The sequence below is a fragment of the Myxine glutinosa genome, chromosome 1, assembly GCF_964187855.1.
Source record: "Myxine glutinosa chromosome 1, kmMyxGlut1.1, whole genome shotgun sequence".
NCBI lineage: Eukaryota > Metazoa > Chordata > Myxini > Myxiniformes > Myxinidae > Myxine > Myxine glutinosa.
In genome coordinates, this window is record NC_136261.1 from 434,376,495 (window position 1) to 434,520,673 (window position 144,179).

Consider the following 144,179-nt stretch of genomic DNA (forward strand, 5'->3'; position numbering starts at 1 on the left):
TTAAAGTATATATTTTCCTGACAACCATCAAAGTTTTCCGTCCACTCAAATATATTTCCATCTTTTTTACCCAACTCATTTACCCAACCCAATATTTAAATTAATTCTTTTATTTGTTTTGTGAACTTTTTTACCAGTTGCCTTTTCAATGATACCAATTTGATATTTTTCACATTCGTTATGTTTTCCATTTATATACCAAGGTTGATTACACCTCCACTCTTTAGTCTGGTTGATACTTGGTTCTATCATTTATGTATTCATAAAAAGGCGGCAGTAGCCCCTTACAATCCCGAACTCCATTATCTTATCGCTTATATATATCTTATCACTTGTACATCTTATCACTTTTATATATCTTATCACTTATATATATCTTGTCACTTATATATATCGTATCACTTATATCTTATCACTTATATATCTTATCACTTATAACCATAAGGGAGACTATCAATTCCATTTTCTAAAATAAACCTCTTATCATCAAAAGCTCCTAATGCTTTCTTATTTATCTCTTCTGTATATAATTGATGTTTATAACTTCTTATTCCATTAATCTTTTTAAACTCTTCTTTCTTTGTTGTTAAACAGTTATAATAATCCTTAAAGTTTATTGTTTCTTTAATAACATTTTTCTTTACACCTTTAACTTCTTATCAGGCTTTTCAACGTTATTCACAATGTATTTATAAGCATAAGCCTTGGACCTCAATCCCACAAATTCACTCATGACACTTCCTCCCAATTCATCCTTAAACTTTCCAATCACCTTTTTATTTTTAGAAGAGAACAACTCACTCTCTGGACGAAAATAATTACTAGTGTCATAGATATTAATGTCCTTTTTCATGTCTGAATAAACATCATCAGTATTAATTTGCAAAATAAAACTATCTGTATCCATATAAAGTAGATTAACATCATTTTGATATTTCTTCCTCAAGTTATTATAAAAGCAATCATACATTAATGACTTTGATAAATCAAGAATTGATGTTCCAATATAAATAGGTTTGTCCATATCAATACTCTCTTTAATCAAATGGCTCACACAAAAGTTCTCAGTAAAGACCTCAGCTCTACTAAAACTCGGTCTATTAATTAATTTTGATGCTTGTTCCCAAGATGTTGCTAGTCTAATATTTTGTCTTTTCCTCACATTCTCCATGGTCTTACCAAAGACTGCATTATTCATCGATTTATAAAAGTCTTTCTCAAAATCTGTTTTTGACTCTGTTCTTCTTTGTGTATTAAAATCAATGTACTCCTTTGGCCAATGACTTTGATTAAACTTTAGAACCCTGTGGATCTTCTCCACTCTTAGACCTTTTGATAAATATTGTCGCAAATTTCTGTGGTGTAGAACATAATTTTTCTTGTTATATAATGTAGTAAGTAATTTTTCTATTGATTCACCTATATCAAACGATCGTTGATAATCACTCAACCATTCTTTCTTTGGACATTCTTTCTCACAAGCAAATGGAAGATCTTTATGTTTGACATGAAGTTCTTCAGGATATTTTAAATCGACCTCAAAATAATAACCAACCTTTGAATCATCCAATTCTTTTTGTGTAGAGATACATACATCTTGTAAAACCTTTTTATAGTCTTTTTCTTTACCCATCTAAGTTTTCCATAAGTAAGAGCCTGAGACATTGCCCAGCCATACAGGTTGTTCGCGTCATAGTACATCAAGTAAGAACTCTTTTTCGTTGAATCATAATTCGGAAGATATTTGTTATTTGCTTTTGCATATCTACTTGAGCAGACTTGTGAAATTCCTCCTCTCTTTGCCTTTTCAATTATCAAAAGCATATCAACATCGGTTATCAAATCCAAAGCTTGTTTTGCCATTTTCAACATCGCACTCCAGGCCAATCCAGGTGCTGTGTAGTAGTGAGCAGGATCCAATCCATATCCAGTGCGACAAACAGATCTAAAGGCTTCAAATACATCGGCCAATAAAAGCACATCAGTTTTGAGATACAAATCGTGATACTCGCCAAGATTCTTGATGTTGTATTTTTCCCAAACATTTTGTGCGTATACATAATCTTTATCAGATATATGGCTGTTGTTTAATTTGTTATAGAAATTTTCTTTTGAAGGAAGTTGTGTTTCATTGAATCTCTCAAATGAGTCCATATAGTCATAGGGGTAAATTCCCTTTTGTGTTCGTAAATCTTTATCTGAAAAATACTCTGAAAGACATGGAAAGTCTTTTCGATTTTGAACCAAGTTAGCCAATGGACTTGCCATTAATTTAAATGTGTCAAGAAATCTGATATGAGTAATAGGAGATGTGTGAATTGTTTTTGTGAATGGAATGTATTTCTGATCCGTGTTAGGAATTTCTGAAATTTGTCCAGATGTCTTTGAAAGTTCATTAATAAATAGATGCGTATCATAATGAGCATTGTTATGAAGAAAGACAGGAATGAAAGAGGGGAGTTTATAATCAATATTACAACTTTGATGAGCCGGACCTCTATATTTACCAGTGAGATGACAATGATCTCTGACCTTTAGACCTTCACCAACCTTTTCCTCACAAATATGACAAACATTGTTTTTTCTAAATTCCTTTTTCTCTTCACTCGTCAAGGACATTGTTTATTGGTTTCTCTCATTATCTTGGTTAATCGAACACAGTCTTTTTCTAGTCGTTTCACAAACTCATCTGGGGTATTTGAGCCTCTATACTCCTCTACCTTGTTATATTCATCACCAACGGATGATTTGATATAATAACAAAAACCACAAGGAGTATGTTTTTGATATTTATTTGTGTATGATTATTTTGGATCTGGAGAAGCAGTATATATTTTTTCTAGAATACTTTCGAAATCAGCATATATTACAAACGGATGTTTGTTCGTTTTCTTTTCATCTTTGAATGTGATCTTTGAGCCGTCTTTCGGCATATTGATTACCGTTGATTTATGATCACCACAATAATTGGAATGTTTATCTAATCTTTCTTGTGAATTGAAGAAGTTAAGACAATGCAAACAAATATATATTTTATTTGTTCTTTTACATACTTGTGGTTTTATTAATTTAGCAATATCTTTGATGTATGGATAATGTGAATTTTCCTCTGAATTAAAATATAGAAGATTAATATGAGTTTGTTTACAATTTTCAGAAAGCTTTAAAACCTGAATGTTATTTGTTTCTGTTAGACCATAAACATTAACTGATAAATTATTCATCTTTTCAAATTTAGGAATATCATTTAAAGCCATAGGAAACTTTAGATCTTTCGTATTTAATGTATTCTCATATTTTTAGCCGCGTCACAGACGCTGCTCATAGAGTGCCCTCTGCTGTTGTTGTTGTTCTTCTTCTTCTTCTTATTCTTCTTCTTGTTGTTCTTGCAGAGAAGACAAAACCTCGAAGCTCCACCCATTCTGGGAACCATAGCTCCACCCATTTTGGGAGAGGCTTCATATAAACAAATATCCACCATTTTATTAACTCGCATCGCTTTGAGGCCTCTTTTGTAGGCCCGTGGTGTCTTCCTCTCTCACACAGTTTTCTTTCAAATCAAATTCGATATATCATTTCATTTTTCACAGTCGCTAACATAGTTTTAGACTCGGTTGAAAAAAACCGGGAAGAAAATCCAATGAAAGTTGCCCTTTATAGAACGAAATGAATTCTCAAAGGCCTGTAACTTCAAGTCCATTGAGAGATTTTTTTTTTAAAATCACGGCATGCTCATTTATACACCGCTCGAAATAAGAGACGGGAAAATGCCGAGATATATATATTTTGTTTAAATCGCGGCATGCTCAGTCATACACCGCCCGAAATAAGAGACGGGAAAATGCAGAGATATCTTAAAAATTCGTCCATTTGATGACAATCGTCACGATGAAATATTTAATTTATACGTCGTCACAATAATGTGGAGAGAGGAGCACAGCTCGTTCACGTGTCGCCACATACGGGAAATTGCCGAGATATATATATTTTTTACATCATGGCATGGTCAGTCATACACCGCCTGAAATAACAGACGGGAAAATGCCGAGATATATTAAAAATTCGTCCATTTGATGACAATCGTCATGATGAAATATGTAATTTATACGTCGACACAATAATGTGGAGAGAGGAGCATAGCTTCGTTCACGTGTCGCCACACACGAGAAATTGCCGAGATATATTTTTTAAAAATCACGGCATGGTCAGTTATACACCGCCTGAAATAACAGATGGGAAAATGCCGAGATATATTAAAAATTCGTCGAAACACACGGGAAATTGCCGAGATATATTTTCACTTTGCACAAAAATAATATCAAGTAATCGAATCAATAGGAATGTCCTGTGCTTATAACATCGACGTTATAGGCACAGCTGCATCTCGGCATTGTGTAACATCGACGCGGCTTTTGTTTTAATTAAAACTTATTGTACTTGTTTATAATGAGATACTCTTTCATCATGAAAATGTGGAGGATGTAAGTGTGCTAGAATAGACCAGAGAAAACATTTATTGTCTTTATTTTTGATATTGATAACTGCTTTTCTATTTTTGATAACACTAGGTAAATCAATGTAAGAAGAAGCTTTTAGAGGGTCTGATTTAAGAATATGAATGTCTATGAAAAGAATTTTTCCTATATTGAATCCACTTCCTACGATTGAATTATCCACTTCTTGCTCTTGTTTAATAAGTTCATCATAGACCCCTGATGTTTTAAAATCTTGATATGAAGATATAAAGTGTGGCTCATTTCTCATGTATGGTGTATCTATAACTCCTTCATCCTCTGTCATTTCTTTTTATATATGAAACTATACTTAAAGTAAAACACTTATAGAAGAAAGTGCCTTTTTACAGGCTTTTTATATATTAAACTAAACTTAAAGTAAAACACCTTTTTACAGGTATACTAAAATTAAAGTGCTTTTTAATCACAAAATTCAACACTAAAATCATCATCATCACTATCATCTAAGTTCAATGAGAACACAGTATCATTTGTGTACACTGAATTATCATCACTAAAATCACTATCACTATCACTATCACTCATTGATTCACTATCATCATCAATAAAACTACTCTCATAACTATCATTTGAACACAAACTATAAGTATCATAACTATCTTTAGATCCTAGACTCTCAGTATCATATTCAGATCCTAGACTCTCAGAGTATTGACTGTCAATATCATTCATTTACATACCATTAAACTTCCATCAATATCTATATATTTTCTTTCATTAGAACTAATAACCACAATATTTTTTACATTAAATGTTATTTTCAAATAATCTCTAATAATCAGGGTACGGAATGATAGCAGTTCACCACTAATATTCATATTATTAATTTCACCCACATCTTTGGGTCTATTAAAGAATATACAAATGTTTCCTCTAGAATCGTTGATGGTCTTATCATTCATTTTCAAAGCTTCTTTATCAATGATCTTTTCAAGCTTTGAGTAAATTGCCAGTAGTAGTGGAGAAACTTTTGTCAAATTTACTTTAATAGAGTTATTAATTAACATAGCTTGTCCCGTAAATTTAATAAAAGGACACATGTTATTCTCCATAACTGGTTTAATCCAAAAATTTCCATATTTATCTTTGTTCAATTTAACATCTTTGACATATTTTTCTGCTGGTACCAAAGTAGAGATTGATTGAAATTTGTCTTTTGTGTTTTGAAACATTGTATTTATTAGCTAATAAACTTGTGTTTAGTTTAAGTAAAAATTTACGATATAAATATGATAGAAGGATATTTAGAATTTCCAGACTCTCCATATGATAAATTAGAGAATTGTCCGGCTTGTGATAGAATAGGGCTTAATAATGAGGGTTCATATAAACAATGTATTTTCTGTGATTTAATTTTAATTAATAATAATAAAAAATATAAAAATATATATAACTCCTTTAAATTAGAACCAAAAATGAATTACTTTACAAGATTAATAAGAGAGATGAATGTTAAGTATTGTGATGATAATACACCATTTCTTTCAAGGGAAGAGACTATTTGTATTGAGGAAACTAGGGCATGCCCGTACTATATATACATCTAAAATTATATCCCCCCCCCTCCATTTACATGAAATGGTTTGGTCCATTCGCAAAGCCAAAGCGAACGGCTTGCGAGTACGGTGACAATCCCCCCCCCCCCCCTCTATTTACATGAAATGGTTTGGTCCATTCGCAAAGCCAAAGCGAACGGCTTGCGAGTACGGTAGAACCCCCCCCCTCTATTTACATGAAATGGTTTGGTCCATTCGCAAAGCCAAAGCGAACGGCTTGCGAGTACGGTAGAACCCCCCCCCCCCTCTATTTACATGAAATGGTTTGGTCCATTCGCAAAGCCAAAGCGAATGGCGAACGGCTAAATCGCCATAGCTCGCTAACTACTTGTCCGATTAATATGAAACCTTGAAAAGGCACATCCTCTGGTCCCCAGCAATATACCTGGCAAGTTTCAAGTATATCGGACCCGTGGTTGTCGAGAAACAGCGGTCACAGATAAACAAACACACAGACACACAGACACACAGACACACACACACACACAGATTACTGGAATTATAGATAGATGTATAAGGGTTTAATGATATTTATTATTCAAAATAATTTTAATGGAATTGTTAATACAAGATAATATATAAATAAAATAATGAATTATTTTGAAATTAAACCCGAACTCAGTATCAAATATAGAGTTTCTAAAATAGCTCAAAAAAAGTTAGATGACTTGTTTTCCAAATATATAAATGAATGATTTTTTACCCGTTTCGGAAAATAAGATAAAATTTAATAACCATAAAAACATTCCAAATTCATTGAGATGTCTAATAGTTGGTTCAAGCAGATGTGGAAAAACCTGTTTACTTTTAAAGATGCTCGTTGGCCCTAATTTTTTAGATTATGATAATTTAATAATTTTTACAAAGTCCAGTTTTCAACCCGAGTGTGAAGTACTCTCACAGGGTTTTAATGCGGGTCTTAAAAAGGAAGACATTATCGGTTTATTTAAACTTCAAAACAAACTAAATGATTATAATATTGAAGATATAACACAATTATTTTGTGATACACAGAAATCAAAATCGAAACCAAAACCCATAACTTGTATTCTCAGTGATAATACGGATGATATACCTTCACCTCAAGATTTAGATAAATCAAAAAAGAACCTCGTTATCTTTGATGATTGTATTAATGAGAGAAACCAAACAGTAATGGATAGCTACTATACAAGAGGGATACATTCTTCTTGTTATTGTATTTATCTTAGTCAGTCATATTTTCAACTCCCTCGGCGCTCAATAAGAAACAATGCCAATACTTTTATTTTATTTAAGTTAAATTCAATAGATGTAAATAATTTTTGGAGAGATAATTGCTCTACGTTATGTAGTAAAAAAGAATTTGAAAATTATATGAAACACACGATTGGAAAATATAAATATATTGTTGTGAAACAAGATGAGATACTAACTGATATTTTACACACATAAATGACAACTATTATTATTAATCTTGTGGGTAAATCTGCTTCAGGAAAGAACTTTCATAAATCTAAACTCTTGAATAGTAAAAATGAAAAGATTGTAAGTTTTTTAAAAAAACACCCTATGATTCGTTTTGTAAGTACTACAACCAGAGCAATGCGACCAGGAGAAGTAGAAGGGAAAGATTATTACTACATTTCAATGGAGAAACATGCGACTGAGGAACGAAGGTCAAATATTTGAGGAGGTCTCTCTTGGTTCTACACATTGTAAGAGTGAGTTAAATAAAGTAAAATCTAATGGTCTTAGGATTTTTGACCTGAAGGAATGAGACAAATTATTAAACATTTGTGTGGTGATGGAGTTAAGATTTTATCATTCGGTTTTCATATCGATGAGGAGACTCAACGCAAACGTATGAAAAGCAGAGATACAAGTATTAGTGAAGAAGAAATAACAACTCGTATTAATACCAATAAAGAATTTGATGAAATATTTAAAGAAAAAGATTTATTTCAACACATTTACTATAATGATGAAGAAAAGGAAAATTTCCCATTGACCTTTACAATTCATTAAATGATATTTTTCAATAAATAAATACAGAAAATGAATATCGAAGAAAGAGCAAGAAAGTTTAAAAACATCAAGAGTTGGTTTCAAAAGTTGTAAAGCAACAGGAAGAGATAAAGAAGAAATGGAGACAGAAACTAACTGGTGAAGAAGCCTTTGAAAGAAAACAAGAGAAATTTTTTGAACCACTTTTAAAAACTCAACAAACGATTTCACCTTCAGTTTCCACGTTAGAATTTACTCCAAAAAAACTTCAAATGCTCAAAGATTTTATTCAAATGACAGAGAAAGAACTTGGAGAATTAGAATATGATGATGAAGGATTATTTCGGAAACTTGAGGAGGTAAATCAACCCCCTAATTATGTTGAGGAAGCTCTTCAAAACGATGAATATTTGGCGGATTCAAAAACCAGAGCAGGTCTCATTCCAACAGAAGAACCAGCACAGTTCTATCTTGTGAAAGAAAAGTTATTGATATTTAATGATAAATTGGTGTTCTTAAGTTCTGCTCAACCAAATGTTGAATTAACTCCAAGATTAATGTTTCTTTTAACAAACTCTGGATTCAGCAGTTCAAAATATTTTGAGGAACCACTTGATATGGAAAGAGAGGAAGATAGAGAGTATATTGATTTACTAAACTCACTTGATTATGGAGTTTCTGTTGCTGGTAAAAGTAAGAAGAATGAGAAGGAGAAACATATTATTGATGCTTTAAGTAAGCTTGGTTCGGGTGTTGGCTTTCTTCCAAATGACCCATCACAATTAGTTAATAGACCATTATTGTTGTTAGGTAGTAAGAAGGCTGGAAACAACAATTGTTTTAATGAAGCCTCAGCCATTTTAGATCAGTTGATGAACATGAAAATAATTAATAAATGTCAATACAAAGATATTTTATTAGATATTAAATAAGATGAGAAGCACAATTCTTAGTTTTAATTTCACAACGAGTGATTACACAGCTTCATTCCCTTATCCACTACAACTTGACCCCCTTGTCTCATATGAGGCTTCTTTGTTGTCAATGGAGACTTACAATACACTTTTTAATATCACAGAGAAAAACAACAAGTTTAGTTATAATCCAGGAAGTGGGTACAAAACTATAACAGTTTCACCCGGAGCTTACGAGATTTCTCAAATATCTTCTGAAGTCTCTCGCCTTATGAAAGAAAAAAGTGATGAACCAAAAAATATTGTAATAGATATTCAAAAACACACTTCAAAATCAACTATTAAACTTAAAAATAATTATGAAGTTGATTTCACGATTGAAAAATCGTTTCGAGAGCTATTGGGTTTCTCTTCAAAAAAGATTGAAACTAACGGAACGTTTTACAGTGATAATGTCATTCAAATATCCTCCGGTATAAATTCAGTATTAATTCATTGTGATTTGATTGATGGTGCTTATAACGATGGAATAAGAACAAATACAATATTTTCATTCAGTGCATACTCAACCCCGATTGGTTTTAAATTTAATATGGAACCAAAAAATCTTGTCTATTTACCTGTGTCAGGAAAAACCATATACAGAGTAAATTTTAGGATAACCGATCAAGATAATCGTATGATCTCCTTTAATGAAGAAATTATATCCATCAGAATTCACCTTCGTGAAGTTTTTCAATAAATAAATAATGGTTATTGTGAGAAAACACGAGTTGGGAAAATATAAAGTAATTACAGGGGATGGGATGTTCCTTTCACCATACTATAAGGGTGAAGGTATGTTTCTGTATTTTCGGGAACAGAACTCAGCTTTAACATTTCGAGGAAACAGGAAATAAGACAATGGAATTCGTTCCTGGAATTTATCCAAGTGTCATCTATCTATAATTCCACTAATCTCTGTGTGTGTGTGTGTGTGTGTGTGTGTGTGTGTGTGTGTGTGTGTGTGTGTGTGTGTGTGTGTGTGTGTGTGTGTGTGTGTGTGTGTGTGTGTGTGTGTGTGTGTGTGTGTGTGTGTGTGTCTGTGTGTGTGTGTGTTTGTCTGTGACCGCTGTTTCTCGACAACCACGGGTCCGATATACTTGCAACTTGCCAGGTATATTGCTGGGGACCCGAGGATGTGCCTTTTCAAGGTTTGAAATTAATCGGACAAGTAGTTACCGAGCTATGTCCAAAAAACGATTCAACCAATCAGAGAGCAGCGAGCTATCACGTGTGCCGAACGTGGCGAACAGACTCTGCCTCGGACGGCACATTTGAGAGCGTATTCATTTATTTCACGTTGGCAAACTGTTGGCGCTATGTTGGCGTTAAACTATGTTTTAAAACTAATTAAAACTAATTTGCGATTCATCATAACTGCGATATGCGACCTTCCGGAGCTCCTGTGAGAGCGTGCGCCATTACGGATAGTAATTCAATTAAAAACATGATGCGTGATGTGAGATGCGTGATGTGAGAGCGTACGGGTACGGCTATGGCGATTTAGCCGTTCGCCGTTCGCTTTGGCTTTGCGAATGGACCAAACCAATTCATGTAAATAGAGGGGGGGGATAGTCACCGTACTCGCAAGCCGTTCGCTTTGGCTTTGCGAATGGACCAAACCATTTCATGTAAATAGAGGGGGGGGATATAATTTTAGATATATATATAGTACGGGCATGCCCTAGTTTCTCAAAAGTGAGGAGATTGAAAGAAAAATCGGTTTTTTTTGTATGGTAATATCTTGAAAAAGAATTAAACTTAAACATCTTCTTTCTTAAAGCTAATGTTAGTGTTAAAAAAGTAAAAAAAGTTAATGGAAAAATTAAATTATTTCCCACGCATAAACAAATATTTGTAGGGTCGTTGTTTGAGTGATCTACTCGGGATCATTGATAGTAAGAGTACCATAAGACCAAGGGGGGAAGGAATAGAGGTGTTAAGGGGAAATGAATAAAAGTGATGGTGAGAGGAAAATTTACATGTAAGTGTGAAGGATTATAGGGTCATAAGGTGAGAAAGGGATAGGTTCATAGGGGGAGAAGGAACATAGGTTCATAAAGGAAGAAAAATCACAGGTTCATAAGCTGAGAAGGATTATAGGTTCATACGGGGAGAAGGAACAAAGGGGGAGAAATAGAGGTGTTTATGGTTTTTGAAAAAAGATAGGGGGGTAAATGACATTAGATAGGGATTTCCCATGTTAAATGGAAGTGTCCCAGAAACAACATTTATCATCTACTTATATGGTTATGTCGTTATGTATGTCGAAATGTTTATATGCCAGGTTAACGTCTTCTTCTTCTTCAAATAAAGTTAACACCCTCTTAATTACGTTAAGAATGCTGACACTTTGACGACCCTTTAAATCCACCAAGACCCTTCAGACCACCAAGACCCCTGAAGACCCAAAATACCCTGAAGACCCCAAAACACCCCAAAGACCCAAATTGGGTCACCACGTCATTGTCTTCAAGGTGAGATTGTCTTCAAGGCCCCGAGGCTCAAAAAGACCCAGAATACCCAAAAACCCAAAACACCCTGAAGACCCAAAACACCCTGAAGACCCAAAACACCCTGAAGACCCAAAACACCCCGAAGACACAAAACACCCTGAAGACCCAAAACACCCTGAAGACCCAAAACACCCTGAAGACCCAAAACACCCTGAAGACCCAAAACACCCCCAGATACCCAAAATACCCCGATAGGCCCAGGGGATCTAAAAGTCCCTGAAGACACAAATGGCGTTGAAGACCTAGAAGACCCAAAATACCCCAAAGACCGAATATACCTCGAAGACCAAAAAGACCCCGAAGACGCAAAAATACCCAAAGACCCTTAAAGACCCAGAGGAAGCAAAATACCCTTAAGACCCAAAAACACCCCGAAGCCCCAAAAATACGACGAAGACCCAAAACACCCCGATTTTCCCAAAATACCCAAAATACCTAAAAGACCCCGTAGACCCACTAGACCCAGAACACCCAAAAGTCCCAAATACCCTTAAAGGCCCAGAGGATCCAAAATACCCTGAAGACCCAAATGGCCCTGAAGACCCAAAACACCATGAAGACACAAAAGACTGATAATATTTCTGGTCCATATTTCTGAAAACATGGACCAACTTATATCTACTCATCCCAACACTCCCTTCCTCATATGTGGTGATTTCAATTGTCACCATGCCAGTTGGCTGGGTGTGGGTTCCTCTCTCACCAGCCATGGCTCCTCAGCAAAGGACTTCTGCGACTCACTGGGACTGACACAATCTGTCAATTTCCCGATCCGGATCTCAGTCAACGGAGCATCTTCTCTTCTGGACTTGGTTATGACTAACTTCCCTGAAAATGTCTGCTGCTCTTCTTCTGCTCCAATCGGCTCATCTGATCATGTGCTTGTCAAAGTGGACATCTCTCTGACCATTCTCAGAGAGCGTCCTCAGCGTCGACGAGTCTGGCATTTCACTCAGGCCAACTGGCACGGTCTTCAAGCAGCCATCAATCATCTGGACTGGTCTCACATCTCTACTGCCTCTGACATCAACTCATCCTGGGAATTCTTTCAAAGTAAATTGCTCTCTCTCATGCACAGATTTATCCCATCTCGTCTTCAGTTGTCATACCCTTCCTCCCGTCCATGGTACACGGAATCTTGTGGTGAGGCTGTTGCCCTGAAACAACTTGCTTTCGTCTCCTGGAAAGCTAATCCAACGGAAGGAAATCTCATTTCCTTTCACAAAGCCCGAAACAAGTGTGTGTCCACCCTCAGGAGAGCCAGGAAATAATATCTCACCGTTCTCAAGACTGAACTCTCTTATCTGTCTCCCTCTTCCAAATCCTGGTGGCGCCTGGTCAAATCTGTTTCTGGTGTTTGTCCCCCCCCCCCCCATCCCCTCCCTCACCTAAAACGGCTTAACGGCTGACGCCGCATGTGAAAAAGCTGAATGCCTCAACTCTGTGTTTGCCTCTAAATCTCGTGTCCCAAACCCATCCCTCTCTGTACCCACTGTACCCAGTCGTACCCAGCTGCTACTGGACTCTGTGTCCTTTCCTCCTGACAAGGTGGAAAAGTTTCTGTCAACCCTCGACTCTGATTCTGCAACTGGTCCTGACGGCATCAGCCCACGGGTCCTAAAATCATGGTCTTCTGCTCTTTCACTCCCTCTTCCTGTTCTCTTCACCCTCTCTTTTGCTCAAGGTCATCTGCCATCTGCTTGGAAATCAGCCAACATCACCGCTTTGCACAAAAAAGTTGCAAAAACAGATCCTAGCAACTACAGACCAATCAGCCTTCTCCCAATTATCAGCAAAGTCATGGAATCCATCATTGCTTCAGATATGAAATCTTTCCTCTTCTCCAATGGCTTGATGTCTGATCATCAATTTGGTTTCAGACCTGGTCAATCGACTCTGGACAGGCTGCTTCTGCTTTCTCAACAATGGATGGAGGTCCTCAATGCCAAACAGGAAATTAGAGCTGTCTCCCTTGACATTTCACGTGCCTTCGATACGGTCTGGCACCCTGCTCTGCTCACCAAACGCTCCTCCTTTGGTGTCCATGGAAATCTCCATGCATGGCTGGCGGACTTCCTCTCTGGTCGTAGTCAACGTGTGGCCCTGAATGGGTTTCTCTCATCTCCTCTTCCTGTTCAGGCTGGAGTTCCCCAAGGTAGTGTTCTGGGCCCTGTGCTTTTCCTGGTCTTCATCAATGATCTCTCTGACTCTCTTGAAAATCCTCTCTATCTCTTTGCTGACGACTCTACTCTCTGTCGCTCCATTCCTCATCCCTCAGATCGGCAGTCTGCAGCCTCCTTACTCTCTGCAGACCTGGACAAAATCACAGACTGGGCAAACAAATGGAACATGTCTTTCAATCCTGATAAATCTCACACTCTTACGATGTCTCTCCGAAAAGACCGACTGGACAACCCTCCCATCCACTTTCTGAATAATCCTCTCCAAGAAGTTCTGTCACTCAAGCTTTTGGGTCTCACTATTTGCCATGATCTTTCCTGGGAAAACCACATTTCAAATCTGGCCTCCAAAGCCAGTCGCCGACTGGGCATCCTCCGTCGTGCGAAGTCCTTTCTTGGCACACCTGAGCTCCTCACCACATACAAGGCTTTCATCCGCAGCTCTATGGAATACTGCTCTCCCCTCTGGTCTGATGCTCCTGCCTCACACCTAGCTCGTCTTCACGCTGTTGAAACCAAAGCGTTCAGAATCATTGGAATCTCCCGCGATGAAGCTAACTCCAAGGGCCTTTCACTCACTCACCGCAGGCAGGTTGGTGGTCTTTCCGTCTTCTACCGACTCCTCTCTGGCCTTGCCCCCCCCCAGCTCTCTCTGTCTCCCAAATATTCCCGCAGGATGCACAATGTCTGCCAGCAACCTTCTTCTGTTGAAACTTCAACAATCAAAACTCTGCTCACCTTCACTCTTTCATGCCTCTTTTGCCACCTCTGCAACAAACTCCCATGCTCTCTTCAATGCCACTCCTCCCTCCAGGTCTTTAAAACAGCTGTTCACCACCATCTCTTATCCTCCCCCATCCAAAACCTTGATCTTTTCTACCCCCGCTAATTTCGGTCCCCTTGTGTTTTATACCTCTCCCCCCCCCCTCCCCCTTCCCACACCTCCTCCCCCCAAGCCCTCTCCCTCCCACACTTCTCCATGCTCTCAAATGTTGTGGTTGTGTGCTTCCCCTTCTCTCCCCATCTTGTCTTCCGCTCCCTCTTTTTGCATATTTGGTTTGTCTGGTTGATTTGTTTGTGAAATAATTGTTAGCTCTTCCACGAGCCTCGATTCAGTATACAAAAAAAAAAAAAAAAAAAAAAAGACCCAAAAGACACCGAAATGGTCAAAGATGCCTATCCCTCTGAAACGACGTGTGGTGAGGCGTGCGGAACACGCTGAGTCACCCTAGTTTTAACAATAGCAAAGTTGAAGTCCTATGGTCTGAATGACTTTTCAGATCGAGCTGAAAGTTAGATTTATAAAAGACTAGGGCATGCCCGTACTATATATATATCTAAAATTATATCCCCCCCCCTATTTACATGAAATGGTTTGGTCCAAAGCGAACGGCTTGCGAGTGGTGACAATCCCCCCCCTCTATTTACATGCAATGGTTCGGTCCAAAGCGAACGGCTTCCGGAGTTTGGTAAAGAAATCGCCATCGCGTACACAAACGCGCAGGAAAGCGAATGAATCGCAAATTCGTTTTTATTAGTTGTAAAACATAATGCCCAATTATTCAATTAGCGCCAACGTATTTTGGCTGTTTGCAATTTAATCGCAAGGCAAAGTAGAAAGAGAAGAGGGAAAAAAAGAAAAGCCTTGCCTTGCTGCAAACAGCTGCTGCAAACAACAACAACATGGAAGGCTGCACTGTCCGGAAGTTGGCATATCGCAGTTACGATTATTTTAGTGTTAATGGCCAATTATTCAATTAGCGCCAACGTATTTTGGCTGTTTGCAATTTAATCGCAAGGAAAAGTAGAAAGAGAAGAGGGGAAAAAAGAAAAGCCTTGCATTAACGCATTAACGCTTGCATTGCATTAACGGTTCGGCACACGTGATAGCTCGCTGCTCTCTGATTGGTTGAAGCGTTTTTTGGACATAGCTCGGTAGGTACTTGTCCGATTAATTTCAAACCTTGAAAAGGCACATCCTCGGGTCCCCAGCAATATACCTGGCAAGTTTCAAGTATATCGGACCCGTGGTTGTCGAGAAACAGCGGTCACAGACACACAGACAGACACACAGAGATTACTGGCATTATAGATAGATAAAGAATGTTCACGTGATATTTTTGTAATGATAATAATTTATACATTATTGTTGCAATGTGAAGTGAAGAAGTTATAAAAGTGTTGCGGACTTTCCAGAAATAAGGTGGAACCAAAAGATGGTGAGATTGTCATGAGATGTGAAAACAGTAACAACAAGGTCGAATTGGCACAGCAAGTCGATGACGTCATTACATTCCTGTGTGATGTCATGAAAGTGACACACCTGTATTATGCTTCCTTGAAGGATCTAATAATCGTTCAGTTTGAAAACAGCTTCATCAGGAGAGGTAATGTAAATATCATTCAGTTGCTGTGTTATGGAATAACAGATTATTATATGGTTTTATTACAAGGATTGATAAACCTCTTTGGAATCACAAAGGTAAATATGAAATTCATGTGGTTGTTATACATGGTTCCCACTTGTTTTTGGTCCCGATGTGTTTGTGTACCTGCGTTTGATTTGTTCCTTATTTTGCAATAAGTTTTACTCTTACCTGTTTTATACCTGTTTTCCCAACTTCGTGACCTGCACATACATATGAGGGCGAGTCAAAAAGTTTTTATTTTTACAACAAGTTTTAGAGCCACACCCGTGACTTCTATTCAAGGCTTTAAGAGAATCATCCAGTACTGGGAATAACGTGACATGTTCAGCAACTGTACAGAAAATGATGAACATCCGTGTCGAGTTTCTTGGTGTTGGCTCGTTAATTATGGTTAAGGGGTTGGGGTGGGGAGGGGGGGTAAATGTATTGACTACGTTCGACGTACAATGTCGAATATCCCATTATAGCCATTCCAACTTTTCCCACCATTGGGCCAACATTAGTTAGTGTGCTACCTGGAGAGTATTTTTATTGTTAAAGAAACAAACTACAAGGAAGTACCTCAAGTGTAACAAATACCATAAGTTTCTTATTTTCATCAACCTGTTCATGTTGTCCTCCCTTTGAACCAACGATGTGCGCGTAAGAGAGTAAAGTGAAACACCTGGTTTGTCTGGTTTTCCTTGTTCTTGTATATTTCAATCACATATTTCATTCTGATTCATGCTGAATGCAAATTCATTCCTTTCTAATTCACAGGTCATGGAAATATTTTTTCTATGAAAGAAAATGTTCAGGAAAATGTTTTTTCAAAACAGAGTTTTTTTTACAGCGTAATTTGCACAGATATGTAATACTGATTCAAGATTGACCCCACTTGGCCCCAAAAACATATTTCACACAATTATGAAATCCTGATCCAAGATTTACCCCACTTGGCCCCAAAAACATATTTCACTCAATTATGAAATACTGATCCAAGATTGACCCCACTTGGCCCCGAAAACATCTTTCACTCAATTATGTAATACTGATCCAAGATTGACCCCATTTGCCCCAAAAACATATTTCACTCAATTATGTAATACTGATCCAAGATTGACCCCACTTGGCCCCAAAAACATCTTTCACTCAATTATGTAATACTGATCCAAGATTGACCCCATTTGCCCCAAAAACATATTTCACTCAATTATGTAATACTGATCCAAGATTGACCCCACTCAGCCCCAAAAACATATTTCACTCAATTATGTAAAACAGATCCAAGATTGACCCCACTTAGCCTCAAAAACATATTTCACTCAATTATGAAATGCATATCCAAGATTGACCCCACTTGGCCCCAAAAACATCTTTCACTCAATTATGAAATACAGATCCAAGATTGACCCTACTTGGCTCCAAAAACATCGTTCACTCAATTATGTAATACAGATCCAAGATTGACCCCACTTGGCCCCAAAAACATATTTCACTCAATTATGAAATACAGATCCAAGATTGACCCCACTTAGCCCCAAAAACATATTTCACTCAATCATGTAATACAGATCCAAGATTGACCCCACTTGGCCCCAAAAACATATTTCACTCAATTATGTAATACAGATCCAAGATTGACCCCACTTGGCCCCAAAAACATCTTTCACTCAATTATGTAATACTGATCCAAGATTGACCCCACTTAGCCCCAAAAACATATTTCACTCAATCATGTAATACAGATCCAAGATTGACCCCACTTGGCCCCAAAAACATATTTCACTCAATTATGAAATACAGATGCAAGATTGACCCCACTTAGCCCCAAAAACATATTTCACTCAATCATGTAATACAGATCCAAGATTGACCCCACTTGGCCCCAAAAACATATTTCACTCAATTATGTAATACAGATCCAAGATTGACCCCACTTGGTCCCAAAAACATCTTTCACTCAATTATGTAATACAGATCCAAGATTGACCCCACTTGGCCCCAAAAACATATTTCACTCAATTATGAAATACAGATCCAAGATTGACCCCACTTAGCCCCAAAAACATATTTCACTCAATTATGAAATACAGATCCAAGATTGACCCCACTTGGCCCCAAAAACATCTTTCACTCAATTATGTAATACAGATCCAAGATTGACCCCACTTGGCTCCAAAAACATATTTCACTCAATCATGTAATACAGATTCAAGATTGACCCCACTTGGCTCCAAAAACATATTTCACTCAATTATGAAATACTGATCCAAGATTAACCCCACTTGGCCCCAAAACATCTTTCACTCAATTATGAAATACAGATCCAAGATTGACCATACTTGGCCCCAAAAACATCTTTCACTCAATTATGAAATACAGATCCAAGATTGAACCCGCTTGGCCCCCAAAACATCTTTCACTCAATCATGTAATACAGATCCAAGATTGACCCCAATTGCATGATAGGGGCTTGAAACTCAGGACCTTGCAATCTTAAGCCAGCCATCTTATCCGTTTTGCCAACATCTGGTTTTACTCTTCCATGAACCTCCATCTTATATAGAAAAACAATTCGCTAACCCAGAGCCATAGAATACTCGAGTTCGGGGAATTTAACAATAGCTGCCATGTTGTTACTCAAGTGTTGACGTGTGGTGCAGCGTTAATTTCCTACTATTGGAACATACCTTTAAGACATTTTCCCCTTTTAAATCCCGTACACCATTCAGACCATTACAGACCTTTTACTTTCGACCCTTTAAACCCTTAGACCCCTTCAGCCCTTTAGACCCTTCAGACCCTTCAAACCCTAAACCTCTGAGAGCTTTAACTTTTGTTCCTGAAGTCTATTTGGACAAATTAACCCCCCAAGACCCTTAAGACACTCAAGACCCCATTAGACCCTCTAGATCCTTTGGCCTTCAACTACTTTGGTTCTGCTGTTGGTGTTTCCCCCCTCTCACTGCTGTTTCTTTTGTCCTGTCACTTTCTGATCCGTTCATTGTACTAGTCCGAGCTCCCGATCTTCAACGAGCCTCGACTATGTATACAAAAAAACTGCATTTCTCACTGAACCCTGATCTTCATTACTCCATTTGATAATAATCTTCATCGAAATTTATTTGCTGCCAGCATTTCAAGTGTTACCCACAATCCCTCTTTTGTGATTCTCTCTTCCCATCAAAAGTAAGTGTTTCATGTTGAAAATCCAACATGGAAACCAACACATTCTATCCATATCAGTGATCCTCACACATTTTCAATCACATACTCCTTCCTTTTAACTGTTTAACTTACATCGACAAACACACACACACTTTAATACCCTGAATCTGAATGATAATTATTCCTCACATAATTGTTACCTCCACCACTGAATGTAGACAGAGTATCGATATGTTTTCACCCGTCTGTCGGTCTGTCTGTGAGCAGGATATCTCAAACCGTTATGGACGGATCCAAACGACATTTGGTGGACTGGTTGTTTGTCTGTCCAGGACAAGTTGATTCGATTTTGGTGAAGATCTGGATCCGGACATAAAAATTCTTCAAAGTAATTCTTCACCATTTAGATAGAGGGCCAGAAACTATATATCGCACGATATTTCAAAAAGTTTCAGACGAAACATGGTGGATGAGTTGGGTCTGTGACAATGGAATAGTGATTAGATTTTGGTGAAGATCTGAAATCGGATCCGGATCCGGCTTCGAGAATATGGTTACCTTTTTTTTAGGGACTCTTCACCTTTGAGAGAGGGGTCCAAAAACTATATATATCATGATATCTCAAAATGTTGTTGACGAGATATGACAAAACTTGGTGGATGAGTTTGGTAGGTGACAACAACAAGCCGATTAGATTTTGTTTGAGGTCCGGAGACAGATCGAGCCTATCAGTGGGATACAAAACTTATAAACTGTTCAGCCTGGTGGAGGTATGCGTTCTAACGAGGTATGCGAAGGTATGTGTTCTAATGAAGCCATGCTTCTAGTTATTTATTTAAATATAATTAAAGTTTAAAAAGCTTAACTTTTTCATCTTTACAATCTCCATTTGCAGGTTTTAATTCAACTCTGCTTCACACTCTTCTCTTACGCCAAGGAGATGGCTTCTTCTTCCTCTGATATGGGTGATAATTTGGATGCACTCACCTGCTCAGTGTGCCTTGCGGTCTATGAGGAGCCTGTTGGTTTGCCATGCGGCCACTCGTTTTGTCGTGTGTGTATAGAGACATACTGGGAGAGCAAGGAAGAAGACACAGCCTGTGTTTGTCCAATTTGCCGTGAGGTTTTTGCACATAAACCAAAACTCAAGAAGAATGTGACCATTGCCTACTTAATGGAAAATATTGTGAATGTGAAGAAGGGAGGCCCTGGGGGCACCGATAGTCATTGTGAGGTTTGTAAGAGAGAGGCAGCGAAGAGGTGTCTACCTTGTGAGATCCTCTGCTGTGAGAAACACCTGAAGCCTCATCAACAGAAAGGGCACAAACTGGTGGATCCTGGAGTGAAGATTGAGGAACTAAGATGCACAAAACATGGAAAGCCAATCCAACTCTATTGTAAGGATGATGAGAGCTTGATGTGCGTCACGTGCACAGTTGGACAACATCAGAACCACAAAGTTGTTTCTGTGGAGATTGCTCATGCTGAACTCAAGGTGAGTAAATCAATGAAAATGGTTATTGTTTGTGTTATACCCAAAATGTTTTTTTAATGAATGGGCTTGAGGTTACACCTGAATTTTTTTTAACTTTCCGATTATCAATTATCGATTTCTGATCATCTTGTTACATAATGTTAGTGGAATATTTCTCACAAATGTGATATTTCTGAGAATGAGTGTCTCATCAGAATTGTTTATCATGTGCTGTTGTTGATCATTTACCTGTACAAGCCGTAAAGATGAATGAATAAGCTTTTCATTTGACCAACTGATAAAAAGGTTAAATTGTTGATTTTACATGAACATAATGAGGGTTCAGAATCCACCTCAAGAAACTCAGTTTGTTTTGGAATAAGGAAGAATATTCATGGCCGAGAGCAACTTTCAATCTTCCAGCTTAAACATTAAAAAAGGCAGTGACGTCATTTTATCTCAGTTCAGCTACCTGCCACATAATTAAATAATTAATTTAATGTAGAGTGATGTGATCATGAAAGCTTCAGTGCTTCACCAAACATCGACCTTGAATACAGTTGAGAAACAGTTTTTGTCGTTAATGTCGTTCTGCGACTTTTTCTTGTCCAGCTGTAGATTTAAACAAAAGAGATTGTTATGAAGTTTGAACAAACGGCCATCGTCTTCACTGTGATATTCTCACAAATGTATATAATGTGCAGCATTTATCTATTTTGTGCAGGATGTTCCTTTTTAATCCACCGCAGGTTCACGATTCTTCACTTCTGTTGTTTCTTTATTCTGTGCAGGGTGTTTTGGCTGCAAAGTATCCTCGTTTGTCACAGTCAATGCAGAGCGTTGCATCCCAACTACAGCAGGTTCAGGAAGAGGAAGAGCAAACAGAGGTGGGAATCACCAAGGAATGGGTGTTCTTGGAAAGGGTCATGTCCCCCACCCCGTTCCCCATTTAAAAACGGAATGCACTCGAGGGAAGTGTTCAGCCATTGTTTCTCTTCCAACAAGTCATGGTTGTTTTGTGATGGGATGTACGATAACAAAAGATTCAAAAGAGAAATAACGATGCAAACAGAATGAAGCAACAACAATTAATCCAACAATTGCATGTATGACTGCATGTTTGTATGTGTATGTGTGAGCTAACAACTTGGCCAATGTGTCACTGGCACATGTTTTTCAAACGTTCTCAGAGTACTCATGAGAGGTCAGGTGCGAGAAAATAATTCCCCCATTCTCCCAATCCATGTCCATCCTTACCCCCTCAACCCAACACCCCAAGGAGATGATCAGGAGACAACACCTAAGCTCGGGGTTATATAATTATTATTAGTTTAGATTTGATTTAGATTTGTGGGAATCTTTGTCAATTCGATCACTCCGATGTAGAAAAAAAAATGCATCCTGTAATAATGATAAATTGTTCGTGATAAACATGAGATTAAAATAAAAACTACACCAAATAATTACATATTGTGATGGAAGTCACTGGTTACCGATCCTCACACCAAGTGACTGCCAATGACTCCCGAAGTGTGATGGATGTCACCTCCAGATAACTCCAAGAGGATGGCGTTTCTCCAAGGAAACCCTTTAGTAGAACCGTTTGGAATTACCCTTTTATAACCATTTTAAACCCTTTATAATTGCCGTTTAAATCCCTTTAGAATTACCATTTAAAACCCATGAGAATTACCCTTTAGAATTACCGTTAAAAACCGTTTAGAATTACCCTTTGGGAGTACCGGTTAAAACCCATGAGAATTGCCCTTTAGAATTAACGTTTAAAACCCATGAGAATTACACTTTAGAAGTACTGGTTAAAAGCCATGATAATTACACTTTAGAATTACCGTTAAACACCCTTTATAATTACCGTTTAAAACCCATGACAATTACCCATTAGAATTACTGTTAAACACCCTTTAGAATTACCGTTTAAAACCCATGTGAATTACACTTTGGAATTACCGTTTAAAATCCATCAGAATTACCCTTCAGAATTACCGTTTAAAACCCAAGATATTTGCCCTTTAGAATTACCGTTTAAAACCCATGAGAATTACCCTTTTGAATAATCGTTTAAAACCCTTTAGAATTACCCTTATAATTACCCTTTCGAAAACATTACCATTGAACACGGTGGTTTAGAAAGGTTCGTCTTCTTCATTTTTTGATTGACGGACAAAACCAAATGTGGAAACGGCTTCACCGCTTCAAAATTGAAATAACTAAATGTTAATTTAGACTTATTAGAGGTTGAAATCTCCGATTGGTTCCTGGACTCAATCATCTTTGTAGATAAGAGGGCCCACTTCATTTTACCTTCAAAACCCACACCTTGTACCAGTGATCTGATCCTATCAGCCATAATCCATTGTTCCTTTTGTTAGTTTCTACATTTTCTCCAAGTTTCTTCCTGATTTTTCAATAATTCAAACAATGATTCCTCCCAGAACTCCAGCAGAGATGCTGAGCACAGTTTGGAGGAGAAGCGGAGATTGGTGTGCCAATTTGTGAATGAATCTGTGGATCTGATGAAGAGTGGAATCAACAAGAGGAAAATGGAGAAACTTTCTCTTCTTGGGAAGCAGAGGGAGAAACTGGAGCAGCAGATGGCATCTCTACGTCAAGGAAAATCCACAATGGACACAGCACTCCAGAAACTGGAGGCTGTTTCTTTTCTACAGGTGTGGTTTATCGTAAACTCGCAGGCATTTATCCCCAGCGTTGCCTGGTGATGTTCTAATCCTGATGGCATTTTGAAGAAATCAATTTGGTTTTTTCTCTATTTTTTGAATGTCTAAAACACTTCCCTGCACCCACTAAGGAAAATTGATATTTAATATTTATTTAACTAGTACACCCGCTCACCATGGGAGCAGCAGAGAGTCATGTTATTATCCCTATTATTGTAACGTTTGTGGGGGTAGATGGAGGAATCCCATCATAAAGGTAGCACTGTATAGTGGTAGCATGGGCCATGGACGGGTAGGATACATCTCAATGTGTTTAAGTCGAGAAAACTGTGAGCTTAAGATTGTGTACATGTCACCACACGGTGGGTGGTTTTGTGTTAACTAGGTAGGGTCGAAGGCTGGTTTCTCCCAGTATGTGATTACCCCCTGTGGCTTTTCCCCTACGTTTGTACATTTACAAGGCCAGCCATGCAACCGCCCCCATTAAAGAACGATGGCTGTCCACTGCATCCGGACAGAACCCATACATTCCCGAGCGAATTAAACTCCGCCTCCAAGGAATCGTAACTGGCGGGCCATGCCCCCGAATTTCTTCATTGGTGGACGACATGGGGTGTTTTGATGGAGCTCGACCATTGGTCGGGGTGAAGTCATGCAGAAGGTGCGGGTAGAAACGACGGTTGGGAAAAGAGTCAGGCTCGAGGTCAGATAGTTTTGGCATGGAGGAAGAAGAGCGTGTCTCTCTTTTGGCTCTTGTGCTTGGTGAAGGAGCTGGTTTTTTCTCTGTGCTCGCTTTAAAGAGGAAAACTGAGAAAGAGTGGTTTCGACAACTTTTATCGTGAGGAGGAGGGATTGGTGATGGTGGTGCTCTTTGGGGGAGCTGGGGGCCGCTTTGTGCTTGCTGGCCTGGAATTGAGAGGAGGACGTTTGGCTGCCTGCTTCACAGCTCAGTGCTCTCACGTGGCTGACAGCGCAATTTTGGGGCACTTCGACACGCAGTCCTTTCGTCGACCAACCTTACCAGTTAATGACCACCAAGCATCTAAAAGTCCTTGTTGAGACAAGAGTTGAGGGCCGGCCGACTAAAAGCAAGCATTTATTTTATTTCCTATTTTCCTTGTGTTTTTTTGTGACTGAATGAAGACGTCTCAATTTCGGATTTCGTTTTACCTCACCTTTCATTTGCACCTCTTTTGTTTATTCTTATTAAACTAATCATGTGGCATTTTTCATTTATTTTGTTCGTTTATTCGTCGTGGGTTCCAGAATAAACCCGTGTGTTTCGCGTAGATAAACGTCTCGCAGCCTTTCATCTCACACGTTCCAGAACCACCAACAATTTGGGAGTTCGCCACGGGAGTAAACACGATCGGCCATTCGTCACCCAGTGGCCTTAACCACTGTCTTAAACATGACATTATTATTGCTAATTATTATTACTATTACTTATGTTAGATCAGGTCATTGAAAATACCAGACCGTGCCTCATCACTCTAAATTCTCTATAATAAAATTTACTTCCGTAAGGGTGTCAGGTGAGAGGGTTGCGGGCAATATCGCAAGTCAAAAAACCCCTTGTGGAGTGGGGTTGTAACATCATTAATATGATGTCATTGCCATAAGTGTTATTTCTTTTGAATGAGAAGTCGCCTTGGAAAAATGCCACGAAAATCTCCTTGGCAGAACTCCATATTAGTGGCAAGAAGGGTCGCGTTATTAACCCTTGTGGGGTATATAAGCTATAGTGGATCTATGATCAGATGTGTTCGGCTGCTTTTCGAATTATCACGTCATAATGGAGGCACCTATGACATCATCATTCACTTACTTTATTCTACATGGAGAGTTTTTTTTACAATGAGCCATGTCTCAATCTTTTCCACACAGCACTTTTGAAGATATCGAGGTGCAAAGTTTTTCGTTTTTTCCAAGATGGCGCCCATACCACATGACCTATGTCGTCATAATTTCCATTTAAATATTTTACAGGCCGAGGCATTCCTATGGTAAAAATGTCCTGTCAATCGGTCCAACGACTGCAGAGAAAATGATTTTTAAAGGAAGTAAATCTGAAAAATGGCAGTGGCACAATCATCGACATGGCATGAGATGAAGAATTCTGGAGTTTCTTCTTCTTCCAATAATAACTTCTGGCATCCAGACCATACAAGCAATCATGTTGAAGTTTTCAACACTTATTCCTCTTGATGTCAGCTACATTACATTAATGTTTCAGGTCAATCAATGGAGCAGTTCAAGAGATAGAAGGTTTTAAAGATTTTCGTTCAATTAAATATTGCTGTCAAACCATGTGACTTGACACAAATTTCAAAAGACCATTTGAGCTTCCCGACATGGGGAACATATGTGTAAAGTTTCCTCTCGATATCTTCAAAAATTAGGGAGGAGATGGGTTTTAAGGTTTATGCTTCAAAACGTCATAACTCCTAAACCTGCGTTCCGCAACCTTTTTAGCCCAGGACCCAATAAAAAACCCAGGCATCCATTCGCGACCCCCCCCCTCCCTCCCTCCCAACCCCCCTCCCGACACAAACCGTCACGGAAATATCGATTGCTTATGACGTTAATATCTCGGTAAGGGTTCGGTCCATCATCTTTGTACAGTAGTACAATTCGTAATTTAACAATAAAGCAAAGTGACGACAATCATACCCAAACACTGTCCTTATTTTATTGTTATTTTGTACGATCTCCACGACCATCAGGAGAGAGAGAGAGAGCGAGAGACCACGCCCCCCTTGAGAATGAGCAGCGACTTCGGTCACAGACACCGCCCACTTGATATCCTTGTCAGCCAATCAGGCGTAAACTCCCTGCCTTGTCAGCAGCATCAGAAGCCCCTACGATGAATCAGGATGAAGATTTAATGAAGAAGATGAAGATGACGAAGATGAAGATGAAGACGAATCTCACAACATTCATTGGCGGTGTATCTTTTGTGAAATAGAATAAAACTTTAATTATTAAAGTGACACGCCAAGACAAGGTGTTTGAACTTTATTTTAATCTTCATCGTGAATAGATGATGAACTTAAAATGTAACATGAACTGATAAACAAAACAAGAATAACCTTTACTGAAAAAACCCGATATGCATCTGAACTTATATCCGGGTTCAATCATTCAATGTTCCGTTATCATGAACAACATTAAATAAACAACTTTCACTGCTTTAAACCCGAAAGTGAAACTTACAAGCCGAATTCAAATGTTCCGTTAGCATCATTGTAGATGTGGATTCTCCACATCAGTGCGATGGTTGACTTTGCTTATTGGCTTCGAGATAATCGATTCGGCTTTGAAGCGACGACAATGCGATTCTCAGGTTGGCGCACAGGGCCACCGTCTCCAGTTTGTTTCGATACTTGGACTTCAGATATGTCACCGTTGAGAAACCTGCCTCACACATCCACGTCGTCGTGAATGGCATCAGGAACTTTACCGCGAGATGTGCAATCTCTGGGTACTCATGCGACACTGTCAGCCAAAACTTTACGAAAGTGTCCTTCCTGAACAGTCTCAAGTGTACCGTCGGACACGATGTCGATCAAGTCCTCTTTCAATCTGTTGGACAAGTTGCAGCACTGCTGAACGTCGACTGAATGAGGGTCTCGGATCCACTTCTTCTCCACGCGTGGATCAACAGGAAAGTATTCGTCAAATCGTTTGCGCAGGTTCACCAGATGTTCGACGATGACATCCTTCATGTCCACACGTTCCTCAACACTCTTGCTGAGCAGATCATCTAGGTTTTCGAACATGTCAAATTCATCATTGGTCTGTACTCTTCTCTTCCATAGATCCAGCTTTGACTTGAACGCCGCTATCTTGTCATACATTACGAACACGGATTTCGCCTGCTTGTTCGTTTTGCCCTGGAACGATTTGTTCAGATTGTTCAACAAGTTGAAGATGTCGGCCATGTTTGCCAATGTTGCGATGAATTTGTTGTTTTTGTAGTAGACTGCCAGGTCTGACCTAGCCACCTCCAATAATGCGAGGACCTGGTCGCGAAGTTCATACAATCTTGCCAAAGCATCTCTTCTGGAGAGCCAGCGAACAGCTGCAAATACAGCACCGTGGTGTGTTCTGCATCTTGCTCCTTACACGGCTCTGCAAACAACCTCGAATTTAGGGCGCTCTTCCTGAGATGGTTGATTGTTTTCATTGCAATATCCATTACTTCGGCAAGTCCAGGTGACATCTCTTTCGCCGCTAATGCCTCGCGGTGGAGGAAGCAGTGGGTCCAGCTTGCCTCTGGTGCCACATCTTGGATGAGATTAGTGACACCGCTGCGCCGACCTGTCATCGATGCCGCACCATCGGTACAAACACCAACACAGTCTTCCCGGGTTTTCACACGGGTTTCCGGGGGTCATGAAGGGGTCATAAATAACATCAATTTGTTGAGCCCATTTTTAGGAACCTAACAAACGTACATACCACACACAGTATTTTGTTCGTGTATGCGCGTACGTCACGACCCCCAGGTTAAGAACCGCTGTTCCAAGGCATTATAACAATTCAATATGTACGATGTGATTGATGTACGTACTTGTAAAAAAGAGGCAAAGTTTAAGAATGGCTGTATTGCAACAAACAATAAAACTTTTAGTTCGCCAGTTAAGAGGAAGCATCGTTCATTTTTTCAGGAAAGCACCAAATTTGGCACAGATGTAGTATGGACCTATACAATTGTTTTCCTGAGGGGCGCCCAAAAATTTAGAACCCCTGGTGGCCGCCATATTGTATTTCAACATGACCGCCCTCTGTGACCTATTTCCCTCAATAACTTCTATACTATGAGCGATAACACCACAGTTCCAGTGTCTTACCCCATGTTTTCATGGTCTCTGAATCCAATGGGATAAATTGCATAAAGATTGGCATCCATCATCTTTAATTTCAAGATGGCCGCCATGGTGTTTCCATTTTCCTTGAAGCTCTCATAGTATTTTAGGTAAAATTTCAATTCCAAGTGATACACATTGTTTTATTGGTCTCTGATAACAATGAAATGGTATTATTTAATCAAAGTTACATGGGGTAAGACACTGGAACTCCCCTGAGGAAAACAATTGTATAGGTCCATACTACATCTAGCACCAAATGTAATGTTTCGATACTATAGTACGCCATGTAAGACGTGTCTGCCACAGCGTTTGATTGCCATTATTTAATTAGTTTATCTAATCAAAATCTAATCAATAATAATAATACTTTATCTGTGTAATACATGTCCATTATGTCACTTTTATTTTATGTATGAATTATATATATTTTTTCAAGTCCTATTTCTTTCTTTCAGATTGAGAAAATGTCCAAGAAGTTCACCCTGGTTCAACCTCTCCCTAGTGGGAGCCATGATGATCCATTAGACATCCCATCAACTGACTGGAGTCTATGTGTCCTTTGTCAAGAGACGACATCAGAATCGCTTCAACAGCCAAAGAGGGGCACACGCTTGGATGCTGATGTGAGCTACAAGTTGTTGGATGGTCAGCTGAAGTTAGCACAGGAAAAGGGCTACGATCCATTCAAGATCGACCTCGATCGCATTGATGACAGCAATGACATTGAAATGACTGATATCGAACACTGCATCATGGCATAAGTCCTGCAGAAGTAAACTTTCTGTCTCCAAAATTGATAGGTATGCCTCTGCCAAGAAGCGGACATTAGATGGATCAGAAGCACAGCAGGGAGGTAGTTCAGTGAAAACACGTCGTCTTATCAATCTGTCGTACATTAGTGAGCAATCAGAACCAACTTGTTTCTTTTGTGATGGACTGGGTGGTGATGCTCGACTCCATAGGGCTTCTACATTTGGTTTAGACGAAAATGTTCGACGCTATGCTGTAATGCTGAAAGACACTCACTTGCTAAGAAAACTTGCTGGAGGATATATGGTGGCTACTGAGGCTAGGTATCACAAGCAGTGTCTAAGTGCACTTTACAACCGTGCCTCTAAAGTGTTCTTAGGTCATCAATCTAACAAAGCAGACAGGGAAGAGGATCAAAGGTGTCGTAGCATTGCCTTTGCTGAATTATTGTCTTACATTGAAGAGGCACGGAAGTGTGAGCAGGGTCTTGCCACTGTCTTTAGGTCAGCAGATTTAGTGAACATCTACAAAGACCGACTGATATACCTTGGTGTTGGAGGGGATGTGAATGTGAATTCCACATGCTTGAAAGACAGCTTACTGTCATACTGTCCATCCCTGTCAGCCAGTAAAAAGGGTAATGATGTGATGCTAGCTTTTGACACAGATGTTGGGGATGCTCTGAAGAGAGCTTGCGAAAGCGACTTCGATGCTGCAGCTATTAACTTGGCCAGGGCAGCACAGATAGTGAGAAGACAGATCTTTCAAGGGAATTATTGTTTTGATGGGACTTTCGCAGATGCCAGCATTCCAAGTTCTCTCTTAGCTCTGGTGACCATGATTTTAGAAGATTTAGATATTGTGAATCAGACAGGGAAAGAGGAGTCAGTTGCAAAAGCAGGTAGGACTATTGCACAGTTGCTTGCATTTAATAGTGTGAAATCAGCAGCAAAGGAAAGGGAAAACCATTCGCCACAACAGAGACCGAGAAATCTACATAGCATTAAAAGTACATTCTGAAACGCGCAGTCGGCAGCTCATAGATCGCTTCTATAGTCTAGGACTGTGTGTGTCGTACGACCGCATCCTGGGATTGTCAGCGAGTGCTGTAAAGGCTGCTATTCAACAGTTTGAAGCCGATGGTGTTGTTTGTCCTCCCAAGCTATGCTCTGGCGTTTTCACGACAGCACAAGCAGATAATATCGACCACAATCCCAGCTCGGTGACTGCAAAGGATTCCTTCCATGGAAGTGCGATATCGCTCTGCCAGCACCCAACAGAGGATGATCCTGGAGAAGACCGTGGAAGATTGATAATATCGAAAGAGGGACCCAAACAAATTCAACCACTCCCTGCAACCTACACAAGTGTGTTGCCTGCTGATGGCTTTCCAAAACACCTCTTCATGCCGAAACTGCAAGGGCCTGTAAAGGCAATGTCTGATGCACGGGTGCAAGACAGAAAGTTGGAGACAAACTGGTTGGAGGAACTGAAAAGATGGTATGATTCAGGGAAATCAGATCGTGATGAGTTCATATCTTGGCCTGCATATCATGCTGGCCACCTACATCAGATGGAGAAGCCGAAGGCAACCCCAGCCTTGATGCCAATGTTTAGAGAAAAATCAACATCTGTTGCCATGATCACTCACATCATAAAAGTTGCAAAGGCTGCCACACAACTCCTGAATCCAGAGCAAGTACCAGTCATCACGATGGATCAACTCCTCGATGCACTTGGCAAGCAGATACAGTGGAGTCATCCTGAACTTTATGGTGAAGACAAATTGGTTATGATGTTGGGGCCACTGCACACGGAGATGGCTGCCCTCAAGACAATTGGTGATTTCATGGATGGCAGTGGATGGACGAGTGCCATGACCAAGGCTAACATTGCTACAGCGGGTACAGCTGATTCTCTAATCCATGCATCCAAGTTGTGCAAAGCCAGGCACGCACACCAAGTCACAGCAGCCGCACTACACATTTTGCAGAAGAAAGCATATGGAATGTATCTGGAGGTCATAGATCAACCAAGAAGCTTTGGCGACTGGTGCTCAGGACAAAGAGATAGCCATCCACAGTTTTTGTACTGGTCTACTGTCTTAGACTTCCAGCTGTCCATTTTCAGGGTGCTAAATCGGACCTCTTACAATCGTTGGAGAAAGTTTCCCCTGCTGTCCATGTGGGTCCACAGGTGGAGGCAAAGGTCTTTGATGGGCGGCAGTTGTCCACCTTCTGCCAGGGGACTCAGCAAAAAACTTCTATGAATATGGCCAGAACATTTTCATCCCATACTTTGAAGGTCAACTGCGAGACACCAGCCGTGTAGACATTGTATGGGACACCTATCATCCAGACAGCCTAAAATCTGCCACACGTCAAGAGAGGGGGTCCGGATCGTGCCATCGCATTCCACCTGCAACGAAGATACCAGGGAACTGGAAAAAGTTTCTTGCGGAATGATGAAAACAAGGAGGAGTTGTTTAGATTCTTATCGCATATGGTGGTGGATGGTTTGAAAGGAAAGGAGATCTATGCAACTATTGGTTACAGCGTGCTAACATCGCAACCAGATGCCGACAAAGAACCTGAGCCCATGTACACAAGAAGAAGTGGATACAAGAGTCCTTTTACATGTCCTGGATGCCGTGAAAAAGATGAGAAAATCGGTATTGATTCGAACTGTAGATTCTGATATTGTGGTCTTGGCAATAGCACACTACTTTACCTACCAGTCATATGGTGTGGAGGAACTCCGGATTGCCATTGGCACTGGTAAAAGCTACCGCTACCTTGCCATCCATAAAATTGCCACCAGCCTTGCCTGCAGGAAGTCCGAGTCTTTGCCATTATTTCATGCCTTCACTGGCTGCGACACAGTGTCATTTTTTTGCCCAAATTTGGAAAAAGACAGCCTGGAAGGCTTGGGAGGCATACCCCAGCATCACGCAGACCTTTCATGCTCTCGCTTATAGGCCATCTGTGGACGCTATTACTATGGAACTACAGAGCATAGAAAGACATGTTGCCATCCTCTATGACCGGACCACCAAGATAAAGACAGTGAATGACATGCACCAACACTTGTTCACGAAGAAGGCAAGAACAATTGATCACATTCCCCCAACAGCAGACGCCTTCGAACAACACCTAAAACGTGCATGTTTTCAGGCTGGACACATATGGAGTCAGGCACTTCTGCCCTACCCAGAACTTCCATCACCAGCTGATTGGGGCTGGATGAAAACAGGGACTTCTTGGACACCAATTTGGACCACAATACCACTGATACAGGAGGCATGTTCAGAGCTTACAAGCTGCCATTGAAGGTCGGCCTGTAAAGGCAACTGTAAATGCTCCAGGGCAAATCTGCCCTGCACATCACTGTGTGAATGTGATGGACAGTGCTTGTAGTACTACGCATCTGTGTGAGAGCCTCCACCTTTGAAGTGCCCACAATATTTTAAGTTAAAACTGCAACTGTGTGTAACTTTGATTAATTAATACCATTCCATTGTTATCAGAGACCAAGAAAACAATGTGTATCACTTGGAATTGAAATTTTACCTAAAATACTATGAGAGATTCAAGGAAAATGGAAACACCATGGTAGCCATCTTGAAATTAAAGATGATGGATGCCAATCTTTATGCAATTGATCCCATTGGATTCAGAGACCATGAAAACATGGGGTAAGAGACTGGAACTGTGGTGTTATCGCTCACAGTATAGAAGTTATTGAGGGAAATAGGTCACAGAGGGCGGTCATGTTGAAATTCAATATGGCGGCCACCAGGGGTTCTGAATTTTTGGGCGCCCCTCAGGAAAACAATTGTATAGGTCCATACTACATCTGTGCCAAATTTGGAGCTTTCCTGAAAAAATGAACGATACGCCCTATTTTTCGGTCTTAACTGCCTAAGTATTACGAAGTTGTGATGTACCAACGTATACATGGCATGAGTCATAGTAAGCAAGAACCCGACACATCAATATTCTAAAGATGAAATGAAAAACTAAATTTAACTATACTTACAGCGCCATGTATTACTTTATGAACCTACAAACCGCCAATGCAGTGAAATACTTTTACGAAAAAAACAAAAAACTTACCCGCAATAGTGTACTGTTTCTTTTCTTTGGCTACCTTCTCCGCCACCAGGTAGCTGGCTTTGGTCAGTCCCTTCGCCGGAAAAACAGCCAAACTCATTACTGACTTGCTGTTGTTCATCTCACGTTCTTTCCGGAGAAAAAACTCCCGTGACTTTTTGACATGATCTCTATGTTTCTTCTCGAGGAGCCGTTTCAGCTTTTGGGGCCCGAGGGACTCGTTGGCCAACACGTCAAGGCATATCACACACTGTAGTCAGGTTCACTATGTCAATAAATTATATTTCGTTCAAAATCATGGTAGATTAACAAACCTATACATTTTTGGAAAGGTTATAGCATAAGGAAACTAAAAATCAATGTTTACATTTGGAGAGATACCTGTATGGCGGCCATTTTGGATTTTAGTCAGGTTCACTATGTCAATAAATTATATTTCGTTCAAAATCATGGTAGATTAGCAAACCTATACATTTTTGGAAAGGTTATAGCTTAAGGAAACTAAAAATCAATGTTTACATTTGGAGAGATACCTGTATGGTGGCCATTTTGGATTTTCAAAATGGCCATGGTAAAATACATATTTTGTTCTATTTCTGCCTCTAATTACCCTAAAAACTTTTAAAAATATACTAAACCTATATTTTCATGGACAAGGAATCCAATGAAAGTATCAAATTAGTGCTATGGGGAATGGTAAGACACGAATCAAAGGTTTTGAATTGCAAAATACTGTCTTTATATTCGCGATAAATTGCATAATCAAATACATGTTATCATTTTGTACAGGCAGTTAATAACATCAAAATGTGTCACAATAATTCATATCACCAAACATACACAGGCAGTCAGCAAAATCATATATACACATGCAGTCAGTATAACTTCACATCTACACATATTAACGGAATTTTTTTTGTATCAATGGCTGCTCCCTGGATGCATATTTCTTGAAAAACGAAAGAACTGTTGCAGTCAGAAGTCTGATTATGTCACCAATGGATTCCTTGTACCTGAAAACATAGGCTTCGTATATTTTAAAAAGTTTTTAGGGTACTTAGAGGCAGAAATAGAGCAAAATATGTATTTTTATGGCGGCCATTTTGAAAATCCCATACAGGTATCACCGCAAATGTAAACATTGATTTTCAGATTTTCGATGTAATAACGTTTCCAAAAATGTATAGGTTTGCTAATCTACCATGATTTTGAATGAAAAAACATAGTGAACCTGTCTACTGTGGTCGATGAACATTGTGCTTATCGATATTCAAGGTGAACCTATAGTTCAGGAACACAGGCTGATACTTTCTAGCCATGGCGAGTAGCTTACGCTCACAGCTCAATCTTTCTAATGAAAATCAATGGACATTTGCGTGTCGGAAACTAAACATATGATCTGACTGACCGGATGTACATCGCGGTACATTGGTACAACATGGCAGAAGAGTCCACACGATAAAGTTTGTGTTTGCGTTCGTTTAATCTCTGTTCTGTTCAGTCGGGAGAAGTCGATAGTTTTTTCCCCGCGATTTCTGAAACAATCGTGCAACCCATTGAAAATCCTTCGTGACCCAAACATTGGGTTTTTGGGATCCAAACATTGGGATCGTGCGACCCATAGGTTGCGGAACGTCATCCTAAACCATGTGACCTATGATGTCACAGTCGCTGAACTTTGTGTCGTCATTGGTATGCGATCATGCATGCGAAAGTTGGGCTCGATCTGTTCAGCCGTTTTGGAGGAAAAGGGTTTTTCGTATTTTCCATGAGAAACATGATGGTGGCCAAACCATGTGACCTATGACGTTAAAAAAAATTGGATTCTGAATTTTTTTTCACTTACATCATGCAAAAAATATCATATTCATGGCATCAAGAGTTAAATTTGTCGAATTCTAACTTCATAATGTTAGCACTTATAATAACCTAAATAAACATATTTTTGTCCCAATGCAGAGTTCTTTCGAAAAAGCCATGGCTCCATTTTTTTTCCATTGAGCCGTTTCTGAGATATAGAGGGGCAAAGTTGAAGGTGCTTTTCCAATATGCCGCCCATACCATATGACCTATGACATCATAATTCGCAGAAAAACTTTTACAGGTCTACCCAATCACTTGCTGGAAATTTTGTGCCAATCGGACCAACAGTTGCGGAGAACATTGATTTTACTGTTTTTTTTAAAGAATATTTATTTTACTTTATAATTCCCCTGTGTGTTTGTATTTGTGTGTGACTGGAGGATCCGCAATGTAGGAATTGCAATTAGTTTTCTTCAACATTTATTTCGTCTTGCATGTATTTTTATTAAATCATTATTGTGGCATTTTTCATTTGTTGTGTTCGTTTATTCGTTGTGGGTTCGGGAATAAACCCGTGTGCTTCCATTCTGGTAAGCGCCTTCGCTGCCTTCCGTCCCGTGTGTGCGATAAAAATAACCGCCAAGATTTTGGGAGTTCGCCTCGGGAGTAAAAACGATCGGACATTTGTCACCCAGTGGTCATTTGCTAGTATGATGCTGATGATTCTGTGTTCTCTGGTGATAAACAACGCCTCCATCTACTAAACTGTGACAAAACGTCGTCTTATATGCAGTGTAAAAGGGTGATGTACAAGATTGCTTCAGTAACACTAAACCCCTGGATATTTTTAATGACGATCTTTAAAATCATTATTTTATTAATATTGAAGCACTCCATTGAACACTGCATGGGGTATCGTGTTCTGTGAGCTCTCTAGTATTTAATAAATAAAAAGAAACATACATTTATTCAAATATCTTGATCTCATCCTTTGTTTTCTTCCTTTTCAGTGTTCCAAGGACCTGCTAAAAAGGTGAGACTGCATTGGTGTCCGACGCATTATCAGCACAGCCTGATGTTTTTGACCCAATCGTGTTTTTAACATTTGAAGATATTTAATAAATGATAAAACCAAGACAAAAACGAGGGAGACTTTGAGAAATGAGGATGAGTGAAAGAATGAGGATGAGGGAAAGAATGAGGTTTAGGGAAAGAATGAGGGTTAGGGAAAGAATGAGCGGTAGGGAAAGAATGAGGGGTAGGGAAAGGATGAGGTGTAGGGAAAGGATGAGGAGTAGGGAAAGGATGAGGTGTAGGGAAAGGATGAGGTGTAGGGAAAGGATGAGGGGTAGGGAAAGAATGAGGGTTAGGGAAAGAATAGGTGTGAGGGAAGGACACACGGGGTGAACAAGAAGTTTCTTATTCGGGTTACTCAGTATTTTCTCGTGAACTTGATTATTTTACTCCCTTGATTTCCTTCCCTATTTCTGGTCTATAAATGAACAGTTTTGGGCTGACTAAGGGGGGAGGTCATTCTGAAGTTCATTTGTGTTATTAATTGGACAAAAACTTGAATAAGCTTCTTTAATCCTCATTGATTCTCATTTGAGTTTAGCTTGTTTAGTTCAATCCTTTCTCACCATATCTTCGTTCTCTCCCATCCTCGTCACTGCAGACTATTCATTTCTAAATTGTCGAGATCGACTGTGTTCATTGATGCACTCGAAGTCTCGAACATCCATGAATATTCTGTTCTGCTAATTTATCCTGTTCCACCTGGTCGTATTGCTTCTTCTCTCCATGTCCATCTGTGATTTCTGCTCACCTTCTTCTCTCCATGTCCATCCATGATCTCTGCTCACCTTCTTCTCTCCATGTCCATCCATGATCTCTGCTCACCTTCTTCTCTCCATGTCCATCCATGATCTCTGCTCACCTTCTTCTCTCCATGTCCATCCATGATCTCTGCTCACCTTCTTCTCTCCATGTCCATCCATGATCTCTGCTCACCTTTTTCTCCAACTACTCTTTCTGATTATTCCTCATTCCCTCCCAAATTATTGCAAAAGAGAATTAATGGAACAGCTTACCTCACACTGTCTTGAGAAAAAGGACATGGAAGGGTCTTTTCAACTCTTGGTTTGCGTTTCTGAGCACAATCCATATTTGTCTAAATCTCGATATTTTCCAATGCTGAAAGCACGAGTGGTAAATTTGATCGGTCAATATAGAGGAAATTTGCGTTTGTTCAAATACTGCCAAACTGGAGGTTTTTGGAAGCACCACCAAGGGGATTTGTGTTCTTGTGTTGGAAATATAAAACACAAGCTGAAGTACCTGGCGTTGCTCGGGGAAATTCAAATTAATGTGAATATTGATATATAATATGTATCTTGACATATAATGCAGCGCTAATTTGATTCATACAGCTGCATGAAGAAGTAAATGTATTTTATTTGCCAGATGTAGCGCGCCCCTTTATATTAACTTTTCTAGATCATTACTTGGTTCCTCCCGAGAACACAAGGGTAGTCCAGCATGCACACGAGATTTTTTTTTGAATGTCCCTTCTTTTCGAAAGTTTAACACATGGCACATACCATATAGAGGGGCCTTTTCTATGCTCCTGACATTTTCCCCCAAGAATGATTGTTATCTTTCCACTCTCATCAACTTTCACAATTAACACCTTACCCAACAAGCATGACAGATTAAAAGAAAATAAACAATTTCTTCCATATGGAATCATAGGTATGCAAGTGTTGGCCATGGACAGAACACGATACACTGTCAACAGTACAGGGCAAAGGCTTTAGTAGATTGTGTACATCAACATAAATTACAAAGAAATTGATGGACAATGGACAAATACATGGTGTATAACATTTGATCCTGGATTCATGAATTACAAGGAGATTGATGGACAAAGACATCGTTTATAACATGTGAACCTGGATTCTGTGCAGCTTGTCCGAGGAGCTCAGATGGAAACACTAACAGGTCAACATTAACAAACATGACTTCTGAGAATGGTGTTGTCCCACCACAAACACATCGTTGGATTATTCATTATTCTCACCCAGGTCTTGTCTCTGCAGACAGACGGTTTTCTATCCCATCACTTATGAACTTTTTCTTTCTTCTGTCCATCTCCTGTCATGAAGCTGAGTCCAGGACCAATTGTCTCACCATGACTGTTGCATTGCTTGCCTTGTGGTCTTCATCTAATCTTTCAAACATGTCATTCATCATTGATTTATTCTTTCCCCAAAGCACACCTCAATCTCTCCAACCCTCACCGACACACTCTTTCCATACTGTTCATCGTTTGTTTACTACCTGTTTACTTTATACTCGATTGGGCTCCTCAAGAATCTGCACTTCTGAATAAAAATACAAATCAATATAAAAATTCACTCTATCTATTTTCTATTTTTAATTATTTTCCATTCTTTTACAGATAACTTGTTTTGAGATGTAAAAATGTATTATTGTAACAATATTCTTTCCTACAATAATTTCTAAAACCGGTGCTTTTCCTTTTGATTACAAGGCTCGAGACCATGTCAGACTTTAAATCCATGAAGAGGACACCGCTCCCAGTTCTGGACTTCTCGAAGGAGGAGAATAACTTGGACGGGCTCATCACGCTCAATAAGAACTTCCTGGAGAAGATCCAGAGTGAGTGACACAAACTGTACATTTCATTTTAAAAATATAAGGGAACACAAAACGTGGCACAAATATGGAAGAGCAACAGGAAGAGACTAGAACGGCACTCATTGGAGAGCATACCTCCACCAGGTGAACAGTTTACGTTTTGCATCCCAGAGTAGAACAGAAAATCACAATACAGAATCACATTTAATCAAAATCATCCATCCACAGATTTTTGGGATATTCTGCCAGATATCCTTTTGGCCATATTTCCCAATGATGAAGAATCACTTTAAAAAATTATACGAGCTGGATCCGGATCTGGATCTTCACCAGAATTGAATCGATTCTTCCTTCTCACACACACAACCTGTCCAACCAGTTTCGTCCAAATCCGTCTATAACCTTTTGAAATATCCTTCTATATGTTGGATTTAGCCCTATCACTCAATGGTGAAGAATCACTGAAAAATTAAATAATTCTCATATCCGAATTCAGATTCAGATCTTCACCAACATCGAATATGTTTGTCCTTTAAAGACACTCAAACGGTTCACCAATTTTCGTCCAAGTCCGTCCACAACCTTTTGAGATATCCTGCTGTGTATCGTTTTTGGTCCTATCTCCCAATGGTGAAGAATCACTTAATAAATTCTACTTGCCGGATCCGAATCCGCATCTTCACCAAAATGTAATCATTTCGTCGCTCTCACATACGATACAGCTCGGCCAAATTTCGTCCGAATCCGTCCCCAACTTTATTGAGATATTTTATTTAAAAACGGACAAACAGACAGACAAACAGACAAACAGACAGACAGACAGACAGGGGTGAAAACATAACCTCCATCCACCTTAAAAAATTCGAGAAAAGGAACAAATGATATTTTTCTCAGGATGAGTGAGTTTGCAGAGTGCAAAAAGCAAACATGGTTTCAGTGGGGTAAACAGGTGTACACAACAGGTAGATGCAACAAGCAAGGTAACCAACGAACAGGAGAAAACTAAAGATGTGAGGGGAGGAAATATCTGAAACCACGGGGCTTGGGAGAAGTGGGGTTCACAAGGGTAGAAATATTTACAGGTAGTGATGGTTGATTTACAGTTCATGGAAGGAAAATTTGGATTGAATCGTCTCCAGAAAGCAGTTCCACAAATCGGATAAAATATCAGATATTTATATTAAGTAGAGATTTTGGGAGTTTGATGAGAAGGAGTTTTACTGGAAGACGGGATTCATCCTCGATATATTAGAGATGGACGGAGATCTAAGAGAGCAGAGGGATCAGGAATGGAGGAAATGGGTTACAAATCACACAAACACCAGGCATGAAGAACTAATGTAACGTGTTAGATGGGGTGATGTAATAGACACTGGGTAAAACGGCGGTAAAACCCTGAATCAATTTATATATAAACCTTTAACCCTTTATTCAAGTTGAATTAATTATAAACTTGAACATGATAACACAAATCACCTTTGTAGGAGCTATGCTCCTACGTTAATCGGAAGAATGGACGCGACAAAAAGCTGGAATTCGTCCAAGTTTCTTTATTATGTCAAATCAACTCGGGTACTCTGAAAAGCCCGTTTATCAGGCAGCAATATATATACACATTATCCCGGAGCGTTTGCCCAGGCAAGGCGAGAGGGGGCGTGCCCGGGCGTCCCGGACGAGGCCTGGTAAGTTGAGAGCCGGCGTGGCCGGGCGTGCCCGGGCATGCCCGTGCGTCCCGGACGAGGCCTGGCAAGTCGAGAGCGGGCATGCCCAGGCGTCCTGGATGAGCCCGGCATGGTGATCGCTCCGCGTCCTCGGGAGGTGCAAGGCGATTGTGTAAACCCAGCGGTAGCCGCTACACATGTCCCCCCAGAATCGACTTGCACTGGCAGGGTCAATTTAAGGGGGGTCCTGATGACCCGGCCGAAGCGACCCCTGGCGGGTCGTGGGGGGGCGGTGTGGTGGTGCGCGGTCGAGTGGGGGGCACCGTGGTCCGGGGGCGGCTTCACCGCGGCAGAAGGGCCAACCGTGGCGGTTGGTCGATGTCCACATGCGCCGGCTTGAGGCGGTCCACCGCAATCCAGTCCGACCGGCCGCTGATGTCGATGACGAACGACTTGACGTCCCGTCGCAGGATCCGGAAGGGCCCGTCGTACGGCGGCCGGAGTGGCCCCCGATGTGCGTCATGACGCACAAAAACGTACTCCGCTATGCGAAGCGCTGGGGGGACGTAGGACTGGGGGTCACTGTGGTGGGACGTTGGCACGGGGGCAAACCGTCGGGTGGTCTCTTGGAGGTCCGAGCGCTGGTGAGCTGTGGACCAGGGACTGGTAGCATCGGGCACGAATTCGCCTGGGATGCATAGCGCCTGGCCGTAGACAAGCTCGGCGGTGGATGCCCGGAGGTCCTCCTTGGGGGCCGTGCGGAGGCCCAAAAGGACCCACGGCAGCCGTTCGGCCCAACCGCTGCCCTGAAGGCCGGCCATGAGCGCTGCCTTCATGGAGCGGTGGAATCACTCGCACAACCTGTTGGCTTGGGGGTGGTAGGCCGTAGTACGGTGGAGCTTGAACCCCAGGTTGCGGGCGACCGCGCCCCACAGCTCGGAGGTGAACTGCGGTCCGCGGTCCGACGAGATGTCCGCCGGTGCGCCAAAGCGGGCGACCCAGGTGGTGATGAAAGCCTGCGCCATGTCGGCGGTGGTGGTGGAAACGAGGGGAACGGCCTCTGGCCACCTGGTGGTCCTGTCCACCATGGTGAGCAGGTGTGTGAAACCCCGTGATGGGGGGAGGGGGCCCACCAGGTCCACGTTGACGTGGTCGAAACGTCGTTCGGGCACGGTGAAAGGTGCCAGCGGGGCCTGGGTGTGTCGGTGGACCTTGGCCTGTTGGCAGGCTATGCAGGTGCTGGTCCAATCGCGGACGTCCTGTCGAAGGCCGTGCCAGACGAATCGCGCCGCCACCAGCTTCTGGGAAGCTTTCCGGCCCAGGTGGGAAAGGCCGTGGAGGGAGGCGAATATGCGGCGTTGCCAGGTAACGGGCACGTTGGGGCGAGGCTGGCCTTGGGAGATGTCTCAGAGCAGGACAGTGTCCGCGAAGGGGATGTCGGCCAGGCAGTGGCCCGTGTCCGCCGCCCGGAGGGCTTGCATCATGGTGTCGGTAGTTTGGTCCGCCGCCGTAAGCGCGAAGTCCATGCCGAGGTGGACCGCGTTCGCGCTGGCCCGAGAAAGACAGTCGGCCACGGCGTTGTCTTTGCCGGCGACGTGCCGGATGTCCGTCGTAAACTCCGACACGGCGGAGAGGTGGCGCTGTTGGCGGACCGACCACGGCCCCGTGACCTTGGCCATTGCGTAAACCAACGGCTTGTGGTCGACGAACGCCGTGAAGGGTCGGCCCTCCAGGAGGTGGCGGAAATGGCGAACGGCCAGGTGTAGACCGAGGAGCTCACAGTCAAACGTGCTATATTTGAGCTCGTTCGGCCGGAGTTGCCGGCTGAAAAAAGCGAGTGGCTGCCAAACCCCATTCACCCATTTCTCATGTACGGCGCCCACTGCGTAGTCGGAGGCATCCGTGGTGAGGGCGATGGGAGCGTTGAGCACCGGGTGAGCGAGCCGTGTTGCGTCGGCGAGGGCCCGCTTTGAGCTTTTAAAGGCAGCGTCCATTGCTGCGGACCAGACGACGTCGTGCTTGGCCGGCTTGCCCCGGAGGGCTTCGTAGAGGGGCCGCATGAGTTGAGCAGCTCGGGGCACGAAGCGGTGATAGAAATTCACCATTCCCAGGAATTCCTGCAGGGCCTTTATGGAGCGGGGATGCGGAAACATGGTGATGGCCTCGACCTTGGTTGGCAGCAGCACGGCCCCGTTCTTGGTGATGTGGTGGCCCAAAAAATCAACGGCCGTCATGCCGAAGTGGCATTTGGCCGGATTGATGATGAGTCCGTGCTCGCTGAGGCGCCCGAACAGTGTTTGGAGGTGGAGGAGGTGCTCTGCCCGGGACGTGCTGGCGACGAGGATGTCGTCCAGGTAAATGAAGAGGAACGGCAGGTCGTGCAGCACGCCGTCCATCAAGCGCTGGAACGCCTGAGCCGCATTCTTGAGGCCAAACGGCATTCGCAGGAATTCGAATAAGCTGAACGGCATGATGACGGCCGTTTTTTGGATGTTGGCCGCCATGACAGGTACCTGGTGATATCCCCGTATTAAATCGTTTTTTGAAAAAATGACCCGTCCTGCCAAACTGGCGGAGAAGTCTTGGATGTGCAGGATCGGATACCTGTCGGGGGTGGTAGCGTCGTTAAGGCAGCGGTAGTCGCCACATGGGCGCCAGCTGCCCCCTGCTTTTGGGACGATGTGTAGTGGCGAAGCCCACGCGCTATCAGAGCGCCGCACGATGCCGAGGTGTTCCAAAGCGTCGAACTCGGCTTTGGCCATGGCGAGCTTGGCTGGGTCGAGGCGGCGGGCTCTGGTATAGACCGGCGGGCCCGTGGTTGGTATGTGGTGCTCGATCCCATGTCGTACTGCGACGGCCGAAAACGTCGGCCGCGTTAGGGCCGGGAACTCCGTGAGCAGGCGAGCAAACTCGTTCGCCGACGGGAGGGCGCATGCCAGCTCGGTCAGAGCGGAGCTGCTCAATGTGCATACCAGGGAGCTGAAGGTCTCAGCGTTGATGAGGCGACGCCGTTGGACGTCCACCAGCAGTCCGTGTGTGCAGAGGAAGTCGGCGCCTAGCAGAGCCATGGGCACGCTTGCGGTTACAAAAGTCCAATTAAAGCGTTGGCCGCCGAAGCAGAGGGTGACGTTGCGCAGGCCGAAGGTGTGGATGGCCGATCCGTTGGCCACAACCAAGGAGGGGCCACAAACCGCGGACTGCCTGTCCTGATCGGAGGTGGGTATGATGCTCAGTTGGGCGCCGGTGTTGCACAGGAAGCGCCGTCCGGACACTTTGTCCATGATGAAAAGTAAGTTGCCCGTGTGGCCGGCGCTCATGGCTGGTAATGAACGCCGGCCCGGCCGTTTCCCGGCTTGCCGAAGGTACATGGGGGTCGGCATGTCCGGGCCTTCTGTCCGAACCTGGCATGATAATAACACCATGCCTGGTCAGGTTGAGGCTCCAGTCGTCGTGCTGGAGGTGGTTGTCACGGTGTAGCGGCCGCCAATTGCGTCGGCAGTTCGGTCATCGACCGTGCCAGGGGCTCGGGCGCCATGAGCATTGCTTCGGATGGCGGTGGGCCCCAGGTCGCTGCTCCAATGCGTTGGCCTGCCGCGGAGATCTTGTCGGCTTCCCTGGTGAGGGCGCGGGGATCCGTGATCGTTGTGCTTGCCAGGGCGAGGCGTACCGGGCTAGGCAGCTGGCGGAGGAACAGCTCCCAGAACTGGAATGCCGGAGAGTGCTCGCCGAGCAGCGAAAGCATGTAGTCCATGCACTCAGATGGGCGCGTGTCGCCGAGCTCGGGCAGGTCGAGCAGGCGCCGTGCGTGTTCCACTGATGAGGGGGCGAAAGCGTCGAGGAGGAGCTTTCTAATCACGCCATATTTGTCAGTGGCTGGCGGGCGCTGGAGGAGGCTGAGGGCGCGGGCCGCATTGGCTGAGCCGAGCGCTGCTACCACATGGTGGAAGCGGGTGTCGTCGGCCATGATGCCTCGCAGGGCGAACAGGGAGTCCGCCTGGGCGAACCAAACTGCCGCGTGAGCCTCCCAGAAGGTAGGCAGTTTGAGGGCAACTGCCGTGTCCATGTCGGGACACCAATGTAGGAGCTATGCTCCAACGTTAATCAGAAGAATGGACGCGACAAAAAGCTGGAATTCGTCCCGAGTTTCTTTATTATGTCAAATCAACTCGGGTACTCTGAAAAGCCCGTTTATCGGGCAGCAATATATATACACATTATCCCAGAGCGTTTGCCCGGGAAAGGCGAGAGGGGGCGTGCCCGGGCGTCCTGGACGCGGCCTGGCAATTCGAGGGCGGGCATGCCCGGGCATGCCCTTGCATCCCGGAGGCCTGGCAAGTCGAGAGCGGGCGTGGCCGGGCGTCCTGGACGAGCCCGGCATGGTGACCGCTCCGCGTCCTCGGTAGGTGCAAGGCGATTGTGTAAACCCAGCGGTAGCCGCTACACCTTCATAATACCTCCAAGAACCATGATATATGTCGACATCGAGCAAGAGATTTATTTTGTTCGTGACCCCGAAGCCATTCTATAAAGAGGGAAATAAAATGGAAGAAAAAGGAAAGAACGAAAAGAAGGAAATGTGGAATTTTAAATAATCTGTAATTGGAGTGAATAAGAAGAACCTTGTCCCAGTTTTCCTTCACAAAGATTTATCAAGTTGTTCTGATCCAGCTTCACCTTCTCCGGATGCTCCACCTGTGGATGTGATTAAAGATGAACAAAAACTACAAGATGTGAAATTTTCTTTTTTTATGTTTATGAAGATGTTTATATACACAAAGAATTAAGTTAAGCACCCCTACACAACGAATTAAGGTAAGCACCCCCTAATATATATTCTTTGTGTATATGTATACATTGGCATATATTCTAAGGTATGTGAGATCAAATAATGATTGGTATGACATTAGCAATTATCCATTGATGAAATTGAGTGATCAAAGTGAAAAAAAGTGATTGGTTGAGTCAGTGATCCGATCACGTGGGTCCTACACACGTTATTGACGCAAAGATCGCTAGAGGTCTTCTCAGAACAATGACTGTACGTTAGAAAACATAAACGTCATCCACACTGTCCGTGATGGACCTATAGCTCCATACTTAAATTGAGGTGAAAATATGCCTAAAATTCCCAAAAAATTTCACCTTAAATTATTCAGAATAAAATATTGAAAACGGCATGATTGTTATGTTTTTATGTGACCATAATATCACTTCTCCAGAAAATATAGCAATATCATGGGTATATTACACTGTTTTGACGACAACAAACTTGTAATGTGCGAGGTTGTAAAAAAACGGGGGGGGTGCTTAACTTAATTCTTTGTGTATATATCTTTTAACCAAATAGTTAAACAAGAACAGATACATTCAATGTACACTCAAGTGTAGTTTGTGAAACCCATCCATGGAAATGATCACCATGGGGTCATCAGCCGTACAAAGATCAATATCGCTGATGATTATGATGATGATGATGAGAGGGAGTGTCATGTCAGAGGGTGAAGAAGAGGCCACCGATATGCTTCTGGAAGATGCCGATTGACGCCGTGTCCGATGGTGATCAATAAAGCCTCCATCTCCTCAACTGTGATTCATCGTCGTCTTAGTACAGTGTAGTCATGTTAGTACAGTGTAGTGGTGTTAGTACAGTGTAGTCGTGTTAATACAGTGTTGTCGTGCTAAACTTCCAGATTTTAAAAATGATCTTTAAATTGTTATACTATTAAAATTGAAGTAAATACTTGAACACTGCGTGGAGTGTCATGTTATATGAACTCTGAAGTTTTTCAAGTAATGACTTTTAGCGATGGAGGATATACCGTCTGCAGCTTGATTTGGAGGCCATTTTGATTTGCTTTTGCTCTTTGGCCCACCTACAATCTCGTTTTAATTAAATCCTTTCCTTTCGGTTGGAATTCCAGCATGGATTCAGGAAATCAAAGTATTATGATTGGAAAAATCGGTGATGACGTGAATGAGGAAGTAAAATATTATTGTGTGACTCCCTCTTGGTTAATACCGGGGAAATCACGTACAGCCAAAGCCAGCTTTAACTCCAAAGGCGATGCCCAAATGCGGATTTCACTGTATATGCGCGGGGGGGGGGGGGGGATGGGGAGGCGAGAGGAGGGGGGGAGGGGGATGGGGAGGGGAGAGGAGGGGGAGGGGGGGGCAGAAAGAAGAAGACGAAGACAAAGCCTTTTCCTGACATGATCTCACCTGGCAGTCTTCTTCAAAGCCTGCAGGAAATGAACTCACACAAAAACGGATTTAGAATATACAGTGAAAATAATATAAGGATTTATTTACAAGGAATGCCAGGAATACAAAATGAAACATGCGATGATAGATAATGTCCTAAATTGGGACGTCCCCACAGCAGACTTAAACACAGACACAGGACAGATAAATAAAAAGAACAGGGTGTGTGTGTGCTGGCTTAGCTCAACCAGTCGGGGTCTCGTCGGCTCGTCCAGTGCGTTGGCGGGAACCACCCGGGCATTGGCGGGAAGTAGGCCTCAGTCCGCCTTGTTCGCGCAATGCCAGGCCTCACTGGATGTCTCGCTCACCCCTGCCTCATCATGCTCCAGTGGCAAGCCGCCTGTGCACGCGTGTTTCTCGCACAGAGAACCCAGCTCTTCATCTGTGCTCTTCCTCCTCACGTCCAAACAAACAGGGGAATGAGGAGATGATGCCAGCACACAACCGCTTGCTCCGAGGTCCAGAAAGTCAAGCAGGCACAAGCGTGAGAAGTCTGAAGCAAGAGAGGGTCCAACGCAAGAGAGGGTCCAACACAAGAGAGGGTCCAACGCAAGAGAGGGTCCAATGCAAGAGAGGGTCCAACGCAAGAGAGGGTCCAACGCAAGAGAGGGTCCAACGCAAGAGAGGGTCCAACGCAAGAGAGAGCGGGAAGAGAGAAAAATGTCGGTTTCTCTTCACCTTTAAAAAATCTCCCCTTAGCCAATCAGCTGGCTCCTTCTTGCCTCTGGGCTTCAGCTGCATGCCGATTGGCCCTCCCTACATTGCTGTAATCTCCACATCAAACCCCTCGACCAATCCGTCGTGTGGTGGGCATGGCCTCAGCCGGCCTGAACAATGTTTTATCGCCATGTTGGCGCAATGCGTGGGCGCTTCCTGCCTGCACTTCCGGTGAGTTTTATTGTGGGGGGAATTCAATTAGTATGTGTGATGCTAATGGGCCTGCCTAGTGTCTATTGGTGTAGCGCCATAAGGGACAATGGATAAATCACATGGTCTCACACACAGGGGAATTAGCATAATGCCTACGAGAATTAGCACAAGGCCATCCTCGTATGACCACAAATATACAAGCTTAATCCAACATCCAGGCTAAACAGGGCCCTGACTTATGTACATCAAAATGGTTCTTCCTACCCCTGATCATCAGAGCATCTACCTGTACAGATCTACCTGAATCTATATATTACTACCCCAAAAGTCATAGCAATATGTTCTACTCCCGAAATATAAATTTCCAGGAAATAACTTTCTTACATTCCACGTATTCCCTCTGCCTCTGAAGGTGGATGGAGGTTATATATTCACCCTTGTCTATGTGTCTGTCTCTGTCTCTGTCTTGTATGTTTGACTGTTTGTTTGTCTGTGAGCAGGATATCTCAAAAAGTTGTGGATGGACTCGGACGGAATCTTGTGGATAGGTTGGGTGTGTGACAAGGACGAATTCATACGATTTGGTGAAGATCCGAATCCAGATCTGGAACAGATAATTTTTAACGGATTCCTCATCATTGAGAGTTGGTGCCAAAAACGATAAACTGTATACCACGATATTTCAAAAAGTTGTGAATGAGTTTTGACAAAACTTGGTGAATGAGTTCGTTGGGTGACAATAACAAGCTGATTCGACTTTGGTTCAGGTCTGGATCCAGATCCGGTCTTTCAGTGGACACAAAACATAAACTGTTCAGCCTGGTGGAGGTATGTGCTCTACCAGGTGCCGTTCTAGTTAATTTTGTTATGATAAAGAAACATTATGGACCAGAAATACAAGACTAAGCATTTAAACCTTTTTTCATAAATTGTAAAATTCATAACATGAAATCCACAAAGTTGTAATCTGGGATTGTCGGCGGATCGGCCCGTGAGGGAGAGAAATCTTATTTTGTGCCGAAAACAAACATTTTACAGGTGAATGAGGTCATTAGTTGAGATTGTGAAGAATCAGGACATGAACTTGGTGTTTGTGCAAAACTTAACATCCAAGTCGATGTTACTGATCATGCATTCATTGTTATATTCTTCTCATGAACTGTAAATGTAAAAGTTTGTAAAAGTGGAGAATTTTTGTGTAAAAGTTGTTGAAATGAATTTCAGTGAAGTGTTCACGGAACATCACAAACGAAGCAGAAACTTTTGGTTAATATTTGCAGGTGTTGTACGTAAAACACACACACTGATTACACAGTGATGCGTCACGTGGAAACATCTCAGGTGAAGGAGTTGTTCTCACTTTCATCTTCAAATAATTTATTCATCCTTATGATAAAAACAACTGATCAATGAACATTAAAAAAGGCTGGACAAAATAATTCTGTCATTTCCGTTTTGGATCGATCAACCATTGGGTCAATCTCGGGAAACTTAAAGAAAAATAGGACCGCAGGTCCTGAAGCTCACCTGGATCAGGAGCAACAGTCTCTCAACCCCCCACGGACCCTCTCAGACTCTGATCTATCTATAATTCCAGTAATCTCTGTGTGTATGTCTGTGTGTGTGTGTGTGTGTGTGTGTGTGTGTGTGTGTGTGTGTGTGTGTGTGTGTGTGTGTGTTTGTCTGTGACCGCTGTTTCTCGACAACTACCGGTCCGATATACTTGAAACTTGCCAGGTATATTGCTGGGGACCCGAGGATGTGCCTTTTCAAGGTTTGAAATTAATCGGACAAGTGGTTCCCAAGGTATGGTCACCGTACTCGCAAGCCGTTCGCTTTGGCTTTGCGAATGGACCAAACCATTTCATGTAAATAGAGGGGGGGGGGGGGTTCTACCGTACTCGCAAGCCGTTCGCTTTGGCTTTGCGAATGGACCAAACCATTTCATGTAAATAGAGGGGGGGGGGTTCTGTGGTCGGTACTGTCACGTGGTTTCAAAGTTTTTTTTTGTTGTTGTTGTTTGTACGCATGTTTTTTTGCACGCACGTACGGGCAAGCACGTACGTACGGGCACGTCCTAGTATTTTTAATGCTGTGAACAAACTTTGGTACATCATGGGTGATGAAGGTTGTGATCAAGTTTTTCAAAATTGTGTGTGTAGTTTCGGAGAAGAGAGCAAATACGTATTTTGTGGGGATCAAACCCCCCGTTGTTCCCCTTATTGAGCGCAGATTTTGATGTGATTAATTCACCTTCATTAGACATCAGATATGAAGCTCATGTCCTAGTTTCATCAAAATCATGTATTTGATTCAAGCGATAATGATTGAAGTGTTTACAGACCCAATCCCTCCCTCACTCCCTCACTCTCTCACTCCCTCCCTCACTCCCTCACTCACTTACCTATGTACAAGGCTCGATCGCATAAGCTCACCGCACTAAAGTCCAGGTGAGCTAAAAATACTGAGTTGGTAAAGGGAATTTTCAAATCTAATTTTTTCCCAGGTGCACTGACCTATCACGGAGCGATCAACAGATTAATTTCACCAAGAACGATCTCACATCAACATAAATCATTCACATGTTCCTAAAATCATTCACATGCATATTGAATCATTTAAATGTACCTTGAATCATTCACATGCATCTTGAATAATTCACATGTACCTTGAATCATTCACATGCACATTGAATCAATTACATGCACATTGAATAATTCACATGCAGATTTAATCAATTACATGCACATTGAATCATTCACATGTACCTTGAATCATTCACATGTACCTTGAATCATTCACATGTACCTTGAATCATTCACATGCACATTGAATCAATTACATGCACATTGAATAATTCACATGTTCCTTGAATCAATTACATGCACATTGAATAATTCACATGCAGATTTAATCAATTACATGCACATTGAATCATTCACATGTACCTTGAATAATTCGCACGTGAACCTTGAATAATTCACTTATACCTGGAATCGTATGATGTTTAATTCCAGTGAAGAAGGAAAGATTCATTCTATCTTGTGGAGAAAACGAATTAGCGATCACTCGATTTTACTACATTAGAGGGAAGTGTAAGAACAGTGTTGTGAAATTTCCTTCATGAATCGATGAAATTTTTTTTATTTTCATACAAAATGGAGGTTCCATGTCTCTTCCCCCATGTTTGTTATATTTAGATTTTTGGTTAAAAGATAAAATAAATCTTCATAAACACAAAAACAAGAAAATTTCACATCTTGTAATTTTTGTTCATCTTTCGTCAATTCCACAGAAGGACCGGTGGAGCATCCGGAGAAGGTTGAGCTGGATCAGAACAACTTGAGAAGACTTTGTAAGTGAAGGGAAATGGGGAGGGGGTTCTTCTTCTTCCTTCCATTTACAGATCATTTAAAATTCCATATTTTCTTCTTTTCATTCTTTCCTTTTTCTTCTGTTTTATTTCCCTCTTCATATTTTCATTCACTATATTCCACTTAGTTATTTTCCAACTCGATTTTCCCTCTTGTCAAGTGTCACAAAACCCAAGGTTTGTTTAATTGAACGATGTCCAACCAGGAGGAGGGGATCGTCCAAAGTTGTGTTTGCTGATTAAAGGCCTTTCTTAATCCCCACCCTGTCCTCCCACCTCTCTCATCCCCCTCCCTCTCTTTTCCCCTCCCTCTCCCCGAATATCCCATCCCCTCCCTCTCCCTCCACCCCTCTCTCTCTGCCTCTCTCTCCACCTCCCTCCTCTTTCTCCCACACTACTCCATCCCCCTCTGTCTTCCCAACTACCCCATACCCTCTCTCTCTTCCCCACTACCCCCATCCCCTCTCTCTCTTCCCCACTTCCCCACTACCCCATCCCCCTCTCTCTCTCCCACTACCCCATCCTCCTCTCTCTCTTCCACACTACTCCATCCCTCCTTTCTCTTCCCCACTACCCCATCCCCGTCTTTCTCTTTCCCACTACCCCATCTCCCTCTCTCTCTCCTCCTCTCTCCACCTCTCTCTTTCCCACTACCCCATCCTCCTCTCTCTCTTTCCCACAACCCCATCCCCCCCTCTCTCTCTTCCCCACTACCCGCATCCTCCTCTCTCTCTTTCCCACAACCCCATCCCCACCTCTCTCTCTTCCCCACTAGCCCATTCCCCTGTTTCTCTCAGCCTCCCCCTCTCACGAGCGATGTAATCAGAACAAGATCTTTCTTGACAAATCCTGGTTCGTTCTGTAACATAATCCGGTCTAAATTGCTCGTTCGTCCCAGATAAAATTTACAATCCTGTAGGAATTTGTAAGATATTTCCCAATCTCTTACATAAACATCTTACATCAACAAACATTTTGGAATCATCTATCTATAATAATAGGGTGTGTGTGTGTGTGTGTGTGTGTGTGTGTGTGTGTGTGTGTGTGTGTGTGTGTGTGTGTGTGTGTGTGTGTCCGTCTCCTCCATAACTCCAAAACCATGAAACGTACCACCCCCAAACTTTGCATACATACTTCTCCACCTCCAAGGGATTACATGAATGAAAACTGGATGTTTGTGTTTGTGTGTTTAAGGTAATTTACACTAACAGGCCTATCTTTGGTCAGCCTGCGTTCAGATTACTTAGCTTGGGGTCTTAATTTCCCCCATTTTGTCCACTCAACTCGAGTATGCCCTGCGACAGAACAGGTCGGTTTCTGTACAATAAAGCTTGCTCGAGTGCTTGAGCTGCTTGGCGAGCGCTCTCCAAGCAGCTTGGTAATGGATGGAACACCCCTGCTCCCTCCTCAGATTGAGTCTATTTTATTTAGTTCCTTCATTTAAAGAGTGAAAATATGGGCAACACACCTGGCGCTCACCTGGTGGAATAACCAGTATACTGCACTGACTAAAGGTATTTTAAACCAATCTATATAATAATAGCGTAAGGACTCGACTTTGTTATCCCTTTTACGCCGCACCCAGTGACCCGATGCCCATGGCACTAATGGATTTACCATCTACGAACCGCGCTCTTTGTTTATCACGTACAGCCCTACTCGAAAAATCTGAATTAGCCGACGTTGGTGCCCAAAAGCATCCGATTAACTGCCGATACGACGCCATCTGCCGATACGACTGCCGATACGACGCCATCTTATGACGCCATCGTATTGGCGTCTGCTGGGCGAAGGCGAAGCAAGCCGTCCGCTGATTGGACAGGCGAAGGCGAAAGCAAGCCGTCCACTAAGTGGACAATCCCAGAGCATGCATTTGTGCCGGTGTCGGTGATCGTTGTTCATATACGCACTATTCATTCTCATCTTTCATCCGAACTCTTACTCGGACAAGCAAATCCCCTATGCCATCCATAATGGTACACTCTATCCATACACCACATCCTCCCTTCCGTGGATGTTCCACGGGTTTCGGCTAGTATTTTAATGGTTGCTCGAAGTTACAATGGTCGCTAGAAGACGGGGCAGCAGGTGGAATCAAACGAACATAATCATGAGACTTTAAACAAACAAAAACATACCTATTTTGGGGTCCACTCCCACCCACCCAGTTTATCTCCTTTTGTAATGCCTTGAACAAACATTTGTACATCATGGGTGTTGAAGGCTGTGGGGAAGTTTCATCGAAATAGTGTTTGTCGTTTCAGGGGAAAAGCAAATTGCTATTTTGGGGTCAAACGTGGATCCACTTTGACCCCCGGAGGCCCCGACTTTTTTTATTGCCCTGAACAAACTTCAGACCGAACACAACAAATACAATTTGTGCCAAATTTGGTCGAAATCTCATCAGCGGTTTCGCAGAATAAGTTGCAAGTGTTTACGGACGGATGACGCGCCATCGCATAAGCTCACCTGAACTTTGTTCCAGGTGAGATAAAAAAATACGTATATCAACGAACGAAGCAGCCCTCTCCCCCCTTTACCGCCCCCCCCCCGTGCCTCGCCTTTGTTGTGCTATTTTATTTTCCCCCTTTTTGTGTGATCTGCTTTCATTATACGACGTCACTTCCACATAAACAGATACATCGATACATATAAACACCATTATCTGTCCGCCATTGTTCCTTATCCACGGCGACATCTTATAAGTTACAAACTCCAGACTCGGGGTACAAATACAACTTTATGAAGGGGAGAGGGTAACATCGGTAATGTGCCCACAGCATCACGTGGGGGCATGGGGGGCGGGGGGCAGAGGATGACATCGGTAATGTGCCCACAGCATCACGTGGGGGCATGGGGGGCGGGGGGAGAAGGTCACATCAGTAATGTGCCCACAGCATCACGTGGGGGGATGGCGGGCGGGGGGGAGAAGATGACATCGGCAATGTGCCGACAGCATCACGTGGGGGCATGGGGGGCGGGGGGAGAAGGTCACATCAGTAATGTGCCCACAGCATCACGTGAGGGTATGGGGGGCGGGAGGGAGATGATGACATCGGCAATGTGCCGATAGCATCACGTGTGGGCATGGGGGGCGGGAGGGGGAAGATGACATCGGCAATGTGCCGACAGCATCACGTGAGGGTATGGGGGGCGGGAGGGAGATGATGACATCGGCAATGTGCCGACAGCATCACGTGAGGGTATGGGGGGTGGGGGGGAGAAGATGACATCGGCAATGTGCCGACAGCATCACGTGGGGGCATGGGGGGGCGGGAGGGAGAAGATGACATCGGCAATGTGCTGACAGCATCACGTGAGGGTATGGGGGGGGGGGGCGGGAGGGAGATTATGACATCGGTAATGTGCCCACAGCATCACGTGAGGGTATGGGGGGCGGGAGGGAGAAGATGACATCGGCAATGTGCCCACAGCATCACGTGAGGGTATGGGGGGGGCGGGAGGGAGATTATGACATCGGTAATGTGCCCACAGCATCACGTGAGGGTATGGGGGGCGGGAGGGAGAAGATGACATCGGCAATGTGCCGACAGCATCAAGTGAGGGTATGGGGGGCGGGAGGGAGAAGATGACATCGGCAATGTGCCGACAGCATCACGTGAGGGTATGGGGGGCGGGAGGGAGAAGATGACATCGGCAATGTGCCCACAGCATCACGTGAGGGTATGGGGGGTGGGGGGGAAAAGATGACATCGGCAGTGTTCCCACAGCATCACGTGAGGGTATGGGGGGCGGGAGGGAGAAGATGACATCGGCAATGTTCCCACAGCATCACGTGAGGGTATGGGGGGGCGGGAGGGAGAAGATGACATCGGCAATGTGCCCACAGCATCACGTGAGGGTATGGGGGGTGGGGGGGAAAAGATGACATCGGCAATGTTCCCACAGCATCACGTGAGGGTATGGGGGGCGGGAGGGAGAAGATGACATCGGCAATGTGCCCACAGCATCACGTGAGGGTATGGGGGGTGGGGGGGAAAAGATGACATCGGCAATGTGCCCACAGCATCACGTGAGGGTATGGGGGGCGGGAGGGAGAAGATGACATCGGCAATGTACCCACAGCATCACGTGAGGGTATGGGGGGCGGGAGGGAGAAGATGACATCGGCAATGTGCCCACAGCATCACGTGAGGGTATGGGGGGCGGGAGGGAGAAGATGACATCGGCAATGTGCCCACAGCATCACGTGAGGGTATGGGCGGCGGGAGGGAGAAGGTAACATCGGCAATGTGCCCACAGCATCACGTGAGGGTATGGGGGGCGGGAGGGAGAAGATGACATCGGCAATGTGCCCACAGCATCACGTGAGGGTATGGGGGGCGGGAGGGAGAAGATGACATCGGCAATGTGCCCACAGCATCACGTGAGGGTATGGGGGGCGGGAGGGAGAAGATGACATCGGCAATGTGCCCACAGCATCACGTGAGGGTATGGGGGGCGGGAGGGAGAAGGTAACATCGGCAATGTGCATAAATAAAAAAAAACAATTGTTGTAATAAATGTTTTTTTGTTTTAAAGAGATAAATGTGTTTGTTTTTGTCCGTTTGTCTAACAATGTCCGCGACCCCGTGTCGTGTCCGCAGATGGACGGAGCCCGAGTCTGGACCCAAACTCTGCACATCGACAGATCAAGATCTCCGGGGATCTCTGGACGGCGACTGGAACCAGGACCGAGAATCAGTACCGGAAACATCCTGATCTGTTTGATGTTCATACACAAGTTGTTTCCTGTGATTGTTTATCCTCAGGTCGTCATTACTGGGAGGTCGATGTGGGGTCGAGTCGTTCGTGGAGAATCGGGATCTGTTTAAACTCCATGGGGAGAAAAGGGAGAGAGCTTGTTGGGAATGAATCCCGAGTCTTGGTGTTTAGAGAAATGTAATAACAAATTCTCCGCACATCACAACGACCAACGAACCTCCCTGTCCATCCTGGGGGATCATGAACGGTTTGGGTTCTTCTTGGATTGCGAGGCGGTAGAGTTGACGTGTTTCGGGGACTCGCGGGTCCTCCACGTGTTCAGGGGGAACTTCATGGACCCCGTTAAACCCGCTATTCGGGTTTGGGATGTTTATGGTGGTTCCGTTCATTTTGTACATTTGGTGAAATAAACTTTCATCACGAACTGATCCGGTTATTTTGGGTTCAAATCAATCAAATCATTTACCTGTTCATGACGATGTGATTTACCTGTTCATGACGATGTGATTACTGATCAATGTTTATATTATAATAAAGTTTATATAATTTAATAAGTTCATTGTTTATCTTATTTGATGTGAAAGGAACTTTAACCCGAACTCTTCACTCTTCTCAGATGCAATAGATTCTTCTTCTTCAAAGCGTCATTGAATGGGATGTTTGAGTGAAGAAAGTCCGTCCAGGAAGATGAAACCCTTTGTGTTTTCCTGGAATGGAGCACCGGCGTTAATCGTGAAGGTGACAGTGGGTTTGGATTGGATCACAGGTAGAATGTGGAACCCTGGATGGAATTAACAGAACGTACATCAGGTATCGCGAATCACACCTTTCGAAACATGGCCAGGTGACCTTTTGGGTGTTACTCTCTCTTTTGATCCGATGAAGGGTTCACACCTGAAACGTCAGATTCTCATTGTTTCTCACGGAGGTTTTAATCTTAATCTTTGTGGAAATCTCTTCCATCCAATCAAAACACAGAGATAAAATCATCATTTCATCACCAGTGTATTGACGTCACTAAGTTAATTTACCGTCATCACGTGAATGCAAATTCCAGAGAAGGCGTCGCATCATGTACTGTGATTAACAATTCATATTCACCTGGCGGGAGGGAAACCGTGATCATACAGGTGCTGCCCTCAGGGCGACATTGCACTCCGGGAGGGGCAGGTTGGGGTTCACTCTCGAATTTCTCCAATTGGGGGAAACTCGACCCGACAACTCTTGGTAGTGGGGACTTCGATCTCGCTATACCTGGATATTTAAACAAAGAACAGGTAAACACCTTCATGTTAAACATTCACTAATTCACTTCTCTTTTTAATTTTACACGTCGACGCCATTGAATGTTGATATTACAACCTGCATGACGAAACTTCCCAGGTATTACGTTTGTATCGTGAGTGAAAAACCTGCGATAAAACATGGACGAAACGTGCTTTGTGACATCACAATAGGGAACAATGTGCAGTGGAATTGAAAACAAGGGTGTTTCACAGGTAGGATGATCCATCAATGCGCGGTAGGGGGCTCATCCCGGTGTTTCACAGGTAGGATGATCCATCAATGCGTGGTAGGGGGCTCATCCCGGTGTTTCACAGGTAGGATGATCCATCAATGCGTGGTAGGCGGCTCATCCCGGTGTTCACAGGGAGGATGATCCATCAATGCACGGTAGAGGGCTCATCCTGGTGTTTCACAGGTAGGATGATCCATCAATGCGCGGTAGGGGGCTCATCCCGGTGTTTCACAGGTAGGATGATCCATCAATGCGCAGTAGGGCCTCATCATGGTGTTTCACAGGTAGGATGATCCATCAATGCGCGGTTGGGGGCTCATCCCGGTGTTTCACAGGTAGGGTGATCCAACAATGTTCGTTAGGGACTCATTTTGGTGTTTCACAGGTAGGATGATCCATCAATGCGCGGTAGGGGGCTCATCCCGGTGTTTCACAGGTAGGATGATCCATCAATGCACGGTAGGGGGCTCATCACAGTGTTTCACAGGTAGGATGATCCATCAATGCACGGTAGGGGGCTCATCCTGGTGTTTCACCGGTAGGATGATCTATCAATGCGCGGTAGGGGCTCAGCATGTTGTTTCACAGGTAGGATGATCCATCAATGCGCGGTTGGGGGCTCATCCCGGTGTTTCACAGGTAGGATGATCCATCAATGTTCGGTAGGGACTCATCCCGGTGTTTCATAGGTAGGATGATCCATCAGTGTGCGGTAGGGGCTCATCCCGGTGTTTCACAGGTGGGATAATCCATCAATGCGCGTACCGTCCCTCGGATGAACGTTAAACGGGAATCCCGTCTCCCGACATAAGTTGGTGAACGTTAAAGATCCCAAGGTATCCTTCGTGAAGAGCAGGTGAGCTATCGCCGGCATCCTGAACAAATTACAGAACAATTCCACCGTCACCTGCACAGGTCCCTGCACTCAGTCAATGACGCGACCCCGACACCTTGTGCCGTATTCAAAAGAAGAAGAAGAATCCATGATTAAACACCATACCTGGTTCTGTTCTGAAGCCTGGTCAGTCCAAACACCATTGAACTTACCGCTGGTTTCACTTACAGTGAAATGTACCTGTTGGAATTCTGCACCTATATCTGGTGGTGGATGCTTCTTCATCACCATCAGGTATTGTGGGATACCTGCCACGTGTTTACTGTGTCCAGTCGATATCAGGTGTGGCAGCATGTTTATACCTCAAGTTGCTGTTCCCACCTGCCAGCTCTTTCACCTTCCACACATCTTTTTAGTACGAGGACCATTTTGATGGACACAAGACACCTTGGTCGCTCTTGGTTCTTGTACAAGTTTCCGGCCGCACAATGAACGACTTTGCTGTCGATCTCTCAAGGTTAGACCACTCACATTAATCTGGAAGTGCTGAATTCCTGCCCATGGAGCTCACCAGGTGTTTTGGTTCATGGTCCTGATGTAACAGGTTTCAACACCTCATCATCGTTACCTGAATGTTGGTAGATGTTGTGGGCGGTGCCACGCGTTGTTGTACCTTCCAGTGTGTGTTCATGGAAGTCCAGGTTATCAATGGCACTTTGAGTGAATTTTCCACCTTTTTTTTTTTTTTTTTTTTTTTTTTTTTTTTTTTTTTTTTTTTTTTTTTTTTTTTTTTTTTTTTTTTTGTATACAAGGTCGAGGCTCGTGAAAGAGCGAACATTAATCACACAGAAAGACAAACCGACACATAAAACATATAACATAGGGAGCGGTAGACAAGATGGGGAGAGAGGGGGAAGGACACAAACACAACATTTGAGAGCAGGGACCGAGAGACATGGAGACATCGAGAGATCTGAGAGAGGGCGAGGGCTTTGGGGGGGGGGCGTGGGAAGGGGGCGGTGGGAGAGGTATAAAACATATGGACACTGCCAGGACTTCCAGGAAAGAAGTTGGAATTTCAAACAAGGTGGATCTGGGGTGAATTAGTGGGGGTAGAAAAGATCAAGGTTTTGGATGGGGGAAGATAAGAGATGGTGGTGAACAGCTGTTTTAAAGACCTGGAGGGAGGAGTGGGATTGAAGGGAGTGAGGGAGTTTGTTCCAGAGGCGGGAGAAAAGAGGAATGAAAGAGTGAAGGTGAGCAGAGAGCCGAGATTTCGGCAGTTTAACCATCAGAGGGTTGCTGGCAGATCTTGTAAGGTTTGTGGGAATCAAGAGCTCAACTTGTTGCTGGTCTTCCTCACTAGTCCGTTACATGGAAGTGATACATCTCTAGCTATTTGATACCTGATGATATTGATAAAACGGTTCAATATTTAAACTGTTTTTTACTCCTGGTTTGTTTTAAGGTGTGAAATGCTCGCGGGGATACCTGCTACAGGTGCACAAATACCTTGATCCATATTCAGCACTTTTTCCCGATTTCTCTCACTCAGTTCCAATTTTAAGTCTGACTCTTTCATCTCTGGAGTTGCATCATTCACCATCCAGGTCACGTGATTGTAGATGTAGAGGGACACAGGTGCACATTCAGGTGCAGAATCACAGCGATGAATAAACAGCGATGGATCATCTTCTGGGTTCTTCTTCTACTCCGTTTCTCACAGGTGTCCTTCACATCATTCCGGAATGATTTCGCAGAATGGTGGAAGATAACGTTCTTTTCAGGATCAGCACCTGTGGTTGTGGATTCCTCACCGCTTTCCTCTGCACGTTTCTTCAGGCGGGTAACCTTTGATAGAAGATAACCTGTTGATATATCTGATGAACAAATGATAGAAGATTTACCTTTTTGTGGGACTATCATGACCTTTGATCCACAGTCTGCGGAGTATTCTTCATTCCTTTTTGGAAATGGAGCACCTATATAAAGTGGTATTCACTATACCAGGTACGGACAACCAGCACCTGTATTTGTGGTGAAGTGAACTCAGAAAGATGATAATGTTCGGATCTTCAGATAAGTTACCATCTTTGTAAGAGGTGAACTACTGCAGAGTATCATCATGCACTGGATCACAGGTGTGTTTCATCTGCAGGTGAGACTGTCATATTTGTACACACACTGGACTTGTGGTACCTGAACTCATTATATTAATCATGTCACCACAATTGTTACCATATACGTACTTGGATACGGTGTACCATATCATCATCACTGAGTACCTTTTCTTGCTCCCATATCACATTTTGTCGATTATCCTTCGTACTCACAGGTAGTAGTTGATGTTCACCTGTGTGATCTCGTTCCTTCACACAAACGAAGCACTGATTTCTATGGTCTATGGATTTAGTACCGGATGACCCAAGGTGGATCTTCAGCTGATGGTCCCAGAGTTCGTTGCTGCATTTTTGTCACATGTGTTGGACACGTGATGATTTCACTCTTTCACAATTTCCACATGTGACATGACATGCAGGTAGCTTCTCAACAAATTGTTCTTCTTCTTCATTCAATTCTTCTCACACAAAATGCTACATCATCAGTTCTGTTCTCCACTGCACAGGAGAGTGCTGGGTTCCCTTTAAGGGTAACTTTTTGTAACGTCTCTGGGGTAACTTCTGACATGTGATGTGACGTTTCCTCGTTCGTACATCATCCAACAAGTCACCTCCTCAATAGGTTACCTGAAAATATATTAAATGGACAAACATTAGACATTTATATCAGTGATTCATTAAACTTGTATTAGAATGATACCTTACTGTTCGACAAGATAACAAACTGTTCGACAAGATAACAAACTGTTCGACAAGATAACGAACTTCGACAAGATAACAAACTCTTCGACAAGATAAACAGTTCGACAAGATAACAATCTTCGACAAGATAACAAACTGTTCGACAAGATAACAAACTGTTTGACAAGATAACAAACTGTTCGACAAGATAACAAACTGTTCGACAAGATAGCAAACTTCGACAAGATAACAAACTGTTCGACAAGATAACAAACTGTTCGACAAGATAACAAACTGTTCGACAAGATAACGAACTTCGACAAGATAACAAACTGTTCGACAATATAACAAACTGTTCGACAATATAACAAACTGTTCGACAAGATAACAAACTGTTCGACAAGATAACAAACTTCGACAAGATAACAACTGTTCGACAAGATAACAAACTGTTCGACAAGATAACAAACTGTCCGGTTCACAACAAACTTACCGGAGGAGAATTCTCTGTTCACATCAGGATGTACACCTGGTGGTATTTTCATGTCACCTTTGCGAACGAATCGCATGCAAAATATTATTGTGATGACGTAACAATTGAGAGATAAAATAACGATTCAACAACAAGCATGGTGACGTCACAAAGTTAAAGGTCGCGTCATCACGCATGGACGGAATCCTGAGAAGGTGTCGCATCATGTCCTGTGATGAACAAATCATACTTACCTGTTACCTGGCGGGAGACAAAACCTTGAACCAACAGGTGGTGCCGTCAAGGCGAGATCTATCCATGATACTCCAGGTGGGTTACCTGTTCTTCCTGAAGGACACCGTGGGATATTTAACGTTCACCAATTAATGCTAGCACAGAGGACGTCCGGCTTTACAACCATCCATGGAACGAAGATGAACACATTACTGAATCACCTGCCTGCGAAACACCTGCATGGCAGTTTATACCTGGGTCGGGATTCGAACCCAGCCGTCCAGGGTTGAACCTGAAACACATTTTGAAGATCGTTCTCAAAAGTAATACTTCGGAATTAAAAAAACTCAATCGCATATAATCAACATAATGTATAAGGGAAGCAAATATGGAGGCATGTTCAGAAACCAAGGCTTGTATCGATATGACGATGGACTAACAATATAAATGATAAACGATAAATTAGATTAGGATGCCGAATGGTAAAAAATGAAGGGAGAATCGTGAAAAATACAATGAATAACAATACAAGAATAAACAAATAAAGAGAATGAAATAACAATAAGGCGAGACATGCAAAAGTGAATAAGAAATTAACGTGTAGAAAGGAAACAAATAAAAATACAAGATCAAATGAAGTTTATAGGAAGAGTCAAACCGACTCACAGACGACTGGGGCCTTCACTGCTCCATCAATTATATTCCAAACACGTGGCACAAAATAACGCAGAGAATTCATGGAGTAAGATGTGCGAGTAAAAGGTGGGAATAAGTTATGTTGTGATCTCTCGTGAAATGAGAGTGGATATCATGGACAATTTTAAAGTAAGATGAAAAAACTTGTGGAAGAAGTTTATTAATATGTTTATACATGAATATCCCTGTATGTAATTTATGAATATGACAAAGTGTCAATGTGTTGAGTTTGGTAAAAAGAGGTGCAGTTTGGTCACGTGGGTGAGAGGAAGGTGCAGATCGATATAGCGCGATTTTGAATAACTGAGAGTGAGTGCAGCTGATTGTAACTGGAGCGTGCCCAGACAATGTTACAATAGTTCAGGTAAGGGAGGATTCAGGTATTATAGAGGGACAATGAAATGTAAGGAGGAAGGAAGGTACGAAGTTTAGACAGAAAGTTCGTGTTTGGAGAAATAATCTGAGCAATCGATAAAATATGATTAGACTGCCAGGTGAACAGTTTACGTTTTGTATCCCAGAGTAGACCAGAAAATCACAATACGGAATTTACATTTCATCAAAATCTTCCGTTCACAACTTTTTGAGATATTCTGCTTTGTATCGTCTTTGGCCCAATCTCCCAATGGTGAAGAATCACTTAAAATTTTCTACGAGCCGGATCCGGATCTGGATCTTCACCAAAATTGAATCGATTCTTCCTTGTCACACACACACACACACACACACAACATGTCCAACAAGTTTCGTCCAAATCCGTCCATAACTTTTTGAGATATCCTGCGATGTATCGTTCTTGGCCCTCTCTCCCAATGGTGAAGATTCACTTAAAAATAAATAATTATCATATCCGAATTCATATTCAGATCTTCACCAAAATCAAATCGAATCGTCCTTGTCAGACACCCAATCTCTCCACCAAGTTTCGTCCAAATCAGTCCACAACTTTTTGAGATATCCTGCTATGTATAGTTTTTGGCCATATCTCGCAATGTTGAAGAATCACTTAAAAAATTAGCGTAGCTGGATCCGAATCCGGATCTTCACCAACATCTAATTATTTCGTCTTTCTCACATACACTACATCTCTGCCAAATTTTGTCCAAATCCGTCCACAACTTTTTAAGGTATATTGTTCACAAACGGACAGACAAACAGACAGACAAACAGACAGACAGACAAACAGACAGACAAACAGACAGACAAACAGACAGACAAACAGACAGACATGGGTGAAAACATAACATCCATCCACCTTTCGTGGCGAAGGTAAAGAAGAGGCCCAAGTATATATCATTGAAGAACTCCGTGGCTGATAGGTCTCAATGAAGAATTAGAGATTTTTACAACTGTAAATTGTTGCCTATTAGCAAGACTAGCGTGACTCGCCACACTCCGCGCCCCTCATCACGCATCGTTTCAGAGGGATAGGCATCTTTGACCATTTCAGTGTCTTTTGAGTCTTCATGGTGTTTTGGGTCCTCTGGGCCTTTAAGGGTATTTTGGGTCTTTGGGTTGTTTTTGGGTCTTTGTTTTTTTGGGGGGTCTTCAGTGTCTTCAGGGGCTTTTGTTTACTCTGAGTCTTTAAGAGTCTTTGGGATATTTTGGTTCTTCTGGGTATTTAAGGGTCTTTGGGGTCTTCAGGGTGTTTTGGGTATTTGGGGTGTTATGGGTATTTGGGGTGTTTTGGGTCTTTGGGGTGTTTTGGGTCTTTGGGGTGTTTTGGGTCTTTGGGTTTTTTTGGATCTTTGGGGTTTTGTGGGTCTTTGGGGTTTTGTGGGTCTTTGGGGTGTTTTGGGTCTGGGCACGCTCCAGTTACTTTTGGGTCTTCAAACCTTGCTCGGCTTCACGTGGTTGAAACCAAAGCATTCAGAATCATTGGTATCGCCCACGATGAAGCTGATTCTGAGGGCCATTCTCTCTCTCTCTCACCACAGACAGGTTGGTGGTCTTTTTGTCTTCTATTGACTCTTCTCTGGCCTCGCACCCCTGTTCTATCTGTGCTCTGTCCCCAAAATATCCCATAAACTCCCACACTCTCTTCAACCCCTCCCCCCCCCCCCCCCAGGTCTTTAAAACAGCTGATACCATCATCTCTTATCTTTGTGAGGCCATGGTAGACACTGCACAGTGGCACCATTATTGATCCAGGTGTGTTAGACCAAAGTGTTGGAGGCTGGGACAAAATATATAGGGTAGCAGGACCCCGTCTCCAACTGGCTATGGGAGCGACGGCTCCAATATTGGGTTGCGGGGTTGTGGCCATAAAGTTGGGCAGTCTGGAGGTCAATGTGGTGGCTTCGGTGGCCGAGGTGTGCGACCAATGTCTTCTGTGATTGAGTTTCCTGGTGGAACACGACTGTCAACTAGACCTTGGGCGAAGTCACATGTGGTTGGGTATTGAGAGGCTGCAATTGGTCAGAATGTGGGATGACGAGGAGGCACAGGGGGCTTGGCTGGAGGTGCCACACACTGTGGTCGTGCTTCCCAAGTCCGATGCCGCAGTAATGGCGTAGTTGGCAACAGATGCTCAACACATTGGCCAGGTTGGATGTTGTCCTCACAGTAGAGACGCCAGTGGAGATGTTGTCCTCACAGGGGGCCAAATTATTAATGGTGGGTCGCATCCCCGTTGACACTTGTGGGCCTATGTTGGCGGTTCGGCTGTTCAACTTATCCGATAGCCCTCGCACGGTAAGGGACCGAGCTGTCGTAGCCAAGTCTAGTAGTGTAGAAGAGGTCACTGGAGAAGACGGATCCACATGCTTGCAAGTACAGCCAGAAAAAGAGAGAAATTTGGGGAAAATTGATTGGCCCAATGGGAAAAAGGGAAATTAGGAGTGGTGGATTATACTCTTGGACCCGACCAACCTGCGTCGACCTGCACTTAAGGTAAGGTTTACTGTCCTTGATGTTTACTGTCCCAAGTGTTCGGTTCTTTCTCAGAAATTGGGACATGGGTAATTAGAATGGGAGCGGGCGAGAGTGACCCAATCGTTGGTAAATGGATCGGTTTGGAAACCAGAATTGTCTTGTTGAGTTGATGTTTGTTATGTGTCAAGGGTTGAGTTGTGTTTGGAGAGTGTATGTGGATTACAAGATGTATGCAGGCCATGGTAGTTAGGAACACAACCACCATTTTTGCACTTCCAGTGTTTGAGAATTGAATGGCAGCGGGGTAGGGAATGACGTGTTGGATTTTGTGGGTGGGGAAGGTGTGTGTGTGTCAGCAGGAATAAATCAAGCTCTGGAGGAGCAGTGTCTGTGCCCCCCCCCCCTTCCCACCCCGAGGTCATTTGTCGCTGGCAGCCAGTGGTGTCTGGAAATGGGAACCCAATGGAGGGGGGCTGTTTTGGCGACCAATGGCAGGGAGACCCTTGGTGACCCAGGAGAGACTAAGAGAGCCTAGATGGTGCGGAGACCCTCCTCGACAGTGAGGGTGCCGTTTGGTTGTCAGGGACCGAATAGTTGAAGGGTTGGGGGGGGGGGGGGAAGGGGGTTGGGTGAAAAAGTCATGAGTCGGGTGACTTGTTTTTGGACTGCGGGCACCACAGCCCGAAGCGTCCCCACCATCTTGGTTGTTTGGTCCCTCCCCGCTGCCTAATTGAGGATCACACATGTGTAATAACATTTAAGCCATGGATTTGCAAGGTTGGAATGAATGCTTTTGATTATTGGGGTTTATGTGTGAGTGTTTGGGGGAATGTCCACTGATCCATGTCACTAAACTCTACCAGAAGGACAATGCCCACGGGAATTTGGATTAGGTAAATTGGGATGGCTCCGCAGGTAACGTTGGGTATTGTGGCATCCACCCGGGAACGCAGTTTTTATAAGGGGGCTGTATAAACGTTATTGAATTTTGGTTAAGCTTTGTTGATCAATGTAGATTTTTTTTATCAATGTACATTTTTAGGCTTGTCGTCAAGGTAGATTTTTTGTGTGATTTCTGACATTTTCTACCCGCCCCAGGAGTTAGGAGCGAGGTTTTTCTCCAGTGCTTTTTCCCCTATGTTTTTTTACATCGACAAGGACCGCCATGCAACTCCCTCCAAAAACAACAACAATAATCGACGTAATCGCCGACAGTACCCGAACATTTCCGATCGGGCTGGACCCCACCCCACAGGCCGGTTAGGTATGGGAGCATGCATCGGAGCAGCGCTTCGCCGCATCCACTCTCTGATTGTACTCCAGGGGCCTCTGTCTGGCCACACCCCAGGCCGACAACTGGTCCATCCCTATCTCCTTGAGATGCCGATCAACCTGCTGAAACAAAGAGAGACGCGGTCAGCCCGTTGGCCCCCTTCACTCACGAGGCCTGAGGGTATCTGGTGAGCTGGATCAGCGCCCGGAAAACGAGCCACATGTCCATACAGCCGCAGTTCACACTCACGGACCATGGAGTAAACAAATTTCATCTGAGTCTCTTTCAGCAACTACTCATTGGACACAAAGTCTCACCAGCGATAGCCAAGGATTCTCCGAAGAGATTTGGTTCTGAAGTAGTTAAGGCTCATTCCCTGGCCCTTGGTAAGGGTCCAAGTCTCGCATCCGTAGTGAATGTGTGGAACTCAGAATGGAACCTCTTTGCATCGGTCATCAGTGATCAGTTGCTTTCAATGCTGAGTAGCACCTGTGACAGAGAGGACTGTCCAAAGCCCACACGGATGAAGCTCAAATGCAGAAGACTCGCACTTTCGGAAGGACTTTTGCATATTTTGACCCAATATAGAGAGAAGTAAAAGCTACTGAGTGGCTTGGTTGGCGACACTTTTGTTCAGTGCCATCAGCTGTAAGTTGCTATGACAAACTTCTGGAAATGAATAATGAAAATAACCAATGGTTGTGTCTGCAAGCAGCATTAGAAAATGGAGTCATCCTTACTGTAAATCACAGATGGTGTGTGTTTGTCTCGCAAGTCCACCTTCAGTTCTGGGCCCATTACATCCAGACTTGCTACATCGGATCAGCATCACTCCAATTAGTGCATAAAGTTGTTGTTTTCTTCGCTGGTAGTGTCTGGGAAGGGGGAGTTATTTATGTGAATGTGTATGGTGTAGCGCCACTCCTGGTGGTGTAGTGTATTACAAGACCAGTGATGATGCACGTCGTTTCGCGATGCACGGATTTTTACCGTGTGTCGCATGGGTAGTTCTGCTGGCATCACATAATGCACAAATGTCATACATCTGTTCCAACTAAGTGTCTCGAGTTTGCCACCACATTTACTACCTTTATGAAGTTTCATGTGATTTTCAGCATTCCAGAGAAGGGCGCATCAGCGAAAATAGAACTGCAAGAGCTGCTGAATGGGTGGAGAAAATATCCCCAATGCCGATGTGGAGCAAAGTTTTCATCAGATGCCAACCCATCCAAGGACTTTCTGGAAGACGTCAATGACAATGATGAAGATGGAAACGTCACGTCTCGGTAAGTTCTTCCGATAACGAACAATAAAGGCACAATCTTATGTTTTGGTAATCATTTAAATCTTTAAATTTGTGATCGACAACAAAAAAAGAATCCACATGAGCACATGTATTTCCTTTCTATATAATAGTCTTCGTACTTTTCATATTTTGTGCTTCTGTAATTATGACGCTTTCACATATCAGAGGTCGATCATGCAATGATGTATTTTTTGTTTTCGGAGTGTATTGTTACTGTTCTGGGATCCAGAAGTTCAACAGATCTGTCCACGAGAATCCTCCAGTTGTTGTAGCTCCAACTAGAACGCCACTCAGTAGAGCGCATACTCCCGCCGTGGGTCAAATTGGAATAGTACGATTTCACAAAAGTTTGAAGGAGTAGTTCAGTGACAACACAAGACAAGACAACACAAGACAGACACGGCACGTATATATTGGGGACGGCTCTCCCGTTATCTAGAGGGGGGGGGGGTTAATCCCCTTGTCCTGTTAAGCTGGCCGTCTCCCCGGTCCTGTAACTATCCCGCTTCTTCGTGAGGTGAGATTGGCCGAGGTGATTGGTCAAAGGAGTCCCATACACCTCCGCCAACCTCTTCATGAAGCCGGTGGATAGCTCCGTTCGAAACCACATCCAAGATGTTATTTGCTGAGCAGTTTTAGCAGCCCGTGGTTCGAACCATTAGCAAAGACTAACCCGATTCATATGCGTTGGCCAATCGTGCCACAGGTGTTCAATGATGGAAATCACAAAGACGAACGGATGTGAAGGAAAGAAGGCAAAGGTAGGAAGAACAGGGATTTATTAACTACTATTTACACAATCAAAGAAACCAAGGGAGAAGGAAAGAAAACGAAAGCAATTTACAGAAGAAGAAGAAGACAGTGCAATTCTACTTATACAAGCTTAACTTAAACCCCAGACAACACAGACAGACAGACGACAGGCAGACTTACACGCATGGGGAATGAAGGCAAGAACGAATGGCTGGAAGGGGAGGAAGGTTCAGCTGGACGCTGGCTGGAACTTGATCCCGCACGGGACATCGGGCTGGAAGTCGACGGCCACCGATGCCACCGCAATCTGGTTCCCGCGTAGCAGTGGGTCGAAACTGCGCATCAAAGCTGCACGCGCGCCGGGGCTGGTTGCAACCAGCGTCTCCTCTCTTCAAACCTTCAATCTTCTGATAACTCAACTCAACTGAGGTCAACCCAACTCAACTCAGCTCCTCCTCAACTGAACTGCTCAGTGCGTCCTCCTCACTCATCTGCCTAAGCAGTCCCTCCCAACCTCCTTTTTATGAGGCACGTGGTGATCAAAAACCGCCGGCCTTTTGGAAAACGCCCATCGGTGAGCTCGCCTCGGCCTTGATTGGTCGCGTGGGCTCACCGATCCCGCCTCTTGATGAGGCGTTTGCAAAGCCACGCCTTGTTCCTGATGTGTGGCTGACTCCTCCCACCTTCTGCTCCGAGATGACCTCGTGTTCAATGGAGTTTGGGGGCGATGATGATGCCAATAACCCCACCCAATGCAACGGTGGTGAAACGCCGCTTTGGAGGCCACGGCGATATTGTAGGGGATCTATCTTATTTCATTTGGTGCAATGCAGAGTCAACTAATGGGAAACAGAGCCTTATTGCTGACACGCATAATAAAGAAATAACTAGAGAGAGGTTCTATGGTGGCCTACGTGCTTGTACATGGACTAGCTACGGTGCACTCATTTCAATTAATAGCCAATTAAAGGGTGAAATGTACATGGGGGGTTATTAGGGATTTTAATACTAAATTTGCTAAAGTGAAGGTTCTAAAAACCGTAACAATATATTTAGAATATATAGAAGATTAAAAACACTTCACAGCCACAAAACATGAAATAAAAAAACACTTCACCGCCACAAAACACGAAATTAAAAACACTCCACAGCCCACGAAACACGAAATTAAAAACACTTCACAGCCACGAAACACGAAATTAAAAACACTTCACAGCCGCAAAACACGAAATTAAAAACACTTCGCAGACACAAAACAAGAAATTTTAAAAAACCTCACAGCCACGAAACACGAAATTAAAAACACCTCTCAGCCACGAAACACAAAATTAAAAACACCTCACAGCCACGAAACACGAAATTAAAAACACCACAGCCACAAACCACAAAATTAAAAACACTTCACTGCCACGAAACACGAAATTAAAAACACTTCACAGCCACGAAACACGAAATTAAAAACACTTCACAGCCACAAAACACGAAATTAAAAACACTTCACAGCCACGAAACACGAAATTAAAAACACTTCACAGCCACAAAATTAAAAACACTTCACAGCCACGAAATTAAAGACACTTCACTGCCACAAAACACGAAATTAAAAACACTTCACAGCCACGAAACACGATATTAAAAACACTTCACAGCCACAAAACACGAAATTAAAAACACTTCACAGCCACAAAACACGAAATTAAAAACACCTCACAGCCACGAAACAAGAAATTAAAAGCACCTCACAGCCACGAGCACGAAATTAAAAACACCTCACAGCCACAAAACACGAAATTAAAAACACCTCACAGCCACAAAACACGAAATTAAAAACACTTCACAGCCACGAAATTAAAAACACTTCACAGCCACGAAATTAAAAACACTTCACAGCCACAAAACATGAAATAAAAAACACCTCACAGCCACGAAACACGAAATTAAAAACACCACAGCCACAAACCACAAAATTAAAAACACTTCACTGCCACGAAACACGAAATTAAAAACACTTCACAGCCACGAAACACGAAATTAAAAACACTTCACAGCCACAAAACACGAAATTAAAAACACTTCACAGCCACGAAACACGAAATTAAAAACACTTCACAGCCACAAAATTAAAAACACTTCACAGCCACGAAATTAAAGACACTTCACTGCCACGAAACACGAAATTAAAAACACTTCACAGCCACGAAACACGATATTAAAAACACTTCACAGCCACAAAACACGAAATTAAAAACACTTCACAGCCACAAAACACGAAATTAAAAACACCTCACAGCCACGAAACACGAAATTAAAAACACCTTACAGCCACGAGCACGAAATTAAAAACACCTCACAGCCACAAAACACGAAATTAAAAACACCTCACAGCCACAAAACACGAAATTAAAAACACTTCACAGCCACGAAATTAAAAACACTTCACAGCCACGAAATTAAAAACACTTCACAGCCACAAAACATGAAATAAAAAACACCTCACAGCCACAAAACACGAAATAAAAAACACCTCACAGCCACAAAACACGAAATTAAAAACACTTCACAGCCACAAAACACGAAATTAAAAACACTTCACACCCACGAAACACGAAATTAAAAACACTTCACAGCCACGAAATTAAAAACACGACACAGCCACGAAATTAAAAACACTTCACAGCCACAAAACATGAAATTAAAAACACCTCACAGCCACAAAACACGAAATTAAAAACACTTCACAGCCACAAAACATGAAATTAAAAACACCTCACAGCCACAAAACACGAAATTAAAAACACCTCACAGCCACAAAACACGAAATTAAAAACACTTCACAGCCACAAAACACGAAATTAAAAACACTTCACAGCCACAAAACATGAAATTAAAAACACCTCACAGCCACAAAACACGAAATTAAAAACACTTCACAGCCACAAAACATGAAATTAAAAACACCTCACAGCCACAAAACACGAAATTAAAAACACCTCACAGCCACAAAACACGAAATTAAAAACACCTCACAGCCACAAAACACGAAATTAAAAACACTTCACAGCCACAAAACACGAAATTAAAAACACTTCACAGCCACGAAATTAAAAACACTTCACAGCCACAAAACATGTAATTAAAAACACCTCACAGCCACAAAACATGAAATTAAAAACACCTCACAGCCACAAAACACGAAATTAAAAAAAAATTCACAGCCACAAAACACTAAATTAAAAACACCTCAGCCACGAAATTAAAAACACCTCACAGCCACGAAACACGAAATTAAAAACACCTCACAGCCACGAAACACGAAATTAAAAACACTTCACAGCCACGAAATTAAAAACACGATACAGCCACGAAATTAAAAACACTTCACAGCCACAAAACATGTAATTAAAAACACCTCACAGCCACAAAACACGAAATTAAAAACACCTCACAGCCACGAAACACGAAATTAAAAAAAAATTCACAGCCACGAAACACGAAATTAAAAACACTTCACAGCCACAAAACACGAAATTAAAAAAAAATTCACAGCCACGAAACACGAAATTAAAAACACCTCACAGCCACAAAACACGAAATTAAAAAAAAATTCACAGCCACGAAACACGAAATTAAAAACACTTCACAGCCACGAAATTAAAAACACGACACAGCCACGAAATTAAAAACACCTCACAGCCACAAAACACGAAATTAAAAACACCTCACAGCCACAAAACACGAAATTAAAAAAAAATTCACAGCCACAAAACACGAAATTAAAAACACCTCAGCCACGAAATTAAAAACACCTCACAGCCACGAAACACGAAATTAAAAACACTTCACAGCCACGAAACACGAAATTAAAAACACTTCACAGCCACGAAACACGAAATTAAAAACACCTCACAGCCACAAAACACGAAATTAAAAACACCTCACAAACACGAAATTAAAAACACCTCACAGCCTCGTGATTTAAAAACACCTCACCACCACGTCATTTTACACCTCACCACCACATGATTCAAAATACCTCACCATCACGTGATTGAAAACCACCACCACGCTATTAAACACTTCACAAGCACGGAAATAAAAGTTTCAGGGAGTAGATCATTGACAACAGACACTGCCCAGATATGTAGATATTTAGATAATAAACCTGAAAATGGCAGAGCCGGAATTATTTTTTGGTCTGGGAAGCCCATGCGAGGTTTCTTCTTCTTCAGCCTCTCAACCCTGGGTGAATATGCGATCTTTTAAAAAAAAGTTCGAATTTTGCCAAATCTGTTTTGTTTGTTTGTTAATATACCTGAGTCATTGACAAATCTGGCATTATAATTTTATTTGAGGTTCAAATTAACCCGGGACATTGTGTCAAACGATGCCTGTCGGTCTGTACATGTCATAAATAATTAATCGTCCACAGTCAAAGACTCTTCTTCTTCACACAATAACAACTTCCAGCTTCCAGACGGACATCCAATCATCTTCAAATTTTGCACACTTGTTATTCTTCGTGACGTCGACTACAGTATGAAGTTTCACGTCGATCAATGAAGTGGTTCAAGAGATATAAATGTTATTATTTGTGTTTGATTAACGATATCTGCCAAACCACGTGACCTATCGCAAATTCCAAAAAGCCATTTTAGTGGACTGATATGCTGAAATTTTTGAAGTTTCCCCTCGATTGGATCACAAATGAGGGAGGAGCTAGGTTTTAAATGTTTGTGCTTAAAAACGTCATAACTCTGAAACCATATGATGCGTGACGTCATGCTCGCTGACTTTTTTGTTCGTCATGGGTATGCGATTCTGCCTGCAAAGTTTGGCCTCGATCTGTTCAGGCGTTTTGGAGAAAATTGGATTTTAGTGTTTTTCACTCAAAACAATATGGCGGCCGAAGCACGTGACCTGTGACGTCATAATTACCATTAAAATATTCTGCAGACCGAGTCCCTCCTTTGGTAAAAATCTGCTCTCAATCGGTCCTATTATTGCAGATAAAATGTTTTTAAAAGGAAAACAGAAAAATAAATTGCCAAACAATTTCCTGGATCCGGAATAATTTCCTGAGCTTCACCAAAAACTAAGCAATTCTTCCTTATCCCAAGTGCAATCATCACACCAACTTTCATCCAAATCCGTTCAGAACTGTTCCAGATATCTTGTTCACGTTCACAAAACACACACACACACACACACACACACACACACACACGGAGACGAGCGAATGCATTACTATTCGAACATATAGTACAAAGGTAACGATTGGATCAGTGCAGTATCGCCTGGCAGGAGCTTCTTTTCATTACCCGGGTCATTTCGTGAGTGCCGTCAACTCCAGGGAACAGGGCTGCCTATTTTATGATGGACTTATTGGGAAACTCCAACTCTGAAAATAGACACAACATTGCATTTTGGAGAGCATCGTGTTCGTCAGATTTGGACCGACAGTATGAAAAAAATACAAGTTTTTGTCTATTTTTCACTGTATCGTTGGATAATGACATGAACTAAAATAGCTCACGATGTTTTTTTAAACCAATTTCAGAGCTTTTTCAGTGTCCGTTTGAATGGTTTTTATTATTTATTTATTTCTTATGTTGGAGGCTGCAAGCATGGACTGTATAGCCCTCATCAATGCCAGGCCTTAAATAAAAGAGTCGAAAAGTGTATGATGAAAAGTGTACGGTGTTAGTTTGTAAGAACGAGAGATTAAAGCTAGCCCGGTAGATACAGTTTGAGTGAGACAGAAAGTAAGACCAGCAATGCTGACAAGGAGAGTGCAAGATGGTTCCGGGCACCACTTCAATGCTCCTAAGTCAATGTTCTAATGTTTTGAGAGGGAGTTATATATTCGACAAGTCATATCTCTCGACTTCAAATAAAAATCTAAGACATCGTTTGTTGTTTTTTCTTATTTCGAACAATGTCGCCAAATTTCAGATGTGTGCGTGACAAATGATTTTGAAGAAATAAAGATTTTCCCTGTCAAATTTGTAATATCTGGTCACTCTCCAGTTTGTCTAAATAGTCAGTTTTGTTGAGATTCTTAAAGTGTTCCTTGGGAGAATTATAAGCCAAATAATTATTCTTCGGTGGATATTTTTAATAAAACGATTCAATGAACCTTTGAGCCGGTGTTCTTTGAGGAATAAGACCACTGATTTTTCCCTCTACAGATCTGTGAACAAATGTAGGTTTAAAGCTAAATTTCGACATCCATGTGGATGCAACTGCAAAGAAAGATTGAAAAGAAGAAGAAGAAAAAGAAGAAGAAAAAGAAGAAGAAAAAGAAAAGAAGAAGAAGAAGAAGAAGAAGAAGAAAGAAAAAAAGATGCCCCCCCCCCTTTCACCGTGCCTCCTCCCCCCAAGTTATCTCCTTCCCCCATCCACAGATCTCCCGATGTATCTGTTCTCAACTGTTGTACTTGTGTGCTACCCCCTCTCTCCCCATATTGTCTCCCGCTCCCTTTATCTTATGTTTTATGTGTCAGTTTGTCTTTTTGTGATTAATGTTAACTCTCACACGAGACTCGATTTTGTATCCAAAAAAAATAAATCTAACTCCATCAATGTCTCCCTGAATCAAAACTTCAGCCGATGCAACTGTAGAATAAAGAAGACGACATTGACAACTTCCGTATGACCAATCATGGAATATGCTGCAACAGCATGAAATCCTCACAACCTTGGAAAATCAACAAGCTTGAGATGGTTCAGTGCAGAGGTGTTCGGTATGCCACCGGTAATTATGATTGCACCAGCAGTCACCGCCATGATTGAAGAACTACAATAGCCCACCTTGGAGAGTAGACAACCCCAAAGCCATCTTGCCTTCATGTACCGCAATCGCTACGACTTTGTGGACATCAGGGGAAGTGCATACCTCACTGGAGCATCCTCACACATCAGAGGACATGGAATCCGCTTTATGATACTGCAGTATTCAGGTATCTGCCTCATCCTTCCTCTCCCACATCTGCAGAGATTTGAACCACCTGGAGGAGGACCCTTGCACTTCATCCTCCCTCGACACCTTCAAAACCAAGTTGTGGGGGCTATCCATATAATATCACATCTGGTTATTTTTATTTTTACTCGCACATGTACATATTTGCATGATTTGGCTGCATCAGCATTGTTAAACACCTGCAGGCAACTGTAAAATTATAATAGAAAAATAAAACGGACAATAGAATTTGCAGATGCCACATTCAGCAATTCTTATTATACTCTGGCAGTAAAGGTTTCAAGTTGAAGCTCATGGGTGAGATAGCTAGACTGATATTTTCTGAAAACAATTCATTACCCAGTGAAAAATCAAAAACATAATTGATTTTCTGAAAAATTCTATAATTTTAAATTAATTTTTGTTTTAATTTGTTAGTCATTAGCAAATTAGACCATTGAACGTAGAGCAGCAACGAAGGCTGGAAAGGGTGGAAATGCGAATGGTTCGGTGGATGTGTGGAGTATTGTTGAGAGAGAGTAAGACAAATGACGAATTGCGAAAGATGATGAGAATCGATCCTGTGATGGATGCTGTGAAGAGAAACAGTTTGAGATGGTTTGGTCATGTGTTGAGGAAGGATGAAAGTGACTGGTTGAGAAGAGTGATGGTAATGAATGTGGAAGGAAATAGAGGACGGGGAAGACCGAGAAGGACTTGGCTAAAGATGGTTGAAGAAGAAATGCGGGCAAGGGGGTTAACAAAGGGAGATTTTTTCTTTTTTTGGGGGGGATACTGAATCGAGGCTCGTGAAAGAGCTAACATTTATTTCACAAACAAATCAACCAGACTAACAAAATATATAAAAAGAGGGAGCGGAAGACAAGATGGGGAGAGAAGGGGAAGCACACAAACACAACATTTGAGAGCAGAGAGATGTGTGGGAGGAAGAGGGCCTGGGGGGAGGAGGCGTGGGAAGGGGGGGGGGGGTGGGAGAAGTATAAAACACAAGGGCACCACGGACTTCCAGGATAGAAGTTAGTATTTCAAAAAAGTGGATTTGGAGTAAAGTTAGCGGGGATAGAAAAGATCAAGGTTTTGGATGGGGGAAGTTAAGAGATGGTTGTGAACAGCTGTTTTAAAGACCTGAATGGTGGAGTGGGATTGAAGAGAGTGAGGTAGTTTGTTCCAGAGGCGGGAGAAAAGAGGAATGAAGGAGTTAAGGTGAGCAGAGAGTCTTGATTTTGGCAGTTTAACCATAAGAGGGTTGCAGGCAGATCTTGTGTGACCTGTAGGAATATTTGGGGGACAGAGCCCAGAGAGAGCTGGGGGGGCAAGGCCAGAGAGGAGTCGGTAGAAGACGGAAAGACCACCAACCTGCCTGCGGTGAGTGAGTGAAAGGCCCTTGGAGTTAGTTTCATTGCGGGAGATTCCAATGATTCTGAACGCTTTGGTTTCAACAGCGTGAAGATGAGCTAGGTGTGAGGCAGGAGCACCAGCCCAGAGGGGAGAGCAGTATTCCATTGAGCTGCGGATGAAAGCCTTGTATGTGGTGAGGAGCTCACGTGTGCCAAGGAAGGACTTCGCACGACGGAGGATGCCCAGTCGGCGACTGGCTTTGGAGGCCAGATTTGAAATGTGGTTTTCCCAGGAAAGATCATGGCAGATAGTGAGACCCAAAAGCTTGAGTGACGGAACTTCTTGGAGAGGAATAGTCAGAAAGTGGATGGGAGGGTTGTCCAAATGCAGAAAATAGAGCAAAATGGAGAAGATTTTCATGGGGACCGCAAGGCCAACCCCCGCTCTTGCAGGGAAAATGGCCTTAAAATGCTTGTGTTGTTGTACCAAATTAGAACATTATTCGTTAACCCATTTAGCTGATTCGACTGTACCAACAATCCTAAAAGCCTTGGTTTCTACAACATGAAGCCACACTAGGTATGAAGCAGGTGCACCAGCCCAGAGAGGAGAGCAATACTCCATCAAAATGCGAATGAAAGCTTTGTAGGTGGTGAGCAGCTCAGCGGTGCCAAGGAAGGACTTCACAGGATGGAGGATGCCCACTGCCCAGTTGGCGACTGGCTTTGGAGGCCAGTTTGGACCTGGGGCTTTCCCAGGAAAGATCACGGCAGATAATGAGAACCAAAAGCTTGAGTGACAGAACTTCTTCTGGAGGATTGTTGAGAAAGTAGATGTGAGAGAGAAGGTGACAGTGTGAGATTTGTCAGGATTGAAAGACATGTGCCATGTGTTTGACCAGCTTGTAATTTTATCCAAGTCTGCAAAGAGGCAAGAGGCTACTTTTTGGCCAGAACTGTCGATGTAAGGGATGAGAGATGGAACTGCAGACGGTGGAATCATCAGCAAAAAGATAAAGATTTTCCAGAGTCAGAAAGATCACTGATGAAGATTAGAAAAAGCACAGGAACAAGAACACTCAGGACTTCCGTTTCCGGTCCCTGGAGCAAGGAAACGTCTTGGAGCTCTCTGCACGGCAGCAAAAGTTATAGTATTTTTTCCATTCGTGTTCGTCAATTCCGACTCGTTTTTTTATTGTGCATGTGTTGCGGGGTGTTTTCCAGTTGGTGTTGATTTGCAATTCTTGCAAACTTTTGTATAATTTAATCCTTTTCTGTCCCACCGCGTGCGTGGCCTAGTTTATCTCGGCTTCCCTACCCCCATAGGTGTTCTGTGAATTTAAGTTCTTTCCTTCGCTGTATTGCTTATTTCTTAGATTTTCTCTTCTCCCCCTAACTTCCCCAAACATCGACCACTTGTCTAACGTTTTAAATCTCTTCAAAGTCTCTTCACGTCTCTTCTCGTCTCAGGAAGTCACGTGACGTCACGTCTCTTCAAAACTGCATGCGCGCACGCTTTCGAAGTTAATAAGTAACTGTTCACAATTGTGTTTTTTGTCGTAATACCGGCTTTACCACAGGTCGAAACTTTATCTTTCTTTCGGTGTGTATGTAACTATTGGTGTCTCTCTAATAGTATTCTTGGTGTTGGTTTTTCATACCTGTGTACAGAATCGTCGGTTTCCTTTCGGCGCTCGCAATTCCTTTCGGTCTCTATTTTTCACGTTCCACGTTCGGTCTCTGTCTTTGTTTTCATCCCAACTCAAAAAAAAAAAAAAATTGATATATATATTCCCTTCTCTGTTCTTATCCGTTTCGTTCTTATTTGTTCGTTCGTTCTTTGTTCACGTCGTTAAAAAATGGTCCATCTGTCCCCTGAAGAATGATATTCTGTCATATTCTATAACACCTTTTTCTTCTTCTTCTATAAAAGGATGCTTTCGACTTGCTCACCAAATCTATTCATTCCAAAAAAAAATTCCATCTCTTATAGTGCATCTTTCATTCATTCCCTAAACTCTCCAGAACTCCACCCATCCTTCAGCATCCTCAAACGTATTTTTGACTCGAAGGTCGCAAGAATCTCATTTTGCAAGAAATGTTCGTTTCCCATTAATCGTACATTTTTCAAAATCCAATCTCACCCCTCCCCTCCAAATCTTCCCCATCACCCATCCCTTTCAAATCTTCCCCCTTGCCCCTCCCCTCCAAATCTTCCCCATCACCCATCCCTTTCAGATCTCCCCCCTTGCCCCTTCCCTCCTAAACTCCCCCCACACCCCTCCCCTCTGAGACCCTCCCTCACTCCTCCCCTCCTAGACTCCCCTCTAACCCCTCCTCCTCAAAGCGTCCTCCCCGCTTCTTCCCCCTTCCAACTCTCACCTTCAGCTCCCTCAACCTTCTGCCTCACTCTTCCCCCTCCTCAAACAACACCTCACTGCGCCTCACCCATTCACCATCAAACCTTTTGTCCGCCCCATACTTCCCTTTCTCCAAGCTGTTCTGAAATCTCTGACGCACCTTCAACAGCTCTCCCTAACAGCTCTTCCTCCTCTTCCACATCATACCGTACCGCTCCCTCCCCCTGTTCTGTATCCGATGCTCCCCCTTCCTCTTCTTTAACAGTATGGACCTCAAACATCCGGGGCCTTCGCTCAAACTTGACTGATCTCTCCATACAGGTTGCTTCTGACAAACCAGTCGTGATCTGCTTAACAGAAACTTTCCTCCTTCATGATGTCTCTGATTCCTTGGTATCTCTCCCAGGTTACTCCCTCCTCCGGTATGATAGACCTGAGCCTCGTCCTGGAGGGGGGGTTGCTATCTTTATAAAAAAACTCTCTTCCTCACTCGCCCTGCACTGCCCTCTCTCCACCTCACCCCCAGGAATACCTTTGGCTACGGCTTCCCCTTCGCTCCCACCTTTTGTTCATATGTGTGTTGTACCGTCCACCAAACAGTGATGACTCCATCTACATCTCACTGTCTGATAATATGGACCAACTTCTATCTACCCATCCCAACTCTCTCTTCCTCATATGTGGTGATTTCAATTGTCACCATGCCAGTTGGCTGGGTGTGGGTACCTCTCTCACCAGCCATGGCTCTTCAGCAAAGGACTTCTGCGACTCACTGGGACTGACACAATCTGTCAATTTCCCGACCCGGATCTCAGTCAACGGAGCATCTTCTCTTCTGGATTTGGTTATGACAAACTTCCCTGAAAATGTCTGCTGCTCTTCTTCTGCTCCAATCGGCTCATCTGATCATGTGCTTGTCAAAGTGGACATCTCTCTGACCATTCTCAGAGAGCCTCCTCAGCGTCGACGAGTCTGGCATTTCACTCAGGCCAACTGGCACGGTCTTCAAGCAGCCATCAATCATCTGGACTGGTCTCCCATCTCTACCGCCTCTGACATCAACTCATCCTGGGAATTCTTTCAAAGTAAATTGCTCTCTCTCATGCACAGATTTATACCATCTCGTCTTCAGTTGTCATACCCTTCCTCCCGTCCATGGTACACGGAATCTTGTGGTGAGGCTGTTGCCCTGAAACAACTTGCTTTCGTCTCCTGGAAAGCAAATCCAACGGAAGGAAATCTCATTTCCTTTCACAAAGCCCGAAACAAGTGTGTGTCCACCCTCAGGAGAGCCAGGAAACAATATCTCACCATTCTCAAGACCGAACTCTCTTATCTGTCTCCCTCTTCCAAATCCTGGTGGCGTCTGGTCAAATCTGTTTCTGGTGTTTGTTCCCCCTCCATCCCCTCCCTCACCTCAAACGGCTTAACGGCTGACTCCGCACGTGAAAAAGCTGAATGCCTCAACTCTGTGTTTGCCTCTAAATCTTGTGTCCCAAACCCATCCCTCTCTGTACCCACCGTACCCAGTCGTACCCAGCTGCTCCTGGACTCTGTGTCCTTTCCTCCTGACAAGGTGGAAAAGTTTCTGGCAACCCTCGACTCTGATTCTGCAACTGGTCCTGACGGCATCAGCCCACGGGTCCTAAAATCATGTGCTTCTGCACTTTCACTCCCTCTTTCTGTTCTCTTCACCCTCTCTTTTGCTCAATGTCATCTGCCATCTGCTTGGAAATCAGCCAACATCACCGCTTTGCACAAAAAAGGTGCAAAACAGATCCCAGCAACTACAGACCAATCAGCCTTCTCCCAATTATCAGCAAAGTCATGGAATCCATCATTGCTTCAGATATTAAATCTTTCCTCTTCTCCAATGGCTTGATCTCTGATCATCAATTTGGTTTCAGACCTGGTCACTCTACTCTGGACATGCTGCTTCTGCTTTCTCAACAATGGATGGAGGTCCTCAACGCCAAACAGGAAATTAGAGCTGTCTCCCTTGACATTTCACGTGCCTTCGATACGGTCTGGCACCCTGCTCTGCTCTCCAAACTCTCCTCCTTTGGTATCCATGGAAATCTCCACGCATGGCTGGCGGACTTCCTCTCTGGTCGTAGTCAACGTGTGGCCCTGAATGGGTTTCTCTTATCTCCTCTTCCTGTTCAGGCTGGAGTTCCCCAAGGTAGTGTTCTGGGCCCTGTGCTTTTTCTGGTCTTCATCAATGATCTCTCTGACTCTCTTGAAAATCCTCTCTATCTCTTTGCTGACGACTCTACTCTCTGTCGCTCCATTCCTCATCCCTCAGATCGGCAGTCTGCAGCCTCCTCACTCTCTGCAGACCTGGACAAAATCACAGACTGGTCAAACAAGTGGAACATGTCTTTCAATCCTGACAAATCTCACACTCTTACAATGTCTCTCCGAAAGGACCGACTGGACAACCCTCCCATCTACTTTCTCAACAATCCTCTCCAAGAAGTTCTGTCGCTCAAGCTTTTGGGTCTCACTATCTGCCATGATCTTTCTTGGGAAAACCACATTTCCAAGCTGGCCTCCAAAGCCAGTCGCCGACTGGGCATCCTCCGTCGTGCGAAGTCCTTCCTTGGCACACCTGAGCTCCTCACCACATACAAGGCTTTCATCCGCAGCTCAATGGAATACTGTTCCCCCCTCTGGGCTGGTGCTCCTGCCTCACACCTTGCTCGGCTTCACGCTGTTGAGGCCAAAGCTTTCAGAATCATTGGAATCTCCTGCGATGTAGTCAACGCCGAGGGCCTTTCACTCACTCACCGCAGGCAGGTTGGTGGTCTTTCTGTCTTCTACCGACTCCTCTCCGGCCTTGCTCCCCCAGCTCTCTCTGTGCTCTGTCCCCCCAATATTCCTTCAGGTCGCACAAGATCTGCCTGCAACCCTCTTCTGGTTAAACTGCCAAAGTCTAGGCTCTCTGCTCACCTTCACTCTTTCATTCCCCTTTTCTCCCGCCTCTGGAACAAACTCCCCCACTCCCTTCAATCCCACTCCTCCCTCCAGGTCTTTAAAACAGCTGTTCACCACCATCTCTTATCTTCCCCCATCGAAAACCTTGATCTTTTCTACCCCCGGTAATTCACCCCAGAGTCCTTGCAGTGTTCATATGTTTTAATCCTCTCCCACCTCCCCCCAAGTCCTCCCGATGTCCCTGCTCTCAAATGTTGTGTTTGTGTCCTTCCCCCTCTCTTTTGTGTCCTTCCCCCTCTCTCCCCATCTTGTCTACCGCTCCCCTTGTTTTTTGTGTTTTGTGTGTCGGTTTGTCTTTTTGTGTGATTAATGTTAGCTCTTTCACGAGCCTCGATCTTGTATACAAAAAAAATAAAAATAAAAATAAAAAATAAAACACTGCCTTGAAGAACTCCAGCCTGGTCAGGAAGAGGAGAGAATTCCATTTAGAACCACATGCTGACTATGACAGGAGAAAATCCATGAGCCATGCGTGGAGATTTCCATGGATTCCACAAGAGGAGAGATTTGTGAGCAGGGTGGGGTGCCCGACCTTATCGAAGGCATGAGATATGTCAAGGGAGGCAGCTCTGATTTCCGGTCTGACGTTGAGGACATCCGTCCATTGTTGAGACAGCTGAAGCAGCATGTCCAGAGTTGAGTGGCCTGGTCTGAATCCACATTGATGATCTCGGATTAAGCCAATGTAGAAGAAGAAGGATTTAAGGTCAGTAGTAAATGATGGATTCCATGACCTTGCTGATGATTGGGAGCAGGCTCATTGGTATGTAGTTTCAAGGATCTGTTTTTGGAATATATATATATATATATATATATATATATATATATATATATATATATATATATATATATATATATATATATACATACATATATATATACATATTGTTGTGAATATGAGAATGTGTTTTTTTATTTTGTGGTGGTGGTAAAATGTTGTAAAAGGTTGTTGTAAAAGGTTGTTGTAAAATATCACCCCTCCTCCCTCCGTTGTGGTTGTATAAAGGTCAAAGGGCGTTCCCGTAGTTAGTCCATAGAAAAACATACATGTAGGTCACGATATATCTTTTCTTTTGATAGTTATCTCTTATTCTGTGTATTAGCGTAAGGCTGTGTCTCCCATTAATTGAAATACTCCATTGCACCAGTGAAAGAGAATAGATCCCCTTCCATTCCCATCCCCAAAAATCCCCATTTCCTTCACATCCCCCCTTTCGTGATTGCCGACCCTCGATTGCCATATTACATCCCCTCTCGTCATTGCTGAGCCTCGATTCCCAATCACCTCCCCTCCAATAACCGCCATTGACCACGAGGCTCGAGTCAGGGAAGAAAGGCGTGTCTCCACCTCGTCAGAGGAGGGGAGGGGCGCGCCCGCCCGTCGTCGTCCGGGGCGGAGCCCGAGGGTCGCGCGACCAACCAGGGCCGCGGTGAGTGACCCGGTAGGCGTGCTCTCGGAGTCAGCGGCTTGATTTCGCTAGAGGTGATAAAAGCGACTGTAAGGGACTGCTTTATGAGAGAGGCCTTGGAGATGAGCATGAGATGAGAAGAGAAGAGAAGAAGAAAGAGAGTTGCAAGGAGTTGGTCACAGTCGGTTGCCAGAGAGAGAAGTCGGTGGTGAGGAGTGAGAGAAGCAAGAAAGAGTTGAGGGTTGAGGGACCAGACCAGTGAGACAAGTCCTGGGAACGCAGCGGACGGAGGCCGCCGCAGCCGCGACACCCGACCGCCAAAGGGGGCCTGAACGGCGGTTCGGAGCAGGGCCGAAACGGAACGGCGGCTGCTGAACGCGCCGGTTGTGCTGCAAGACCCCCCCTTGGACCTTTCCTCTCCCGCCAGCCATCCACCTTCTGCCATCCCTGGCATTCCCCGTGTGAGTCGTCTTTGTTTGTGCTGTCCTGGGTTAGTTAAGTCTGTAGATAAGCTAAATTTGCACTGTGTCATCTGCGTCTTGTACTTGTAAATAAACTGAATTGCTTTTTGTTGCTTGTGTGTAAATAGTAAATAAATTCAGTAGTAATATTTCAAACCTTTTGTCTTTCGTCTTGGCCTTCTTTTTCCTCTTTGCATTCGTCGCCTTTGTCTTTTCCCCATTGGGCAGCTACGGTGCGATACGGCCAAAGTCTGGGTGAATCGGGTGAGTTTGTTAGGTCGCGGTTCTAAACCACCGCTCGGTCTATAACATCTAACCGCGATCAGTAACAATTGGTTGTCAGGAGTTGGATTCGAACCTGGGACTAAATTTATTTAGCCCAAATTTTGGACACCAATTGTGTTAGTACTGTAACAATTGGTGTCGGGGAGTGAGATCGATCCGGAGCGCGCTTCACGCGCGCAAAATTATAAAGTACCGAAATTTCTTTTGTTTTATAAAGTAAAACCCGAATTTTGAAATCGCGCCATGGCTGTTCAAGGCGACGGGATGCCGGTGGGAGAGATAGAGGGGTTAGAAGTAACCCAGGATCAAATGGAGGGGAGCAATGAGGAGGCGGTTGAGGGAGTAGCAGGCGTGCAAAATGGCGTCCTCGCGCACGTGGGTGTAGCGGCACCAAATTTTGCCACGCCCGCGACAGTAGCAGCGCCGCCGTTGGATTCGGACCTTTTGTTGCTACAAATCGGTGCCCTTATGGACAAAATGAGGGACGAAGCAAGGGCTGATAGTGCGAAAATGGAAAGCAGAATGATGGGGGTAATGAGGGACGAAGTAAGGGGTACCGGTGAGGGATTAGAAAAGAAATTTGAGGGGTTAGACAACGGGATAAAAGAAGTAAAGAATGGGTTAACGGGGGTAGAAAACAGAATGGCTGCCCAGGAGAATCAGTTAGAGGGGGTGAAAAATGGGTTAATGGGGTTAGAAAATAGGATGGAGGACAAATTGCGGGAAATAGGGGAACAATCCGCCCGGGAAATCGAACAGATGGGGAACCAGATGGAGGAAATACGACGAGGGGTGAGTGAGGAGGTCTCGGGGCTACGCGAGGAGGTAAAGCGAGGCGAAAAGCGTATAGAGAAAGAAGTGAGGAATAATACGGCTAAGTTACAAGGGGGAATAGAAGATCTGACGGAGGAGGTGGAGCAGCTGACAGAGGGACAAACTAAGTTAGTGGAGCAGGTTCAAAAGAACACTGCGGTACTAGGAGGGTTAAAAGGGACACAAAAAGAAATTAAAAACGAATTAATAGCGACGCAGAGGCAATGTCAGATGGTACGGGAGGAACTGACAATGAGGGTGGAGGAGGTGACAGAGATAATGGAGACAAAGGACCGGCAGGTGAGGATGCACATAGAGACGGTCACGGTAGCCTTAGAGGACGAACTTGAGGGGACGCACCGAGAAATAAAAGAGGTTAAACAAAAACTAGAGGAAGTGGGAGAAGAGGTGAGTGAAATTAAGAAGGGACGGACAGAAACTAAGAGGGAGATAAAGGAGGAAGTCATGGAATATGTACAAAGTCTGTGTTCAAATCATGATGAGATGCTCACTAACCAAATAAAAAGTTTGCAGGTGGCAAAGGAGGTGCGGAGACAAGGTACGGAGGTGAGTGGCAATGTATATGATGTGAGGAAAGCTTCAGTCGGCTTGGGGATTGGTTTGGATCCGGGTGTTCGTGAGAGACCGTTGGTGAAGTGTGCGACAGGTCTGGTGTGCGAAAAAAGAGGTGTGCGAGAATGTCCGACCATGGGGTGTGTGAGGAAAAAGTGCACGCCGAGGAGTGAGTGTGCCGTCAAGAGTGAGTTGGTCGAAGCGCGTGTGCGAGGGAGCACAGGGAAGCGCGGTGTGGTGAGTGTTACGGAGGAAGTAACGAAAAAGTGTGCGCGGGAGGACGCGCGAGAAAGGTGTGTAACGGACGGGTGCATGGGGAAAGCGCATGCTGTCAAGAGTAAGGGAGAATGCATGCCTGTGGTGAGTGTTACGGAGGAAGTAACGAAGAAGTGTGCGCGGGAGGATGCGCGAGAAAGGTGTGTAACGGACAGGTGCATGGGGAAAGCGCATGCTGTCAAGAGTAAGGGTGAGTGCGCGACCGAGAGTGGAGGTGAGAGTAGTGAGAGTGAAACGGAGCGTGAGTTGGTTGTGGCAGGTGAGCGAGGATGTACACCTGGAATAGAAGGATGCACGCCTGGAATGGTAGAGCGTGAGTGGGAATGCACGCTGGAATTGGTAGTGAGACACGTGGTTGGGTGTGCGGGTGAGAGCACACCTGTGATTGTCACAAAGGAGGTGACCGAGGAAGGGGCGCGAAGAGGTGTATTGGTGAGGTGTGCGAGCAACGAATGTGTGCCAAAGTGTTCGGTGGTCAGGTGTGTGACCAAGTCGGTGAGCGGAATGAGTGTACCGAGGTGTGAAAGAAAAGGTACGAGGAGAATGGGAACGGCTGCATGTATGAGCAAGAAAGGGGTAGCGTATGCATGTAAGCCTGCAGGTGAGGCGTCGACGATAACCGGGTTAAAGGTTAGGTCGACTTTTAGCCGGATCGGGCCCTCGGTGCGTGCCGGGCTTCGCGTGCCGCGAGAACCAGCGGAGATCCGAGCCACGGCGGGTTCGAAAGGACCGCCGTGCGCGATCCACGCTGGGCCTCGCGTGGAGCGGCCGCGTCCGGGCTCCACAAGGCGGAGCGGGCAGCTCGATAGGAAGGGTCGTCATGGCGACCACTTTCTATTGAGACGTGCCGGCAGGTCGAGATCGGGACATTGGATGGCTCCACGCCGAAGTGGTGCATGGGATCTCGGCCCGGGTAAGCCTCCGTCCCTGCCCCGAATGCGGAACGTATCCAGCCGCTGGCACAAAACGACCCGCGTTCATTGCTCGGCTGTACGAAGCCGGGCTGTAGATGTGAATTGGCGCACCGAGAGGATGTAATAAGTAGACGGGTGATGGTGATGGTGATAGTGATAGTGATTTAAAACGAAATTTAGAAAAGTGAATGGAATTGGCAGTAAATGGAAAATTATTGAATTGTTGGATTTGGACGAACAAAATTGATAGTGAGAGACCCCCGATGTGGTGGGATGGCAAATCCACCATCCCTCACAAGGTGGGGGCAAAGGAGCACTAGATTATGGGGTGTATGGCAGTGAAAACTAGCCCGGGTGGGTTAGGATATGGTGTGTAGGGATCTAGCGAAGATTGACATTAGGTGACGTTAAGTTTAGTTAGTGACTGATACCTGTAGTGGGGACGCAGGTAGATTAGTATGGATGATAATGACGTGGGAGCGCAATAGTTTAAAGGGACGACTGGGAAGCACAAGTTTCAGAGGGGAGAAGTTAGCTGAGATGATGCCGTGTGTGTGAGGATTGAACAGGTGAGAATGGAACAGGTGTGATTGCACAGGTGTGCAACTGAACAGGTGTGTGGAGCAGTGTATGAGTGAGTGATGGTGACGTGTGTTGCGTTGACCAACTGGTCCAGAAAGAGGAGGAGGGTGCAGGTGGCACCAGGTGAGATTGCACAGGTGTGCAACGACAGGTGAATGAAAGACAGGTGCATGGAATAAATGGTATGGAGTATTGGAATGGATGGTCGTGGAGTGAGTATGGTGGAAATTGTGGAGTGGAGTGGATGGTGCGAAGGTGTGAATGGGGGAAGAGTGGACCCCCATCACGGATACCCGGGGCGGGTAGTGTAAGTGTTAGGTAGAGGGGGCAGGTAAATTGTGGTTGGATATTGGCATCTGTGGGGCGGGTGAAAGAATGGTCTGTGGATGGGTGCATTAGTGTTGTGGAAATGGCTGGGCGTGTAGCCTGTTAGTGTGTGTAGTTGTTTGGGCACTCCACCACCGTAAGGATGTCGGCCAGGTGAGGCCGCAGGTGGGCTCTGGGAGCCGGTAGTAGTTGTGTGGATGGGGCCCGAGGATCCGGAGGACGGACCCGGGTAGCCCAGTGCCAGAGGGCACCATGGGGTGACAGAGCCAGGAGAGGGGCTGCCCCCAGTTAGATAGGTTAGGGTGAGGAGCTAGGTAAGCTCGGGTGGCAACTACAGTGGTGGAGGTGTGCAGGTGGGTAGACCTGTTGGGAGAGCTACACGTCGCGGCCCAGAAATTGTGCGAGGGCACCGGGAGATGAATCGGGGGAGTGAGACCCCAAATTGAAAAGCACCACAGTTTGGCCAATGGGAATTGGTTTTTAGAACCCATAGTGTAAGTTGGCCAATGGATTGGCAGGGAAAGACCCCGGGTAGTGTAAAGTGTGTTAAAGTCATTTGGAGGATAGTTAGGATGAAGGATCTCCTCGCACCATCTGCATCCACTCACCTGAGGTGACAGGTAACTCCACACCATGCCATGTTTAATTATTTTTTATGATGCAAATGTTTGGAATGTGAGACACATCATGACGTGGGTGTGACATTGTGCTTTGATGTTCCATCTCTGCCTCCTTATGAGGATTGATGATGAATTGATGATGGCAAATTTTTGAAGTAGAGGGATTGTGGTGACGAATTTGATATAGGGGAAATATGGGGAAGACGTGACAGTAGTGACGAATTGGTAATGTGTAGGTTTTGTACATAGGGGGTAAGGGCAAGGGTGGGCTAGGTAACAGGGGGGTGACGTACGGTAGGGACGAGCTTTCTCACTTCGCCCTCCGTACGCATTTCGCCTTGCATTGCCTTTTTGATGTGTACCCTTGAGACCTTACCCCTCGCTCATCTGTCTTGTCCCCCCTTTTTGTCTCCCACATGAGGACCTGAGCGCCGTTGGGCGCCGAGGGGAGCGTGCGTGGGTCGGCCATTGTGCGCCCGAAATTCCCAGAACCAGCTGTCTGCATCGATGCACCACATTATGGACCACATGTCAGTGGCCGAGCACCACTTATGGACCCCATGGGTTGGGGCAAGGCCCCTCTGCTGGAACCGGCCATGAGGGCCCGAAATCTTGCTGGCGGACCTTGGCCACAGGGCACCGATGCCCCACAGGTGAACCACACTAGTCGGCCCTGTGGGCCATAAATAAACGAAAATAAAAAGGACACATTGGGCACACTTTATTACAAATAGGCCGCCAGTAAGCAAAGCAAAATGGAAATGACAACAACTGGAAGAAATAATAATAACCAGCAGAGGGAGCCGAAGAGCAAGAGACACCTGCAGGGTTGGGTTTGTTGGTTTTATTTTATTCATTGAACAATGGTGACTGCACCGAGTGGTGCTTGGGTGTGTATTGGTGCGTTTTTGGGTGCTTTAATGGTGCATTGATGCAGAGCAGACTGTCCTCCCCCCAGAAAGAACAATTACAGGTCCTGGGTTAGTTTTGTAAATAAAAATAGCGTCAATTGTAAATAATGCTTCCCACCGTCAGTGTGTAGTTTGAAGACCTTTCCGCAATTCGGTTAACTGTGGGCGTAAGTCTGTTAGGCAGGGTGCAATGGAGCAGCGGGACACATTTATTTATGTTTTAAAACTGTCGCACTCAGGGTCAGGCTAAAAGTAGAGGGAACTACACCTACATGCCACACTAAGGTAAAAGTAATAGGCCCGGGACGTGCCTAAGGGGAGGAGGGTGCAGTGTTGTGAATATGAGAATGTGTTTTTTTATTTTGTGGTGGTGGTAAAATGTTGTAAAAGGTTGTTGTAAAAGGTTGTTGTAAAATATCACCCCTCCTCCCTCCGTTGTGGTTGTATAAAGGTCAAAGGGCGTTCCCGTAGTTAGTCCATAGAAAAACATACATGTAGGTCACGATATATCTTTTCTTTTGATAGTTATCTCTTATTCTGTGTATTAGCGTAAGGCTGTGTCTCCCATTAATTGAAATACTCCATTGCACCAGTGAAAGAGAATAGATCCCCTTCCATTCCCATCCCCAAAAATCCCCATTTCCTTCACATCCCCCCTTTCGTGATTGCCGACCCTCGATTGCCATATTACATCCCCTCTCGTCATTGCTGAGCCTCGATTCCCAATCACCTCCCCTCCAATAACCGCCATTGACCACGAGGCTCGAGTCAGGGAAGAAAGGCGTGTCTCCACCTCGTCAGAGGAGGGGAGGGGCGCGCCCGCCCGTCGTCGTCCGGGGCGGAGCCCGAGGGTCGCGCGACCAACCAGGGCCGCGGTGAGTGACCCGGTAGGCGTGCTCTCGGAGTCGGCGGCTTGATTTCGCTAGAGGTGATAAAAGCGACTGTAAGGGACTGCTTTATGAGAGAGGCCTTGGAGATGAGCATGAGATGAGAAGAGAAGAGAAGAAGAAAGAGAGTTGCAAGGAGTTGGTCACAGTCGGTTGCCAGAGAGAGAAGTCGGTGGTGAGGAGTGAGAGAAGCAAGAAAGAGTTGAGGGTTGAGGGACCAGACCAGTGAGACAAGTCCTGGGAACGCAGCGGACGGAGGCCGCCGCAGCCGCGACACCCGACCGCCAAAGGGGGCCTGAACGGCGGTTCGGAGCAGGGCCGAAACGGAACGGCGGCTGCTGAACGCGCCGGTTGTGCTGCAAGACCCCCCCTTGGACCTTTCCTCTCCCGCCAGCCATCCACCTTCTGCCATCCCTGGCATTCCCCGTGTGAGTCATCTTTGTTTGTGCTGTCCTGGGTTAGTTAAGTCTGTAGATAAGCTAAATTTGCACTGTGTCATCTGCGTCTTGTACTTGTAAATAAACTGAATTGCTTTTTGTTGCTTGTGTGTAAATAGTAAATAAATTCAGTAGTAATATTTCAAACCTTTTGTCTTTCGTCTTGGCCTTCTTTTTCCTCTTTGCATTCGTCGCCTTTGTCTTTTCCCCATTGGGCAGCTACGGTGCGATACGGCCAAAGTCTGGGTGAATCGGGTGAGTTTGTTAGGTCGCGGTTCTAAACCACCGCTCGGTCTATAACATCTAACCGCGATCTGTAACAATATATATATATACATATATATATACATATACACATATATATATATATATACATATACACATATATATATATATATATATATATGTATATATATATATATATATATATATATATATATATATATATATATATATATGTGTATATATATATATATATATATGCGTATATATATATATATATATATATATATATATATATATATATATATATATATATATATATATATATATATATATATATACATATATATATATATATATATCTGCATATATATATATATATCTGCATATATATATATATATATCTGCATATATATATATATATCTGCATATATATATATATATCTGCATATATATATATATATATCTGCATATATATATATATATCTGCATATATATATATATATCTGCATATATATATATATATATCTGCATATATATATATATATATCTGCATATATATATATATATCTGCATATATATATATATATATATATATATATATATATATATATATATATATATATATATATATACATACACGTATATATATATATTTTTTTTAGACTGTTTGTTAGATCCTGGCCCCATCGACTTGAGTCTCAACCTTTTGTGTGTGTGTGTGTGTGTGTGTGTGTTTGCGTGTGGAGGGGGGGGGAGGACGGGGGGGGGGGAGGGGGGGGTTCGTTTCAACTCTTCACATCTGTGTTAAAAGCTATTCCCTCCATTAACTTTGCATTACCATTGATGTTGAGAAAAATGTGGGAGCAACCAGCTGTGTGGCCTTCACATTGAGACCTGTGTAACTGCGCTGCTTGGCAGCAATCATCGATGGCATGAAGTGGTCATGTCATGATGGTAAGTGCCCTGCAAGGCTTTCATGTGGTTTGGTGAACAACTCTCGGTTTAATCAGGATTACTTTTCGGGATGTGGACAACTCCAAACTCTCAAATGACTAATAAGTTGATCATAATGTGCCATTACATATTCACAATCACACAGACACTGCATTTGTGCTTTGAGGACCTCTCTTTATTGTGAAACCCTTCACAAATACAAGTTTCATGAAAAACATAAGTAGAGGTCTTATTCTGATAAACAATTTTTCATCATGGGTGTTCTCCCCATATCACACATGGCAATGAAACATGGACTACTGCAAAGATCGAGTAAAAATTGATGTTCAAACAATGGAAAGTTGCCATATGAGCAAAACCAAAAAGGGACAAGAAAAACAACTAAATCAGGCAGAAAACAAAATTCCTTAACACTGGTCACAATCAAAAAAACTCAAATGGAACTTGGCTGGATACATGGCAAGGACAGAGACAAGAATTACAAACTGGAAACCGAAGGAAGGCCTTGAAAGGAACACGATGAGATCCAAGATCAGACTGAGAGATTAAGTTCTGTTTCCATTTAAGTTTTTGGCATCAATTTTTCAACAATTCTATATTATGAGAATATGAATAACCACATTAACAAGTTTTACAATTGTTTTAAGCTGTCATTTTATTTAAACTTAGTTTGAGGATGCAGATGGGGTTTACAATTTTTTTGATTCTTCTTGTCTTCTGACTCCAGTTTGCAGCCATTGTTATGGACATTCTGGTGACAGCAAGCTGTATGGCTTTCATCAAGGGGTTTGGGATGCCGGCTGGTTGTCAGGGGGTACAGATGGTACTCCGAGGAGTTGTGCTTTCAAGGTAGATGCCCAAAGGGATGTACGCTTTCACGATAGCTTTCTCCTTCCTGGTTCACTGAATACCTTGCTGACTGCTGAGGATCGCTTACAAGGGTGGCACAAACAACCCAGTGTGGCACCTTTTATGTGATCGCTCCAGCGTGGGTTGCACCATGGAAGGTCAAGCTCCGTTTCGAAATAAAATCCTCCTCACAAATATAACATTTTAGGCCATGGGCCGAGCCCTCAAATTCATACTTTCCACGGTCTGCGTCAGAGAAGTACTTTACTTAAAATATTTTAATCAGCTGGAAGATTTCTAACATTTATGAATGTTCCCATTTTAAAAACCAGCACATTTTTTCAATGTACTTTGTAGGTAATAAGGACGATACAATTACCCTTGCAGCAGGCAATTCTTCTGAAATAATGACGTCATTGTAAGCCTTACTCGACCAATTATGACGGTTGTAACACAGGCTCCACAAAATTAACCAATCACAGTCATCGTACAGTGTGTGCATGAACACGTTGTTGAGACATCGCAACATGGCGTGCTGCATGCACGTTGTGGACCAATGTGCAGACAAATCTAACGTATATTTCGGACATAAGTTTGCAAAACTTTCGTGTAAGTGTTCATGAGTGGAAAAGCTTGGGAACTAGAGAAAGTACAATTGCCACCAAAACAAAATCAAACGATTATATTTGGAGCTTGTTTTGACACCAGAACTTCTCGATGTTGTTCCTAACTCCGTTGGATATCACTGTGCATGTTTTATGCGTTTCACTGACAAGACCAAGATTGGAACCAATTTGTCTACAGTCCTGCACACTACAAATTGCACAGGCCCACTCACTGCCCATCGGATGAAAACTACCCCACGTTTTAGCACTTGTGTGTTGATAAACAGACGTACATATGACCACTGCACTAACTTGTTGATGTGGAGATACTTACATGTTGTATGTCTTGGTTAAGCTTTTTATTTGTATTATCATGCGTAATGAAACACAAAATTAATAACATTGTTTTGGCCTCTATAATATACATATAGAATCTATGAAATTGAAATATTGTAACATAAAGCTATTCATCGATTAGATCTCAATGCTATTTCCTCCATTTTAACTTTGTTGCTTTAATTACTTTTCAAATGCAGCTGCTACAACCAGTGAAATCCAGAAGCAAGCAGTGAAGCAGAGTGAGGAAGTAGCACACGAGTTTCAACTTCTCCGACAGAACGGACCTGACTGACATGCTGTACCATCTAGGACTTCTCACCTTTTGCCAGTCCAATGCATCATTTGCAGCAAAGAAAGGTACATCACCGAACACTTCAGCAAAAAAGGAAAGAAAGAAAAACGTATCCAGTGTGAAACAGTAACAGTAGGTAAGCTGGTGAATGCTGCAGAATTGCACAAAGATGAGAGCATTTTATTGCATATACGTGGACAGGATCTTGTAGCGTGAGAAGTTAGGTACCATTTAACTTGTTACCAGAGCTGCACAAGATTTCTGAATAGGAAAGAGAATGAAGAGGGTCTTGAAAAAAACCTCTATGAGGCAGAATACAAATACTTCTGTGCATCAGTCATAGAAGAAAGAATAACAAAGAAACGTGAAGTGCTGCGCTTGAAGAAATTACTATCTTCATTTAAGAAATGGGTATGTGAGGTAGAGGGGGCAGATATTGGATACAAATCCTTTTATCTAAAGAAGAGACTTCAAAAGACAAACCCATTTCTGAAGTTTTTGAGATCATCTCGCAACAACGAGAGTGATTTAGTAATTGTGAAAGATTTGTCCACAGACGAGGTGTTAGAGGAGGTTGCTCTCCCACTCTCCTCTGATGTGAGCACAGATGAGACAGATGAATCGGACACAAACCAAGATGAAACCACATCTCATATGAATGCAGGGCATAACCATAGAGTTCTCTACCATGCTGCACAATCACTGAAGAGGAGTATCATTGCAACTTGTGCCAATCCTCAGCTCATCTGGCCACCAACAGCAGCAGACATTAACATGGATGCTGCTGCTAGTGTTGTGCCTAATGAGTCATTGAACTTCATGGCATGGTCAACAGGAGCGTCTGATGAACTTCCTCAATAAATTGCACGTGTAAACGTTGGTGAAGATAGAAGTAAGAAGATTATTTCAACTTGCCAGGATATAATGAACATTGCATTCAATGGAAGGAGGCTCATGCCTAAGCACTCTGCGTTGGCTATATCGGTTGGACACATAACTTGATCTGCTCAGCTTATCGGGCTGTTGAATGGCCTAGGACATTGTACTTCCATTTACCAGGTCCTTGAACACGATACAGTTCTGGCGAAACTTCAGATTCAGCGAGGAGCGCATTTCATACCTCCAAATATCCATGCAACGATTGCATGGGATAACAATGACTACGGTGAAGAAATATCTGGCAGAGGAACCACCCACAATACCAATGGTATAATAATTCAAAGGCAGGTATCCACTGAAGCCTCACTTGATGAAGCAATATCTGCGCAGAGAATGACGAAACGATCCCTGCAGCCACCATCAACCAACATGGAATTTTATCTTGGAGGGCAAAGGAAAGGGCCCTGGAAATATACTGAGAATGTCCAAATGGACTTGGAAAACCATATCCATGTCCAATAAACTGCACGGAGAATCGATAATGCATATTTTCTCACAAAGATGGCAGACCGTAATGAACGTGTCTTACCTGGATGGACTGGTTTCAACACATTGTTTAAAAGAGGTGCTATTCCAACACAAACAAATATTGGCTACTTACCTGTCATAGATGCCAGACCGACTCAGTTAAACACAGGGTACACGATCCGATGCCACAGCCTTGCCATAGCAGATGGGTTGGGACTCAGTAAGATTGTTGTAGTCATGGACTAGGTCATTTATTCAAAGGCTCAAAATATCCGATGGAACTTGTGCCAAACCTGAGCTGATCTGGCCACCCACAGCAGCAGACATCAACATGGATGCTGCTGCCAGTGTTGTGCCTAATGAGTCATTGAAGATGATGTTGTGCCTAATGAGTATTGGAAAGCGATATTCTGATGCTGGCTTACAGGGCATTATCATCGAGTCTGAAGTGATTGCTACTGGGTCTGTCAGGGGAGTAATAAGTGGCCATCATTAGAACAGGAGCACAACATCTCACAAATTATTTTGTGAAGCACTGCAATGACTCTGATGGCAGTCATACATGGAAACTGTATCAGGAGAGGAGAGAAATGTCGCTTCCCAGCTTGCAATTCACCTGCAGAAGGCATTCCCAGCTGAAGACTTTGACGACCATGTCAACTCAAAAAAAATTCAGGAGCTTGTCAGTGGCTATGAGAACTTCATCATGGACAACCTGAATATTGAGACGTGCCACTTCTGGAGCATATATATTCCAATGGTTGATGACTTGCTTCTATTCATCAGGGCTACAAGGCAAGCCAGTTGGAACCTTCACCTGTCGAGCATCCGTTCCATTCCACCTTGGTTCTTTTCATATGACAGAATCAATAATGCAAGGTATCTGACATCATATTGGTTTGAGATGTGGTGCTTGAGACGGAGTCACCCCGACATATATGCAGAGTTTCAAGGTGGGAATTTTGTTGCACAAACACAACAGAAGCATGGGTTTGCTCAAATTGGTTGTGACCAAATAATTGAGCAAACTGCAAACCGAGACTCCAAGCCAAAAGGAGGAGTGACTGGATTCACACTCAAGAAGGGTGCAGTGCACAGATGGACATTATTAAAATATGAAAGAACTGCCATTACTAGAAATTGTCAGGAGATGGCGATGGTTGGTCATAACACTTCATGTCGGGTCCGTGTTGACTTAGACAGAACACGAATAGAGCATGATGAGAACAACATACAGAACATCATGGACACAATTCAAAATATGGTCAACCCTTTTGATCCTTCACTAGAATGAGACAAGCTGTTTTACATAACATCAGTTCAGCTTGCATCAGACCTGTCGCTGCAGACCTTCATGAGGCTAAGGAAAAAGGTGAAGTTGCCTTCACAACATTCTGCCAGAAGAGACTTCAATCAAATGATATTGGTTTTCATGACACCATGACGAAGATGAAGCTGAAGACTTTCAAGGATACAGATAAGTCCACCATAACAAAAGTGAAGGGTAAAGAAATCGCCTTGATAGCTGACCAGGATCTGTCCACAGGCTGATTGTTGTTGGTTCAGTGAGAAAGGTTGACATCAAAGAGATGCTGGTTCATTAATTGGGTCCATGTCCTGCACCACTGGCAAACCATGATGGCTCTCTTGTGAAAACCAACAAAGACAAACTCATGCACTTCCTGGAGGGATCAGTTGAGGAGATCACATTTGGCTCAATGTGGGTATGGGATATGATGGCACTCATCAGAGTCGTCAAACCACAGCCAACATTTGGACAGTTTGCTGATGAAATGTTGAACAGACAAAGATGAACAAGTCCAGAGTTGTTCACTTTGTTCCGGACAGATACATGTCTGGCAGCATAAAGAATGCTGAAAGAGGAAGACGAGCAGAGGGAGGGACCAAGATCAGTGAAATATTTTCTCCTGATCAGAGGACTCTAAAACAATGGTCTAAGTTACGATCTTGTGGTGACAACAAGGAAAATCTGCTACAATTTTTCTTCAAACAGTGGTGCAAGACTGGGCAGCTGATTGATGACATCACAATTATTGTTGGACATTGCATTGAGTGTCATTTTATTGGAAAGCATGGCAATGATGAGGAAGTTTTGCAAATCCCAAGTCTGTTCTCAACACAAGAAGCCGATACGAGACTTCTACTTCACTCTTTGTGCGCTGCAAGTAACAGTGATCACATCATCATCATGATCAGTCCAGACACCGAAGTATTGGTACTATGTGTAGCATTTTGCAAGGCCATAGATGCAGAGGTCTACTTCCACACAGGCAGAGGAAGTAATACACGCACAATTGTTGTCTGTCACATAATTGACCATTTCAGGAAAGAAGTTTGTTCTGCGTTGAAAGGATTTCATTGTTTTACTGGATGCGACACAGTGAGTGCTTTGTATGGCAATAGTAAACCAAAATCTGCAAATACCTTGACATCAAGTAAATACCACTGATCCACATTTGAAAAGCTTGGCATGACGTTTACAGTACCACCATCCTTGCATGAAGACATCAAAGCATACACCTGTGAACTCTATGGGCAGAAGGGCTGTCGTGATGTAAATGAAGCAAGATGCAGAATGTTCAAGACTGGGAGCTGTGGAGAGAAAAGCTTGCCTCCAAACAGAGATTTCATGTACAAGCACATATAGCGAGCAATCTCCCAAGCAGACATTCACAAGATGTGCCTCATCACCAAACCAGAAATATCATCACCAAAGAACAATGGTTGGGATATTGATGATGGTTTGCTCACCATAGATTGGATGGGTCTTCCCCCAGCACCATCAAGTGTAATGGAACTTGCCCATTGCTCTTGCAAGAAGACACAATATACTCAAGGGGCGGTGCTCGTGTTTGCTCAACAAGCTTCCCTGTACTGATTTGTGTTCATCTAAAGTCTGTGCAATTCAGGCGTCTGTTCCTGACTTGACAGAGATTGCGGGAGAAATTGACACTCTGGAATCAGATAAAGATGCTTAATTACTTCCTTATACTCTGTGGGTTTTTATAACTTGAGTCTATAAGACATTGATTTATTTTGATGTTTTGCTACTGAATGCACAAATATGATTGACAGGAATACAACAACAACAACAGGCATTTTAAAGTCCATTTTCCCTGCAAGAGCGGGGGTTAGCCTTGCGGTCCCCATGACAATCTGCTCCATTTTGCCCTATTTCCTGCATCTCCCCTTGTTAACCCCCTTGCCCGCATTTCTTCTTCCACCATCTTTAGCCAAGTCTTTCTCGGTCTTCCCCGTCCTCTACTTCCTTCCACATTCATTTCCATCACTCTTCTCAACCAGTCACTTTCATCCTTCCTCAACACATGACCAAACCATCTTAAACTGTTTCTCTTCACAGGATCCATCACAGGCTCTATTCCCATCATCTTTCGCAATTCATCATTTGGCTTCCTCTCTCTCAACGATACTCCACACATCCACCGAACCATTCGCATTTCCACCCTTTCCAGCCTTCTTTGCTGCTCTACGTTCATTACCCACGTCTCGCTCCCATAAATCAAAACACCTCTCACACATGCAGCATACACCTTTCCCTTCAGCTTCAATGACACTCCCCTCCTCATCAGTACACCACTCAGTTCCCGAAACTTCTTCCATGCACATCTCACTCCAGCAACCGTTGCCAGTCTGATCCACCTTCTCCATTCAGCATGTCTCCGAGGTAACAAAATGTTTTCACACCTTCCAGCTTCACGCCGTCTCCAAGATCCAACTCAACATTTCCTCCATCTGCAGCTCCCTCTGTGCACACCTTACACCTGAATGTCGCTGCCACACTGTCTAATGACCCTCTCAAACCACGACATTTTTGATGAACCCACTCAGTGCACATTGTACATTGAATTGAGTTCACTCCGACACCCTTCCTGCACATAGCACACGGCCACTTCCCAGTTCTTTCCACCTCAGCACATGCTTTACCACTTTCCATCACCTTTGTTTTTCCGATATTCACCTTCAGACCTTTCGCCTCCATACATTCCTTCCACTTGTTCACATGATTGACAGGAATGCATTATGTTATTGTATCAACCAAAATCTCTGCGTTTTTGTTCTTTTTTCTTCATTTTACAACAAAGGTTTTGCCACTTTCTATAGAATGGGGTCATTTCCATTTGAAAATGAAAGATTAATATTACAAAATTTTGTATTTCAGATGAATGTAAGACTGAGAATTTATGCATTTCATTCCAAAGTTAAAAGATTATGTCTATGTTTTCTCTTCGCCGAGAACAGTTTATACTGCAGGGTAAAGCAAAACGAATGTAGTTTAAGAATGTGAACTTTTGTCCTGTAGGGATGGATTTTCATATGAAAAATTACAATGAATATGCATACCAAGTACAATATCTATCTTTTCCCATTTATTATTGAACCAAATTATATGTGCAGGACTTAATGTGCACCAACTTGCCGATAGAAGTCAGAGGAATTGGAGGAGTTGCATGTTTGTGCAATAATTCAGACTAACTATGATATCCGCATACAAACTTGTTTACATCAAGACTTGTTATACACAATATCATATGCATGTCAAAGAGAATATGTGAAACACACGAGCCGTTTATAAACTGAACATAAATTGTTTGTTTGAGTGGCTTTTGCCATTATTTAGTGCTTTTTCAGATAGGGATGCACAAAGCTTGAGAGAGAGAGGAGGGGGGGGGGGGGGGGGGGGAGAGAGAGGATGAATTAAGATTATGAAAAATGTGACTTTTAAAATGAGTGCATGTGTGTGTCTGCATTGGTGTGCATATGTGTGTGTGTGTATGTGTGTGTGTGTGTGTGTGTGCGCGCATGTCGGTGTGTGTGTGTGTGTGTGTGTGTGTGTGTGTGTTAAATGGAGAGAAAGGGGAAGGAAACAGAAAATATTTACAAGAAAGAAGAGTGAATGAGGATCATTTGGAATATAAAAAAGAATGATATGGATGTGCACGTGTCATGTGTGTAAAAGTGTGTGTGTGTTTATGTGTGTCTGTGTGTCTGTATCTATCTATAATTCCAGTAATCTCTGTGTGTTTGTTTGTACGTTTGTACGTTTGTACGTTTGTACGTTTGTTTGTCTGTGACCGCTGTTTCTCGACAACCACGGGTCCGATATACTTTAAACTTGCCAGGTATATTGCTGGGGACCCGAGGATGTGCCTTTTCAAGGTTTCATATTAATCGGACAATTACTTACCGAGCTATGTCCAAAAAACGATTCAACCAATCAGAGAGCAGCGAGCTATCGCGTGTGCCGAACGTGGCGGACACACTCTGCCTCGGATGGCACATTTGAGAGCGTATTCATTTATTTCACGTTTGCAAATTATGTTGGCGCTATGTTGGCGTTAAACTATGTTTTAAAACTAATAAAAACCATTTCATGTAAATAGAGGGGGGGGGGGGGATTGTCACTGTACTCGCACGAGCAGATGGCGGAAGTGCCTGACCGCCAAGTGAAGTCCGAGCAACTCGCGGTCGAAGGTACTGTAACGGCGTTCGGGCGGGCGAAGCTGCCGGCTAAAGAACGCCAGCGGTTGCCAAGCTCCGTTTTAAAACTAATTAAAACCCCGGGGGGATTGTCACTGTACTCGCAAGCCGTTCGCCGTTCGCTTTGGCGTTGCGAATGGACCAAAACATTTCATGGACCAAACCATTTCATGTAAAGCGTTCGCCGTTCGCTTTGGCGTTGCGAATGGACCAAAACATTTCATGGACCAAACCATTTCATGTAAATAGAGGGGGGGATATAATTTTAGATATAGATATAGTACGGGCATGCCCTAGTATCTCAAAAGGACAAAAATAGAGAAAGGTAGTATGGGGATGCTACACAAATATAAATACCCATTAAAGTATGTGTGTGATAATTATGTCGGTTTTTTTGAAATATTTGTTTCTTTAATGCTTCATTTTTGTATTCCAAGTTATAAATATAGGGATGTGGGGTGGGATCACGAGTCCCCAAAGTACACCAGTATGTTTCGAGCCTGGATAGTCTAATTTACAGGGCAGATTTATACTTTTAGTGAATCAATTGATGCATATAAGCAGTTTGTGAAATATTGGTTGCTAGGGATATTTTTACCATAGCAACGGACACCAATAGGAATTATGTACATGAAATAATCCACAAAATAATATCTGATAACATCAGATGATTTGCAACATCATACATTTGCATGATCAGAGGATTGCAATGCTCAAAATCTCGATTTAGAAGCATCTATGCAACCGTTGCTAGGGAAAAGGAAGTCCTCACTAACGGAGTTTAACTGACTCTTTGTTTTTGGCCATTGCTCATTAATGTGCAAATTTCGAACATGGGAACATTTCATTAATGGTTCATATACACTTATTAAACATATCAAGCACATATGCAGATACTTCTCTTCGTAGACCACGGAATTCGAAAACCAAGCAGAATTAGTGGACTCGGCCCATGGTCTATTTGTACGGATGCTCTCGTTGGTTGTTATCTCCACAGACCGGTTTTATTTAGAAGGTGGAAGGAAGTTCTCCCAGAACTCAAAATCTCCACCTCCTTTTTCGGGAAAGGATTCTTTTTCATTAACCAGTTTGTGACACTTCGTTCTCATAGCTTTGGTCCAAGGGCTCGTTTCAGAATCCTCACTGAACCTCTGACAGCTTCCACCTGTAGATTCTTTGTCATGATATTCCCCAGAATGCTTAATAAGTACTTCTTTGGGATTTTCTTGATCATCCGGATTCCCTGTTGCTCTGACTATCACTGGTACAATTTCAGATTTCTTCAATTTCCAAATCCTCTTCTTCTCATTTTTCATATCCTGGTATTACAGATTTCAGCTCTTCTGTATGGATCTTCATATGTAATTTCAAACTGTCTTTTCGAGAGAAACATTTATCACATATCGAGCATTTGTCAGGTTGCTCTCCTGTATGGATCCTCATATGTGATTTCCAATTGCTGGTTTGAGAGAAACCTTTATCACATATCGAGCATTTGTAAGGTCGCTCTCCTGTATGGATCTTCATATGTGATTTCAAATGGCTGGTTTGAGAGAAACCTTTATCACATATCGAGCATTTGTAAGGTCGATCTCCTGTATGGATCCTCATATGTGATTTCAAATGGCTGCTAAGAGAGAAACCTTTATCACATATCGAGCATTTGTGGGGTCGCTCTCCTGTATGGATCCTCATATGTGATTTCAAACTGTCTTTTCGAGAGAAACATTTATCACATATCGAGCATTTGTCAGGTTGCTCTCCTGTATGGATCCTCATATGTGATTTCAAATGGCTGGTTTGAGAGAAACCTTTATCACATATCGAGCATTTGTGGGGTCGCTCTCCTGTATGGATCCTCACATGTGATTTCAAACTGTCTTTTCGAGAGAAACATTTATCACATATCGAGCATTTGTCAGGTTGCTCTCCTGTATGGATCCTCATATGTGATTTCAAATGGCTGGTTTGAGAGAAACCTTTATCACATATCGAGCATTTGTGGGGTCGCTCTCCTGTATGGATCCTCACATGTGATTTCAAACTGTCTTTTCGAGAGAAACATTTATCACATATCGAGCATTTGTGCGGTCGCTCTCCTGTGTGGATCCTTATATGTGATTTCAAACTGCTGCTATGAGAGAAACCTTTATCACATATCGAGCATTTGTGGGGTCGCTCTCCTGTATGGATCATCACATGTAATTTCAAACTGCCTTTTCGAGAGAAGCCTTTATCACATATGGAGCATTTGTAAGGTTGCTCTCCTGTATGGATCATCATATGTGATTTCAAATGGCGGCATTCAGAGAAACCTTTATCACAGACAGAGCACTTGTGGGCATGTTTTCCTGTATGAATCCTCATGTGAATTTTGATGTTATTCGTTGAAGCAAAATCCATTCTGCACACATTACACTCATAACGTATTCCCCTTTCCACAAACTTTTTGTGTTTGTTCAATTTAATATTAATCTTGGTGTTGTGAGGCCCAGACAAGCACCTGTATTTTATAGGAAGTGAGTCTTGATTTCGTGATTTTTTCTTCAAAAAAGGCTTCTTCTTCACTGTCAAGCTGCACCTGGACCTCATTTGTCCCTTATTACTTCTGGATTGTTCTACAGAAAGAAAGAACACAACAATTTTCTTTTTTTTTGTCAAAATCAAAATGCTAAATATTTAACACTTTTCCAAAAATTCAATATTTTCTCAACACAAAAGATCTCTTCTGCAAAGTTAATTTTTTACATTTCCACTCACCAGTTGCAAAACAGGCAGCACTCCCGTTTGTCATGTGAATACCATCTGAACCTTTCTTTGCCGAAGCACATTTTAAATGTTCTGTGACAGATAAATCGTTGTTGTGTTGTCTGCCTTCCACATTTACAGGATAGACATCACCTGTGTACAAACCAGCGTTAGTAGTTTGGAGGGAAATGAGACTGAGATCCATATTGAGAGATCATAGAACATGTTACGTCATGAAATGTGTACTTCCATTTAAATATAAACAGAGGGGCAATTCCCCCGGGCGCTCATCTGGTAGAATAAAGCAGTACACTACACTGACTAAAGGTATTTTCAACCGTATCATGGCATTTTTAACCAATTTGAATGGATGCTGGAGGACAGGGCAGCATGTACAATCATACAAACGTCATCATAAGACTTTAAACAAACAAAAGAAAAATCAACCTCCATCCACCTCCCGCCCCCCCCCCCCCCACCCCCCATAGACTACCTTAGACCCCATTTTTGTAAATGCTGGGAAAAAACGTTGGTACATCATGGGTGATGAACAGAATGTTGTGGTCAAGTTTTATTGGAATTGGATGTGTAGTTTCTGAGAAGAAAGCAAATACCTATTTTGGAGGGCAGACACTGCCCCCTGCACAACCCCAAAGGGGCAGATTTTTTTAATGCCATGAACAAACTATGGTACAGCACGGGTGGTGAAGGTTGTGGTCAAGTGTCATCAAAATTGTGTGTGTAGTTTCAGAGTCAAAAGCTAATTCCTATTTTGGGGGCGTTAAACGTGGACCCACTTTGACTCATGGAAGACCCAATTTTTTAATGCCGTGAAAAACTTTAGTGACAATGCAACAAATATAATTTGTGCTAAGTTTCATCACAATTCAATCAGCGGTTGAGGAGAAAAAGTTGCAAGTGTTTACGGAAAAATGGACGGATGGACGGACTGATGACGCACCATCACATAAGCTCCCCGGAAAATCGTTCCAGGTGAACTGATCATGAAGTTAAATATTGTTAAAAATAAAACATTCCGGATCTTAAGCGCTGTTGAAGCATGCTAACCTGAAGGTTAGTGGAAATAACAAGGCGGCGATTTGTGTTCAGCAGTGTTTAAGTATTTAATTCAATCTCCATGAAATAAAGATTGAAAAATTATTTAAAACATTTTCTGGAATTTCTCGGACTCTCCCCGACCACTGAACTAGCTTCGCGGCCTAACGGGATGTTAAGTAACGACTGACAAGGATTGAGACCGCCAAACCTGGCAAGACAATTTATCTCGGCAGGTGATCCTTCCATGGCATGAACAGGTAGGCATCTTCTCCTCAGGTGCCCAACACGTTCAAATAGCAGAGATTGCTCTAGAGTTCCAGCTTTTAACCCGCTTCCGCACTAAATATTCTATCCTATGTAATTCCCCCTCTGTGGGAAAGTTCTGCGGCACATCTGGAACCTGCCAATGAATTTAAATGTTCGCACTCACATTCGGCGGATTCCCGACGGGAACCCGGACGTGTTCTCCACATCCACTGCTCGCGCTGCGGAACCCCCACAGATGTCACACACATATGCGCAGCCCCGTAACCTTCACCACAACCACACCACTTCACCACAACGTGGTACATCCCCAATTCGCCTCATGGCCCAGCGTACACAACTTACACACACCAGCCGTCTCACACAAACCATTTATTCACACGATCCACTCCACAGTCAGTCTCACTCCATTCACACACATGGGTCTCTCCACGACAGTTCACACACAAATTTAGATATGAGCCTTTCCACGGAGATCCCACAGCTGAATTTGCCAATTGTGCCGGATGCAGCATTTGTGCCGCGCACACTCAGCCGCACACCATTTCTTGGGAATTTTTTTTTCAATCATCTGCATATGGGCGTTTTGCCCGACACGGACCGTTAACACACAGTGACATGGAGTGCCTTGAAATGTACCCTCCCTTGGACCGGCACGGATTACAAACCTGTTCTTTTTAATCTCCCGCGCACAGGATGAGAACATATTAACATTTAAAATATTTCCCGCTCGGTAACCTCACCCCTCCCCTCAGTCAAGCTAACGGTTACCCCCATCTGAATCGATGCATGACCCGTACCCTCGCTCGTTCATGCACTCCACTCTGCACGCTCACGGCACATACTCCATTTCTCTCAGGCTCGGCACTCCAAGGAACCCCGGCTTCTTTTTTCCACCCAAGCTCGGCACACACCCTTTCACACCATGAATTTGCTCCAGCTCACACAGCCTCACCTCATCGTGGTCCGCTTTTATCGCCCATATCCTCTCCACCTGCACCTGCCATGTGTTATCCCGATCTTTACACATTGTTTCTACATATTCCATGATCTCCTCATTAACATTCTTTGCCCTCTCACTTGTCTTCTTGTGCTTGAGATGACTTTAGTGTCTTCCAATATTTCTTTCATTTTCCGTTCTTTCGTCTCTAATCCTTCGTCCCATTTATTTTTTCTTCTGTGTCCGGCCATTATGTCCCATTTTAAATTATTTTCTAACTTGCCAACATTTCTGTTTTTACATCCTTCCTGCTGTTCAAGTCCAAATACAGAATCGAAGGGCATTTCTCGAGCTGCCCTTCGATCCTGTATTTCTTCTGATTTGCTTCTTCAGTTCTTTTTGCTCATCCACAGGTCATTGTACTCCCTGTTTAAGTCCATTAACCTCTTCTTTTATCCCAATTATCTCCATCATTCTAGCCTCACCTGCTCCCATCTCGTTCCGGACACCATCCACAGGCTCACTCACCTCTCTCAGCACAGCCTCGAGTGTTGCGGCTACCTCATTGCCCATAGCCTTCATATCAACATTTACCTCTACCTGCCCTGCATGCATGTCATGCCTAATGCCAGCCACCTTGTCCCTCCTGCATTTTAATCATCACCTGTGCCATTAGTTGACTAATCAACAACATTATCTAGTCAAAGGCAATGGTGTGCCACGATTCTGTGTTATTGGTGCTGCCTTTTCCAGGAGCTGGTGGGTTGGGAGGGGGGGGGGGGAGTGGGGAGGTGGGGGAGGGTGGTTGTGGAGGAGGGAGGGAGGGTTTGAGAGAGGGGGAGGCTTGGGTCCTCAATCGCTATCGGCACCTCTCCTGCTTCCCCTCCTGGTCCTTCTCCCACAATGTTACATTCATATACAGCTTCCTGGGCCAAGAGCTCCTCCATATCCATCTCAGGTAAGGCCACCAGGACCTGCTCACCTAAGCTTGAATTTTTTTTGTATATAAGATCGAGGCTTGTGTAAGAGCAAACATTAAACGCAAAACATATCAAATAAAACATAATGAAGGGTGCGCTAGACAAGATGTGGAGAGAGAGAGAGCGAATCAAACAAGCAAAACAACAGTAGAGAACAGGGGCATCCAGAGATCTGTGGAAGAGAGAGGGCTGGGGTGGGGAGGGAAGGGATGGTACAACGTATAAAACAAATTGACACTACTAGGCATTTCAGGAATGAAGTCGGTGATTGAAAGAGGTGGATTTGGGGTGTATTAACGGGGGTAGAAAAGATCAAAGTTTTGGATGGGGGAAATGGTGGTGAACAGCAGTTTTAAAGACCTGGAGGGAGGAGTGGGATTGAAGAGAGTGTGGGAGTTTGTTCCAGATGCGGGAGAAAAGAGGAATGAAAGAGTGAAGGTGAGCAGAGAGTCTTTATTTTGGCAGATTTACGAGAAGAGGATTACAGGCAGACCTTGTGCGTCCTGAAGGAATATTTGGGGGACAGAGCACAGACAGTGCTGGGAGACCTAGGCCAGATAGGAGACGGTAGAAGACAGAAAGACCACCAACAGAAAGACCACCAGTCTGCGGTGAGCGAGTGAAAGGCCATCAGTATCGGCTTCATCGCGGGAGATTCCAATGATTCTGAAAGCTCTGGTTTCATCAGCGTGAAACCGAGCTAGGTGTTAGGAAAGGAGCACCAACCCAGAAGGGAGAGCAGTACTCCATCAAGCTGTGGATGAAAGCTTTGTATGTGGTGAGGAGATCAAAGGTGCCAAGGAAGGACGTCACACGATGGAGGATGCCCAGTCGGCGACAGTCTTTGGAGGCCATCTTAGAAAAGTGGTTTTCCCAGGAAAGATCATGGCAGATTGTGAGACCCAAAAGCTTGAGTGACAGAACTTCTTCGAGAGGATTGTTGAGAAAGTAAATGGGAGAGTTTTCCAGATGGTCTTTTTGGAGAGACTTTGTGAGAGTGAGAGATTTGTCAGAATTAAAAGACATGTTCCACTTGTTTGACCAGTTTGTGATTTTGTCCAAGTCCGTAGAGAGTGAAGAGCTTGCCACCTGCCGATCTCAGGGTTGAGATATGGAGCGGCAGAGAGTGGAGTCATCAGCAAAGAGATAGAGACTGGGCCGGATTTATGAATGGGAAAGCTGGGCAGTTGCCCAGGGGCCTCCACAACTCGGGGGCCTCAACAACCAGGGGGCCTCCACATATGGACAATCAGAAGAAGCTGCACTCTCACTGTCTGGAAATTTCGAGTTCAGAATTTTCTTCCAGTAATTGATCAGTTTCTGAGTTCATTGGAGCAACGATTGGAAGCCGATGAAAACACCTGTTCTCTTTTCGGTTTCTTGCATGAACTTGAATCACTGGACTGCGATGAAATCGAAGCAGCTGCAACAAAATTGGTTGCTGAGTACAAGGATGATCCAGATGAAACACTTGGTGTTGAACTTGTGCAGTTCTCAGCCTTCTTCACTCATTTACTGGAATACGAAGATGATAACATAGGGAGAGAACATTTCCTTTACAAACTGTTGATGGACAAGAAAGTTGCGGATACATTTCCAAATATCGAGATAATGCTACGGATGTACAGTCACGTGAAAAAGTAAGTATACCCCATGTAAAGTTTTGACTTTTTCAACATATTTCAACATACAGCTATTTGATCTTCATTTCAACAATATTGACAGATTAAGGTGATATAATATAACAAATATCATGAAACATTTACATTTTGTAGTCCATTGTATAAATTAAATAAACATAAATGCAAATTTCGCATGTGGAAAACGTAAGTACACCCTTGGCTATAATAGGTGGTATTGCCCCCTTTGGCAGAAACAACCTCAAGTAAGCGTTTCTTATAACTGTCTACCAGTCTCTGACATCGACTGGGAGAAATTTTTGCCCACTCCTCCATGCAGAATTCTTTCAGCTGTGCGATGTTTGAGGGGTTTCTTGCATGCACAGCTCGTTTCAAATCCCCCCACAACATCTCGATGGGATTTAGATCCGGGCTTTGACTTGGCCATTCCAGAACCCTCCATTTCTTTATTTTCAGCCATTCCTTCGTGGATTTACTGGTATGTTTAGGGTCATTGTCATGTTGCAAGGTCCACCATCGGTTAAGCTTCATCTTTCTGACAGATGGCCTCACATTATCCTCAAGCACCCTCTGGTACAATTAAGAATTCATAATGGATTCTATGATGGTGAGCTGCCCAGGCCCTGATGCAACAAAGCTGCCCCAAACCATAATATTTCCACCACCATGCTTTGCAGTTGGTATCAGGTTCTTGTAGTCAAATGCTGTCTTTGGTTTTCACCAAACATGTCTTCTGGTATTGTGGCCAAATAGCTCTACCTTTGACTCATCTGTCCAGAGCACATTGTTCCAGAAGTGCTGGTCTTTGCCTCGGCGTTCATTGCCAAACTTTAGTCTTGCCCTGATGTTCTTTCTGGACAGCAAAGGTTTCCTCCAAGCTCACCTCCCATGTAGATCAAATTTGTGCAGCCTCTTTCTAACGGTAGACCCGTGCACTTTGACATCAACAGTGGCAAGAGCTACCAGGAGGTCCCGTGATGACATTCTGGGGTTCTTCGAGACTTCTTTCAGCATCTTGCGGTCTGCTCTTGGGCTGAACTTGCTGGGGCAGCCTGGCCTGAACAAGTTGGCAGTTGTTTGGAATCTTCCCCACTTGTAGATTATCTTCCGTACAGTCGAATGATTGATTTCACATTGTTTGGAGATCTTTTTAAATCCCTTCCCAGGCTCGTTGGCATCTATAACCTTCTTTCTGAAGGCCTCAGAGAGCTATTTTGATCTCGGCATGGTGACGCCGCACACTTCAACAACAAAGAGCAAACCAAACTAAATATCTGAGGTTTACATAACACAGGTTCCTCCAAGAACTTCTCCAACGATGTTCTTATCATTTGCACCTGACCTGGTGCACCTGATTCTAATTTTAGGTATTTGAAGTAGTGATAAATGTAAGGGTGTACTTACTTTTTCCACATGCAAAATTTGCAAATATGTTTATTTAAATTATACAATGGACTCCAAAATGTAAATGTTTCATGATATTTATTATATTATATCACCTTAATCTGTCAATATTGTTGAAATGAAGATCAAATAGCTGCATGTTGAAATATGTTGAAAAAGTCAAAACTTTACATGGGGTGTACTTACTTTTTCACGTGACTGTAGATGCGTTAGGAGTGCTTGAATAAGTTCAAGAGGAGGAAGAAGAGGGTAGTAATAGGGCATTTCACCGACATGCATTGTGAATCTTCAAGGATAGATGCAATCCTCTGAAGAAATATGGCAATATTAAATTTGTCCAGCGTTAGACTCTCAAAGAAATAATTTTGATCGCTGTTGAATCTTATGCAATATCACGTGGATCAACCTACGATGAGAAGCAATGTGCTGAATCGCCTTTAACAATTTTCTGTGACACTGCGATTCTATGCAATTTCATCATTTAAATTGGATGGTTGAGATATGTGCGGTGTGTCACAGGCTAATCAGATGTTTCGACACATACAACTAATTGGCTGTTTATCTCCCTTCACAAATTGCGATCTGGATGGGCGGATTGTGTGTGCACGTGCAACAATATTTACCTCTGCCACCGAAGGTGAATGGATGTTACGTTTTCACCCCTGTGCCTTTGTCTGTCTGTTTGTCTGTCTGTCTGTGAACAAGATATCTCAAAAACTTATTGACGGATTTGGACGATATTTGGCAGAGGTAGTTTATGTGACAAGGACGAAATAATAAGATTTTGGTGAAGATCCGGATTCGGATCCGGCTAGCAGAATTTTAAAAGTGATTCTTTACCATTGGGAGATGCGACCAAAAACGATACATAGCACGATATCTCAAAAAGATAAGAACGGATTTGGACGAAACTTGGTGGACAGGTGTGTGCAAAAAGGACTAATTGATTCGATTTTGGTGAAGATCTAAATGTGGATTCGGATACGATAATCATTTAATTCTAAAGTGATGGTGGTGGTGGTGGTTCGGTGTACAGCCACCCTGCTGCTGGTTGCATCATTTTGAGTGGGTGCATCTGCCGCTGATGCAATGCCTCTCTATAACCAGTTATCTGGTACTCATTTTGCCGACCTCGGAAGGATGACGGGCTGAGTCAACCCCACCAGGCGTTAATTAAATGGCATTCAAACTCAGGACATTAGGATCCAAAGCCTTCCGCCCTAACCATTTGGCCAACACCAGGTGAGTGTGTGTGTGTGTGTGTGTGTGTGTGTGTGTGTGTGTGTGTGTGTGTGTGTGTGTGTGTGTGTGTGTGTTTTCACGGGAGCTTATGCAATGGCGCGTCGTCCATCCGTCAGGCAGTCAGGAAGTCCGTAAACACATGAAACTTCTTCTCCGAAACCACGAATGGGATTGCGAGCAAATTTGGCCCAAAGGATATTTGTTGTATTGTGACTAAAGTTTGTTCACCGCATTAAAAATAAATCAAGGTCTAAGGTCTTCCAGGGGTCAAAGTGGATCCAAGTTTGATCCCCCAAAATAGTAATTTGCTTTTTCCTCTGAAGCTACAGACACTATTTCAATGAAGCTTGACCACAACCTTCATCACACCCATGATGTACCGAAGTTTCTTTACGGCATGATGAAAATCGAAGTCAAAGGGGGTCTATGTGTGGTCAAAGTGGGTCCAGGATAGTGTGTGTAGTTTCACAGGAAAAAGCAAATTCCTATTTTGGGGGGTTAAACCTGGATCCACTTTGACCCCAGGTAAACCCCCTTAGATCCGGATTTTTTTTAATGCCGTGAACAAACATTAGTCACTACACAACAAATATCATTTGTGCCAAATTTGGTCGCAATCCCACAGTGGTTTCGGAAAATAAATTTCAAGTGTTTAAGGACTGACAGACTGATGGACTGACAATGCGCCATCGCATAAGCTCCACTGAACTTCGTTCCAGGTGAGTTAAAAATACCGCCCCATGAGGGGATCTTCGGAGTGCGGGGGGTTGCCCCCAAAATAGGTACTTGCTTTCTTGGAAGAAACTGCACATGCAATTCCGATGAAACTTGACCACAACGTTCCGATCACCTGTGATGTACCAACATTTGTTGCTGGCATAAAAAATAATAATCGGGGTCGAAGGTGCAGTTGGCATGTTGCCGCCCCACACCCAAAGTAGGTATTTGCTCTTTTCTCCGAAACTACATGCACAATTACAATAAAACTTCACCTCAACCTTAATCACCCTTGATGTTCCAATGTTTATTTAAGGCATTAGAAGAATTGTGGTCTGAGGAGGTATAAGGGGTGGGGTGGGTGGGGGGGGGGGGTTGCCCCCCAAAATAGGTCTTTTTTGGTTTGTTTGTTTGTTTGAAGTCATATGATGATGTCAGTATGATTCTACATGCTGCCCTGTCTCTCGCAAGCTTTGAAACTTGTTTAAAATACCTTTTGTCAGTGTAATATGCTGTTTATTCCACAAGGTGAGCGCCAGGGGTATTGACCTATCTACCCAGGTTGTGGGGTCAAAATAATACTCAATACTCTTGCACCTTATTGCCAGGTGGTGATCATAACAAACAAGTATGTGAATTTTGACACACCCTTTCAGGAGGAGACAGAATGACTGACAGACATACGGATGGACAGAGCTGATTACAATACGACTACGATGAAGCGTCTTCATATTTTTCAAAAAGCGTGGAATAACAAGGACAAGCCTTCCATGGCTAAAGAGAGGTAACAATTTACTTCCTGCATGCAGATAACTTAAATGCACCGATAAACATGGAACACCTTGTAATTTAATGCAATTTCCAAAAAAGAAAAAAAATAGGGGAAATAGACACCGATTTTTCAAATGCCTGAAAAAACCTTGGTACATCATGGGTGATGAAGGTTGTGGTCAAGTTTCGTCGAAATCGTTTGTGTAGTTCTAATTTCGGGGTTTGGGGGTGTCAAACCTGGACCCACTTTGACCCCTGGTGGACCCCCTGAGACCTCGATTATTTTTTCAATGCCCTGAACAAACTTCAGTTCCAACACACAAAATATAATCTTCGCCAAGTTTGTTCACAATCGCATCAGCAGTTTCAGAGAAGTTGCATGTGTTTATGGACAGACTGACGACGTGCCATTCCTTGAGCTCCCCGGAAATATGTTCCAGGTGAGCTAAAATTTACCTTGTACCCTACATCAAAAATCCATTAATATTAGACAATACAAAACTGCACCAAAACAGATTACACAAGTAAAAAGAACACAAAAAAAAACAATGGCAGACGATCAAGATATTTGTTAACATGCGATGTTGCGTTCAAAAAACTCACATACCAGACATGGCTCTTGATCCATCATCCTGAGAGCGGAGATTGCAGAAATCACTGACCCCGATTGCAGATAAACCAGGAACATTTTCCAGCTGCACATTTTGGGATCTGAAAATCTTTTCACAGGAACTGGAAAGTTCCGGAATAACATTCTCCAAGTTAACTAAAATACTTCCCAAAAGAGAAGAACCTGCAATCTGGACATCGTGCGGCTTCGAAAAAGAATTCATAAATTTAGAGAAGTCAGCATACAAAGCAAATTGTAATTTCTCTTTGGAGAGAGAGAGGAGCTCGGTCTGCAATGCATCCGACTCGGTACAAGACCGAAAAACCTTCTGATTCTCAATTCCAAGCTTATCAATCACTGCTTGGGCTGTTTCTGCTCTCAGGCCTCGGGACTTGAGCCATTCCAAGAAGTTCTCCATTTCATCGATGACCTGCCAGGGATACAATGCTGATGTTAATCACAGAAAAATTATACATGTTATTTTCTTCACTCTGTTTGGAATTTTTTGAGTTATTTCCGTTGTCAATCCAATCAATTATTATCCAATAAATGCAGGCTTTTGCATCCAGTTTGTTCACCGCTGTCCCATTTTGTAAGTTTTCTTCTCAATCAGCATCGAATGAATGAGTTTTTATATACAGAGACAAAAATAAACCCAGAGTACACTATAGTAGGCACACAGCCGTAGTAATACATTGCTTTCTTGCATGACCTACAAAACGGGTGGACACGATTTTGGTATGAATTTATAGAGAATATTATAGGAAACATTCTGTCACTTTTCACACGAAAGATTTTGGTACGTTAATGAGTAATTTAGATTTTAATTAATTTACATGTTTAAAATGTGCGCGTATCCTCGAACGGAAAATAACCAATCGGAAGACGTGTTCAATATATCATCGGCAATTGGCCAATGACAACCGCCGTACTGGAATGGTGCGGTATCGCCTTGAGACAACATGGCGGCCTCCAGTGATGAGGACATGTTGTCTTCGAGTGACAAAAATACTCAAGAAAAAGTGTGTTTTATGTGCATCTTCCCGTCCAAAAAGTGCAAAATTGTCTAATTTTCAGACAAAATATGGTCCCGTTTCTTAGAATATGTCAACAAATGGAAGTCTTTGGATGGTCCTCAAGCAAAAATTGCGAGAGATTACGTTGCTCAACACTAGGCAGGATTCAGTGCAGATTCCAACACAGTGCTGTCGCCAGCAATACCACTTCACGGGGGATTCCATCAGCCGTGTTACGCACGCTTTACAAACTCCCAACGTGTTGAAAGGGTGATGAAAAGCATGAAAATGAAAGCCGATGACTTAGCCTCTACGGGTAGGTTTAAAACTTGCACTTTATATGGCTAAAATTTGTTAAAAAATCAATTATTCTCAAATGTTCTTATATTACTGGTTTTATGGGTTTCCACATTAATTTTTGTTTCTGTGTGTGTGTGTGTGTGTGTGTGTGTGTGTGTGTGTGTGTGTGTGTGTGTGTGTGTGTGTGTGTGTGTGTGTTTTCTTTTTATACAGCAACAGTGCCCCAAGCTGATGTCGGTGGAGAAAAAGTTGAAGCAGAAAATACAAAACCAACAAAGAGACAGGCTCTTCGTTCCAGCTTTGGTAGACCTCCAGTGCCAGCAAGATCACAGCATGTTCTACCAAACATATGTGTCCTATGCCAGAAAGAAAAAACTATAAGATGCAGATCCACCCACAAGAGAAAAAAGGAACACCTCGTCACATGTTCAACCATAGATGCTGTCCATTTACAGCAAGCAGCAGAAGACAGTGGAAATGTGTCACTTGTCATGCAGATTAAAGACAAGGATTGTGTGGCAATCAAAGTTAGGTACCACAACTCATGCTACAGGGGCTTTACACGCTACCTGACCAGGCCAGCCAACACACAAACAGGAAGTGATACTTCTTATTCAGAAGCATTTGAAGTTTTCAGCAAGACAGTGAAAACTCGCATCATTGACAACAAAGAGATCATGAGACTTTAAAAAGTGAATGACTTATTCATCAAACAAATTAAGATAAGCCATGGAGTTGAGGCAAATTCATATAAGTCTGGATACTTGAAGCACAGGTTATCAAAGAAATTTCCACAGCTATGTTTTATAACACCTCACATGAAATCACAAGGAGACATGGTCTTTGTTAATGACATTTCTACAGCTACTCTTGCGGAAAAGCAGACAAACCTTCAAGAAGCCGCGCAAAGCACGACCCACAGAGAAATGGATTCGACAACAGATAAAAAGAAGCACCATCACAAGCAGGCCACCAATCACAAATGGGCTATGTGTATGCTGATACAAATGCACTGCGCAATACTTACATGACAGCATTAGATCTCAGGCAAACAATCAGAGAAGTCAAACCTACTATGCCATGGCCACCGACAGCAGAACATCTGAATTTGAAAGAGGAAGAAGCAATTGTGCCCTGCGGCCTATACAATTTTTTTAGCATGGGCAGTTGGTGCATCTGATGACCCAGACACGGAGAAGATAGTAGATGTATCTGCACCAATCCATAGAAAACTCCTGTCCATATCACAGGATATAATTTCTCTGGCTTCTAAAGGACAGAAACTGATGCCTAAGCATATGTCACTTGCTATGACAGTGCGTCATCTATCAGGATCAGCCCAGTTGATAGGACTGTTAAATGGTTTGGGACACTCTGTTTCAAACTCTGATTTTAAATCATGATACAGCACTTGCTACACAAGAGGTTAGTCGCGGTGAAGATTCCCTTCCATCCACCATACAGCCACAGATTCCAACCACGTTAGTGTGGGATAACAATGACTTTGGAGAAGAAACATTATCTGGACGTGGAACTACCCACAACACAAATGGCATTGTCGTCCAGAGTAATATCAGTCCAAGAACTAATCAACCTAGGTCCTCCAGCACTAAAGATCCAGCTGTGAAAAGAACAAGAAACAGGTCAATGCAGCCGCCAGTGGTGAATCTAGCTAGCTACATACTACGGGGGAAAAAAGGAAGGTCCAGTGCTGTTTGCAGAGCATGTTTCACTCCTTCAGTCTGCCAATGCACCCTTGCTGCAAAATCCTATGAAGGTCGACCTAGCCTACTACATTACAAAATTCAGAACAGACAAGAAATTGCCCTCTTGGACTGGGTTCAACCAGCTCCTTTCCCAAGTTGAGGTTCCACCAAAGTCTGTAATAGGCTATTTACCTGTCATTGATGGTAGCCCCACAGAAATGGACAGTCCTTACAATTCTGCAGAGAAGTATCTAGATTGCCGATCAGCTAAACTTGGAGACGGGCGTCGTTGTGATGGATCAAGCAATCTATGTGAAGGCACAACTGATTAGGTGGAGAAATGCACAGTTTATGAAGAGGCTGGTCATACGACTTGGTGCTTTTCACACAGCTATGTCCTTTCGTGGTTGTTTGGGAAAGCACTTTAGAGATGCTGGCCTTCAAGATATCGTGATAGAATCGGAGATTGTTGCGACAGGCTCGGTAAATGGGGTGATGACTGGTAAGCACTACAACAGAGCAGTCAGAGCTCACAAGCTTGTGGTGGAGGCAATGCATCAAATGTGACTCAATGCTTATCTGGACACCATTCCGGAAGAGGCAAACAGAGTAAAACAGCTGATGGCAGACTTGGCCCAAGCCTTCCCCAAACCTGAATATCAAGAAATCTTGAATGGAGAAAGATTTCATCAGTTTGAGACATCTTACAGTCAATTCATAGAAGCTTGCAACAAGAAGCAGACCTTTGGATTCTGGAGTTCGTATATTGAGATGGTAGAGGTTCTCCTGCTCTTCCTGAGAGGTACTCGTGAAGCAAATTGGGAACTTCACTTGGCAAGTGTAAGACGTATGCTACCATGGGTGTTTGCATATGACCACCTCAATTATAGTAGCTACCTTCCTGTGTACTGGCTTGAGATGTCTGATCTTGCAACTACCCACCCAACAATACATCAGAAATGTCTGGAAGGTGACTTTGCTGTTCAGAGGAGCAATAATGCCTTCGCCAAACTTGGTTATGACCAAACTATTGAACAGACAGCAAACTGTGACTCAAAAACAAAAGGAGGTATGACAGGTTTTACAACCAGTAAACGAACTGTAAACAGGTGGATATTGTCCCATCATGCAAGAGGCTTAATTGCTCGAGAATGTGAGGCCATGGCAGGCAAAGAAGAACAGAGCACAACACGATCAGATCTCCTGCAAAGCCGTATGAAACGGGATAAGGCGGATGTTAAGATAATTGTGGATATAACTAACAGTATGGTCAATCCTTTCGACTATGAACAAGATGATCTCATACACATCACGTCAGGGGCAGCAGCGACACAAGATGTCCAAACTAATATGCAGACTGCGTATGAAAGAGGTGAAACAGAATTCACCAAATTGTCCAGCGAGCGTCTACAAACAGGAGAAGTGGACTTGTTTGTCAGCATGAAACAAATGAAGCTGAAGACATTTACCAGCATGTCTAAGACTATAAAACACAGAGTACATGGAAAGGATGTCTCCCTGAAAGCCGACAGAAATCTGCTAGCAAGACTGGTCGTGATTGGACGGTACAGGAATATTAATCTGCAGGAGCTACTGATGTTTTCCTTGGGTCCGTTACCACTCTCACTCGCAAATCCTCAAGGGTCTCTGGTCAAGACCAACAGAGCCAACTTGCTCCATGTCCTTGAAAGTCAGCCAGAGAAGCCTCTAGCAGAAACTCCCATTATAGGTGGTGTGTATGTTGTGGATGGCATGGCTATGATACAGCAGTTAAACGTGAACAAGGTACCAGACCAAAGAACATTTCTCAAACTTTCTCTTGCCATCTTGAGACGTCTTGTGAAAATGGCAAAAGCAAGCAGATCACAAGAGATTCACTTTGTGACCGATACCTACAGGCAAGTCTCCATTAAGAATGCCGAGAGGGCCAAGAGAGCAGAAAATGGCTCTCAGTTGATGCGAATTAATGGCCAGGCACTTCCTCAACAGTGGAAGAAGTTCCTCTCAAATGGAGAGAAAAAGGAATTGCTAGTGGAGTATTTGGACGAGACATGGACTAAAGTTCCCACATCAGAATTGAGGGGAGTGAAGGTTTTCTTGGCACATGGAAGGATGTGCCATTCTTTCTCGCCAGGAAAGGAGGTGACTGATCAGGTGCTAAAAGTAGAGGAGCCACATCTCTTTTCCACACAGGAAGAAGCCGATACGAGGATGTATTTGCATGCAGCATGTGCAGCCCGTACCTATGACGACGTCATCATTGTCAGTCCTGATACTGACGTCTTCATTATTGGTATAGCTCTTCAATTCCTAGTTCCTACACATATGTCTTTCCATACGGGGAGAGGAGTGAATTCGAGAACCATTGATCTGCAGTCTGTTCGTGATAGTATCGGAGATGATGTCAGCCAGGCATTAATAGGCCTACATTGCTTCACTGGGTGTGACAGTGTAAGCTCATTTTACGGCAAGGGAAAGAAGAAAGCGTTTAATCTTCTTCTTAAGGAGAGGGAGCTGTGCAATGCTTTGAAGGACCTTGGCGAGCATTTTGACATACAGCTAGACTTAGTAGCAGCACTGGAGGTATTTGTTTGCAAATTGTATGGACAACACAGCGTCACAACCGTCAACGAGGCCAGGTACAACATGTTCCGACTGGCAAGGAAATCTGAAATCACAATGCCTCCCAACCAAGATGCTCTGAGGGAACACATCAAACGGGCCAACTACCAAGCAGGTATGTGTCTTCCATAACGTTTACAGTTTCATTGTAACATATAATATATAAGACTTGTGTGCAACATGTAAACCTGTCATAATTATGTGTAAAGTTAATCAGGTGCAAAAATAATACTATATTTCGGGAGTCAGTAAGGAAATAAATGCCTTGCTCATATCCTTTTGTTAGTGTTTTTTAAACATCAAATCAACGATCAAATATTGTGAAAAAAACCAAAATATGAATATGTGTTTAATTCAGAGATATCTTATATTCCATGATCATAATGCATTTTACTATGCACACAAGGCTGAAAAAGGAATGAACAGATCTCATTTATGAGGCAGACTCCACAATTTAATGTTACTGTTCAATACCTTTATTGCAGCATAACACAACATTGGAAGGCAACAACTGAGGCTGAATTTTTTTTCACCTTTTCAATATTTTCAGGTATTTACAAGAGGAGCCTACAACCAAATGCAGAGATACCCGTTCCTGATGGGCATGGGTGGAAGATGGAAAGCGGTGAGCTAGTCATCAACTGGATGAACCTTCCGCCTGCTCCGGACAGTTATGGAGTTAGCTTACTGCACTGGCAACTGCAAGAAAATTAAATGTGGTGATGCTGATACTTGTACCTGTCTTCAAAACAATGTTCCATGTACAGATCTGTGCAAGTGTGCTAGAAATAACTGTTGCAATATCACTGGACACAATGACTGAGACGATGATAGTGAGGATAGTGATTCTGATGATGGCAGTGATGGGGAAGTAGAGGAACCTGACACAGAAAATGAATGAGTTTAGTGTGTGGTACATTTTAGGCTCGGAAATTTAATACCAGGAACATGCAATTGATTCACATAGTGAAAAATTTCCTCACTGCTGTGAATAATTATTTTGTGGTCATGGTCCAAAGGCATTTCTCATCTTGAAAGATGGCATCCTTGTATAAAGTGACATCAATATAAGATCACTGCAATTTAGGAAATAAAATTTCATGCAAACCTTTGTGTCACTAGTGGGGCGGCTTAGCCCAAATATTCAAAAGAATTGTGCATTTTGTGATACAAGCACCAAATTTGGCACAAATGTACATTAATATGTTGCGAACATTTTCAGATATTGGGCCACTTGAAATTCCCTAATTTTTTTTCCAATTTTTTTCAAATTTCGTAATTTCAAATTTTTCGGGTGACACCGTCACAATTTCGGTCTTCGAGGCCGGCCGATAGGCAAAGTGTGACCGGAAGGGACGAGGTTCTCCTGACCACGTGGCCCTCGATCTGGGAAGTGAGAGGCATTCCATTAGTGGACGCGCCCCACATGCCCGACTTTTGGGCGGCCCCGGCAGGCCGTTTGTTTTGACGTTCTGTGACAGGCCCCGCACCCCCACCTCCGGGCCGACCGGAAGCTTGTGCTGAGTACATCATACCTGAACAACTCAGTGAGGCAGAACACAGCAGTGCACACCAGGGTGACCCCTTCAGTGCATAAACCAATTAACCTGTCCACTGCAGGGCATATAGAAATGAAGTTATTTTCTGCATATAATAATAATATAAGTTCAGTTCTATATAACAATTTCTGTTATCACCACTACCACTACAACTACCACTACTACAAGCTTTGTCTGGAATTTTGTGGACTAACAGACAAACAGACATACAGACAAGCTGGGATCAAAACATTACCTCCTTCCACCATTGAGTGTAGAGGTAAACATCATGGAAATTATATCATGCCCTAGATTTAATTCATGCTTACCCGTGTATTTGCTTCACTGGTTCACAAGGTCTTTTGCATACATGTAATTCAGACTCTCGTCTTCATTGCTGACCACACAATGTTCACAACATATTAATGTACATTTGTGCCAAATTTGGTGCTTGTATCACAAAATGCACAATCTTTTGAATATTTGGGCTAAGCCGCCCCACTATATCGGCCGGCCTCGAAGACCGAAATTGTGACGGTGTCATCCGAAAAATTTGAAATTACGAAATTTGAAAAAATTTGAAAAAAAAAATTACGGAATTTCAAGTGGCCCAATATCTGAAAATGTTCGCAACATATTAATGTACATTTGTGCCCAATTTGGTGCTTGTATCACAAAATGCACAACAGGTTTGCTATGCTGCTACACTACACTCATTTTTTTATATTTTAAAAATCAGAATCAATACATATTGTTACGGTTCGCGGACAAGATGTTACTTTGGCCGAGCGGAGGTCACACCGCGACCGTGACAGTTACCCCAACTTACCCCGATTAACCCACACGTTGGCCAGATAGCGCCACAGATATTCAATCTGGAAACCTCTAAAACGACCGAAAGAGCATGAAGGAGCAGAGAGAGTACGGAGGAAAAACAAGATTTATTATACAACACACAAGCAAAAAGGGGCAATCAAAGTTATTTACAAGCAATGGAAGAAGCAGGTGACACAGGGAAAATCATTAGCTTATCTATACAAGCTTACTTAATACCCCAGGACAACGTTCAAAACAGACAAACGATCACACTTACACGGGGGAAAATGCAGGCAGGAATGGCTTGGAGATGGGTGGTTTTGAGAGGCCAGGGAGGTTCAGTGGGTATTGCTGCCTGGCACGTTCTTTGCGTTGCCTGCATCCGTCTCTGCTGCAGCGCGGCACGTCGCACAGTTTCTCGGTCACACCTGCTCCTCTCCTTCTGGTGGAGCCGTCTCCCTCCTCTCAGCGCATCTCTCAAAAGCTTGTCTCATCTCCAACTCCAAGCTTGTCTCTCAGTACCTCTCATGAACCTCCTCACGCGTCTCCCGAAGCAGTCCCTTCCAGTCGCTTTTATCACTCGTCTAGGAATTCAAGCCGCCGGCTGCGAGGGCACGCCTACCGGGTCGCTCACCGCGGTGCTGGTTGGCTGTTAGGGCTGTCCGACTCCACCTCCGATCATGACGACGTGCCACGCCCGTGAGTTGACGGCTCCTACCCCCTTCTTCTCCGAGATTAGCACATGGGCAATGGCGGCTTGCGGGATAGAAAACCACTCGCACCGCTTTTGAAGGGAACTTTGGAGAGCGGAGATGATTGGGGAAATTGAAAGGGGCCTACTCTTATTTTGTTTGATGCAATGCAGAGTCAATCTATTGGGAAACACATATTTAGCCGAACATAGAATAAGGGACTAACTATTTAAAAGGATATATGGTGCCCTGTGTGTAAGTTTATGGAATTAACTAGGAGGACGGGCTTCGACCATTATTTACATTACGAGGGTCAGTTAACCAGAGCAAAACCACAATTCTCACATTCTTTACACTTTCTTCAACTCGTTACACTTCTCAAATTCGTTACAATATTTATGTTAATACTATTTTCAACTCAATTACATACACTTTGTGTTGTTATTTGAACTCTAAATGTGTTTTTAAAAAATAACGTATACTTGATCTACGATGACATTTTGGGCCAGCGGTTCTCGTTTATGTGCAACATTTATGCTTGTGAAAAAAGGTATGTTGCTCGTGGTACGATAGCCTTTCATTTACCATCATGTTTGCCCCCACCCCAGAGGTAGGTCACGAAATCAAAAAACTAAAACGATATTGGTCTCTGGGCCCACAGTCTACTGGTCCTGTCACGATCTCTGCTGAATAATTATTCTGCACTTATTTTGTCTATACCCTTCATTATCTCAAACATATATCATATACCATCATAACCGCCTCCTTTCAAATGCATGTTACAAGAAGGGGCATTCTTGGGGAAAATGCCAGGGGCATAGAAAGGGCCCATTTTTAAGGTATGTGCCATGTGGCAAAGTATAGAAAAGAAGGGACATTCCATAGATTGTAGAAAATGCCAAACAGAAAATAATGGACATTCAAAATATTTCGTGTGCATGCTGGACTACTCGTGTTCTTAGGAGGAAGCAAGGAATGCTCTAGAAAAGTTGATATAAAAGGGGCACCCTACATCTTGCAAATAAAATACATTAACTTCTTCTTGTGTAAAGGTATTGTGTTTTTGTGTGGTCATGAGGTTGGAAATGAACTGTGATCGAGTTATTATTGTGATGTGTTTGGAAATGGGGATTTCACATGCAAGCGGGCCTTTTTGGTAACATCTTCTATGGAAATATTTGGTGGAGAATTCGAATGGCACCTCTTTATTGGCCTAATGGATGAGGCATCAGACTTCCAAGCTGGGGATTGTGGGTTCAAGCCCATTTGGTTTGAATATTTTTTTTCTTCTTTCTTTTTCAAATCTTTTATTTAGTCGAATAAAGTCTTGTATGATGAACAAAATACAGTTTGTTCAAATTTAAAATGTATAAATTCTTAAACCTGATTTTCAGCATCATTACGAGTCATGTCCACTGTGCTATTGTGACAAATTTTAAGGTACCAAAGCCATGCAAAAATGTGTCGGCCGTGACATCACCAGATCTTATCTACGTCACATCAAATTTGAACACGACACTAACCATTTGAGCTCCCAAAATGATATAATTACCTTTTACCATAATAAATAAATGACATGCCAATTTTAACACACACACACACACACACACACACACACACACACACACACACACACACACACACACACACACACACACACACACACACACACACACACACAGTCACCCCGGTTCCTTTTTTTCAACAAAACTGTGTATTTTAAGAAACAGTGAAGGTTATTTAGTCCAATGTGGTAAGGGCTTGTGGTATTGTCTACAGGTATGCACACTCACCTTTAAGCTGTCTCGTCTGGGCCCAGGTATGCACGTTAAGCTGGCTGTCCAGTCTGTTAGCATTAATTATTGGGGAAAATGCCAGGGACAGAGAAACGGCCCTCTATATGGTATGTGCCATGTGGCAAACTATAGAAAAGGCCCCTTTATATGGTATGTGCCATGTGGCAAACTATAGAAAAGGCCCATTTATATGGTATGTGCCATGTGGCAAACTATAGAAAAGGCCCCTTTATATGGTATGTGCCATGTGGCAAACTATAGAAAAGGCCCCTTTATATGGTATGTGCCATGTGGCAAACTATAGAAAAGGCCCATTTATATGGTATGTGCCATGTGGCAAACTATAGAAAAGGCCCATTTATATGGTATGTGCCATGTGGCAAACTATAGTAACGTCATAATCGAGGGGGTGGGAATCCTCGCACGGACGACAAAAGCACACGGAGCCTCGCACGGAAGACAAAAGCACACGGAGCCTCGCACTGAGGACAAAAGCACACGGATCCTCGCATGGAGGATTGCCTCGTCCCGTCATAATCCATCCACAACGTTTTGTCATATCGTGCTGTGTATAATCATCATGTTCGCCCGATCTCTCTATTAATATTACGAAGAATCACTTCAAATGATCGTGTTACAGAATATCTTTCTCAGTATAAATAATAAAATGAGAATCTCCGAACAAATCTTTTCCTCAGAAGATCCGCACCGATCACTGTTTGTGGAAAAAGACACGGAGCCTCGCACGGAGGACAAAAGGACACGGAGCCTCGCACGGAGGACAAAAGGACACGGAGCCTCGCACGGAGGACAAAAGGACACGGAGCCTCGCACGGAGGACAAAAGGACACGGAGCCTCGCACGGAGGACAAAAGGACACGGAGCCTCGCACGGAGGACAAAAGGACACGGAGCCTCGCACTGAGGACAAAAGGACACGGAGCCTCGCACGGAGGACAAAAGGACACGGAGCCTCGCACGGAGGACAAAAGGACACGGAGCCTCGCACGGAGGACAAAAGGACACGGAGCCTCGCACGGAGGACAAAAGGACACGGAGCCTCGCACGGAGGACAAAAGGACACGGAGCCTCGCACGGAGGACAAAAGGACACGGAGCCTCGCGCGGAGGACAAAAGGACACGGAGCCTCGCACGGAGGACAAAAGGACACGGAGCCTCGCACAGAGGACAAAAGGACACGGAGCCTCGCACGGAGGACAAAAGGACACGGAGCCTCGCACTGAGTACAAAAGGACACGGAGACTCACACGGAGGAGAAAAGCACACGGAGCCAAAGACGGAGGACAAAAGGACACGGAGCCTCGCACGGAGGACAAAAGGACACGGAGCCTCGCATGGAGGACAAAAGGACACGGAGCCTCGCACGGAGGACAAAAGGACACGGAGCCTCGCACTGAGTACAAAAGGACACGGAGCCTCGCACGGAGGAGAAAAGCACACGGAGCCGAGGACGGAGGACAAAAGGACACGGAGCCGAGCTCGGAGGACAAAAGGCCACGGAGCCGAGCTCGGAGGACAAAAGGCCACTGAGACGAGCACGAAGGACAAAAGGACACAGACCCGATCACGGAGGACAAAAGCACACGGAGCCTCGCAGGAAGGACAAAAGCACACTGAGCCTCGCACAGAGGACAAAAGGGCATGGAGGACAAAAGGACACGGAGCCTCGCACGGAGGACAAAAGCACACGGAGCCTCGCACGGAGGACAAAAGGGCATGGAGGACAAAAGGACACGGAGCCTCGCACGGAGGACAAAAGGACACGGAGCCTCGCACGGAGGACAAAAGGGCATGGAGGACAAAAGGACACGGAGCCTCGCACGGAGGACAAAAGGACACGGAGCCTCGCACGGAGGACAAAAGGACATGGAGCCTCGCACGGAGGACAAAAGGACATGGAGCCTCGCATGGAGGACAAAAGGACACGGAGCCTCGCACAGAGGACAAAAGGACACGGAGCCTCGCATGGAGTACAAAAGGACACGGAGACTCGCACGGAGGACAAAAGGACACGGAGCCTCGCACGGAGGACAAAAGGACACGGATCCTCGCACTGAGGACAAAAGGCCACAGAGCGGAGCACGGAGGATAAAAGGCCACGAAGCCGAGCACTGAGGACAAAAGGCCACGGAGCGGAGCACTGAGGACAAAAGGTCACGGAGCCGAGCACGGAGGACAAAAGGCCACGGAGCCGAGCACGGAGGACAAAAGGCCACGGAGCCGAGCACCGAGGACAAAAGGTCACGGAGCCGAGCACTGAGGACAAAAGGCCACGGACGAGCACGGAGGACAAAAGGTCACGGAGCCGAGCTCGGAGGACAAAAGGTCACGGAGCCGAGCTCGGAGGACAAAAGGCCACGGAGACGAGCACGAAGGACAAAAGGACACGGACCCGAGCATGAAGGACAAAAGGACACGGACCCGAGCATGAAGGACAAAAGGACACGGACCCGAGCACTGAGGACAAAAGGTCGCGGACACGAAACCAAAAAGGACACAGATCGATACGATCCGATCCGATCAGTGTATCTTCGTCACAGTTGCAGTTCTCGGTTTACAAGATCACCCGGAGGTTTTCGTCGTTATTGAATCCTTCCTGTGGACGCAAAGCAATCTTATTCTTCTTCTTCCTCCTCGGAATCACCAATGACCAATCTCCACCACGTGGTTGTTGATGGCTCATTGGCCAATTGGCGTCAGATAAAGAACTGAAGCCACAGATCGGCCATTTTACCACTCCCGTTCACGGCGCATGAGAATAATTACCTTTAGTTCAGTTGTTTTTCAATCGTTGACTTGGCACGAAGTTTGGAGTTACACAGAACCCCTTATATTGACCGAGTAGAAAATGAAAGAACATCAGAACCATTTCCAGAATGCCGCGCACTTCAGAGTGACACCCGCCTCTCACGCCTCTCCGTTCCTCCCCTTCCAGGACTGCCACGCCCCGACCCGTCTCGTCCCGCTCCGCCCTTTCCCACCCCGCCTCGTTCGGCTCCTCCTCGATTGTAATCATCCTCCGACTGTTCTTGGAAACACCGAAACCGAAATCCTGGTAGATCTACGAGCCTCCAGTAACAGCACTTTATTTTTGTTTCTCCTTTACGATACCAGCTCGGGGGAAATTCTCTCAAAATGACGAGTGCACAAAAATAAACAACACAAAGGATTACAATAAATACAGTTGTAGCGGTTGCCGCTGGACATACACAATCGCCTTACACAGGCCGAAGACGTGACCAGGGAGCGATCACGGTACCGGGCTCGCCCGGGCCGCCCAGGCACGCCCAGTCTCGCCTTTCCCGGGCAAACGCTCCGGCATGACGTGTTTGAGTGCATATATATATTGCTGCCCGATAAACAGGCTTATCAGAGTACCCGAGTTTGGTTTTGTGGAATAAAGAAACTTGGACGAATTCAGGTCTTTTGTCGCGTCAATTCTCTCGACTCGCGTTGGAGCACAGCTCCTTCACTGGTGACCCCCGACATGGACACGGCAGTTGCCCTTAAACTGCCTAACTTCTGGGAGGCTCACGCGGCGGTTTGGTTCACCCAGGCGGACTCCCAGTTTGGTCCGCGAGGCATCACCCACGACGACACCCGCTTCCACCATGTGGTAGCGGCACTCGGCTCCGCCACCGCGGCCCGCGCCCTGAGCCTCCTCCAGCACCCGCCAGCCGCTGACAAGTATGGCGCGATCAAGAAGCTCCTCCTCGACGCATTCGCCCTCTCACTGGCGGAACGCGCACGGCGCCTGCTCGACGTGCCCGAGCTCGGCGATACGCGCCCGTCCGAGCAAATGGACTACATGCTTTCGCTGCTCGGTGAGCACGCCCCAGATTTTCTTTTCCGAGAGCTGTTCCTCCGCCAGCTGCCTAGCCAGACACGCTTCATCCTGGCAGGCACGCAGATCACGGATCCCCGCGCCCTCGCCAGGGAAGCCGACAAGATCTCCTCGGCAGGCCAGCACATCGGGGCAGCTACCTGCAGCCCGCTGCCGTCCGAGGCGACGCCCATGGTGCCCGAGCACCCGGTGCGGTTGGACGCCGAACTGCCGGTGCAACTGGTGGCCGCCACGCCACGCCGACCGCTTCCAACACAACGGCCGGGGCCTCCACCTGACCAGGCGTGGTGTTACTACAACGCCAGGTTCGGACAGAAGGCTCGGACATGTCGACCCCCGTGTACTTTCGGCAAGTCGGGAAACGGCCTGGCCGGCGTTCATTACCAGCCATGAGCGCCGGCCACTCAGGCAACTTACTTTTTATCAAGGACAAAGCGTCCAGGCGGCGTTTCCTTTGTGACACCGGTGCCCAACTGAGTGTCATACCTGCCTCCGAGCAGGACAGGCAGACCGCCGTTTGCGGCCCCTCCTTGGTCGCTGCCAACGGATCGGCCATCCGCACTTTCGGCCCGCGCAACGTCACCCTCTGCTTCGGCAGCCAGCACTTTAATTGGACTTTTGTGACCACAAGCGTGCCCATGGCTTTGCTAGGCACCGACTTCCTCTGCGCGCACGGGCTGCTGGTCGACGTCAAACGGCGTCGCCTTGTCAATGCTGAGACCTTCAGCTCCCTGGCATGTACGATGAGCAACTCCGCGCCGACCGATTTCGCTCGCCTGCCCGCGGAGTTCCCGGCCCTCACGCGGCCGACGTTTTCGGCCGTCGCAGTAAGACATGGTATCGAGCACCACATACCAACTACGAGCCCGCCGGTCTATGCCAGAGCCCGCCGCCTCGACCCAGCCAAGCTCGCCGTGGAAAAGGCCGAGTTCGATGCGTTGGAGCACCTCAGCATCGTGCGGTGCTCCGATAGCGCGTGGGCCTCGCCACTGCACATCGTACCGAAGCCGCGGGGCGGCTGGCGCCCAGGTGGCGCCTACCGCCGCCTCAATGACGTTACCACCCCCGGCAGGTATCCGATCCCGCACATCCAAGACTTCTCCGCCCATTTGGCGGGGTGGGTCATTTTCTCGAAGATCGACTTAATACAGGGATACCACCAGGTACCTGTCAGGCCGGTCGACGTCCCAAAAACGGCCGTCATCATGCCGTCCGGCCTGTTCGAATTCCTGCGGATGCCGTTTGGCCTCAAGAACACGGCTCAGGCATTCCAGCGCTTGATGGACGGTGTGCTGCGCGACCTGCCATTCCTCTTCGTCTATCTGGACGACATCCTCGTCGCCAGCACGTCCCGGGCCGAGCACCTCCTCCACCTCCGAACACTGTTCGGGTGCCTCAGCGAGCACGGCTTAATCGTCAACCCAGCCAAATGCCACTTTGGCACGACGGCCATTGACTTTTTGGGCCACCACATCACCAGGAATGGGGCCGTGCCGCTGCCAACCAAGGTCGAGGCCATCACTGCGTTCCCGCATCTCCGCTCCATCAAGGCTCTGCAGGAGTTCCTCGGCATGGTGAATTTCTCCCACAGTTTCATGCCCCACGCTACTCAGCTCATGCGGCCCCTTTACGAAACCCTCCGGGGCAAACCGGCCAAGCATGACGTCGTCTGGTCCGCAGCCATGGATGCGGCATTCACAAGCGCAAAGCGGGCCCTCGCCGACGCAACGCTGCTTGCTCACCCGGTGCTCGACGCTCCCATCGCCCTCACCACGGACGCCTCCGACTACGCAGTGGGTGCCGTACATGAGCAATGGGTGAACAGGGTTTGGCAGCCACTCGCTTTTTTTAGCCGGCAACTCTGGCCGAACGAGCTAAAATATAGCACATTCGACCGCGAGCTCCTCGGTCTATACCTGGCCGTTCGCCATTTCCGCCACCTCCTGGAGGGCCGACCCTTCACGGCTTTCGTTGACCACAAGCCGTTGGTTTACGCAATGGCCAAAGGCATGAAGCCGTGGTCGGCCCGCCAGCAGCGCCACCTCTCCGCCATGTCAGAGTTTACCACGGACATCCAGCACGTCGCCGGCAAAGACAACGCCGTGGCTGACTGTCTTTCTCGGGCCAGCGCGAATGCGGTCCACCTCGGCGTGGACTTCCCGCTTATGGCGGCTGACCAGACCACCGACACCATGGTGCAAGCCCTCTGGGTGGCGGACACGGGCCTCCGCCTGGCCGACGTCCCCTTCGCGGACACTTTCCTGCTCTGCGACATCTCCCAAGGCCAGCTTCGCCCCGTCGTGCCCGTTACCTTGCAACGCCGCATTTTCGCCTCCCTCTATGGCCTTTCCCACCCGGGCCGGAAAGCTTCCCAGAAGCTGGTGTCGGCGTGATTCGTCTGGCACGGCCTTCGACGGGACATCTGCGAATGGGCCAACGCCTGCACGGCCTGCCAGCGGGCCAAGGTCCACCGACACACCCAGGCCACGCTGGCACCTTTCACCGTGCCCAAACGGCGTTTCGACCACGTCAACGTGGAACTGGTGGGCCCCCTTCTCCCATCACGAGGTTTCACACACCTGCTCACCATGGTGGACAGGACCACCAGGTGGCCGGAGGCCGTTCCCCTCGTTTCCACCACCACCGCCGACGTGGCGCAGGCTTTCATCGCCACCTGGGTCACCCGTTTCGGCGCACCGGCGGACATCTCTTCGGACCGCGGGCCGCAGTTCACCTCCGAGCTGTGGGGCGCGGTCGCCCACAACCTGGGGGTCAAGCTCCACCATACCACGGCCTACCACCCCCAAGCCAACGGGTTGTGCGAGCGTTTCCACTGCTCCATGAAGGCCGCACACAGGGCCAGCCTTCAGGACGGCGGTTGGGCCGACCGGCTGCCGTGGGTTCTTTTGGTCCTCGGCATGACCCCTAAGGAGGACCTCCAGGTGTCCACCGCCGAGCTCATCTATGGCCAGCCGCTATGCGTCCCGGGCGAGTTCGTGCCTGATGCTACCAGTCCCTGGTCCGCAGCTCGCCAGCGCTCGGACCTCCAGGATGCCGCCCGACGGTTTGCCCCCGGGCCAACGTCCCGCCACGTTGACCTGCAGTCCTACATCCCCCCAGCGCTTCGCACAGCGGAGTATGTTTTTGTGCGTCATGACGCACACCGGGGGCCACTCCGGCCGCCGTACGACGGGCCCTTCCGGGTCCTGCGACGGGACGACAAGTCTTTCTTCATCGACGTCGGCGGCAGGTCGTACCGGATTTTGGTGGACCGCCTCAAGCCGGCGCACGTGGACGTTGACCAACCACCTCGGTTGGCCCTTCCTCCGTGGCGAGGCCACCCCCCGTCCATGGTTCCCCCCGCTCGACCACCCACCCCCACACCAGACCCCCCCCCCCCCACGACCCTCCAGGGGTCGCTTCGGCCGGGTCATCAGGACCCCCCTTAAATTAACCCTGCTGGTGCAAGTCGATCCTGGGGGGGGCACGTGTAGCGGTTGCCACTGGACATACACAATCGCCTTACACCAGCTGAAGAAGCAACCAGGGAGCGATCATGGAACCGGGCTCGCCCGGGCCACCCGGGCCGCCTGGGCACGCCTTGTTTCGCCTTTCCCGGGCATATCCAGACTCGCCTTGCCCGGGCTCGCCCAGGCCGCCTGGGCATGCCCAGTCTCGCCTTTCCCGGGCAAACGCTCCGGCATGACGTGTTTGAGTGCATATATATATTGCTGCCTGATAAACGGGCTTATCAGAGTACCCGAGTTTGGTTTTGTGGAATAAAGAAACTCGGACGAATTCCCGTCTTTTGTCGCGTCAATTCTCTCGACTCGCGTTGGAGCATAGCTCCTTCACAGTTACGGATTATGTCCGATGGATTATTTGCAATAAATAATACATTAATGCAGTGCAGGAAGCCAGGAAATGAGTTTCCCTGGGAAGGATTGGAGGTGAGGACAGAATTTTGTCGAAACATCGCATGTTCAAAAGAGACCATTACAACATCAGCATGTCCCTCCCCCTCCTCCTCTGCCCAACAGGAGGGTAAGGCCATCTTTCACATTCCACCCCAACAGGACAAAGACATCTTTAGAATTACCCCTGGATCCCCACTTCACGAACAGGAGGGTAAGGCAATCTCTAGCATCCCCCACCCCAGGAGAAGGGTAAGGTGATATCTAGCATCTCCCCCCCCCCCACCCTAAGAGGAGTGTAAGGCGATATCTAGCATCTCCCCCCCCCCCCACCCTAAGAGGAGTGTAAGGCAATCTCCAGTATCTCCCCCCCCCCTAAGTGGAAGGTAAGGCGATATCTAACATTGCCCCCCCACACCAACCCCCTTCGAGGAGGGTAAGGCAACGTCTATCATCTCCCCCCCCCCACCACCCTTAGAGAAGTGCAAGGCAACCTTTAGCATTCCCCCCCCCCCCCCCATCCACACCCTTCGAGGAGGGTAAGGCGATCTATAGCATCTCCCCCCCCCCTAAGTGAAGGGTAAGGCGATATCTAGCATCTCCCCCCCCCTAAGTGAAGGGTAAGGCGATATCTAGCATCCCCCCCCCCTAAGTGGAAGGTAAGGCGATATGTAGCATCCCCCCCACCCCTCATAAGTGGAAGGTAAGGCGATCTATAGCATCTTCCCCCACCCCCTCCCCCTAAGTGGAAGGTAAGGCGATATTTAGCATCCCCCCCACCCCTCATAAGTGGAAGGTAAGGCGATCTATAGCATCTTCCCCCACCCCCTCCCCCTAAGTGGAAGGTAAGGCGATCTATAGCATCTTCCCCCACCCCCTCCCCCTCCCCCTAAGTGGAAGGTAAGGCGATATCTAGCATCTCCCCCCTCTCCCTTCCTTCGACGAGGGCAAGGCAATCTCAAGCATTCACTCCCCCTTCCCCCCGCCCCACGCCAGGGGGAGGGTAAGGCGATATCGAGCATCTCCCCCCCCCCCCACCCCACCCTAAGAGGGGGTAAGGCAACCTCTAGCTTCTCCACCCCTCACCCCCACCCGAAGAGGAGGGTAAGGCGATCTCCAGAATCTCCCGGCCCCTAAGTGGAAGGTAAGGCGATGTTTAGTATCGATCCCTGTTTGAGGCAATGTTTTTTTTATGGCCGGATGCCCTTCCTGACGCCAACCCTTGGTCACGCTCTTCCGATACGCAGGGATACGGTGTACCTATTTGAAATCGGGGTACACACCGTGATCATTCATCCCAGCAAGCTGGTACTCAATTTGCCGACCTCGGAAGGATGACAGGCTGAGTCAACCCCTCTGGCGTTAATTCAGCGATCGACCGGGATTCAAACCCAGGATCCTAGGATCCCAAGCCGGCACCCTAACCGCTAAGCCAACACCAGGGTTATGGCAACACCAGGGTATGCTATAATGTTTCATGATATTTGTTATATTATATCACCTTTATCTATCAATATTGTTGAAATGAAGATCAAATAGCTGCATGTTGAAATATGTTGAAAAAGTCAAAACTTTACATGGGGTGTACTTACTTTTTCACGTGACTGTAGATAACCTTTATAACACCTCCTCATTTGGAGGTCACATTGGATATACAAGTTAATTATCGAAACTTTCTGCCTGGTTTGTAGTTAAAGGAGAAATGAGGTTTAACCATTGTTGTATGAAGTTTATTGATGACGTCATGTAAAACAATACAAACAACAACAACAGGCATTTTAAGGCTATTTTCTTTGCAAGACCAGGGGTTAGCCTTGCGGTCCCCATGACAATCTTCTCCATTTTGCCCGCATTTCTTCTTCGACCATCTTTAGCCAAGTCTTTCTCGGTCTTACCCATCCTCTACTTCCTTCTACATTCATTTCCATCACTCTTCTCAACCAGTCACTTTCATCCTTCCTCAACACATGACCAAACCATCTCAAACTGTTTCTCTTCACAGCATCCATCACAGACTCTATTCCCATCATCTTTCGCAATTCATAACTTGTCTTCCTCTCTCTCAACGATCCTCCACACATCCACCGAACCATTCACATTTATTTTTTTTGGATACAGAGTCGAGGCTCGTGAAAGATCTAACATTTATCAAACAAACAAAACAAGCAAACAAAGAATATAAAAAGGGGAGCGGTCGACAAGATGGGGAGAGAAGGGGAGGAAGCACACAAACACAACATTTGAGAGCAGGGACATCGGGAGATGTGTGGGAGGGAGAGGGCCTGGGGGGAGGCAGGATAGGTATAAAACGCAAAGACACCAAGGACTTCCAGGAAAGAAGTCGGCACCTCAAAAAAGTGGATTTGGGGTGAAATTAGCAGGGGTAGAAAAGATCAAGGTTTTGGATTGGGGAAGATAAGAGATGCTGGGTGGTGAATAGCCGTTTTAAAGACCTGGAGGGAGGAGTGGGATTGAAGAGAGTGAGAGAGTTTGTTCCAGAGGCGGGAGAAAAGAGCAATGAAGGAGTGAAGGTGAGCAGAGGGTCTTGATTTTGGCAGTTTAACCATAAGAGGGTTGCAGGTAGATCTTGTGCGAACTGTAGGAATATTTGGGGGACAGAGCCCAGAGAGAGCTGGGGGAGCAAGGCCGGAGAGGAGTTGGTAGAAGACGGAAAGACCACCAACCTGCCTGTGGTGAGTAAGTGAAAGGCCCTCGGAGATAGCATCATCGCGGGAGATTCCAATGATTCTGAACGCTTTTTTTTTCAACAGCGTGAAGACGAGCTAGGTGTGAGGCAGGAGCACCAGCCCAGAGGGGAGAGCAGTACTCCATTGAGCTGCGGATGAAAGCCTTGTGTGTCGTGAGGAGCTCAGGTGTGCCAAGGAAGGACTTTGCATGACGTAGGATGCCCAGTCGGCGACTGGCTTTGGAGGCCAGCTTGGAAATGTGGTTTTCCCAGGAAAGATCATGGCAGATAGTGAGACCCAAAAGCTTGAGTGACAGAACTTTATGGAGAGGATTATTCAGAAAGTAGATGGGAGGGTTGTCCAGTGGGTCTTTTCGGAGAGACATCGTAAGAGTGTGAGATTTGTCAGGATTGAAAGACATGTTCCACTTGTTTGCCCAGTCTGTGATTTTGTCCAGGTCTGCAGAGAGTGAGGAGGCTGCAGACTGCCGATCTGAGGGATGAGGAATGGAGCGGCAGAGAGTGGAGTCATCAGCAAAGAGATAGAGGGAATTTTCAAGAGAGTCAGAGAGATCATTGATGAAGACCAGAAAAGCACAGGGCCCAGAACACTGCCTTGGGGAACTCCAGCATGAACAGGAAGAGGAGATGAGAGAAACCCATTCAGGGCCACACGATGACCATGACTAGAGAGGAAGTCCGCCAGCCATGCGTGGAGATTTCCATGGATACCAATGGAGGAGAGTTTGGTGAGCAGAGCGGTGTGCCAGACCGTATCGAAGGCATGTGATATGTCATGGGAGACAGCTCTAATTTCCTGTTTGGCATTGAGGATCTCCATCCATTGTTGAGACAGCAGAAGCAGCATGTCCAGAGTAGAGTGACCTGGTCTGAAACCAAATTGATGATCAGAGATCAAGCCATTGGAGAAGAGAAAAGATTTCATATCCACAACAATGATGGATTCCATGACTTTGCTGATAATTGGGAGAAGGCTGAGTAGATGATAAATGTTCTTCCTGGGACAAACCCATTTAACATGGGAAATCCCTATCTAATGTCATTTACCCCCCTGTCTTTTTCAAAAACCATAAACACCTCTATTTCTCCCTCTATGAACCTATAATCCTTCTCACCTTATGAACCTATAATCCTTCTCACCTTATGAACCTATGATTTTCTTCCTTTATGAACCTATAATCCTTCTAGCCTTATGAACCTATGATCCTTCTCACTTACATGTAATTTTTACCCTATTCCCCCCACTACCCCCTTAATGTAGTTCCTTAGACCACTCTACAAATGAGCCTATAAATATATTATCTCTTTCTAACTTTTTAAAGAGTTCCATTCTCCTACAGAACTCATCCCCATCAAGTATATTTATAAAGTATACAGGTTCCTTAACCTTTTGTTGTGAAAGTATTAAGTGGTATGTTTCACGGAGGGTTCTTGTTTGACCTCCTCCTCTCCCACATACCATTTTAAAATTATAATATTTATTATCCGATTGATAACCATTAAAGTTCTCACTCCACTCTAATATATTTTTCTTCCCGCCCGCCATTACCCCACTTAACAAATGAATACGTTTATCCGTCTTGAGAACCTTCTGACCAGTGATTCTCTCAACCTCTTGAATCTGATATTTTTCACAGTCGTTATGTTTTCCATTTATATACGAAGGTTGATTACACCTCCACTCTTTAGTCTGGTTGATACTTGGTTCTATCATTTATATAATAGTAAAAAAGGCGGCGGTAGCCGGTTTAAAATCCCTAACCCCCCTTTTTAACTTATCACTTATATATATGTATGTATATATATATATATATATATATATATATATATATATATATATATATATATATATTATCACATATATATCTTATCACTTATATATCTTATCACTTATATATCTTATCACTTACTTATCTTATCACTTATATAACCATAAGGGAGACTATCAATTCCATTTTCTAAAATAAACCTCTCATCATCAAAAGCCCCCAATGCTTTCTTATTCACCTCTTCTGAATATAAATGATGTTTATAACTTCTTATTCCATTAATCTTTCTAAACTCTTCTTTCTTTGTTGTTAAACAGTTATAATAATCCTTAAAGTTTATTGTTTCTTTAATGACATTTTCTTTACACCTTTTAAGTTCTTATCAGTCTTTTCAATGTTATTCACAATGTATTTACAAGCATAAGCCTTCGACCTCAATCCCACAAATTCACTCATAACATTTCCTCCCAATTCATCCTTGAACTTTCCAATCACCTTTTTATTTTTAGAAGAGAACAACTCACTCTCTGGACTGTAATTACTTGTATCATAGATATTTAATGTCCTTTTTCATGTCTGAATAAACATCATCAGTATTAATTTTCAAAATAATACTATCAGTATCCATATACAACAATGACACATTATCCTTATACTTTGATTTTAGATTAATATAAAAGTAATCATACATTAATGACTTTGACAAGTCAAGAATTGATGTTCCAATGTAAATAGGTTTGTCCATTTCAATACTCTCTTTAACCAAATGGATCGCACAAAAGTTCTCAGTAAAGACCTCAGCTCTAGTAAAACTCGGTCTATTAATTAATTTTGATGCTTGTTCCCAAGATGTTGCTAGTCTGATATTTTGTCTCTTCCTCACATTCTCCATGGTCTTACCAAAGACCGCATTATTCATCAATTTATAAAAGTCTTTCTCAAAATCTGTTTTTGACTCTGTTCTTCTTTGTGTATTAAAATCAATGTACCCCTTTAACCAATGACTTTGATTGAACTTTAGAACCCTGTGGATCTTCTCTACTCTTAGACCTTTTGATAAATATTGTCTCAAATTTATTTGGTGTCATACATAATTTTTCTTGTTATATAATGTAGTAAGTAATTTTTCTGTTGATTCACCTATATCAAACGATCGTTGATAATCACTCAACCATTCTTTCTTTGGACTTTCTTTCTCACAAGCAAATGGAAGATCTTTATGTTTGATATGAAGTTCTTCAGGATATTTTAAATCGACCTCAAAATAATAACCAACCTTTGAATCATCCAATTCTTTTTGTGTAGAGATACATACATCTTGTAAAACCTTTGTGTAGTCTTTTTCCTTTACCCATCTTAGATTCCCATAAGGAAGAGCTTGAGACATTGCCCAGCCATACAAGTTGTTTGCGTCATAGTACATCAAGTAAGAACTCTCTTTCGTTGAATCATAATTTGGAAAATATTTGTTATTTGCTTTTGCATATCTGCTCGAGCATACTTGTGAAATTCCACCTCTTTTTGCCTTTTCAATCATCAAAAGCATATCGACATCGGTTATCAAATCCAAACCTTGTTTTGTCATTTTCAACATCGCGCTCCAAGCCAATCCAGGTGCTGTGTAGTAGTGAGCAGGATCCATTCCATATCCAGTGCGAGAAACAGATCTGAAGGCTTCAAATACATCCGCCAATAAAAGCACATCAGTTTTGAGATACAAATCGTGATACTCGCCAAGATTCTTGATGTTATATTTTTCCCAAACATTTTGTGCGTGTACATAATCTTTATCAGATATATGACTGTTGTTTAATTTGTTATAGAAATTTTCTTTTAAAGGAAGTTGTGTTTCATTGAATCTCTCAAATGAGTCCATATAGTCATAGGGGTAAATTCCCTTTTGTGTTAGAAAATCTTTATCTGAAAAATACTCTGAAAGACATGGAAACTCTTTTAGATTTTGAACCAAGTTAGCCAATGGACTTTCCATGAATTTAAATGTATCAATAAATCTGATATGAGTAATAGGAGATGTGTGAATTGTTTTTGTGAATGAAATGTATTTCTGATCCATGTTAGGAATTGCTGAAATGTGTCCAGATGTCTTTGAAAGTTCATTAATAAATAGATGCGTATCATAATGAGCGTTCTTATGAAGAAAGACAGGAATGAAAGAGGGGAGTTTATAATTAATATTACAACTTTGATGAGCTGGACCTCTATATTTACCAGTGAGATGACAATGATCTCTAACCTTTAGACCTTCACCAATTTTTTCCTCACAAATATGACAACCATTGTTTTTTCTAAATTCCCTTTTCTGTTCACTCGTCAAGGATATTGGTTTATTGGTTTCTCTCATTATCTTGGTTAATCGGACACAGTCTTTTTCGAGTCGTTTCACAAACTCCTCTGGGGTATTTGAGCCTCTATACTCCTCTAACTTGTTATATTTATCACCAACGGATGATTTGATATAATAACAAAAACCGCAAGGAGTATGTTTTTGATATTTATTTGTGTATGATTCTTTTGGATCTGGAGAAGCAGTATCTATTTTTTCTAGAATACTTTCAAAATCAGCATATATAACAAATGGATGTTTGATCTTTTTCTTTTCATCTTTGAATGTGATCTTTGAGCCTTCTTTAGGCATATTGATTACCATTGATTTATGTTCACCACAATAATTTGAATGTTTATCTAATCTTTCTTGTGTATGGAAGAAGTTAAGACAATGCAAACAAATATATATTTTATTTGTTCTTTTACATACTTGTGATTTTATTAATTTAGCAATATCTTTGATGTATGTATAATGTGAATTTTCCTCTGAATTAAAATATAGAAGATTAATATGAGTTTGTTTACAATTGTCAGAAAGCTTTAAAACCTGAATGCTGTTTGTTTCTGTTGGACCATAAACATTAACTGATAAATTATTCATCTTTTCAAATTTAGGAATATCATTTAAAGCCATAGGAAACTTTAGATCTTTCGTATTTAATGTATTCTCATATTTTTTGTAATGAGATACTCTTTCATCATGAAAATGTGGAGGATGTAAGTGTGCTAGAATAGACCAGGGAAAACATTTATTGTCTTTATTTTTGATATTGATAACTGCTTTTCTATTTTTGATAACACTGGGTAAATCAATGTAGGAAGAAGCTTTTCGAGGATCTGATTTAAGAATATGAATGTCTATGTAAATAATTATTCCTATATTGAATCCACTTGCAACGATTGAATTATTCACATCTTGCTCTTGTTTAATAAGTTCATCATTGGCTCCTGATGTTTTAAAATCTTGATATGAAGATATAAAGTGTGGCTCAGTTCTCATGTATAGTGTATCTATAACTCCTTCGTCCTTTGTCATTTCTAATTTTATTCCCATATAAAATTTAAGTGGTTTCATTTCTTTTAGTGTTTTTTCAATCAATGTTTGAACAGCAGGTTTAACTATTTCTACAGCATCAACTATAGACTCTGGTTCAGGAGGTTTGAAGTTAAAGACTCTTATTTTAATATGTCCTTAGTTTTAATATGTATTTTAATAAGTAAAACACCCCCGAGCTTTTCAACTCGTTTTATGTACATAACTTTACTTAAACTAAACGCAAGTTTATAAGCGAATAAATACAATGTTTCAAAACACAAAAGACAAATTTCAATCAATCTCTACTTCGGTGGAAGATATAGAAAAATATGTCAAATATGTTAAATTGAACAAAGATAAATATGGAAATTTGTGGATTAAACCCACAATGGAGAATAACATGTGTACTTTTATTAAATTTACGGGACAAGCTATGTTAATTAATAACTCTGTTAAAGTAAATTTGCAAAAGTTTCTCCACTACTACTAACAATTTACTCAAAGCTTGAAAAGGTCATTGTTAAAGAAGCTTTGAAAATGAATGATAAGACCATCAACGATTCTAGAGGAAACATTTGTATATTCTTTAATAGACCCAAAGATGTGGGTGAAATTAATAATATGAATATTAGTGGTGAACTATCATTCCGTACTCTGATTATTAGAGATTATTTGAAAATAACATTTCATGTAAAAAATATTGTGGTTATTAGTTCTAATGAAAGAAAATATATAGATATTGATGGAAGTTTAATGGTATGTAAATGAGTGATATTAACAGTCAATACTCTGAGAGTTATGATACTGAGAGTCTAGGATCTGAAGATAGTTATGATACTAATAGTTTGTGTTCAAATGATAGTTATGAGAGTAGCTTTATTGATGACTCAGATAGTGAAATTGAAATTGAAGAACTAGAGTATCTAAACTTTCTGGCTAATACATAGATGCTTTACTTTAAGTAAAGTTATATACATAAAACGAGTTGAAAAGCTCAAAGGTGTTCCACCCCAAGCACAGTTTCATCTTTAAAAAAGCCTCTAAAAAAGGCACTTTGTTTTAAGTATAATTTTACTTTATAAATATGATAAATTCTGAAGGATATTTAGAATTTCCAGACTCTCCATATGATAATTTAGAAATCTGCCGCCGTTGTGGTCAAATAGGGCTTAATAATGAGGGTTCATATAAACAATGTATTTTCTGTGATTTAATTTTAATGAATGATAACAAAAAAAAATAGAAAAATATATAACTCTTTTAAATTAGAACCAAAAATGAATTACTTCACAAGATTAATAAGAGAGATGAATGTTAAGTATTATGGAGATAATACACCATTTCTTACAAGGGAAGAGACTATTTGTATTGAGGAAATGTATAAGGGTTTAATGATATTTATTATTCAAAATAATTTTAATGGAAATGTTAATACAAGATCCTATATAAACAAAATAATGAATTATTTCGAAATTAAACCTGAACTCAGGATAAAATATAGAGTTTCTCAAAAAACTCAAAAAAAGTTAGATGACTTGTTTTCCAAATATATAAATGAATGATTTTTTACCCGTTTGGGAAAATAAGATAAAATTTAATAACTATAAAAATCTTCCAAATTCATTGAGATGTCTAATAGTCAGTTCAAGCGGATGTGGAAAAACCTGTTTACTTTTAAAGATGCTCCTTAGTCCTAATTTTTTAGATTATGATAATTTAATAATTTTTACAAAGTCAAGTCTTCAACCTGAGTATCAACTACTATCACAAGGTTTTAATGCGGGTCTTAAAAAGGAAGACATTATCGGTTTATTTAAACTTCAAAACAAACTAAATGATTATAATATTGAAGATGTAATACAATTATTTTGTGAAACACAGAAATCAAAACCGAAACCAAAACCCATAACTTGTATTCTCAGTGATAATACGGATGATATTCCTTCCCCTCAAGATTTAGAGAAATCAAAAAAGAACCTCGTTATCTTTGATGATTGTGTTAATGAGAGAAACCAAACAGTAATGGATAGCTACTATACAAGAGGGAGACATTCTTCTTGTAATTGTATTTATCTTAGTCAGTCATATTTTCAACTCCCTCGACGCTCAATAAGAAACAATGCTAATACTTTTATTTTATTTAAGTTAAATTCAATAGATGTAAATAATTTTTGGAGAGATAATTGCTCTACGTTATGTAGTAAAAAAGAATTTGAAAATTATATGAAACACACAATTGGAAAATATAAATATATTGTTGTGAAACAAGATGAGATATGAACTGATATTTTTCAATAAATAAATACAAAAAATGAATGTCAAAGAAAGAGCGAGAAAGTTTAAAGAACATCAAGAGTTGGTTTCAAAAGTTGTAAAGCAACAGAAAGAGATAAAGAAGAAACGGAGACAGAAACTAACTGGTGAAGAAGCCTTTGAAAGAAAACAAGAGAAATTTTTTAAACCACTTTTAAAAACTCAACAAACGATTTCACCTACAGTTCCCAGGGTAAAGTTTACTCCGAAAAAACTTCAAATGCTCAAAGATTTTAGTCAAATGACAGAGCAAGAACTTGGAGAATTAGAATATGATGATGAAGGATTATTTCGGCATCTTGAGAAGGTAAATAAACTTTCCAATTATATTGTAGAAGCTCTTCAAAACAATGAATATTTGAAGGGTTCAAAAACCAGAGCAGGTCTCATTCCAACAGAAGAACCAGCACAGTTCCATCTTGTGAAAGAAAAGTTATTGATATTTAATGATAAATTGGTGTTCTTAAGTTCTGACCAACCAAATGTTGAATTAACCCCAAGATTAATATTTCTTCTAACAAAAGATGGACATGCTAATTCACCTTATTTTGATGAACCGCTTGATATGGAAAGAGAGGAAGATAAAGAGTATATTGAGTTGCTAAACGCACTTTATTATGGAGTTTTTGTTGCTGGTAAAATAAGAAGAATGAGAAGGAGAAACATATTATTGATGCTTTAAGTAAGCTTGGTTCGGGTGTTAGTTTTCTTCCAAATGACCCATCACAATTAGTTAATAGGTTATTATTGTTGTTAGGTAGTAAGAAGGCTGGAAACAACAATTGTTTCAATGAAGCATCCGTCATTTTAGATCAGTTGATGAATATGAAAATAATTAATAAATGTCAATACAAAGATATTTTATTAGATATTAAATAAGATGAGAAGCACAATTCTTAGTTTTAATTTCACAACGAGTGATTACACAGATTCATTCCCTTACCCACTACAACTTGACCCCACAAAAGAATATGAGGCTTCTTTGTTGTCAATGGAGACTTACAATACCTTGTTTAATATCACAGAGAAAAACAACAAGTTTAGTTATAATTCAGGAAGTGGATATAAAACTATAACCGTTTCACCCGGAGCTTACGAGATTTCTCAAATATCTTCAGAAGTCTCTCGCCTTATGAAAGTAGAAGGTGATGAACCAAAAAATATTGCAATAGATATTCAAAAACACACTTCAAAATCAACTATTAAACTTAAAAATAATTATAAAGATGAATTCACGATTGAAAATTCGTTCAGAGAGCTATTGGGTTTCTCTTCAAAAAAGATTGAAACTAACGGGACGTCTTACAGTGATAATGTCATTCAAATATCCTCCGGTATAAATTCAGTATTAATTCATTGTGATTTGATTGATGGTGCTTATAACGATGGAATAAGAACAAATACAATATTTTCATTCAGCGCATACTCAACCCCGATTGGTTATAAATTTAATATGGAACCAAAAAATCTTGTCTATTTACCTGTGTCAGGAAAAACCATATACAGAGTAAATTTTAGGATAACCGACCAAGATAATCGTATGATATCCTTTAATGATGAAATTATATCCATCAGAATTCACCTACATGAAGTTTTTCAATAAATAAATAATGGTTATTGTGAGAAAACACGAGTTGGGAAAATATAAAATAATTATAGGGGATGGGATGTTCCTTTCACCATACTATAAAGGTATGGGTAGAGGATACTATAAACCAAAGAGAAAATGGGGTGTGGGACATCAATTTAGAAATAAAGGAGATGGGGTAATTGATACTCTAATGGGTATTGGTTCAACCATCCTTAAACATAAAGACCTAATTGGTTCAACTGCTTCTGCCATGGGCTCCGTTGCGGGTGCTATAAAGAGTATAAAAGATGCTCAAAAGGAGTCTCATAAATTACAAGCAATCAAAGAAATAAAAAAAGGTAAAACTCAACTATCTTCACAAGAACGACAAAAAATCATTAAAATACTTGGGTCAGGGTTTGAACAATTTTAATGCTATATAAATACAAGTATGGAAGCGATTGATAGTATCTATGATTTGGATGATACGATTATCATTTCAAACTCCACTAAAAAGGAAGACTATTTTAAGGTAAATGCTATAACAGGAACAGACTGGAATTCAAACGGAACAAAAAGTTTTGAAATAAATAATCAACAAACTTACTTGAATATAGCTGATAGTTTCTTGCTGTGTAAATTTAAATTCACTAAGGCTGCGAATAATACTAATGCTACACTCGTAAATGATTTCTTCTGGAAAATGTTTGACAGTGTCCGCCTGTATATTGGAACACAAGAGGTTGAAGCGGTTGATTATGTCTCTGCTACATTTGAAATGATGAAATTTACACTATATTCTTTTAGTGATAGAATGGGCAAGGGAGCTGTTGAAGGTTTTATTCCTGATATGTCAACGGGAACAAATGCTGACCCTGCTTATATTCAAAGGAAGGCAATGTATAATGATGAAACAAAAGCATGGAATAGTTTTACCGTAGCAGTACCTCTTAAAGGTATATTTGGATTTTGTGATTATGATAAAGTTTTGTATGGGCTTAAAATTAGATTTCAACTACAAAGGAATGATAATGTAAATAGATTGCTTTTTGGGGCTTAAAATGCTTTTGGTGACAATAATAAATTTGTTTTTAATGATTTGTGTTGGTA

At 43.5% G+C, this 144,179-nt stretch overlaps 1 protein-coding gene across 3 annotated transcripts; it reads left to right on the top strand.

The window, feature by feature from the left end:
- The first annotated feature begins 15,979 nt into the window (after positions 1-15,979).
- LOC137419047 (E3 ubiquitin/ISG15 ligase TRIM25-like) lies at positions 15,980-67,677 on the top strand. 3 transcript variants are annotated; one of them, XR_013621964.1, is made up of 9 exons: positions 15,980-16,116; positions 20,204-20,803; positions 21,574-21,669; positions 23,236-23,469; positions 36,028-36,050; positions 38,571-38,698; positions 50,765-50,824; positions 55,450-55,945; positions 67,478-67,677. XR_013621964.1 is itself a non-coding variant. In XM_068105228.2 (8 exons), exons 2-8 carry the CDS (start codon positions 20,249-20,251, stop codon positions 55,746-55,748), a joined length of 1,395 nt encoding a protein of 464 aa, XP_067961329.2. In that variant the 5' UTR covers positions 15,980-16,116; positions 20,204-20,248; the 3' UTR covers positions 55,749-56,121. The 3 variants fall into 3 exon arrangements, 2 of the variants coding, with proteins under 2 accessions (XP_067961329.2, XP_078626828.1); XM_068105228.2 differs by lacking the exon at positions 67,478-67,677 and having other exon boundaries at positions 55,450-56,121; XM_078770702.1 differs by lacking the exon at positions 67,478-67,677 and having other exon boundaries at positions 16,086-16,211; positions 55,450-56,121.
- Positions 67,678-144,179: the final 76,502 nt, after the last annotated feature.

Excerpts from the sequence above, each read along its gene's own strand:
- LOC137419047 (XM_078770702.1), top strand. The coding sequence starts at position 16,167 with ATGGTTTTATTACAAGGATTGATAAACCTCTTTGGAATCACAAAG. Across the intron at positions 16,212-20,203 it reads ACCTCTTTGGAATCACAAAG|GTTTTAATTCAACTCTGCTT; the intron begins GTAAATATGAAA and ends CTCCATTTGCAG. Across the intron at positions 23,470-36,027 it reads AGGCTGTTTCTTTTCTACAG|TGTTCCAAGGACCTGCTAAA; the intron begins GTGTGGTTTATC and ends CTTCCTTTTCAG.